The 134,224-nt window shown below is 43.4% G+C and overlaps 4 protein-coding genes and 2 long non-coding RNA genes across 6 annotated transcripts; 2 read left to right on the forward strand and 4 right to left on the reverse strand.

The window, feature by feature from the left end:
* Window positions 1-21,031: 21,031 nt before the first annotated feature.
* On the reverse strand, window positions 21,032-27,074 carry fndc7a (fibronectin type III domain containing 7a; the record flags this gene model as incomplete). Its single annotated transcript, XM_080837181.1, has 11 exons — window positions 26,834-27,074; window positions 26,487-26,747; window positions 25,504-25,761; window positions 24,640-24,894; window positions 24,120-24,374; window positions 23,448-23,705; window positions 22,965-23,219; window positions 22,094-22,348; window positions 21,559-21,819; window positions 21,188-21,217; window positions 21,032-21,063 (listed from the first exon to the last, which is right to left on the reverse strand). Exons 1-11 carry the CDS (start codon window positions 27,048-27,050, stop codon window positions 21,032-21,034), a joined length of 2,337 nt encoding a protein of 778 aa, XP_080693307.1. The 5' UTR covers window positions 27,051-27,074.
* Window positions 27,075-46,409: 19,335 nt separating this feature from the next.
* Window positions 46,410-49,340, forward strand: LOC308363965. The gene is made up of 3 exons (XR_013968613.1): window positions 46,410-46,500; window positions 47,315-47,351; window positions 49,180-49,340. It is a non-coding gene; the product is annotated as an uncharacterized lncRNA (long non-coding RNA).
* A 76-nt stretch (window positions 49,341-49,416) lies between these two features.
* On the forward strand, window positions 49,417-59,994 carry gpsm2 (G protein signaling modulator 2; the record flags this gene model as incomplete). Its single annotated transcript, XM_080836456.1, has 14 exons — window positions 49,417-49,571; window positions 53,169-53,390; window positions 53,779-53,914; window positions 54,324-54,463; window positions 54,665-54,788; window positions 55,077-55,192; window positions 55,825-55,980; window positions 56,103-56,211; window positions 56,427-56,556; window positions 57,181-57,257; window positions 57,466-57,645; window positions 57,906-58,068; window positions 59,294-59,511; window positions 59,830-59,994. The coding sequence occupies 14 exons, from the start codon at window positions 49,417-49,419 to the stop codon at window positions 59,992-59,994; spliced, it is 2,091 nt and encodes a 696-aa protein (XP_080692582.1).
* Window positions 59,995-60,968: 974 nt separating this feature from the next.
* Window positions 60,969-62,501, reverse strand: LOC308364903. Its single transcript, XR_013968641.1, has 4 exons — window positions 62,283-62,501; window positions 62,017-62,136; window positions 61,542-61,817; window positions 60,969-61,355 (listed from the first exon to the last, which is right to left on the reverse strand). It is a non-coding gene; the product is annotated as an uncharacterized lncRNA (long non-coding RNA).
* A 1,083-nt stretch (window positions 62,502-63,584) lies between these two features.
* Window positions 63,585-82,893, reverse strand: wdr47a (WD repeat domain 47a). The gene is made up of 15 exons (XM_080836560.1): window positions 82,793-82,893; window positions 81,682-81,860; window positions 81,125-81,208; window positions 80,723-80,807; window positions 78,492-79,339; window positions 77,869-77,977; window positions 75,138-75,319; window positions 72,485-72,715; window positions 71,889-71,964; window positions 70,476-70,633; window positions 69,990-70,159; window positions 67,943-68,113; window positions 66,479-66,610; window positions 65,951-66,169; window positions 63,585-65,562 (listed from the first exon to the last, which is right to left on the reverse strand). Exons 2-15 carry the CDS (start codon window positions 81,837-81,839, stop codon window positions 65,420-65,422), a joined length of 2,766 nt encoding a protein of 921 aa, XP_080692686.1. The 5' UTR covers window positions 81,840-81,860; window positions 82,793-82,893; the 3' UTR covers window positions 63,585-65,419.
* Window positions 82,894-83,935: 1,042 nt separating this feature from the next.
* Window positions 83,936-121,632, reverse strand: camsap2b (calmodulin regulated spectrin-associated protein family, member 2b). The gene is made up of 18 exons (XM_080836370.1): window positions 121,099-121,632; window positions 115,664-115,923; window positions 106,117-106,278; window positions 104,150-104,233; window positions 99,228-99,369; window positions 96,630-96,769; window positions 94,105-94,195; window positions 93,879-93,972; window positions 93,689-93,714; window positions 93,469-93,538; window positions 92,512-92,763; window positions 89,985-91,914; window positions 89,110-89,246; window positions 88,344-88,558; window positions 87,794-87,890; window positions 86,530-86,642; window positions 86,125-86,243; window positions 83,936-85,845 (listed from the first exon to the last, which is right to left on the reverse strand). The coding sequence occupies exons 1-18, from the start codon at window positions 121,235-121,237 to the stop codon at window positions 85,552-85,554; spliced, it is 4,365 nt and encodes a 1,454-aa protein (XP_080692496.1). The 5' UTR covers window positions 121,238-121,632; the 3' UTR covers window positions 83,936-85,551.
* Between the last annotated feature and the right edge of the window lie 12,592 nt (window positions 121,633-134,224).

A 134,224-nucleotide genomic window follows, 5' to 3' on the forward strand; every position in this document is an offset into this window, starting at 1 on the left:
GACGGCTCTACAACGGGGCTAAGGTGTGCTATGGCCCCGGCAAAAAAATGTGTAGCCCCAGCTAAGCCCCTCTAGCATTTAAGCACTGTTTTGCAAATGTCGAGGATGATTTGAGAAATGTACCAAAGCGACTGAGAAAAACTGTAAAGGTTCATACGTATGCATTATGTTCCAATACAATCCACGCTTGCGTGTTTGTACTGCGCCTGTACCCCGTTTACCCTGTGCTGTGTTTGTGTGTGTGTGTGTGAGAGAGAGAAAGGGGACAAGAGGGGGGAGTAGGCCGTAAGGTGAACACTGTTTTCGTTTCAACCCGTTCCACTGTATGGCATCTACACAATCTTTAGCTCATAAAAAAGAACGAGTCCTGCTAACCTACCAAAAAAAAGTTCGTCGCTGAAATTCCAGTCGAGTGTCGATATGTCTTTGTTTTATGCAGAACTAGAGTCTTCAGAGCGTAATAAGATTTTGCCCGGGAGCCGTGGCACGGTTCGACGAGTGATCATGCTACACCAATGAGAGGGCTGCTTTTTGTCAACAGAATGGCAATATGGCGGCTCCCGTGTGGTTAGATTCAACGTTACCGATAGAGGAAGACACCCGAACATCCTCAAAAGTGGGCTAAATTGATTCTAATTAGTGCTGTATACTGTACATAGCCGCGTCCAAGATGAATGGACATCCATTCTGGATGTCCAGATGATCCAGAAGACCATGGACTCATTTGCACTTAACCACAGCAATAGACGCATCGTCCTACTGTAAAACAACTCTTTTTTTTTTTAATCATTCAAACAAGCTGTTCGCACTTTGCAGCTGCACTTTGTAGCCTATGTTATGCGTTTTACTTTTAATGTAATGTAAGTTATGATGTTGTGATCCGAGACAATATTGTCAATGCATAGTTGTTTGTTTTCATTTATTATGCATATGGAATAAATACTTGCATTTTGGATGTATTGTCTGGTTATGGGCAGGCGCATGGTCGCTGTCTGGAGCTGGATGTCACCTTTGCACGCACGTGAAACATTTCCGCCATTGCCGCTTGTATTACATTCTCGTGCTGTGTATCATAGCTGCTTTTATTGAAAAAAAACAATAACCTCTTTATAAAGTAAGTGACGTCATGAAAATAAATTATTTTCTTAGCTACCCCACGTATCGGTCAAGCCCCCCCTTAGCACCGGGAGAGAAAAAATCCTGGCGCCGTGCATGCCTGCGTTTAATACTCGGGTGTGTAAAACATGTGAGGTCTCATGCCAGTTACCTAGCTATACCTATGCTATAATTGCTATCTCTAGCTTAGGGAACCATCTTAGTAGTTGCTGTGTGTAATATGTACTCCTTTTAATATGAAGTGAATATGAACTCATGTTACTATGAAGCTCCACAGGCTTCTATCTATCTGAATTTGAACCGAATCCACCTGCCAAACTAGTTAACTCAGACCAGTGTGAGACTTTACATCTGTTCAATCTAACACTCTCAATCTTACCTGTGTAAAAGGTCACAGGTGCGCCCACAGCACTGACACACTCCCTTTGCAGGGCCTCGACGGTGACAGTGTACTCCTGCCCACATCCCAGGTCACTGAAGGAGCACTGGGTGTCTGTGCTGTTACAGGAGCTCCTGAACCCACTCCTGCTGCACTCAACCATCGCCACGTAACGACTGGCCCCCTCAGCAAGGCTCCAGGACACAGACACGGCGCTGCTGTTGCAGTCCAGGAGAGGAGTCACAGACATGGGCACACAGGGGGCTGCATAGGAGAGCATAGAGTACACAGATGAGAGCAAATGTTATTTCAGCCAAAGCCCATTTTCCTTGATCTAGGAGGCCTGCTCTGTGGTTCTGTGTGAAAAGAGAGTCTTGACAATAGAGACTGAGGGGAGACCTTTGATGAGATACTACCCAAAGCATTTTCTCTCGACGATGTGCTTTGTCATGTTGTTACAGTTTTTCATATCTGCTTAGTGTAAATCATGCATTATTACATATGGTTTGACATTATCAGTTGAGGACAAAATGATAAGGATATAAAGGCCATTGTTTCCTTCTTATGGAACCTGTGGGTGTAAGGGGTCTTGTTGTTCTCTAGCGGTTTCTTTTCAATGCTGCCTATTGTAACTCTGTCAAGAGGGTCCCCTACCTGTCAGTAGCTGCATGCTGTCACTGGCTTCGCTCACACACTCCTCTGTGAGCCCCACCACGCTGAAGCTGTAGTTGGTGCCGCAGCTGAGCTGGCTGAAGGAGCAGCTGGTCTGGTTGGAGCTGCAGGACCAGCTGCCTCCCTGCCCGTCCAGCGCCGTAACGTTGTACGTCTGTGCTGTGCTGCTGTTCTGCCAGCGCACAGTGGCCATGTTAGAGCTGCACTCCAGCTTCACTGTACTCCCCTGGGGCTTACAGGGGGCTGTTGGGGGAGGAAGTGGTCATGAGAACACAAAAAATCTATACGGGTGATATATATAAAATGAATGTATTATATCTGAAGTATTTATTACATCCCATTCACATTACATAACTCCCAGTTTCACATAAATATTGAAAAAATTACGTTCAAGAAAAACTCATATATAACACTCAATACGTAACAGACCAAGTAATTTAAATGTCTCCTTCAAACACAAACAGGCATTTCAGCTCAGTTGACGAAAGATGAGACACTCATAATAAATCATAAGGTTCTCAGTATGCCACCTGTGTCACTCTCCCTCTCTGCCTACCTGATTCAATCTGGTAGTCGGTCTCGTGTGTGATGCTGCAGTTGATGGCAGAGGTGGTGACGGCGATGCTATAGGTCTGGCCGCACTGCAGGTTTTGGATGGTGCAGGCGGTGGATGTGGTGTTGCAGGAGGCCCGGTAGCCGTCTGTGCCAATGGCCAGGGCTGTGTAGAGGTCAGAGCCCGGCATCTCCAGCCACTGGACCGCCAGCTGGTTAGCACTGCAGTCCAGCTCTGCGGTGACATTCTGAGTGAGACAGGGGGCTGGAGGAGAGGAAGAGGGGAGACAGGAGAAGAAAGAAGTGAAATCGGGATAAGTGAGAGGAGAGAAGATGGGAGAAGAGAGAGGGAAAGACAAAAGAAGAGAGAGGAGAGAACACAGGAGAAAGTAGATAGAGAGGAGAAGACAGGATGCAGAAACAGACGGGCAACAGGAGATATGAAAGACGAAGTTAGTGGTTTGCAATTAACTTCAACAATTTGTCTTAAATCCTACCATTCCATACGCTACCCTCTATATGACAAACAGGTAAATACAACACTGTTAAGATGGTTGATCCCTCCTGGTCGGCAAAAAAAAAAATATATATATTTCAATGAGCACTGGCTTTGAACTTACTTCCCAGTCAACACTAACACTATGTCCAGTATTTACTACATCTTATAGTGCATCTTCTTCTTTCGAACCCTGTGCAGTTACCTGAGTCAAACTGAATGGGGGTGCTCTGTGTGCTGTTGCAGCTGTCTGTGACGGCCACCACCGTGGCATTGTAGCTGCGGCTGCAGTGCAGCTTGACGGCGCAGGACGAGCCATTGGAGCTGCAGGAGGCCATGTGGCCGTGCTCACCGCTGACCTCGGCCGTGAAGAACATGGCGCTGCCACTTTGCTGCCAAGACAAGTGAGCCTTGCTGGAGCCACAGTCCACCTGAGCTGCCAGATGAGTGGGCTGGCACGGAGCTGGAGGAGAAGATGAGGAGAGATGTGATAATATGATGTGATCGTGTTACATATGTGTTACGCATTTAGTACATGCAAGGCATCATAATCCATGCCCAAAATTTCATTTAAAAACATATCTATTCACATACATTGAGAGAAAGAATTGTACACTTTTACAACAAAAACTAAGTTACTTGCTTACATTTGAAAGAAATTCTTGCCTAACCCCTCTTGTCAACCAATATCTATTTACTTTGGAAATAAATCCTTCCCAAAATGTAATTATATGCACCAATTTCTCAGATGAAGTTCAGTATCAGACAGATACAGTGCAGAAACCAACCAATAGTCAATGACTCAGCAATGGGTCTGGCCCAGGTAAATGCCAGATCAGGGCCCCACCTGCTCCAGAGGTAACACCTACATGTTCATCCTGCTCACCTGTGTACATGTCCAGAGGCGTGCTGAGGCTGCTGTTGCAGTGGCCGTGAGCTGCTGAGACACTGAAGTTGTAGTGCTGGCCACAGCTCAGGCCTGGGATGGACAGGGAGGAACCAGAGGCGGAGTAGACTGTGCTAGCGCCACCCTCTTCCTGGGCAAACAGGAAGTAGGTGGCACCACTCACAGGGCTGGAGCTCCATGTGAGTGACAGGACATTGGTCTCACAGGAGGTGTTACCCGCCAGATTCATGGGTGGACAGAGAGCTAAGAGGAGAAAGAGAGGCAATTCATATGATTTCATTTAACAAAATTAGATTTCAGTCCTCATCTTAGCGTAAAATTTTAGAGATATATTTTTTATGTCTCTGTTTCTGACTGAAAGTCAATCTATTGTTCAGATTTCCCATTATAACAATGGACATATCATGGAGTTTTACCAGTTCTGAGCTCCACTGAAGGACTTGGGTCACTAGGGCACCCATTTACAACTGTTGCCACAGAGATAGAGTAGGTCTGTGCGCATTGGAGGTATGTGAAGGAGCAGTGGGTGGAGTTGGAGCTGCAGGTAGATGTGCTTCCATCAGGCCCGGTCGCCGTGACGATGTACAATTCAGCACTAGCGACGGGTGACCACATCACAGAGGCTATGTTCCCTTCACACTCCAGTGAGGGAGAGACATTAGCAGGAGGACACGGACCTGGAGGAGAGAGAGATAGAGAAAGCTTATATTTCCATATGAATGTGAGTGTATACATGACTTCCATATCGCATCGCATTCCATAATAATTATTTTTTTTAATAAAGTATTTGAAAATAATGAGTGCTACAGGCTGGATCCCTAGTCAGGTGCCCCACCTGTGTTTGTCTACAACAGTACCTGCATTTAAGGTGATGGCTGTGCTTTGGACCCCAGAGCAGTTCACTGCGTATGGTGTCACAGTGATGTCATACGTCTGCCCGCAGTGCATGCCTGAGAGGTCGCATCTGGTGCCGTAAGTATGGCATCCCCTGGCATCCCCGTCACCTCCCACAGCCGACACGTTGTAGGACATGGCCCCGATACTGGCATCCCAGCTCACCAAGGCCGAGTTGTTGGCACACACCAGAGAGGCGTTGACAGACTGTGGTGCACAGGGCACTGAGGGGGGAAAGAGGAGATCAGTCTAAGAGGTTAGAGAAACCAGCCGACACTGGAATAAGGCCGAATCTCGATTCTTCCCCTTGCCCCTTTTGCTTTGTCTTTGTCTTTGTCTTAACCCTAGCACTTGCAAGTGTAAGGGCCAAGGGCTGAAAACTTTCCCCTATGAAATGAGACGCCACTCGGTTTCGGGTACGTCATGCGTGACTGTATGAGCTATGAAACTAGCGATTTAAAAAAAGTTTCAATGAAGAACATGGTTGCAAATATATATGTATACAACTGTGTAGAGCACGAAACAAGACTGTTGTAATTTTAAAAATTAATTATAAGCCAAAAATACTTACATGTAGTGTATGTAGCATCTAGCTAGAAAGCTACCATATAACCCAATGAAGTGGTGGCCTACGCGCTAATTGTAACCTAAAACTACCGTTTGAAAGCTTCAGTTAAGACTTACAATACTATGCATCGTTCGTGTAGTACATTTCAGATCAAACCGAGTCATTATAAACATATAAAAAGTTGTATAGATAGCTTTATTCATGTAAAATATTCCTCGCTTCAAGCAGCCATTTTTTTTTTTAATTCCCGAGCTGGTTTCGCTGTGTGCTCTGGGATAGCCCTTGGAGGAGCAAGGTAGCTCTCCGATGATCTTAAAAACGAGGGCCATACACCCCTTAATCTTACCCCTTAATCTTGATCAAATTGGGTATTGAGACACCACTAGCTCTCACATGAACGCGCAACTTCAAGGGTAAGGGGAAAGATAAGGGGTAAGGGAAAGTATTGAGATTGGGCCTTAATCCAGTCTAGATCTGACGCAAATCCAGCAGACTTGGGCCACATCAGGCTGAAACATTTTCCAGAATCATACACTAAGGCCCAATGTACTTGCCAGTAGACTGTATGGTTGACAGCCTCAATAGATATGATGCTTTCACAAACAATGTAAAATACAATAGCAAATAATCGTATCTTCTCCACCCCATTAGTTTTACAAACCTGGCAGACGTGTTACTGTTACTGTGATTAGTTTCATATATGTGTCTGTGTGTGTATTTGATTTTTCCCGCATGTATTGTGTACATGTACTGTATGGCTACTTGCATATTAGTCCATCCTCTACCTGTGTGTATTTCAGAGGGAGGACTGTAGCTGCTGTTGCAGTGGCTGGCGACAGCTTTGACAGCCACAGTGTAATTCTGCCCACACTGCACGCCCGTCACGGAGCAGCTGGTGCCGCCTCTCTGGCATGACTCCATGTGCCCAGCCCCTTTTAGCATGGCAACGAACGACACACTGCCATCGCTGTCGTCCCAGCCGATGGAGATGGTGTTGGTGTCGCAGTGGTAGAGGGTGGAGACCGCAGAGGGGGGGCAGGGGGCTGGTGGAAGTACTTAGGGTTACCACAGAGATAATTTAAATCCAACATATAACACTTAACAAATAGTATTTAATGTGGATATTAGTTCGTACTAGTGGATACATGATCATACAGTCATGACAAGCGTGATTAATATCGTACTTCACAGAGTGAGAGTGGTGACCTAAATCCTGAATATTCAGTGGCAGCACTATCCGTTCTGGTGTTCACAGGTAAAATAGCTAATGCTGATGAATCTGAAGGTCTAAGAGCTCCCCCCTGTGGATGCACCTGTGATGACGTTGGTGGTGGCACTGGGATTACTGTTGCACTGCTCGCCCAGAGCCGAGATGAAGACCCCGTACGTCTGCCCACACCGCAGCTCGCCCAGGGAACAGCTGGTATTGGCAGACCTGCAGGAGTCCATGTGCCCGTCGGTGGACGTGGCATTTACCAGGTATTCAACTGCATTGGCTACACCTGACCAGTAGATGGCAGCACTGCTGGAGCCACAGTTCAGACTTGTGGTGGTGATGTTGGGTGAGCAGGGAGCTAAGGAGGAGAGAGAGAAAGAATGTAAGAAAAAGCGTTAGCGTATGGATAGAGATAGAGAGTCATACAAATGTACCTCTGTGTGTACTCACTGCTTAGGACAACTGTGTTCAAGTTTACCCAAACTATTGTGTCCAAAACTACCGCACTACCTCCCGAACTACCCCACTAACTCACTTCAGTCAAAAGTTATAAAGGGCAACCTGTTCCCTTGAATATGACTTCTAAAGGGGTAGAAGATTTCATGTGACATGTGATGTATTTGCCATCATGTTCAAAGCCTGGCCTTGTCTGTACCTGTGTGCAGAGTAGCGCTGGGTTCAGAGGTGTCGTTATAGCCCATCCCACCATCCAGCAGCACGGTAATGTTGTACACCTGCCCGCACATCAGTTGCCCAACCTCACAGGAAGTGCCGTTGGTGTGGCAGGAAGTCTGGTGTCCTTCACCCAGTGCCCTCACGGTGTATGCGTTTGCTCCGGAGCCGGCCACCCAAGACACCAGACCAGCATTGGAGCCACACACGGGCACGGCAGTGACGTTCTGTACGTCACAGGCAGCTGAGGAGCAACAAGACCAGACAGACACCTGAGACACATACAAGATACTAGCTGAAATAAAATACTCATGTATATGTCTCTTTCTCTGCTGCCTAGCAAATTCAAATTCAAATTATTTATTGGCGTGACTGTTCATGTACAGTGTTGCAGAGTATATTAATCTCAGTAAAGCAGTGCTAATGATCTCCTCTTCTCAAGCTCACTTCTCCATTGAGTGTCTCTAAAACACACACACACACACACACACACACACACACCCACACCCACACAAACACACACACACACACACACACCCACACCCACACCCACACCCACACCCACACCCACACCCACACCCACACCCACACCCACACACACACACACACACATACGCTACCTGTAGTCAGTGAAACAGCAGAGCTGTAGCTGCTGTTGCAGGCTCTGTTAGAGGACGCCACACTGAGGGCGTACTGACTGGCACACTGGAGGCCCCTGAAGGTGCAGGATAGGCTGGTGGTGGAGCAGAGCTCAGAGAACCCACCAGGACCCGTCACCATCGCCCAGTAGTCACTGGCATTAAGGGTGGCATCCCAGGATGCCACCAGAGTGTTGGAGCCAGCGCTCTGAGACCAAGTCACATTCTGAGGAATGCAGGGTGCTGGCGGAGCGAGAGAGAGAGCAACAAAGAAAACTTTAAGTGCTTTGATAGTTTAAAAATACATTTCACCCTACATATAGAATTGTGGAGAGATTCATGTTGTGCTGTTCAGGATTTCACTACTAGTAGTACTACTTGATAGAACTAAATTAAATATATACCACTAGTTATGAATAACTCCGTTTGAAAGAAAAGAAGATTAATTTCAAATTGACCATGTTTTTATGTAAATCTTTGAACTAAAAAGAAAAACGATGTTTAGTCTCACCTGTCTGTAAAGATAGTAAAGCACTGCTTGAGCTGATGCAGTCTCCATGGGATACGGTTACCGTGACGATGTACCGCACGCCACACTGCAGGTTAGGGATGCTGCAGCTGCTGCCCGGGGAGCTACAGTTAAGTGCAGTTCTTCCCTCTGCCCTGGCGGTGGCAGTGTAGTTCATGGCAACTGCACCTGCACTGGAGTTCCAGCTGACCATCAGGGTGTTGGTGGCACAGGAGAGGGAGGTGGCCACACTCACCGGAGCACACGGGACTAGGACACAGATGGGCAGGTGCAAGATGAGATCTGGGCTCAGATGTGTACCATGGCTAATCTGTGTGATGCTGAGTCAGGAACAGCTCTGGTGCTGGTCTAGTAGGTGACTGTATCCGCACTAGATCTCATCAGGACCAGATCGGTTCTAGACTCAAGCGCTCGGAGATAGAGGTACTAGTTGTTTGGAACATATTACGCATTCACTTTCACATGACCTTTACTTTTGTGACAAGATCATAAATTAAAGCCATTTCATATTGTACACAAAGTGAATAAAATGACTGTGCTGTTCCTGAAACCAGATGTTAACATATATAGTGGCCCTGTACCTGAGTCCAGCCTGTACGGCGCACTGTTTGGGCTGGCACATCTTCCGTCGGTGGCCGACACGCTGAAGTTGTAATAGGTGCCGCACTGCAGGCCGCTGAGATGGCAGCCTGACTCACTGCTGCTGCAGTTGAGGACGTGCCCACCGCCGCTCACCGCTGTTCCCTTATAGAGCAGTGCAGTGGGCATGGCCTCCCACGTCAGAGAGGCTGAGCCACTGGAGCAGTTTACAGAGCCCTGGATTCTCGTTGGTGGACAGGGCGCTGGAAGAGACGAACATTGACAGTGGCTGGTTTATGATTCGGAGTGAAAAAGATGTGATTACAGGATTATATTGATATTGAAAAGAACAGGATGAGATGAGTACATTAAGAACCCCTGTACCCCAAAATAGATGCTAACATAATGGGGTCATTACAGCAATGCATTCGGATAAAATCTATATCCTATGTGAGGTAAGTGCCTTTAGTTAAAAGTCTTTAAAGGAGTAAATATAAATATAAATGTGTCAACAGACTTGGCTGTCTCATAAATGCATACATGTCAACTTGCACGGATTGCTTGTAAAACATACTGACGCAAAAAAAAACCTGGTTCCAAATGTATTGCGTGTAGTATAAAATAACGCATGAACACACAGACACACACTGTATTGAATACATTTGATTTGCACAATATCATGTACAGCTACCCACACCCCAAACCTGGTTGAGGCCCTGATTTTCTATGGATTTTATAGATTTTTTCCAGAAGGTTATACAGGTGGCCATCTGAAGGGGTTGGCATGCATGTAAATACTTAATCTATATGTAAATATACTGGTTTAGGTTATACTAGACTTGGTTTGGGTTGTCACTTCTCTGTGCAGTATTTACCTGTCTGCAGGATGACTGCTTGGCTTTGTTGGCTGGTGCAGTTCTGGTTGGCTGCGGCCACGCTGACGTTGTACCTGTGCCCACACAGCAGGCTGGGGATGCTGCAGGAGGTGCTGTTGGACGTGCAGTTGGAGCTGTGCCCACTCGTGGTGGCCAGAGCGGTGTAGTACTTGGCTCCAGTGCTGGTTGCCCACATCACATCTATGGAGCTCTCCCCGCAAGTACGAGTGGCATTCACATCAGTAGGCACGCATGGCACTGCAAATACATACAATCATGAGAAGGTTTTTTTTATTAATATGAGCATATGTGTGTATGCACTACTGTACATGGACATCATAGCTGCATGCGTGTGTTTACATGAGTGTGTGCGTCTGTGTGTCTTCCTTCACCTTGCTCTATAGTGAGCTCCTGGCTGGGCAGGCCGCGGCAGGTGCCCTGCACAGAATGCACCGACACCATGTAGGAGCGCCCACACTCCAGACCTTCCACGGTGCACTGCGTAGCTGTGGAATTGCACAGAATGCGCTGCCCTGTTCCTGTGGAGGCGGTGGTGGTGTAGGTCTGTAACGACAGGGCACTGGTGATGTTCCAGCCCACGGTCAGGTCTCCTGTGTCACAGTTGACATCACCACGCAGCTGCACAGGAGCACACGGCACTGAAACACAACCAAAACACACATCACTTCCTGGAGACTACAAAACATCACTTCAATCCCAACTAAATTTCAGAGATTCAGCTGAATGAAGAGTGCGCTATAAATTAAATGAATTATTATTATTATTAAAGCATACAAGACATCACTAATACCTAAATATAAATGTATAAATCCTGTAACATGTTCGTACATCTTAGGTATATATAGTACATATATAATATCTCAGATGTGATTTCAAGTGGGCTCAATTGCATCCCTCATCCATACCACTCCACATAGCAACATTGGTCAAACAGTTGTTGACCTACCGGACTCCATGTATGTGGGGGTGGAGGGGGAGCTGGTGCATCCCCCGTCTGAGTGCTGCAGTGTGATGGAGTAGTTCTGTCCACATGCAAGCTCACGGATGGTGCAGTGGTTGTCTGCGGTGCTGCAGTTCAGCTGCGTGCCCTGGCCGTCCTCCATCACTGCCGTGTAGGTGCCCACGGCCAGGAGATTCTGCCACATCACCACGGCATGGTTGGCAGCGCAGTCACGTATTGCATTCAAAGAGGAGGGGGGGCACGGGGCTGGAGCAGGGATAGAAGATGGAGGAGGATTTATGAACAGCTGGAGGATGTGAGAAGTGTGATGGTGTGTAAGTGAATGTTCTGGATTGGCAGTTGTCCATAGATGGTCCATAAATACCCGTAGTTGCGGTGGCATGCTGGGTCTGGGAGCTGTTGCACTTGATGTTGGTGGCGACTACGTAGGTGTCGTATGTGGTGCCGCAGCGCAGGCCTTGTATGTCACACTGGGTGTCCATGGCCATGCAGGAGTGGCTGGACCCGTCCGAGTGCACAGCCATGCCGAGGTAAAAGACAGCACCATTGCTCGTCTCCCAGTCCAAAGACACAGAGTCCGCATTGCAGCTCTCCACCAGTGTGAAGTTCTGAGGTGTGCAAGGCACTAGGAGTAGAGGAGATAAACAGTTTTAGGTGTTTATTAAGAGAGAATTTGTTTACCTGTTTATGTGTGTGTGTGTGTGTGTGTGTGTGTGTGTGTGTGTGTGTGTATGTCTCTTTTCATTCCGTTTCTATCATCCCAGTCACAAACTTCACACACCGGGTGGTGATTTCACTCCTCTCCAGTACCACGTTCTGATCTTGTTTGTGTTGCAGAGAAATATGGAGAACAGAAAGTGCAGCGCAGCCCTAGGAGCACAATAGTGAACCCCTTTCCTGGTGAACCCCTGTACTGGTGAACCCCTTTACTGGTGTAATCTCTTTATTGTATCCTCCCCACACTATCCCATGAGCGCCTGAGATCATCTCACCCGTCTCAGCTGGCTCTCCCAGAACACGGTCGGTGGTGCACTCGTCGTGCGAGGCGGTGATCCAGATGCTCAGGACCTCGCCGCAACTGACGGCAGGCATGGCGCAGCTGTTGGTGTGGGAGCTGCAGTTGTACTTGTCACCGTGGTTACCCTGCGCCTCAACTGTATATGACAGCGCCCCCGCCGCCGAGTCCCACGTGCTGATCAGAACATCAGAGTCGCAGTTGGCCGACGTCTTCACGTTTTGCGGCAAACAGGGAGCTGTGAAGAGAGTGAAACATTAGCAGAGGAGGGGAACATTCTGCCCTTTAGGTACACAACCGTGGTTTGTGTTGTGTATGTGTCTTGTTCATAGATTTCACTCTTCAACTGACCACAGGAAATTACCTTAACATTTTCACATTTGTTGTTTCTTTTATATATTACCGGATGCTCCATGGGCGAAAGCAATGGTAGGAATAAACCCTGGATATGTGAGCTCATGTTTGTCTTAGTGCATACGTATCCATCCTTATCCAGTGGGGGTAGTATTTCTCCTCATGTGCTCACAGATTGTGTGTAGGTGATTGTTCTGAATTGTTGCTGCTGTTTGTAGAGGCTTTATAACTTGCTGTTTGTGAATGCATTTCTACCATTTTCTAGACAAATAACATTTAAAATTTCCTTCTGAGGAGATGTACGGATTCTTGTTTTGCGATGACCAGGAATAAGAAATCTGAAATATATTCACTTCACTTGTTGATATGTACTACTATACAGTGCTGCTCTCGGTAACAATGCCCTCTCTTCAAGTATGCCACTTCTATCTGTCATATGCATGATCTGGAACTGTAGTTTCCAGTCTGACAATCTGACCTGTGCTCTGGTAGATGGAATTGCTGAGTCCGCTGTTGCAGGCCCCAGACACTGAGTAAACTGTGTACTTGTATCTCTCGCCACAGCTGGTGCCAGTGAAGTAGCAGGACGTCTCCGTGGTACGACACTCCACCACCTGGCCATTGCCATCCAGCGACGTGGCCACATAGTAGTTGGTGATGTTGGTGGCCTCCCACGAGAATATGATGACATTACTGGCACACTCGTGATACGTGGAGAGCCCGACAGGCGGGCAAGGCACTGGGAATTAGAGACAGAGAAAGAGGGAGAGAGGACGGGGAGAATGAGGGAGAGAGGGAGATCGAGACAGAAAGACAGACAGGCAGGCAGATGGGCAGACAGACAGACAGACAGACAGAAGGCGACAGATTAAAATATTATAATGACACACCAAGTAACAATTGCCACCCGAAACTACTTTTAAATCATTGACCTTTAAAATCATTATTTCCATTCTATATACTCTGTGGGCTTCAATGAAACATACAGAGGCTAATCCTGCTGGAGTCTCTTTTTACACACAAACGCTTGGGTGTGTTCCATCATCTGAGAATGGCAAAGCCAATACCGAATACCCATGGGAGGACTCCTAATCGCCTGTCCCCGGGGAGAGGTTCAGGCAAATTGTTTATTTGCGTCTGGCGACATAGGAGCACTTTTACGGAAACCTTCCATGTGAAGCGCTCATCGGCGGATGGCTCACCTGTTTGAAAGGGGACTGAGTAGTTGGAGGTGCTCTCGCAGTCGTCTGAGATGGCGGTGACGGTGACCAGGTAACGCTCGCCACACTGCAGCATGGTTATCTGGCAGCTGGTCGACGTGGACGTGCAGGTCAGCGCGGTTCCATTGCCGTCCATCGCCGTAGCCCTATAGGAGTCCGCCCCAAACACCCCGTCCCACGTAACAGTGACCATGCCACTTGAACAGCTGTAGTCCACTGATGCGGATGTCACTGAATTTATTGCTGAGGCAGAATGGCAAAGATAAAGGGTTTCCTTCATCAGGGAGGTGAAATGCGTGATTCACTTTACAGGCACGCCCATAATTACAATTATAGGTCTACAAAAGGATCAAACATCTAGGCAAATTATTCGTAAATATTCCACTACTTACTGCTGGTTGTGTGAATGACATCTGAAGGTTCGCCAGGCTCCAAAAAGGGATTTATAGATGATACTCCTATGGTGTATGAAGAGCATGGCTCAAGGTTTGTAATATCCAGACTTGTTGTGCTCGATTGCTTGATGACTGGTGTTGTTGTTGAGTCGTTGTTATCCGTGATTTTAACTTGATACAACAATACGCCTGGCACAAGGTTCCACGTTACTCGCGCGGTAGTTCTTCCCGTTGCGTTTACAACTACACCATCTGGCGGCTGCACCACTGGAGAATATTAGGGAGTTAGGGAGCGCTATCCACTTTTCACAAGATTATCGTCACAGGTGTTTAAATTAGGAGAATTTGTGTTACTTACATGTTGTAATGGTCTTAACAATACTTCTGGCCCCAGACCCAGCTTCGTTCGATGAATACACAAGGCAGTTGTATGCTGTTACTGGCTGAAGACCAGTTATCTGCGTACTTTGAGATGTGGTGGTGATGTTATGATAATCGCCGTTTGACGTTCCATTTACCACCAATTGATAGTTTTTGGCGCCGGTCACACTCGACCATTTCAAACTTATTGTCGTGCTTGATATTGCTTTAGAATATGTCAGCTGAGATGTCGCTGGAACTGGAGGAGGAATCAAGCAATATGTTTCAATCAGAACCTAACCGATAAACCAATCAATCTGTCAATGAATTAGCTATTTATAAAGTTGCCTGATTTTTGTGATATAAACATTTATCTTACCTGTATAAGATTGTTTACTATTTGTGCACACAACATAGTAAAATTTGAAAACTTTTAAAGTGATTTCGTAGAATCTCCCTGGCTGAAGTCCTTGAACCAGTTTTTGAGTACTGGATGAGGGTAACGTCACCACAACTGGAGCTACGCTTGTGTCATTCACAATGCGCAAGTCCAGAAAGTAGTTCGTAGCGTCCGCATAACTCGTCCACTTCACATTTAAGGCTGATGCAGAAGGGGATGTGACTGACGTGATATGACACTCTAAAGACAAAAAGGACCACATTCGTGGAATTAAGTTAACATAGCGAATAGTTTTTTTTCACGTACAACAATATTTGTATCTGTACAAATACATCACAATCATCTGGAAATATCTCAAACAAAAGAAACAATTAAACACATTGCCTATATGAAGTTTTAACTGACGCTAATGCTTACCTGCAAGTACATTCTGTATCTAAAAAAGAAATGAAAAAAAAAATACGAATAATATTACTGCCATGCACTTGATAAAAGCACATGTAGGTTAAGTAAGTGTTAATGCACTTAATTGGTAACCCAATTCAGTTGCCTAATTGCTGAGCAATCAGCCATGTATTATGTAAAGATTTAAAATACTTTAGTGTTAAAGTAATGACTTTTTCACATATCAATCCCATAATGTCACAGACAATTCCATATCGAAATCAATAATTGATAATCAATTACTTGAATCAGAGATGCCAGCAATATTGGAAAAAATAATCTTCCCAACAAATCCATTATGCCTGTTGGTTTCCAGCGTGTTGATGTACTTTACATCCAGCAAAAGGTAAGGTCCAAATAGGAAAGCAGTTCTGGAATCTTTTTAGCAGCAACACAGGTAATCTAGTGAGGGGCTGGCCAATCAGAGTGATGCACAGAATGAGGACAGGTGGAATCCCACTGCCCCTGGCTGTGAGATAGAATGAACATATAAGACAAAGAGAAGGGCTGGTGGTGGGGGTGGAATTAGGGGATGCTCCAACCAAGGGCTTGTCAGTTAGAACACCTCTGGCAATGACTCTTCTGGGAAGAGAACAGTGTGATTTGAGGAGGAAGCACAGGGTGGGAGGGTAAGGGTTGGTCCTCCCCCGTTTAGGTTTACCGCAGGTAGTGTTGTATGGCTTTACTGCATGCAATTCTCAGATCAAATTCAGAGGGTTACATTTCAGTATGATTTATTAGCATGACATGGAAAAATCCAAAGCCAAAGCTGTACAATGTATGGTAAAGGATTTTGTCTCCATTCAAAGACAAATTAATTAGTAGATAGTATTGAAAAAAAAATATTTGATGCAAGAGCCAGACAGCAAGAGTCAGAAACTGAACAAAGAAGACTAATACTGAAACACGAGCTTAGATAACAGCACCAGAAGCAAAAGGTTCCAAAAGTAAAGTGTTAAGCTCCAGGAACAGGAGGACATCTGAAAAACATGTATTGACTGACCACAGGCTTTTAGCCATAAAGCACTTGTGATACCGCATTTCCTAAAAATGCTGCTCCTTTACACTAACTGTCTGTCTCTCTCTCTTTCTTCCTCAAAATACATAAAGCACTAAATTGCATTCAGACTGTATAAACATGAGATATAGTGACTGTCTATAGTAGCTTTTTAGCATAATGGTAATATATTACTAGTGCTAATGGCATGGCCAAATCTCTTTCACACACAGACTGAACCTATCAAAGCATTTCCAAATTAGTTTTATTCCTTTCTTTCCAAAGGTAGTCTTTTGCAAAGATAGGAATATAAATCACAGTGAAGTTATTACTTTATCTACTTTCTCAACCTATCAATCAAGCATTTGATATTTAGTCTACTCTGCTGATGGGATGTTGAAAATAAAAATGAAAATATTCAAATACAAAAACACTGATAAGTCATTACTATGCTGTGAATTTTGATGTCAATTGTTCAGTTCTCTCTTAGGGATTTAAATGTCAGTTGGTCTTCTCAGAATCTGTGCGTTTGTTTAAAGACAATGACAGATTATAACATAAAATGTTGCCACCTTTGGCCAAAGAGACACAGAAATCCATGGGACAATGAATATGAACTCAAGCTATAGCACCCTAACCTAAGAACCTAAAATGTTCCTGAGAGGCGACGAAGACTGGTGACATCCACTTCCTCCTTTTGTCTAAGTAACTACTTTTGCCACAGTTTCAAGACACAACATGTCTTATTCCTTGTAAGAGACTACTTATCATCCTCTTTGACAGTTTCTGTGATCCCTCTCTTCTGCCCGGGATAATTTGCCCAGGACAAATACTGAATTACAAACGGTTTATTAGATAAAGTTCATTTTAACAATCATAGTATTACCATGCTGAAGGACACTGGGGTCCTGAGGAGGAAACAATCTGTGACAGTGTTCCTATTTTGTAAAAGTTGCAATGGTACCAGGGTTGTCCTTAACAGGGTTGTGACTCATGATGCTGGCTTCCTCTGGTAAAATCGCCTACATCCTCAGTTGAATAGATCATGTGATTCTACCCCTCTAGTATAATGGCCTATGTCAAGAGTGTGACTTGATAATATGGCTTTTTTACAAGCTTTTCAAGATTACTCAATATGACTGAATTTTACAAGCTTTATTGTTGACAGAGTTGAAGGTTTAAAATTGCTTAAGTCAAAAAGGTGTGTTCAAAATTCGCCAAAGACACGTTTTCCTCTTGTGTCACACAACAGACATACATTGTTATTAGTATGTCAAAAGTCATCCTTTGTCATAACATTTATGAGTGAAATTATCAAATAACATCATATATTCAAGTTTTCTGTGTTTTCTGAAAAACCTAAAAAAATGACTTATTAGCAATTATTTTAGGAAGGTGACGATATAATATATCCTACCAACCACACCCCACCATTGCTCCCTCACTCTCTCCCTATCCCTCCATCATTGCTTTCTCTTCTTTTCCCCTGAAAGTGTTTGTCTTAAAGCTTCATGATGTATTGCCATCTGTAAAAGACAAGTGTCAAGTAGCAGATTCATTCATTCACTAACAAACACTAAGGCCCAATCCCATTTCTAATCTCCACCCCTACCCTTACCCCTACCCCTTGGCCCTCGCCTTTTCAAACGGAGCCATAACGTAGTGGTAGTCGAAGGGGTTTAAACTCTAGCCCTACGAATTGGGATAGCCCTTCAACACTTACGTACGTCATCAGTACGCTGCATCAGCTGTTACGTTACCGGAGAGCGACAGTCACTCACCAGACATAAACAAACATGACGCCTGCAGCTGTTATTAACACAATGCAACATTTTATCAAACAAGTTTTAAAACCATGAATTACAATGAAAATACTTTTATTTGTGTGATGCTTTTCCTGCTGTTTCCGACATTTTTAAAGGGACTCGCGCAATGTTTCTTCTTTAATGATCACGGGTTCGCAATGCATTGGGGGAAATCGGTCTCACCCCTTCGTCTGAAGTGTCCCCTGGGAAAATCTCCGTTTGGAGGGGTGGAAAGCCCTTCCCCTTCCCCTTCCTTTCTGTCTTAACGTGAATTGGGACAGCACTACCCCTCCACGTTAACGCGCAAAACGGAGGGGAAGGGGAAAGGCGAAGGGCTAAGGGGTGAAATGGGATTCAGCCTAAGTGTTTTAGGCTGGAGATTCCGCTTTCTTTCCTCTGCTACACAGAAACCTGTTTCACTTCTTTTCCCATGAAAAGCCCCCCTGCAGCTAGTGAGCATATTTATTAATATGGTTCAATACTGTGTTTCTGCTGTTTGAATCTTTACTGTATATTATTGTAACATAGATCTGTAATGTAATTAATAACAAAGTACATGTGGAAATAGTTTGCTGTGTTTATACTATCAGTAATATATGCAGTTTCACTCACTCAAAAATGACAAGGTGTGACAACTCAGTAATGCAAGTATGTGTGTTTTATTGACATCAGATTTCTAAGGACCAGGGTCCTGCAGTAAACAAACACATGAAGCAATTCAATCTGCCTTTATCATCCAAAGGATATGTGTCTGGAGGCAAACAGCGAGACTGTGTTGTTTTCTTAGTTTCCTACTTTCAGGACGGCTGTAAACTTCCAAGACACCTCATAAATCATCCTGAGGAGGCTTCTTACTTGGGGTAAATGTTTTTTTATTATTATTATTATCAATTCTCATAGAAGCTATAGTTCAGAGTACTTGTACAGAGTGTATGTCATGTTATGTTATACTATGTTATGTTATGGTAGGTTGTTGTGCAGTGCCTTGTCCTTAGAATTTCAGTGCCCAGTCTGACCCTTTGCCATTCTGTGCATCTGACACTAAAATACTTCTAACTTGTAACTTGTAGAGTTTTGTGTGTCAAAAGTTTATAAAGGTCTTGAATTTAAATCTTGTTTGGATGGCAAGTAACTGAGATATATAAGTGTTATAGATTCCAACAAAAAGTATGCCTAAGAAATGAAAAGAGATGTCCTATTCTACAATTGTCAGAGTTGACTGGTTGACTTCCTGTAGGTCCTGGGGTTGCTAAAACAAAACAAACAAAATCTTACAAACTCATACAACCACAAACACTAAAGTTCCATCTAATATCCTCTGAAGTAACATAATGGGATTATCTTTTTTTATAACATAAAAAACTAGTTTTTGCATATTAGTTGCAAAAGTTAATGCATATGGCATTGTTCAAAATCATTAACAAAACTAACTTATTGTCTCAGGTATCTGTTGTTATAACCCACATTTTGAGAGTGGGACTCATCTTTACTACACGTTATATCTTCCTGCCACACATTATGAACAATCCAAGGGCATTCTGTGCACAGTGAATGACTCTCTGGAGATCCTTATGAACCTCAGGTCAAGAATCTTATTAATTGTTATGAGGTAACCAGAAGCCATGTTGCTATTACTTTCCTACTTTACTGCAGAGTATATACAAGCTGTCATGATTTGAGTAATAACTGGGAAAGCTTGTCAGTTTTACGTAGATGTCTGAGTTTACCCTTTACACAACCTCACTTCACACCTTCTAGAACCTTCTGCAGTATACATTCCACGGTAAAATACCTCTATGCTTTAAAGTATTGTTCACTATTATTACCATAATTGCATGCGGGATGTGCTCACATTGCAGTATGAATGTGAGGGGCAGAGGGGTTGGTGTGTGATTGTACAGGAACAGCACTCAGGCACATGTGTATTTGTAATGTGTTAGTCCCCTGCTGTAAGGACTAATATTCCCTGCCTTCAGCACATGCTCAGCACACAACATGATTCTTCAGCTGTCATAAACGTGTAACTCCTGCGTTTGACACTACTGTTGAAACCCCTGTGTCACACTGTCTGTCCTTTAGTCACATTCAGGAAGTACACATGCGTAACCCAGACATGAGCAGTATTCCCAGCAGTCCAGCCTGCTCATCCACCTGTGTATTCATTAACACACTCTGAAAGAGGATGCCGTCTTATTGTTGCAAGTACAGAAAGACGTAATGTCTCTGCGTTTGTGATGGGATATGATCCGCTTTAAGCTGTCCTTGATGCACAAAAGGGATTGGTAACGCAACCCTCTCTGTGGTGATTCACGCATGGGCGACTGTGGAGACATCTTAAGTGTTTGAGTTTGTCTTAGGACGCCATTTTGTCTATCTCTTAACTTATTTCTCTTTGCTGTTTTCAAAGGTAGACATTTACACTATGAAACTTAAAGAGCTGTACATTTCAACTACAGTACTAAAAGAGACCGTGTACAACTATTTGGCACTTTTTTGAAGCACTTTTTTTTGGGCAACTATTACTGTTATCATCTTCAAATACATTATTCAAGGTATTTGGTCAATTGAACGACAAATAAACATGCCTGTGGTCGAAACTAGCCGCCTAGGCTATTCTCTATGCAGTTTTGTGGTTGGGCTGGACATTTTTTTTTTTACTTTCACAGCCCAATATTGCTATCACTATCACCAAAAGACATGAACTCAGCAAGCTTTTCCCTAAGTGGCAACTGTGAGGTTATTCGTGTTTGTAAGGTTTTTGCGTGGCTTTTCAGCAGTTAGATTGACAGTTTTCAACCAACACTCCTTACTGCTGCTTTATAGTCATAAGATCCAGCTTTTTCACATTTTCTTAAATTATGATTTTTTTTAACATTTAATACACTCATTCATTTAATGGTCATTTTTTTTCCGAAACAGCTTACAGTACAGGTATGTACCTGTTGAGGTACTTACTTTGGCTCTGGTTAATCAACACTCCTCTTTCCACGGTAGATCACTACAGAAGGAGAGAAAACACACAACAGTGGATACAGCACAAGCCATCTCTTGGGATTCATATATTTTAACAGAATCAGTTTCTTTAGGCAGAGGTGTAGAAGTGTATCTTGGTCAATGCCTACCCATTCCGAGAGTATTTCCTGAGCATGACACTGCAAAGAAACAGATTGTAGGGGATAAAAAAGCAATGTATGGATGTAGTATTGTTTTTTAAATGAGCATTCATTTCTGATGTCAAAGTTTTTCATTTCAATTTCCTCTTTCGATAGCTAAATCCAGCTAGATTAAAATCTTTATTTCAAGTCTGGCATATGGCAAAATCTTACAGCTTACACATATTATTGACAGTTGTTTAAAATCTCTGCTCCATCCAAAATGAGTTGTATTAACTATCTAGCATCTAAACATATTTGCATACTTTCCACTCTTCCCAAACATTTCTACCAAGTGAAATACCCCCCCCCCCCCCCCCCCCCCACACACACACACACACCTGAGTACATCCTCCTGGGGCAGAAGGTGATGTTGGTGCCGTCCTGGGCCAGAGGCGCTACCACCACTGTGTACACCTCCCCGCAGACAATCTCAGAGACGTCGCAGTAGTTGGAGCCCATGGGTGGGGTGCAGGTGTAGTTGGAGCTGGTGCCGTACAGGTCGGCCACGTAGTTGTGCAGGCTGCCTGAAGAGCGCCAGTACACCCGCAGTGTGTTGTTTGCCATGCGGTACAGCCTCACGCTCGACGGGCAACATGCACCTGGGACACAAACAAACTCCCTGAATCTGTTCTTAAACTTACATTTATGTACTTATGTTAGTCTATACATACTTTTTTCCCCTTCAGAAAATGAAAAGCTGTTAAAAACCTGTTACAAGAAAAAACCTGTTACAAGTCCTTATAATATCTCATTTTGTCAGCATTTATTCTGTAATGTTATTGTATTTTTTTATGACTGAATGAATGAATGAATGAATGTCTAATCTGGTGCTGGTAGCTTTCCCTGCCCAAAATGGCTTCCCTGTGCCCTTACTAGAGGAGAAGCCATGGTAGCTGCACTCTCTCTTGTGTCCGGTTTTGCTGATGGCCTCCAGGGTGACAGTGTAGTTGGTACCACAGGTGATGCATCCCATGATGCAATGTGTGTCCATGGTGTGGCACTTGGCGTGTCCTCTGGGCGAGTTGAGAGAGGTGATGTAGGAGCGAGCCCCTGTGGCTGCTGACCATGTGACCTGGGTCATTGCCTGGGTAACCTGCTCTACCGTCAGGTTCACAGGACAGCAGGGCTCTAGAGAGACACAGAGAGACAGACAGACAGTGTTCACCCAATAAAAATGTTGGGCAGTGTTGTGGTGAAATGTGTTTGGTATAGCCATGGGAAACCCCGTTACATTTGTCGTGACAATCACAGAAGATCTTCTTATTCTGTTACTCAGCTCTCAATGTGTGAAACTTAACTACAATTTCGGCTCTGCTCACGTTTTTGACGCACGTTCCATTCATCTGGCCAGTCACACCTGCTCAAAGCCTGCGCCACGTTCTTTTTGTGTTTGAGGTATATGATATGTACATTATACACACATTGGAAGTGCTCGCAGGTGTAACCTCAGCTTCTACTTTAGTGAATTTATGCAAAGCTGCTATTGTTGCATAATCACTATAGACAGGTTTCATGCCTTGCTTTATGCAATGTAATGTGATCCTTTATCTGTATTTTATTGCACTTTCCATGAATTTGGTACAGAGATCAAAGGTATAGGGCCTATAAAGGCTTTACAGTATTTAAACATCAGGCTTTATAGTACGTTCATGGCTATTACCAGGTACTATATATGCTGACACCAGGTACTATATATGCTGTCTCCAAATTGTGTGTGTTTGTGCACATGCGCATGTGTGCCTACCTGTCTCCAGTGTGTGCGTGAAGCTGGGCAGGCTGCGTTCGACGGTGGCCCTGGCGTAGGCGCTGACATCGAAAATGGTGCCGCAAGCCAGGTCGCTGATCTCACAGGCGGTGCCAGAGGAGTGGCAGCTGTGTGAGTTGGTGCGTCCCACCGCGTTAACCGTGTAGTTGGCCTCGGTGTTGGCTGCACTCCACTGGATCAGCACGCGCGACACCGCCGTCTTGGTGATGTTGACAATCTCTGGGGCACAGGGGGCTGAAAGGAGAGGGGATGACTTGTTACACAAGTTCTGTGTGGATGTGGTATGGATGTGTCTGGGTGTGTGTGATTATGTTCCCTGCCCACAGAGTGAATGTACAATGCAGGTGTGTATGCATGTGTAACCTGTCTCCTGTGAATGCACTCTGCATGTGTTACCTGTCTCCTGGGTATGCACTCTGCATGTGTTACCTGTCTCCTGTGTATGCACTCTGCATGTGTTACCTGTCTCCTGTGTATGCGCTCTGCATGTGTTGTTGCAGCCGCTGATCTCACTGCAGGGTCTGACCACCACGCTGTAGCGGCTGTTGCACCGCAGGTCAGAGAGGGCACACACTGGCACCGTGTCGTTGCAGTGGATTATGTCATTCTGGTCAGCTGCTATGGTTTCATACAGCTCCGCCCCACGCACTGCCATCCACGTGATCTCAAGGGTCTCCGTGGAAACCAGTGACACAGACACATCCTCTGGACAACAAGGAACTGTACCACAGATTCAAGAAAAGACAAAAAAAAACATTTCAGAAAATATTTGAGTCAGTCTTATATAGACATATTTGAGCAATTATGGCCTTGGATGACTTTCCTATGCCATGCCATTTTATTGACAAATAAATTCGGAGGGGATTGAAAGTATAATTGAGAGTTGTGTCCTCTGTTTTAAATGAAAAACAATATGTTCAAAGGGAGCCTTTGTCCTGTGTTGAAAAACTTTGCTTAACATTATCGCTAACTGGTTCTGTCATGGCAGTTAGTTGTATATGCATATTGCATGTGTTTTGCTGTTCTGCACATTGCTTGTGTACACAGTATATAAGTGGTGTAATAAAGACTGTGCTGTGTTGCATCAAGCTGTGCTAACTTCCATGTCGCTGCTGTGAGCAGTGCAGCTTATACTTGTGGTGTAGTTAAGGACGGGTCCCGGCAGGCTGGGACCGGCCTGGTTGTAGGCGAAGACGGTGGGGAAGAAGGTGTAGCCGCAAAGGCAGGGGAACTGGCAGAAGGTGTCCGTTGTGTTGCAGCGGTCCTCCAAGCCATCATCGTGCTTCACGTAGGCGATGTAGAAGTCGGCGAAGGCAACCTCACTCCACATGAAGGAGCACATGCCAGCCTCTCTCTCCTCCACCCACGCAGAATCAGGAGGGCAAGGGACTGAGGAGGGAGACATGGCCCAGGGTGATGTGACTCACTGGCAGTTATGTGACTTGAAGCTGTGGGTGGTTTACATACAATATATACACAGCATGTGTGCGTGTGTGTCTGTGTGTTTGTGTGCCTGTATGTATTTGCATGTGTGGGTTTGTGTGTGTGTGTATTTCACCATGCCAAGCACACAAATGTATAGAGTATTCTTCACACAGCATATAATACTGGTCTAATACAATGTCCTCCAGTTGTGGCATTGTGGGATACGTACAGGGGATGAATTGCTCCTCCTGGGACGGGACTCCGGGGCCTGCCTGGTTCTCTGCAGTGACAGTGACCGTGAGGTTCTGGCCACAGGAGAGCGCGGTGATCAGGCAGTAGCTCTCCACGCTGGAGCTGCAGTTCTGGTCAGTGGAGGTGTGGGCCAGGTAGGATTCTGCTCCATGAACCTCTGACCAAGACACAGCCATACCCATGGTTCGGCCGGGGGTCAAAAACACCTCCACCTCCAATGGATTGGAGGGCCCTAGGGAGGGTTGGATGTAGAAAGAAAGAAATATAGACCAGAAGATCAATAGAGTGAAGGATCACTGCTATTAGTTCTATGTGTTTGCTTGTTTGCTCTATTTTCTTTCTGATTTCATTGGATAAACAATGGCATCAACAGATTGATATAACAATGAAATGTGTCTCTTTGTGCCTTTTATGTTCCTTTAGGTGTCATGTTTCTCTTGTTCTGTATTATCAATCTATTTAATAGATAATCAAAAGTCCATTCAATCAGATATCATTTAATTCAGATCAAGGTCAGTCAGAATCTTTTCTATTTCTTATCTGATCCACTTGAAGCTTTAATTGATCATTTGACTGTATGCCAATGTAACCCCATGTGTAATCACAGTGTAATTACTGTTACTGTAGTGAGGTTGGTCCATGTGTAATAACACTGTAATTACTGTTACTGAAGTGAGGTTGGTCCATGTGTAATCACACTGTAATTACTGTTACTGAAGTGAGGTTGGTGAACATTCAGATTTTTTTAGCTGGACCTTTAACCTATCACTTAGCTGCATGTAAACCTTAAGAAACTGAGTAATCTGTGTTACCATGGTGATGCTGGTGCCCATTTTCTTACGTGTAATCTGACAGACGGTAAGGTCATCGCCCATGTTGCCGTCCGGGTCCCAGGCGTAGCCCTTGATGCAGTAGATAGTGCCAGACTCCAGGTTGGAGAAGGTGTAGGTGGTGTCAGTGGTGTTGACTTTGAAGCGGTTGCCTGAACCCTGCATGATGATGCACAGGCTGTACAGCACAGCGTGCTCCACTGGCTCCCAGCTCACAATGATGGTGTCGTTGCTGGGAGAGGTGGTGTTCATGGCAGGAGCTTCAATCACTGAGGGAAATCAAACAGGAAGAGTGGGTTTCAGAGTTTCCTATGCTTCAGGCCTACAGGCCCCTTTTCACTTAAACATGACCACTGAGAGAATCACATTTAGGAACCAATATAATGTGCTTAGGATTGGTTGGATGTAATGGGGGAAATATGATTATCATCAAATAAATGAAATCAATGCTTTGATTATCATCAAACAAATGAAATAAATGTTGTGTTTTATGTTATTACTTTATAACATAACAATTTTGGTTATAATAAATAACAATGCAAAAGTCATTGGGTGTGAAATGAAATCAATGATCTGTGTCTTGGATTACATCAAGCAGTCCCTTGGGACAAGAGACAGCCTAGTTCTCAGGGTCTATCTTTCCTTATTGTATGTTTGTCCAAAGTGCAGAGGTGGATACAGTTACCACTGATGGCCAATGAGGTTTTAGACTTCCACACCACAATAGACATGGGAAATAATATACTTCTTTCACATCAGGTCTAAAGTTGCATATTCGTTCTCTTCCAGAGGAGGTAGAAGAATTCATATTTGCCTTCATGTATTATAATTTCAGGTAGAGTGAGGATTGAAGGAAGAGCCAATACAAATGTTACGTGGGCACCAAAAGTGGGACCATTTAAACTAAGTTCAAAGTAGCCTAATGCATTTAAGAGTTGTGATGATAAGATTTCTTCATAGACAGGTGGACATCCTACAAGTAATGATGGGATACCTGTGCGGGACACTTTTGGTAAAGATGGCTGACTTCTTCCTCCGCTGTTGACAGACAAGACGTTCAGGGAGTAGGTGGTGTAGGGCTGCAGGTTATCCACGGTGCCGGGGGAGTTGCTGACTGCAGTTTCAGAGAAGAACTCCCCGTCCAGGGTCTGAGCCCGCAGGATGTAGTGGGTGGCTCCAGGCTTCACTTCAAACTCCACTGTTATGCTCACGCTCTGTTTTGAGTAGGCCTGGTAGATTTGTGACCCCGCGGGAGCTGCCAGGTACACAATCACACGACAAATGAGCAAGCTAAAACTTCAGCGTCATTGTCAAGGATGATGGCGTTCAAATAAAACTCACCCGTGAGCCCCTCTGTCTCTCCGCTGCTCAGAACGTTGTCGGAGTCCATGGCGTCCACGCGCACAATGTACAAGGTGTTAGGTGAGAGTGGTTGTATCGAGCCCATCACGATATTTCCACTAAACGAAGTGGTAACTGGTGTGCTGTGAACATTCTTCGCCGTGACTGTGACAATATAGGAGCTGGCCCCAGAATAACTACTCCAGCGTACGGTCATACTTTTTGAGGTGACCGTGAATATTGATACATCTGAAAGAAGAGCGGACTCTAATTACAATTCAGCTAGAAAATGAAAACAGGCTTCAACATATTTCAGCCTTAATAATCTTTTGATAAAAAAAAAAGTTGAATTACCATTTTGGGCTGCACATATCTGAAGATAAAACGGAAAAATGACAGTTTTTAATTATTATTCTAAGTAGCCTATAGGCTAGTCTTGGCTGAAAATCATATTTGATTGATGCTGAATCTTGCTTTTTGTGTTACAACAACTGTTCCTCTTTCAGTATAGATTTTCACAGAAAAGTTACTGCATAACTTTTTAAGTTAACGGTAGCCTAACGAGCAGTTGCTGTCAGCAAAGTGGCCTGGGATTAAAGATAAATGCGTTCCAGAATGCCATTCCGTACACATTTTTGACTCGGAATCAATTCTGAAACACGAATATTAAATTACATTCTTACCTTGCACAATCCGATACTTAATAACATATATTTCAGCAGCATACAGTATTTTGAATCCATGGTTCAAATTTCCTGACGCCTTGCCGCCTTGAGCAAGGGAGTTTGCTTCTACTGTAATTCCTCGTTTTGATAACTCTGGTTTAGCCCTTTCCGTTTTCCTTCCCCTTTTTTTTAATAGCCAACAGGTATTTTATTGTTCAACGAATACCAAATTCCCATATATGACCCCTCCCTCCGGCGATGATGGAGCGGACCTATCAGCACCTGGAGTGGTTAGCACCTTGTCTGCAGGTGCGCAGGCGCTTGTGGTGTGAGAAAGAAGAGTATCTTGGTTACAATGTTTTTAGACTGTAGACATACACACATGCACTTTTACACGTTCAGATCGGCTATAGTGAAAAGACGTTTAACATAATGCATTATTCACGTGATAGTCTATGGTACGATCGGACAAGTCAATATTGACATGCATATTCCCCCACGTGGGCTTTTTAACTATTCTCTGTTTCAGGGTAAATTGATGGCAAAAGGAAAAGGAATTAGGACAGATTAGGGGAACTCTGTTCTTTTTCTGAGTAATCCAGTTTGCCAATGAAAAACCAAATACAAAAGTGATTTCAATGGAGGTGAAGAATGAGTGAAAGGTCCCCGATGATGTTACATGACCTGAATATTAACAATTGAGAACAATTGTTGCTATTCAAGAAGAACAAAATTATATTGCACGATCAAAAAACATGAATCTTGCTCATATTCTTTCAATCACATAGCCTATCACTTTTTATACTCCCTACTGTTGTAGGGACAGCCAAAATGTTACCAACGACAGAAAACACCAGGCTGGAAGGTTTATACTTGTCTGAACCTTATGGGACAGTAGAAAGCATACATTGATTTGGCAGTTGATTGCGGAAAATACAATTAATCTTACTCCATTAAATATCAAACTAGCTACAATATTAGCAATCACTATAAACGCCAATTGAGATCTTAATTAATGTATTGGCTTGGCACACAAGGAGTTATATGAATGGTTATTGAATGGACAGTTTATTAATAAAATAAACGGTAATCTTATATATGTTACAAGTGTCAGTCAAACTTAATGTTACAATCCAAATTAATAGGTACAACTGTAAATAATAGTAAGTGAAAACACAGGTTGGATGCCAAATTCACGCAAATGACCAAATAAACCTGAATGCATGAGATAACATGACGTCAGATGAATAACTAAACCTGAAATGAATAGGTGAGAGCAAAGGTGAAGTGTTTGGTTTTGTACCTCAAGACCCATTGCCATGCATTTGCCACCAGCCAATCCACAATCTGTCCTTGATGCCCCAAGGCAACATTTCCCCCCCACCAACCCTGGTCATCTGGGTATGCCAAGGCAGAGGTTACAATGGGATAATCAAATTATACAGCTATAGCAGGTACTTCAGGTAGCAAAGAAACCAGGATCAGACTACTGTCCACATCACAAGGATCAATTCATTACAAAACATGAATATGTTTACATTTAGTCATCTTATCCAAAGTGACGTACAAAGAAGAGAATATGCCTCATCAAGACTCATTCACACTACAAATCTAACATCCGCACTACAATCCCTTGATAACTTCCAGAATATTTTCTGATATCAGGTTGCTCCTCAGTGTCTGTGAGAGATATGAGTCTTTATACTGTCTGTCCTGAGATGAATACACCTGTGACTACCTGGAAGTGTTGAAACGTTAAATCTTTGTCAAATGAAGGGAGGACCATGCACTCTATAATGCCTCATTAAGAAAACAGTCCTGATTACAACACCCTCCCAATTAATCTGAGTACATTTCACTGGTGGAAGGACAATGTACATTTATGTGATACATACCCACATACAGAGATGGGCAAAAATACATCAAAATGTATTTTGATACAAAATACCCCTCAAATAAATGTATTAAAATAAAATACAAAATACTGGTGCTACAAAATACATGTATTTTGTATTTAAAATATAGAAATTACTTTTTCTGGATTTTCCATTTTCTCACAGTTTGGTATAGCAGAGCATTCAGGTTTGGCTATATAATGTACACAAAGCTCTGGTGAACCCCACAAAAAGGAAGAACAGTCACAGAATGTGTAACTAAGCAAAGCTATTAAAAGACAACAACTTGATGATTATGTATATATATTTTTGCAGGCAGCAGCTTTGTGACTCACTTCAAAACAGGGAGCTCAATGCAATCTCTATGGCTTCCGGGAGGACTCGGCCCACTGTGCGTTCGTCATATGTAGGCCTACTTGCGTATAAGGACTTCATACAGCTTTGATCAAGTCACAGGCCGTGTCTGTACCGCGCACTTGCACACTTCAAGCACTGATTTTAAGGGCTTAGGGCGTTCACAATGACAGAACCAGCAGAATTCAGGGCACTGAAAGTAGCCGGATGGCGCACTGCAAAAGGTTAAAAAATGCAGTGTGAAACGATGGACACTGCTCACCCTAAACGGGCGATACGTAGCTGAAGAGATGGAGCCCTTTCGGCAGCTTTTCAGTCTGGAAAGTTGGCTGACTGACGCTTCACAGATCACTTCAACCGTTATTGCTGGTTACAAAAACCGTGTTACGGTACAGTGCCTATTTATTTGTAACTTTAAAAAAATCTAAGCAAGCAAACGCCAAAAGATGTACATTTAGATACAAAACACGGCTGTCAGCAGAGTTTGGTCCGCCATCTTTGTTTAAAATGTTCAGTTGGCTAGAGGAAGCTGGCTCACAGATTTATGGGTAGAAGGCTCACACATTTGTGTCCGTCAGTGTTCCATTTGAGACAATACTAATCAGTGACAGAACGCACTACAGATGTAAGATGTATTGCAGTGTACTTCGTAAAGTGTGCGGGAATAGACAAAGTCACATTCTGTCAATATGGCTAACGTTCAGTGCAACAACTTGACTCGCTCTTTAAAAGAACCTCCTTTAAGTCGGCTTACTAATGAAGATAAATTACCAAGGATCTATCTAAGTTTTCAAAAACAGCCCTGTTTTGTGAAAAAAATAATTTTAACATGAGAGTCAATGAGAAAGATCTGGGGCAATGAGATCTTGCCTGATTCGACAATGACATTCAGAGACATATCAGATGGTTTAGTGGTAGAATCCAACAGAAAAAAGTCTCCTTCTGCCTAAACACTGGAGAAAGAATTTTGAGTATTTTAAATACAAAATAACGCCACTATAAAGTATTTGTTACAAATTACGTTAGATTTTTTATCGGCCCTATCAAATATAAATTACAAAATACTCAAAGTCATTGAAATACTTATTTCAAATACAAGTAATAGAAATACTGCCCATCTCTGCCCCCACATACATACATACAGTACATGTTTCATACATGTAAATACAAGCTCCTCTGCCAACTGTGGTGCATCAACACTATGAATGTGTAAGTAAAATGTAGCCGTTACTGTTTCAGTGAGTGTAATAGGAAACGCTGAAGTCCCATGTGCTGTGCATGATGGAAGAAGAAGGGAGTTGGTGTGGAGGTGCGAGGGTACACTTGGCATACGAGTTCCGGCTGGGATTCCAGATCCCTCTGTGGGGCGGGAGGTCTCAAAGGCCCGGTGTCTCAGGGGGATATTACTGCTATAATATGATTCAGCTTCACACACACACATGATGACCACTGTGTTACATCTGTCAGGGAGGGTCTGATTCACTCACAGCAGTGGGGGCTATTGTCTGTTAATTAGGCCCACAGTAAACAAAGACACAACAAAGAAAAGCAGTGACTGATCAGTTGTAGGTTTTGCCTTATTAGTTACATAGTTCATATAGGAACAGATTTAGCAAAACAATGAAGGTAGGCATCTTTTGTAGATTCCTTACATAACATTTAAATGTATTACAGGACATTTTTGATATTGCTATACTTTCGAATGCAGCATGAGGGCTGGGGGTTGGCTGCACCTTAACACTGACAATAAGCGTCACCTCGAATTCCCAGATGACCTACAACCAGTGAATAGCTCTTATTCAGAAGACGGGAGCGGCATAAAAGGACTTTATGAGTGAGTGGCAGCCAGAGAAGATGTAAGCACCTGATGTCTGCCTCGGCTCAAATATAGGTCAGATGGTATGTTAGTTTAGTTTAGTGTTAGTATCACTGTCCTTGAGTGATAGTCGCTCCTACAGCCAACAAAGAGTGTCATCAGTTCAGTTAACATTAAATGTTGTATAACAGGGGGCTGTGACTGCTTAGCTCAGGTAGAGGTCGTTGACCCAGATGTGTGACATGCTATTGTATGTTGCATAATGTAGTACTCATATGTTGCATTCTGTGTAAAATAAGTTGGTTTATCAGCTAAGCTTTCCTACAATTTGGTTACCACATTATAGCTTAGGAGAGTAACAAAATATCTAAATAGAAAAGTCTTTCATTGAACAAAATATTTATATATCAATACGTTGAAAGGCTTATAGTTTTTACTGCCTGTACATTGTCAAGTTTCACTTTATTCATTGCGGTCTGGATACCCTCAGTAAGAAATTGTTTAAGTTACACCCTGAACACAAAAAAAGATAATCTCAAGAAACTTTCAAAGTAACTGCATTGGGTCTTGCTTTTGTGCTGACCAATGGAAGTTCTTCAACATGAATGTGCAGGCCCAAGGAATATATTCCTAGAGTAATTGTCGTATTTGTCATGTGTGATTGTCCTCATGTCTAGATTTTTTATAGTGTGTGTCAAGCCAAACAAAGTCTTCCATGATGTGAATCCTGTAACATCTGACAATAAATGGTGGTCTCAGTTACTACAGACTGAATTATAAGCACCCAATTCAGTCTGTTCAGTCACCCAATAACATATCTCGGTTTCTTCCTTTAAGTCTTCTCTGTGCTTTAACTATGGAAGTTTTTACTCTGCGTTGAATTGGAAAATACCAAAATAACATTGCACGTTGGAATCAGTTTCACCTGGAGCTGTGCCAGGTATGAGTCGTGCACTGAGTTCCTAGCCTGGCTAAAGCCAGACCATATACCCCAGCTCAGTTTCCGCTGTGGGATTGGCAAAGTCAATCTGGCCACTGTGTTCCTGGCTTGTTTCAAGTCCTATGTCTTCCGCCAGTGCTAGTTTCCTCTTCTTTATCCTACTGTCATATGTAATGATCACCCCTTGAGCAGCACACATCATGTTACAGTCTACTTCACCCCTGTGAAAACAGCCGAGGCAAAGTTTTGTGTGAGACCCTGCCCAAACGGATCTAATAAATTTGTTCCATCATCACCTGGAGGCTAAGATTAAAGAAGGAAGACTATAACAGGCTTTATGTGTGTGTGTGAATCTGTCTGTCTTTGTTATTTAACTATTCAACATGTGGTTAATCTGAGTCTCCTATTATAAAATAACATTGGAAGAGGAAGACATTGCCTGAGCATTTATCACTTCACATTCGTGTTTGAGACGTTTATTGACTTGAGTATTCAATGCCAGTGACCACTGTGCATCTGTTAGTGAAAACACTCAATGCTCATTTATTTTTTGCCATTGCTGCAGTAACGTTATATTTTTATTCTCTCATTTAATGCTATAGTTGGTATAGTCTCATGTGGAATTCTTTAAAAAGAATAACGCATTTGGTATCAATGGACTATCAAAGAATGTAAAATGACAATGTTGAGTTTTGTGTAGCTGTTTACAATAAGTTCTTTTAAAAGTGAAGCAACATACAGTCACTTATATTGTCTCTTGAAATAATTGAAAGTTCAGTTGTGGAGGTTGATGTTTGCGCACAACAGAGACAGTTGGTGATGATATCGATATCAGCCCATATCTAAGGCAATCAAAAATCAAAGTTGGAAGAGCGACGACTCTCGACCCCTCAGGGAAAAAAAACACCTTTTCATTTTCTTTTTTAGAAATGCATTACATAGCCAAATGGTGTGTGCATGTTCATAAGTCAGGGGGTATCAACTACTACTCAGACAATCAGACGGAACAGTGAGGAATGCTTCTGGACACCAGGAGACGTCAACTCAAGAAACACAACCTCCTGAAAAAAAAACCGCAGGACATTATACCACAGGGGCTCTAATGCAGGGACAAAAGAGAGCAAACAAAAGTACTCAATAGAAACTCAGTCACAGGTTGTTTTGTTGTACTGTTGCCTTTGGATGGCAAAGGTGAGGTGTCAGGTGTCAGGGGGGGGGGGGTTCACAATGTATCGTGTTTAAAAATATGGCCTACTTTTGAACACGATTCAGCCATATCAGTGCAGTGATCAGATTGCAGTGGGTGGACCACAACAGTATATTATTAGGAAATGGAGCTGATGAGACACAAAACCAAATGAATCACAGGCTTTGGTGACTGAGATTGGTGCAATAACTGTCAACTGATCGTGGTCGTCGATGAGAGCGAAAAAGACTAGTGCACATCTAGTGCACCCTCTGTATCTGTCCTACAATGTGAAGCTGTCTGACTGAACCTCCATTTTGCAGTTTCACTGAGTCTAGCATCGGTGGCATAAAATATTCCTCAATAATAAATCCTTTTTTTTTTTTTTTACAGAAAATACAAACATTCCATTAGACTGCTTTGGATACACATTTAACAAATACATTACATTCAATCTTTCTAAGATTACAGCATGTCTACATACAACATTTTAAAACTACATCCCTCCTTCCATTACAGTCCCAAAGTGGTGTGGATAAAACAAAGCTACTGAGAGCGGACCTGTGCGAGAGTTTCTCTGGGGTTCAGAGCTCGGCACCGGTTCTCTTCCCCGCCGGGTAGAGGCCGCTGAGCTTGCGCTGGAGCTCGGCCTTGGCCAGGTCTGCCGACAAGCTCTTGGCCATGCGCTCGGTGGTGTGCTTCATGCTGCGGGCAGCCTCTATGGCTTTGTCCAACGTCCTACTGATGTCCTCATCCTGCGGAAGAGCAGCAGGAACATCACACATGAAACCTTCACATCCGGGCCTGATTACTCATGATCTAGAGAACTGTGTCTGAACGCTTATGCAAAATCAAAGACGTTGAAATATGGGTAATCTAATGTTAGAAAATTGGTCTCTTTACCTTTGTAATACATAAAATTCCATGTGCTAGCAGTTAGGGGCACCGTACAATGGCCTGATCTTGCTACCACATATGGTTATCTTTCAACCTACCAAAACCAATGGCCTTTTAGTCTAATCACAAATCACACTTCACTATAGCATACCACATAGTAAAAGGGCAGGTTGCAGTCAAGCAGGCCCATCCAGGCCTGATGCTTACCATGAACAGACCTGTTGCTCAATGCTTGGGCGACACCACATATATGAGCAACACTCGATGACAACAAGCACACAGGCTAAAAAGGGGGAATTGCAAACCCCTCTTCACAGTAGTTATAGTAGAGCGCACTGGAATGATGGGTCAGATAGAGGCAGTGCTTGCCTTGCTGCTTCTGGCTTTGATTCTGGAGCTCCTGGGTCCGGGGGAGTGTGGAGAGGCAGATGTCCACTGGAAGTAGCCGTCGCTGGGCAGGAGGGCAGAGTCCGACTGGGTAGAGCGTCTCCTCCGGTAAGGAGTGGAATAGGTCTGGCCCTCAAGCAGTTTGAAGCTGAAATATTGTGAAGGATGTCACACTGACTGAAACACATTATTTTGGGAAGCGTCCTATTCTACTGAGATTAAATAAGTATTTTAATTCTGCTTTGTTATGAAGGGTAAAATCATGACAACTGTGTGAAAACCCAATGGTTTTAGACCATGACAAGGGAAGTGGGTGTAGTGTACTTCTGAAATTTGGGAGCACTTTTTGAAACCATCATGCTGTTGTCACCACACTAAAGATTAGAGCGTCTAAAATCTTTGCTCCACACTGCCTTGTGCTACAACACTGAAGGAGGTCTCCTTGCTAGTCTTTTATTATACTTGCACTTAACCCTCTCATTTCGCATTCTTTTTTTGCACTCTTTGCACTTTTGCTTCGCTAGGTGTGCTGGTTATTTGTCTGCACTGTTATATGTTCCAGTAGGCTACCACATCCATGTCTAGTCCAAATTTGCGTGCGCTCATAAGAAGATAAGGAGGTGTGTAGTACCCAGCTGGAAGACTGCAGGAGGAGGCATAGTTAGCCTGTAGCAGGGGTTTCTGTAGCGGCTGTGTTGAGAATGGGAGCTCCCTGTTTTTCGTATACACGTCTTCAGTGGCTTCAGGAGAAAAAACACATGCATTTAAAAGAGAACTGCTATCACCTTGCTACACAGCATCAAAACATCATGCAGATTATAATGTTACGGCAGCCAACACCTGGTCCTCTTACCTGGTGGCAGGTAGCTGGTACGCTGGGCCCGTCTCTGACTGCCGTCTATGGTGGAGCCAGAGGGGTGGAGGTCTGGGGACCATCCTCTTTCCCCTGACAGTGAAGAGGACAGATGGGACACAGCTCAAGTAGACTAGCATCATTGTCCATAATGCAATGACTACTCAAGTTTATTTACTAATAAATTATACAGTATAATACAATTTTAATCATGCTATATCTAACATATTAAAATATAAGTATCACTAAAATCAGCTGCTTCAAAAATAATCAAAACATTCAGGTAACTCAATCAGAAAAAGGCACACAATGGGCACCATATGAGGCCCCCTGTCTCATATCAGAGGATCAAATGTGAAGGCCCAGTCTGACCAGTGGATGAGCTGATCTGGGATTTCCTCTGGGGACTCAGGAAGCCTGATGTGCTGCTGAGTGACTTCTGCAGGCTCCCACTGAGGTCTGAGCCCCCACTGTCTGTACCGGGGGCCCCATCAGCAGACACACACACAAGCACACAGAGGACTACTGTTACAACACTGCACACTGCTTTAGACATGCCTTTAGCTAGTCTGTTGTAGTTATACATGAACCATTCAATTAGGCTACACAAGGTGCTCATTTTTAGCATTCCTCTGTAATGGCTTATTTCCTCATTTTGTCCTTTTGGTGTTATGTTTCATCAACTAAGAGCTCACTGAGAGTTAACTGACCAATAGTGTTCAACTTTTTTCACTAAGAGTATTGGTGCTTCCAACTGAAACTTGTAGGCGCACTACAACAACTGCCATTCACATTACAGTTATGTTTTTGTCTTAAATGTATTTCTCACCAGCTATCAATGGTTTACTGATAGACATATTTGAAATACAAGGATCTGCTGTTAGTCAAATTAAAATGACCACATTCTACCTTTGCTCTTGCTTGGATCCATATCTGAAGGGATCCAATCGTCCACCTTGAGGGAGCTTGAATTGGACTTTGTGCACCTAAATCAGAGTTAAAAAAAAACCACCAGCAATTAATTCTACTGTACATGACACTGATTAGTCACACCTTTCTCCACGTGCCTTTAGGGGACCGTTTGACGCCTAACTTCCTGCATACCTGCTGGAGTCGGGCCGGTGATGAGCCCTGGGCCTGGCCTTGTCTCTCCTCTCCTGCTTGAGCCTGGTCTGTGTGAGTTGGGTCATCTTCCTGGAGAAGTGGGGCAGGTGGGAGAGACGCTCCTCCAGCTCTCTCTTCAGACGGGCCACCTCAGACTGCAGGGCCAGGATGGCCTCACTAAGGGAGATACCATCGTCAGGTTATCTACACAAGGGACTCAGACATGTATGCAGATCGCAAGAATCAAATCTATGATCTAAGAGATCTACTATTCAGAGGGATTCACTGTTTTTATTTAGAAGCTACTCAGTAAGATGTGTAATGGCTCACAAACAAACTGAAAAAAACTGGTGGATGGTGAAAGTGTATTTAAGCCTTTGCTTCAGCATTATCTGCAGCTGGCTGAGCTTCATTGTCAGTGTGTGGTGCAGGCACAGGAGCATTGAGGGCAGGTCATGTCTGCTACCATCAGACTCACTTGTGGCAGGAGCAGACATGGGGCTGAGTTTCGCTGGGTGGCAGGCTGCCCATGCCAATAGTGGCGGTTACACGTGAGAAACTGGACAGGTGGCCTTCAGGGGAAATAGTGCCACCTCCTGGAAGGACACACAGCATGCGTCTAAACACCACACCAATCAGCACACATAAACCATAATTTCTGTTCATAACTAAGCTAGGTCTAAAAAGAAAAATGTGACCTAGCTCTGTCCTCCTCTACTTCATAATTTGCTAAGGTTTTAACAAAGTGCGGCTTTATAAACAAATCAGGAAATTCAGGGGCAGATAATGTGTGTCAATTATGTATTATGTACACAGCACATTAACACAAGAGGGTAGGCTGTACAATGGTTAAGACTGGTAGGAGTTAGCAGGAAAAGCCAGCGTCGCTGACAGTATCTTTAATCTATTTACTGAATAACCGAATAGTACCTTTGGGAGGGAACACCATGCCCCCATCCTGACGTGTGATTGGCCTGTTCTGTCGGCTGCTCTTCGGCCACTGGTGAGCTCCAGTGATGTGGAACGGCTGAGGGCGGAGCAGGGTTGCTGGAATTGCCGTGGTGATGGTGGTCTGCAGGAGAGAGGCAGACACCTCGCTGTCTGAGCCACTCATGCTGAGAGGACTGCAGGGGTCTGAGAGGAGCTGCAGCCTGCAGAACAACACAACACTTAAATAAATTAATTTATTTACTCTCACTCACTCACCCACACATTCATGGATTCATTCTCTCATGCAGCCATTCAGTAATCCATCCACTCATTACTTTTTTGAATTTATTGACAGGTTGTCATCCATGCCGAATAAAAAATTATTCAGCAAAATCTTTGTCAGTCTGATGGAAATAAGTGGGGTTTGGGTTTGAGAGTAAGTTTGAGCTACAACTGTTTCTGGTAAACTATACACAATAACTCAGAAAACAAGAACTGCATCAACCAAAGTTTCAGGGATTGAAATTTGTCATGATTTGTCCTTTGGCATTCAGCTCACCACCAGTCTGGTAATTTCCACCATTACCAATAATAATCGAAAATGGCATGTGCCGGCAGGATGGAATCCAGGTGAACAGAGGACTCATTGTGTGTAAGTGACCCAGGATAAGAGTCTGGCACGTGGACGTCCTCTGTGTGAGTGTGTCTCTGTGTTTGATAATGGGCCGAGTGTGTCTCCTTATCTACAAGAATGTGTGCTAGTGTGTCAGTGCAGGTTGGCCTACATAGTTCTTTGCTAAGCTGTGTTAAGAAAATGTTTGTTGTTGTTGTGGTGGTTTCTGGGTGCTGACCCTGCAGATGACCCATGGGCACCGGTCGAGGTGCGACAGGCAGCAATGCCCAGCAGGTGGTAACCTCTTCCTATACATTTACTTGTTGTTGTAATGTCACATATATTTTCTTTGAGAATGTTTGTCTGCATAGGCAATATGTATTGCTATGTGGTACACACAAACTTCTCTGGACATACTTACATGTGTCACTACATGTGTGTTTGTGTGTCTGCACGTGTGTGGGTGTGTTTACCTCTCTGTGTGTGACTGTGGTTGCGACTGTCCTGAGGTTGGTCTGCTCAGGTCAGTACTTCCAAATCCACTGTCTATCTCTGGACTCACAGTCTTCTGTGCATGTACAGTAAATACAATCATTCAAACATGAGAGAACTTACACAGATATGCACACACACAAAGACATGGAGTATACACATGCACATCACTCTGCCACTGAGAATTCCCATTTTGCATAGGTTGTAATTAACATCAGCAATGACTGTCAATAGCTATATACAATCCACACATAGAATAATGAAACATGTTTTTGTGTTAATTGAACTTTGTTGGCTTGCATGCGGTATACAGCACACTATCATGACCCTGAGTATATGTGAGCTTATATAACTGACTGAGTTAAACAGCACTGCTGTGTACCCACTGAGGTGTACATTACCTGTATGGAGCCCAGAGCATAGTCCAGGGGGTCTTGAGCGTTTCCATTTGAGTAGGAGAGAGCTCCACCTAGTGGCCTCCTTCTGAACTCACTCACTGATTTGACTGGATGCTTCAAACCAGGGCTGGGGTTAGAGATGGGACAGAAATGATGGATGGAGTAAACACCAGATGCTTTTACTGCTGACTATTTATTATCTTTAACATTCAGTGTGTCATAACCTTATTTGACAGCATGCCTTTAGCGTTATGACATCTGGTACATTTTCAAGCATAGAAATCTACCCAAATACCTGCAACATTACAAAGCTACACAGAATGACTTATGTATTTCAAATGTAGAGGTTTTCTTGGTTAGAAAACATGCATATGCACTTGATCATGCAGTTTACATGTACAGAGGAAGCATAATATTTCATATGCTGTGACCATGGTTTCTAGAGGCTGCACCTTTTGGATGCAAAGGAAAATATCCAACTGTCCCATTTATCTTTCTGAGGTAAGCTATCTTAAACCGTAATAACGTCACATAAAAGAGTTATGCAAAGGCTGAGGAGAGTTTCATCATGTAAGCCCAGCGATGCAAGTGCCACTCAGCCTTACCTCACGGAGTCCCACAACCTGTCCTCAGTCACATAGTGCAAAGAGGATGCCAGAACCGTGGCGTAGTCTTCCTCCTCCGCTGGAGTGGACAGGCTATCCTCCTCTTCCTCAGTGGCATGTATATTCAGCAGCCTCTCCAGGGATGTGTCCGAGTACCTGAGTGAAGCACAGAGCTAAGGCACGGGCCGTTCTAGTCTTGAGCGAAACCTACACCAGTACTGTTGCAGTAACCCTATCCCCCCATGGGAAGAACCGACGTGTGCCTGCTAACAGGGCCCACATTCTCAGCATGCAACAGCAGTAAACATATTGACTAATATTAGTCAATATAGTCAATATACATGATAGCTTACTGACAGTTCACCCTATGTGCCATTGTTCTCTCTCTAAAAAGAGAAAGCTTTTTATCTCTGTGAATGCTAAGATGATCATGCATTTGTTATTTAAACCATTTCATATTAATATTTACAGTACCTGTCCTGCAAAAAGTGTCAAATCTGTAACTACACTACCTACCCTGAGCACAGTGGCTGAAATGACCAGCCCCGTCAGAGTGTTAAAAACACTTAGTGAAGCCTAAGAGGGTAAATAAAAGTGTGCATACTGCAGACCGATGCTGCTGTCTCCTGCGAGGCTCAGAGGGGAGCCTGCTCGTGTTTGTCCATCTGCACTGACCCCATTCTCCTCCACGTGTTTGTCAACGCTTATGGAAAGGCAGGGCATCAACTCCTGAAACACGACACCGTCGAACAAGAAGCTCAAAGCAACTTACAAACAAGCAGCCATAGTCATCTTTCGCTTTCATTCATATTTGTCAGGCAAGACAAAAAGAAAAAGAGGTAGTGTGAAATAGTGTGAAACTTGCATGTGTGCATGTGTAGTGATGTTAAGACAGGGTTAGGGAAGCAGAGAGTTGAGTTCAAGGGCTCAAGTGAGGAGCTGTGCATGCAGGTGTGGGGGTTACCTCATGCAGTGATGGCTGGGGGGAGGGCGGAACAGGGGTGGAGGTCGAGGGCGGAGGGGAGAAGCTCTGACAGGCGTTTGTGTCTATTTGCTCTTTCACATCCTCCAGGAACATGCCTATCCTGAATATCTCTCCCTCTACCTGTCTTTTAAGAGCCATGCACACAAGACATACAGCTGAACACTATAGCCACCTCCATCACTCTCGTTACGTAATACTTTTGGGACCGCAGCACACTTAAAATACTATGTCAGATAAGCTAGGAGTTGTCCATTAGCTCTAGTTGACATGTTTTAGTGGTTAGTTCAGAACATCTATGTAGATTAACAAGATAAAAGAGGGACGTGTTGATTTGCTCATGCTTACCTGTCTGGATCAAACTCGCCTGTATTTTTGGCAATGCCCATGTAGTTTTGCATCTCCAGAGCCCTGTGTTCTTCCTTCTTAATAATGTAATTCCTCTCTAACTGATCCTGGGCAACCATCATACTTTTAAAGACCTGAAACAAGCCATTAACTCTGCTCACTATCTTACAATACAAACAACCAAACTAGAGCACTTATAAATGCAAAACGACCAAACTACAGAACTGATAAAAAACTATCAGCCTGTCATAAACAGTGTTGACATTATGTGTATGAAATGTAATAGTAAAGATGAAATCACCATTCGTTGTTCCTCAACACTTATAGACATTGTGTTGACTCCATTTTTGAACTGTGCCACCTATACAAAGCCAAATGATTTGTTTATGAAAGAAAGCAGACTGAAATTTTCATTGAAATCAATACTTTTACACCATTATTTTACCTTGTCTCCAAACTGACTAATAATAGTCATTAGTTCACTCGTCATCTTTTCCCCTTCACTTTGCTCCTTTGGTTTGATGGGAGGAGGTGCTATTGTGCTTGGACCAGTGGCTTTGTTTAAGTCCTTATCATACACTAAAAGAAACGATGACAAGAAAAAGTCCAGGATAAATTCACCCAGAAGGGAAGAACCACACTGACTTTGTGTCTTATTAACTGGACCCAATTTTAACAGTTGTTGTGGTTTGTGTGTTTGCCATATTGCATCTTTGAAATTAAACTTAATTTCTGAGCCAAGCATAACTAGCTATTTGGTGTGCTACAGTGTTTCCATGTGTGGTGATGGTGATGTCATGATGTGTTTCTTACGCAAGTTCCTAAAACACATCATTTATGGCGTGTCTGGCACGCCTTAAAAGAAACACGAGTAATAAAAAACATGATCCAATTCATGCTCAAACAAAGTCCGCTTGAGTTAACTTCACTCTCTCAGGTTTCTGCTATGAAGGCTGCAGCCATGAATGCAACATGGACCTCATGTCACCCGACACGTCAGCCTTACTCAACGGTGTCCATTTCTCTGTAATTTGTTGTCTGGGATACAGTACAGAATTTCAAACAGTGTGGACCCTTCACATCAGACAGAGGAAGAAGGAGGGAAGGGGCCGTGCCTGTTTGAAGACGCTGGGTGGACCTCTCAGTATCTCCAATTCCACATGAATATACCCCAACTTCTTCTTCTTCTTCTTTATCAGAGCAGCTTGTATGAAAAGAAGGACCACTGGATGCTTGGATCTACTTATGGAAAAACACAATGAACTGCCACATACACAAAAACATATTACACAATTTAAGAATGGACAACTGAGGTAACATCGTGCCAAGTTTAATCAAAAGCATTATTAAGGTGATTTAAAAAGCTTACGTTAGCTCCCAGTCTCATCTCATCAATTAAGTTTTCTGCTTCAGCATTTTTGGTGACCAATTTGTCATATTCCACCTACAATTACAGAGGAATATAAAGTATGTTACATTGTGATGTTAACAAAATATTGAGTGGCTGCAAGGTAGTGTTTAAAGTAGTTACAACATAGACAGCCAAATGCCTGTTTTGTACTTACAAGCTTTAGTTTATGTATATGTTTATTATTTAAATATCCACCAGCTGCATTCTCTGGTCCGATCGTGTTTTTTTTGCATATGCCAGTCCTTTTAGTGTGTATAATGCAGCTCAGAAGAAATATGCATGGAAGTAAGGAGGGTGATGTAAACTGGAAATAAAAGTTAGCTTATGCTAACCCCAACCAGCATGGCATGAAGCAGTCTCATCAGACATTAATGAGGAAATGTGTATCATATAAATTCCTACTAGTTACCTGCAAGGGATGAATAGACCCATGACAGTTGTCCTGTTCTTTGAAGACAAACAGTTTGTCAGGAGGCAGTATGGTGTCCTCCAGTACCCTGCTGATCACATCCATGGTGGCCATATTGGAGGCTGAGGACTTGGCCAGCATCCCTGGAGAGGACTGGGCCCTCATGATGCCTGGAGAGGGGCACACAGACCTCACTACTATCGCACCATTAGCTTTGGGGATTTTCACTTTTGGAGCCACCTTGGAAAAGTCAGGTAGAGGATAGTGGACCTGTCCCTGTCCGTACTTTAGTTCACCGAAGGACCTCGTCCTGACTAAAGAGCATCTCTGGATGGAGTCCTCTGCGTTAGCTGGCTGGGGACTGCTGGATCTATGGCTCACCTCTGGGGAGTGCTCGCCCTCTGACTCAGAGTCTCTTGCTGACCCAAGGGCAGGTTGGCTGCTATGTGACTTCTCATCCTCTCGCTTTGACACCACTGGGCTGGCACCTCCACTCTTTACTTCCGATTCACGTTGGCTTGTGTCTCTGCCTCCATTGCTGTGACTAAAGACAGACGGTCCATGGTATGGGATATGCTGAGAGACCATGCTCACCACAGTAGTGTCCAAGCTCTCCATCAAGGACACCTCAGGAAGAGTCTCTGCCTCAATTAACTCAGTGGCGTTCGGCAAATCCTCTCGTGTGAAGTGGCGCAGTAGGAGGTCTGAGATCATAGTGCTTTCTACATGTTGAGGTTGGTTTGATGTGGCAACCGCCTCTTCTGGCTGTCTTTGATCAGTAGACTGTACTTTACCACCACCATTTACAAGAGCAGCATCAACCCCAGAATTAGGCAACTTACTGACCACCATGGCAGTCTGTTGCAAATTTAAATCTGTTGCTGTTTTTTTATCTGTATTTTTAGAGTTGTCCAATATTCTCTCCTCTTTCTCTGAAGTTTTTCTCCAAGCATAATTGAGAGCTCCCTGATTGGCCCGGTCATCATCATACGGAAGATCCTCCTGGTCTTCGTCGCTGGTGTTCACGGGATCTTCATTATACCTCCACATCTGCTTTCCCTTGAGGCTTATGGGTGTTTGCCCTGATTTTTGGGACAAATGTGTTGCACTGTCTCTAATGCTACTGCTGCCAGTCACAGATCCACCACTGGGAGTGACACCAGCTTCTGTAGCTTCCTCTTCCTCCTCATCTGAACTGGCCAGCTGTGAGTTTTCTTAAAAATAAAACAGATAAAAGGGCTGTCAGTGATCTGATGGTTTGGGCAAGTCAGTACTAATCGGTTTATGTGTGAGGCCCAAACAAGAAGAACCCTGAAAAGAAAAGAGTCTGCATCCCAGAGACAGAGAGAGAGAAGTAAAAGGCTGATCTTTATTGAATTTGTTTAATACATTCAAAATACACTAAAGTGAAATGAAAGGGCAGATGTTACAACACAATCACAATTTCACAGATGTTACAACACTTTCACAATCTCCATTACTGACAGTATGTCTCAATGAGATTTGACAATATAATCTAGAATGTGTAGGCCTATCTACTGAAAATGACACCAGAAAAACACAAGACCTTAAAGGAAAATGACATATCATCCTGCACAACAAAATACGTCCTTCTATTAGAAGAAAGATGAGGAATAAAACAAATATCATTTAGACAGAATGAAAAGAGTAATTGTGTATAACAACTACAGACACCATATTTGTTTAGCAATAAAAGGTTGAGGTGATTTTTTTGACCTATTATATCTAGTCCATCCAAAATATACCCATTTATCACTGCGAAACCAACTTTCTCTCTTTCTCTCTAGGACTATTTGTAGTCGAAAGCCTATGAAAAAAAAAAAATCTTACCTCTGATTTTAACGCTTGCGTCCGACGCTGGTGAGTCTTGATTCAGACAGATGTCAAAAGAGCCTGGCTGCAGGTCGCTGAAATGCAGGCTGTCATCATCGCTTATGTCCACAAATATACTCTGCTGAATGCATTTCGTCCACAACACTGAGGAAGGCCTCTCTTCATCAGCCTCTGCCTCGTCATCTAGGTTTTCTGGTGTTCCCTCCATACTTTGGCCTGAGGCACTTCTGGAGGCTGTGACTGAACCTAACACTTCTTTGCGATGTGGTTCTTCAGGTGCTGGTTAATTCACGTCTTAGCAACAGGGTAAGGTAAACAGAATCGAGATGAGAAACAGTAGCTATGCATTGTTTTCTGACTGAGAATTGTGTGTGATGTGTTGGTCACTTATGTGGCCCTTCTGAAGCAAACATGTACAAGGGCTACTCTATAAGTGTACACTGACATAGTTTGTCCTGTTTAACTCAGTGCAGATAACAGCAAGCATCAACAGCAGCAGCAACATCATACTCTTTTAACTGGCCATTGAGTCCTGGCATAGCATTCCAAATAGCTATAATTCATACCTTAATACAATACAGAATTCATATTGCCAGCTTTTAGTATGACTTAAATGGGAAAATAAGGATGTTTACATCAAAATGAACATATTTACCATGAGATGTACCTAGTAACCTACATCAATACAACTTGAGTACTACTCATGAGAAAACCTCCAATCCAGGGTACTAACGTCAACCAGTCCACTTACTTTGAAGCAGTTCCATAGAGCTCCAGATTTTAGCATTTAATGTCAGAGCATGTCCGTGACAGCTCTGCTACCTGCACGTATTTCATGTAATGCCATGACCAAGTACCCGAGCATTAGTATTCTACTAATTTTAATGCTTCAATTTCCCTACTGTTACCCTCATCAATAAGTGAAAACCTGCATCGCTGAACGTCTGGACAAGACATAAGATAGGTAACCCGGGGAGGAGTTTGGTTGCTTAGGTAACGACACCATCGAATTGTTCTGCAGTTTCACCATTTCGGTGGCATTTTCAACGTGTGATTTTCACATAAGCATATTGTAAGAACACACTGGCATCAGATAATGACGCTATAGATAAGACAAGTTAACACTTAACTATTAACTATTCCACACCTTACAATGCAACATTAACAGTTTCTTCCCTTATTGAGATAGTGCATTCAAATTTGATTGGTTAGTAGGCAGTTGTTCGAAGGCGTGGTTATCTTTGAATTATTTGCTCTGATTGGCTGGTGGAATAACAACAGAACGTCTTGCTTTGTCCTATCATGATTCGCTTACGTTGGTCTTTTCTATCGAAGTGTAGCTAAAAGTTTAGGAAAAAGAATAGTCCTTATGTTAGCGATACATTAAATACATAATAGATACATTTTACTATTGTTTGAATATGATTGAGTTAGTCAGTAAAAATTAAGTGTGTACCATCTGGAGGAATTTATGCTTTTGAAACACACTGTGGGAAGTTCCGGGAAGTGTAGTTAACGTTAACGTCTGGTAAGTAACATGAGCACTTACTATATAACCTCAGCTAACAGCTAGGTTGGGTTAGCATATGAGTAACAGTAAAAAATGTCATCTGGGTTGGCCACTATGATAATCCTGATAGCTTGTAACCAGCAGCATTCAGTTGCTACCGTCTTTTAAAAACTATCCTAACATTCCTTATGCCACTGAAGAACAACGATTGTTGCATGCAACAAACATACTTTATATGACAGTGCCGCTGGATGGAATGGCTGCGTTATGTTCCCCGGCGCGGGGCTGCATGGATTTTACCTAAAGCTGAAGTCACGTATTGCTAGGTCTTAACAAGCAGCCCAGCTAACTCGATGCATTTATTTAATCATGTGTTGGTCACCTTTTATTGAGTTGTATTGGCCTAAACTGCCATCTAGTGTTTTTGCAATAATAGCCTTGTCGTTCAAAGGACATGGGTGTCCACAATTTGAATTAAATCCATAAAAACTATTTCATCCATTGTATTTTTAAAGTTAAATATGACGTCGTCAAAGAAAACATGAAGAAACGTCCTGTTAAGACAAATAAACGGAGGTAGCGACGATGTCATATTGTCATTCTTATGACTAGTTGAATACTTGTCAAGCTAGACAGTATTCTTATCATGCTTGTAGCCCAGAAAGTAACGTTATTGTTTTGTAAAACTACAAATATTGATAGTTGTGATGGCTTTACATTAATCAACTTTTCTGAACCCTGACTTTTGGCCGCCTTCATCATGGTTAACGTTGCATCCAACATATAACGATGCGTCTCAGTCTCTGCCTAATATATGTTTTTCTTCTTCTAGGACACTAAAATCACAAGCTGCGTTATTATTACTTGAGGTAAGTAGATTTAATTTTTTTGCATTATGGATCCGCTCTTTGCTTGCGTGGGAAATTGGAAAAAAGTGACAAAACACTAAGTAAGTCACTGATTGGAGTCACTACTACTAATCTGTTGATGGAGTTTCCTGAGGGGCCTTTACTCTAATCCCTGTGTATGATTTCCTCTTATTGTTGTTATCCTAGTAGGGTCCCTTAAAATAATTTAACCACAAGGCTGTTTAGTGTGGATTCTCACAGAAGTTTAATTCTCCTTCACTCTTCACACTTTCTGCATTTGCCTGAAAATAGAGTTGAATGCATTTGTCTAATTATTTTGATCGTTGACCTCTTGTGAGCCAGAGATGGTTGATGCATGCATGGTTGTCAAAACAGTGTCGTCATAGTTTCTACAGTATATGAAGTAGAAACATTAGGTCACTATTTATTATTTTTCTTGTGGACATGTTACCCCATTGGCAGTTGTTGGCTTTTGAACAGCTTTGTCGTGGCGGTTAGTCATCTAGCCTGATTCGTGTCCCTTCTTGTCAGTTCTTGCCAATGAGCTCATTGGATTTGGTCGACGTGATTGTGTCCCCAGCAAAACCACCTAAGCCAGTTTGCAAGTTTCCCTTTGTTTCCCTACTGTTATTTTCCCTGCTGTTGGTTCATAGGGTGTGTGCTTGCTCACCTGTGCCTCAGTCAACATAAACCAACAACGTCCAGGTTGTTCATGGTTGTAGGGTCTAGAATGGATTACCTGTTGGGGCATACAGTATTATTGCCAGTCCAGTAGAAAATTTGAAGCCTAGATGAATGCAAATCATCCCAGCTGTATACAAATCCACCACAGATTATGCATCTTTTATTTGTGAAATATCTTGTGTATGCAGTTACAGCATAGTTTCAAAGCAACCCACACCCCCAGGAAGTGTCTTGTGTGCGCGTGTGTGTCTTTCAGTGCTTCATTGGCGTGTCTTTATTATCTGAATCTGGGCTTTATCGAGCGCTAGACTAAATAAGTTCAAGTTTACAAGCTATAGGACTCCATGTGGAACTAGTTTTGAGCCATGACATGATTGGGTGAGTGTTGTTTCTCTGAGTTTGAAAGATGTTAAGCCTACAGCCACCAGGACTGTATTGGGTGTGTGGAGTATGGAGAATTACTGTGGATTAGGAAATGTTTGACTCATCAGACAAATCTTTTCAATGTCAAGCCATTTAAACTGTGTTTACAGTAAACTAAGATTGGTTCAGTATGAGACTACTCTTCACAGTGTTTGTTAATTTGGTATAAAAACTTATAATTGAATTCATATCGCCGTTGGTTTGAAACCGTTTGTTGACAAATGGATAACCTAAAATAAGATTATAGTCCAAGAAGCTAAATTCATTGTTGGCAAGAACCGGTTTCATCTTTCCCTTTTCTCTTTCTTTCTTTTTTGGTTGAGGTTTATGTTTGGATTAAAAGTGAAAGGTTTTCACAAGCCTTAAAGTATCCTTGCTTTATTGTGCTTCACTTGCTCCTAATCAACACTTGCTCCCATTTTTAGAGAGCAGAACAATAGTTGCTTTATAAAGCCCACAACTAGGTCATTAGCAGTGGTTATATAGTGGAAACATTGAAATGTGGCAAACAAGCTAATGCACTTTCACTGGCACCTCTCACTGGAGTCATCTCATGCCTAGATACACAGTCTGGATTCTGACACAAACACACTCACACACACACACACACACACAGCTGCCCGCATTCACTCTGCTTTTGCACGCTGCTTGATGGGTGTTGCCATGGCGTTACACACTCAGAATGAGGCTTCAAACACAGCATCTTGTGTTCTCTTCACAGAGAGCTGCAGGAGAGAGAAAAATGCACTAAACACACACCAAAGCTAAAGCCACAGGAGTGTGAAGAACCGCCACTTTTTTAGTCACCGCGCCGGCTTGGGTTCCCCACCTCAGCTGTAGAACTATTGGAGGATACATCTGTGACGATACAGGGAATATTAGACCCCAGTCTGCTGTTCTTGACTGATAAGTTAACCAATGTTACTTTATCCGGACCACCCAGCAGTTCTCTTTTTGTATGACTTTTTTCCATTCGCCCTCCTTTTGGCACATGTCTGACCAATTTTTTGGATCTTCTTCGGGATATCAGCTCTTGTTATGCCCTTCAATGGATGCCAATGGTTCGATGGTTAGCATGCAAAGCGAAGACCATTCCTCTCATGTCCGCTACAGGTAGGCATGCAGATCTACTGTTTTTTCATATGTTTTGTATTTGAAGTCATGGTCAAATGACACCATATCACTCATAATATTTTGGAACCTCTCTCAGGGGATTCCAGATGTGGTAATATTTTGCTCCTGAAGCGATGGACACAGTATGTTCAAACAAAAAAAAAGTCACCTGTTCCTGCTCACCATGGTTACGGTGAAGTCGCAGTGCGCTGCAACTGCTGGGATGGTGCCGCACCAGGTGCACTTCTGTGGGGTGTCACGGAGGGGTCCCTCTCCCTGCTTACTCCATTTTTAATGCCCCACTCAAATATTTATGATTATTTCCTTTTGTTTTTTTGTTCTGCATTCTAATGCAAACATCTGCTAATGTAAGTCACCTTAATTAGTCCTGGTTGTGTTCTGATTCTAAGGGTGTTCATTCGGGATGGTATTTATTCAATACATAATTAATGTGCTCACTCACAAAACAAGTCCTTTTTCTGTACTAGAATGACATTAGATTTCAATATTGTACCAAGGTTTCAAAACATCACTGTACATTTGGGTAATGTGACACCTAAAGGAGTGGACCATACGCTCAGAACAGAATTCGAATGGAACACTAAGGGTCCAAACTAAGGATCAGCTTGTTGTGTACAATCCTGCAGCCACTACATTTTAGAAATGTACAAAAACATGCAATAAAGGGTAATTTGAGGCATCTCAATGCTGTTTTCTCTCCTGTATGACTGAGAATCGTTTACAAAAACAAGAGGTTATTGAGGGATGTGACAAAGCCCGTGAGTTGTCCTGTAAGAGACCTCTTAGTAGTGTGTCTGATCACCAGAGTGCCCACAGTGAGAGGGGGAGAGAGGTAGAGGGAGAGAGAGAGAGAGAGAAGTAATCACAGGTGACGGCCGAGGGAAAAGGGTCAGATCAGATTATCCCCCGAAACGCTGACAGTCCAGCTCTCCCTAATCCCTCCTCTGCCCTATCAACAACAATGAAGATGTTCCTGAAGGTCAGCTCCATTTTAAAACCTTAATAACCAGACAACAAATCCTGACTTCATTCATTTTTATGTTTGTAAATGTACACGTATTTAAGTTCAGTTGGAGTGCATGGCCTAGTAGAATCAGACGCAGCAGTAGGCCTAAGTATGACTGTACAGGGGTGCAGTTGTGCTGGACTGCCGTCTCAGAGGAAGCCTAACTTTGCAGACCTGTGGTGCGTGCAGTGGCCCTGAAGGCCCCAGCGCGTTTTAGATGCCTCTGAGGTGCCCAGAGTGCTGCAGTTGTGTCGAGCCAGATGACAACAGGTAGGGTCCTAGCATTGCTAATTAGCCCAGAAAAGTAAGCAAAGGAAACCCTGTTTTGTCTTTGTCTTGATGTGGTGCATGTAAGCATTAATTTGATGGATCTAATTGAGAAATGCCAGTATTTCAGGGTTTTTCTCTATAAGCTTAGTGCTCAGAAATGCCTGTAGCCGATTAGCTGTGTTGCAGTATATCACTGTCTTGTGTCTTTGTCTTGAAAGAGTGTCTGTGTATTTACTGTAGTATTCTTAACCTAAAAAGAACATAAGAGTGTCTATGATGTCTGCTGCCTGCCGCCTTGAAGCGGTAGCTAACAGCACAAATTTCTCTCTGTCCTCTACTTTCACTTGGTTGGCAGCTTTTATTAAAGAGCTTATTGGATTCATCTCTGAGTTTAATCATACAGGCTTTGTGTTACTCTTGTGTTACTCATATGTTACTCATATGTCACAGTGGGGCTAATTCCAGAGTCTAGAGAGCGTGAAGTGGTAGCTAGGCTGTGCCAGCCTATGTTTTAGCTCAGGGTCCACTGGCATATAGTCTGGAAACTCTCAGGTGAGAAAAAAACAGTTCCACATTTTCTGAACAATTAATTAGTAAAAAGGCGGAGACTTAAGTAAGTAAACCTAAAGTTTTTTTTTAGGTGGGGAGCACTGTGGTGCAAGCAGTAGCCCCGACCATATACGGGCTTGAACGCCCACGGGGACACAGGTTCGAATCCAAACCGCTGTCATTTCCCGATTCCACTCCCCACCTCTTCTCTCCACCTCATTTCCTGTCCAAACCTTGACTCTCCTATCTGATTAAAGGCAAAAAGCCCAAAAACAAATCTTAAAAAAAAAAAAGTTTTCTTTTGGTAACTAGCTTCTTCAGAAAAAATAACTAATACATTCCACAAATCTCTTTGACTTGTCCACACAACAGTTTTTTAGTTTTTAGATGTGCTGAGCTGGTGGTTAGGATGCTTTAATTAGTTGAGGAATTCAGTCTATTGGCATCCAACGTCGTGCTGGCTTGCAGATCTGGAAGGAGGCGTCAGGCGAAGAAATGCTTCATTTGGGCTATTCAGGAAGGCTAAGGCTAACCTGTCATTTGGGTTTGCCTGTGGTCTTCATGAAGCACATCAGATCCTGAAGAAAAAGTAGTCTGCATCAAGTGCTGTATGAAAACTTACTATGATTACATGGCAGTGTTGTTTTAAACTTTCTCTTCTGAGTGTGCACAGAAGTTACAGGAAGAAGAAGTGCCACTCTGTGCAGTTGTGTTTTGGGAGTAGCCTTCTCAAGCCATAGTTAGCACACAAACTTGACAAATGACCATGAGCTGGTTTAGCGGCTCAGCCTCTGAGTTTCAGGGCGTACCTCTAAATCTAAATCCACTGTATGCGTGCCATCACAATTATGGAGAGAAGGCCAGACCTCAACATAATTATCCATCTTTTTACTGTTATAAATTATTTCAATATAATATAAAAACATGTAATTGAATTTGACAGTTTGAAAGTGTTTTTATGTATGAGAAATGGGCACTGATTCATGACTTAAAAGGTGCCGTCCTTTCGACAAGATGGAAACCTCCTTAACTCCACATAACCGCCTTAAGGAGTTTCCTGCACCTCCTGCTCTTGGCCTCACATTCAATACCATTATTATTACAGTTATTATTTTTCTATGTTCTTTATAATCCACTTTACCTTTTTACTCTCTTATTTTTCTATGTTCTTTTATCTGCTCATTTGCAAAGCACTTAGAACTGCCAATGCTATATAAATAAACTTGCCTTGCCTTGTCTTACAGTAAAGAAAGGAATTGTACACCACTGAGGCCACATATCTAGGCCCCGCCTTAGCTTCAAGTCCAAGGTTCAAAGGGTTATGGTTCTTACCCTTTGTTTACAACATTGCTCTCATGGAGCCCTCACTAGTCCCTTGTAGCATTAGTCTCATGTAGCGACTAGAGACAACTGTGGTGAGTGCCGGACTAAATAAAGGTGGAATAGATTACAGCAGTAATGGCATTCAAACCCCCTTTTTTTTTTTTACTTAACCCAAACGCCTCCTGAAGGCAGGGCTGAAAGAGGACTGGGAGTGTTTGGTAGCCCTAGCCTTGTTTGCATTCGTTTTCAATGCGCTTTTAGTCCACAGTCCACACAGAGCTGTCTCAAGACTGTGAACTCTTTTCACATAGTGCTGACATCTTGCCCTGGAAGACTACGTTGCTTACAAGCAGGAGCGTTTGGTGTCTTTGTTTGAGTGCTGTTTATGAGTTGGTGTTGACTTCTGTCTCCTGTGTCCTCCTCGTCAGGATGGAGGCCTCCTGCCTGGAGCTGGCCTTGGAGGGGGAGCGGCTCTGCAAGCTGGGCGACTACGGCACTGGGGTCTCCTTCTTCGAGGCAGCCATCCAGGTGGGCACGGAGGACCTGCAGGTGCTAAGTGCTGTCTACAGCCAGCTGGGCAACGCCTACTTCCACCTGCACGACTACACCAAGGCGCTGGCGTTCCACCACCATGATCTCACCCTCACCAGGTCAGGCACCTGTCCCGCTGTCCTTGTAGAGTCTGATGAGGAAGTGCCTGTTTCTTTATAGTCTTAACAATAATTATGTATCTTAATAGTAGTTCTCCGTGCACTTGTTCTGGACCTTCTAGAGTGCTGCCTCTGAGTGGGGTTTTCCTGTGTTAAATCACAACTGAACTTGACTTTGCTAAACCCAGGATTATTTGGTAACATGAAACGGTTCACTTTCCTTCGCCAAGGAAGAATAAACACATAAATGCAATAAACCAGTTGATGAAAGAAGGAATACAAGCAAAGGAATACACAAGTGTAAAATGCTGAAATGTACAGATGTATGGAATGGCTTTGTTCTCTATAAAAGCAGCTGGAAATAAACTGTATGGTGTGTTCCTCTCAGGACCATTGGGGATGAGCTTGGGGAAGCCAAAGCCAGTGGAAACCTTGGGAACACTTTGAAGGCGATGGGCCGCTTTGATGAAGCCGTTGTTTGTTGTCAAAGGCACTTGGATATCGCCCAGGTCCTTAATGATAAGGTGGGGAATTCCTGCTCTTTGTTTGAGAATATACAGAATGTTGGAACGGTTTAACCAACTTCTTAACGATGAATGGAGATTCATAGTTTATAAACTAGTGTTAATTAAGTCTAGGGGCTATGGTTATTCCATGGTATCATTTTGGAATAACTGCTTGCTGGAAACATTAAATGCTGGTTGTTCCTATGAAAATAGCACTGTGGACGTTGTTGTGCTCTCTATGTAGCAACTAATATTTCAGAATGTTCTGCTTTAATTAGCCAATCAGGAAACTAAGTGTTGTGGAAGTTCATTTTAATTGAGACGCAGGTTATTTTCAGACCAAAGCTTCCTGGTGTGCTCTCTGTTAGGTGTTGTCCCACGTTGTTTTTCTTTTTTTCTGAGATCGTTTGCTTGCTTTTCCCGGCAGGTTGGCCAGGCAAGAGCACTTTATAACTTTGGAAACGTGTACCATGCTAAGGGTAAGAGTATCTGCTGGAGTGGGGCCGACCCAGGTGATTTCCCAGAGGAGGTCATGACAGCACTTACAAGAGCTGCAGATTACTACAAGTGAGTCCTGATGCCGGGTGTGCATGTCTGCGCGTTCATGTGTGTGCAGGTGTGTGCAGGTGTGTGTGGGCCTACTTGTGTGTGTATGTATCAGTTAACATGAACTAATGTGTATGTCTGTGCACAGTGTGTGTTTCCTGTTCCAAAGGTAGGTAAACCTGAACTTGACTTTCTGTTGTTTGTGCTGATTGAATGGTGTAGGGAAAACCTGGCTATCGTGATGGAGCTTGGTGACCGGGCTGCCCAAGGCCGGACCCATGGTAACCTGGGCAACACGTACTACCTGCTGGGACATTTCCGGAGAGCGGTGGCGTCCCATGAGCAGGTGTGCATGAGTGGGGTTTTCGAAAGTTATCTCACTTCCTGTGAGAAACATTAACCAAGCAATACCAACTTACGAGACCTACTTCTAGCAACATACCTTGGAAAACATGATGAAGGAACATGGTCAACTTTAGATCAACCACTAACCTACAGATTTGCTGTTATGAACAATATTATTTTCTTGATGGCTGATTTGAAGTGAAAAATCATTTTTTTGAAAGCATTCCAGTCTTCAATGGGTCTTCGTCAGGGGGACTTTAACATGAATGGTTTGTCTATGTCTGCACAGCGTCTGCTCATAGCAAAGGAGTTTGGGGACCGGGCAGCCCAGAGAAGGGCCTACTGCAACCTGGGCAACGCTTTCATCTTCTTGGGGGAATTTGAAGTGGCAGCAGAACACTACAAGTGAGCCAGACATTCATTCATCACCCAATGATGAGGTGTTCTACCCCCAGCTGCCAAGCCTGAGAAAACAAATGCCTTTCTGCTCTCTATTTTGGGTTTTAAAAAAGGCAAAAGTGACCTTCAGAGATTTCTAAAGACTGCATGACTAAATTGTGTTCCCTTTCTGTTTTAACATTGAGTGACCTACCAGAAGGACATTATTCCAGGTTGCTGTGTAGTAGGTAGTATGTTCTGGTCTGTGGGTTTGGATGATTTTTTGGGAGGAGGAAATGACTGCTAAGAAAAGCCATTTCCTCATAATGCTTTTGGCAGGCCTGAAGGCTGAGATGAATTCTATGCCTCTTTGTAACTGCAGAGGAGAGGAAAGCAGTGCCCGTGTAATTAAAAGGGTGCTATTATTAACAGAGAAGTTCTTGCCACGTCAGAGTCTATTCATACAGCACTGTGATTAGAGAGGACAAAGACGGGTTACAAGACTTTGAACTGTGACGATCAAATTTGAGTTTATTAGATAATCTGCAGACGTCCATTGGCCCTCTATGTGTAGTCCACTCAGAGCAAGTGTAAGTGGTAGTCCTTCTGAAGTCACTGTGTCTAAGGGTGTGTGTTGTGTGTGTTTGTGTGTTGTTTAGGAAGGCGCTGCAGTTGGCTCGACAGCTGAAGGACCGGGCGGTGGAGGCTCAGGCCTGCTACAGCCTGGGAAACACCTACACCCTCCTGCACGACTACGAGAGGGCCATTGACTACCACCTTAAACACCTCATCATTGCTCAGGACCTCAATGACAGGTGTGACACACACACAAACCACTCCATGCATCTCATACTAATCACTTTCGCATCATCTGTTTGTACAAACGTAGGTGTGTTGCTGAGAAATTAATTATTGTATCTGTCTTTGTTTAATGTAGGATCGGGGAAGGCCGGGCCTGTTGGAGTTTAGGGAATGCACACACAGCCTTGGGAAACCATGACCAGGCCATGCACTTCGCAGAGAAACATCTAGAAATCTCCAAAGAGGTACATTTTCCACATACACATTCCCTCTTTCAGTCACATGGAATTCAGGTCCATTACTTGTATTGTGTAACTGTGTTGGTCCTTATAAAAGCTCTAATTACATTGATGCATTTGCTCAAAGACTTCTTATTCATTCCTGTGATTTTGGAGCAGTACTGCTGCGGCTATATTACCATGTATAATGTCTCTGAATGGTTTATTCGTGTGTACTCCAGACAGGGGACCGGGGTGGCGAGCTGACGGCCCGTATGAATGTGTCCGACCTGCAGATGGTGCTGGGCCTGAGCTACAGCACCAACAACTCCGTCCTGTCTGAGAACAAAGAGATCGACTACAACCGTGCAGGTAGCCCACCGAATACATCACTCACCCGGAGAGGCTGATTTCCGTACCATGGCCAATATGCTTTACTCTTATCGTGAAAACAGTTTGCAGCATTAGTATTTATAGCTGACTTCTGTCAGACTGGCACACAAAAAGACCCCACCCCTCTTTCTTCTGTGTGCTTTGTACATGGGAAGCCCATTCTCTTCTTCATTCTGATTGGTTGATCTTGCTGGCTACAGTGTCCAGATTTGCGCTCTTCAGAGCTCAGATGATTCCCAGAAACATTTGTCCGTTCTTCCCTTCTTTGTATACTGTCTATGTTCATGGCAGTTACCCGAATACCGTTCAGACTTTTTTCCCAAACAACACTAACATCACTTTAACAGCCATCTTTATTCCCTCTCACCACATACAGTACCATGGAGATCCATAATGACCATAGAGCAGACGAATTGTGCTGTATTATGAAGTGTATTCATATTTTGTTATTAGGCGGCAGGCTTAGTTGAAGTTAGCAAAGTTAGTGAGTAATTAAGGTTGTGTATTTGTCAGAATCGAGAGGCTCATTTCAGGTTCAGTCTTTAGTAGCTAGTTCATTTTGAGTATTTTCTGAGTCATGACTCAGCATTTGTTTTCAATTAGGGGCACGGCCAAGGATGAGCAGACGTCACAGCATGGAGAACCTGGACCTGATGAAACTAACTCCAGACAAGATCAATGTAAGCTATGCCAAAAATTGCAGAAGCTGCTCAATTTACATGCAAGATTTCTTACCTGTGTTTAAATGTCAAACTATTGCATATCGGTCTGGAATAATTGTCTACTAGCTCCTCATAAAACAATCATCGTTAGTTGTAATCCACTTCCTAGTCACAGCTCCATCTTCAGTGCATGGTGGACCATGACTTACTTACCTCTCTTACACAGGGACAGAAATGGAACAGTGACATCCTGAACAAGCCAGCGAAGCCCAGTCTAGGCAAGTCCTCCTCCAGACTCTTCTTTGTAAACCGCTTCAGGAGCAAGAAGCACAAGACCGGCTCCACCAAAGTCCTGCAGGACAGCAGCAACACTCAGGACACCACACAGGGGCCTGGACCTCAGAAGGTAACGGTTGAAGGCCTTATCTGTTTGACTCTTTTGGTTAAGGGCTTTGTGGTTCCTATTCCATATTCGTCTTCTCCCCAAGGGTTATTATTCAGTTTATCTCTCCTCTGGACCAGACTGAGCCAATCACAAGTTTCTCAGATTTCAAATGGCTTTGCACTACCAAACAAAAGAAATATCTCAGTTCCAGACATATGGGTGCCTCACATGTTACCCTGACTTCATCTTGTCTCATCATGACTGTCTCTTGTCTCTTGCAGAGGGCAAGTGTGGACACGCTGGGAGATGAGAGCTTCTTTGACCTGCTAAGTCGTTTCCAGAGCAACCGCATGGACGACCAGCGCTGTGCCGTCCAGGACAGGAGGAGCAGCGCATCCGTGCCTTCCAGTCCCTCCCGGACCCCGCCCCCTGCCATGAAGAAATGTGAGCTGCTTCTCCAATCATCTAGAGCAGACCCTATGTGTCAGTCTCTGTCTGTTAAATCGCGATTCAAGTGCTTCCGATTCAGAATCGATTCATAGAATTCCAAAAATCGATTCATATTAAAAAAAATAAAAAAAAACATTTTTTTTTTTTTTTAAATTAACGTTCTTTTTGGCTTCGCAAACTGTGTAATAGGCTAACGTTACGGTTTGAGTGATGGTGAGCGCGATACGGCGAAATGGTTGATAAAAAGCTTCTGAATAGAAAGTTTACCTTTAAAAGTTGTGATGTGCAAAAGAAGCGAGCTTCACTGTTGTCTGAAAATGTCAACAGGCAGGTGGCTGAAAGCACGGAAGTAGTAGGCTTACCTTTTATTGGTAACCTAACTGTTACGGTTCATTGTTTTTGAAATAAGAGGCCTGACTTCTATGTTCACAGCAAACTTGAAAAAAAGAAAATATTAAGCCATGGTTAAATGCACTATAGGCTGAGTCTGAAATGTGCACTTTATAATTTTATTTTTTACCGCCCTGTTTGGCAATGTTGTTTTTCAATCAAATAAAACATTGCATAAAGCAAGCCAATCCACTTTTCCATGATAAGAGCATTAAAATAAAATTTGCGATTAATTAATTTGCGATATTTCGCGATTCATTTTGAGTTAACTATGACAAAAATGCGATTTATCACGATCGTTTGACAGCACTAACATTTACATACTGTGAATCAATTTTTTTCAGTCGAGAATCGTTTTTGAATCGAAAATCGATTTTGAATCGAATCGTGAGCCTAAAAATCGGTATCGAATCGTGACATTTTCTGAATCGTGCACCCCTAAAACTTACCCACCTCTTGTCCTGTATGTGATTTGGTCTACAGATAGATCATGTAGAAGTAATTCAGGAAAGATCACCAGAGTTATGAATGCTGTCTATAGATCTCTTCACGTAAAAGAGACAAGTTGTTAGTAACTTGTAGCCCATTAGTGTATCAGCGCCCTGGATTGGTGTGAAATCCTTCTACAGTACTAAATGAAAATCATGGCCACAGGCTTCTTGTTGTGAGCATGTACTAAAAATTGACCGATTACTGTTAAAGCTCTTTTTACCTGTCCAGGTAATCAATCTTGTATTACCAGGACCATAAGCCCACTTTGATGTAAAGACCATAGTTTAGGCTGATGGTTTGATTGTAATACAAACCGTAAATACATATTTCTCCTCAGCATTCTCTGAGGCATCCCCGGGCCAGGAGCCGTTCTTCAGCCTAGTGGCAAGCGCTCAGGGCCGTCGCCTTGACGACCAGCGGGCAAGCACGGGGGGCAGCCTGCCAGGCCTGCGGCTCACTCAGCACAGCAGCCAGGCTGTGCTCAGCCACCTGATGGCCAGCGCCGACAACAACGAACCAGACGACCAATTTTTTGACATGCTGGTCAAGTGCCAGGTAAAGACGGACCTTTTTTTAAATAGAGGAGAAAGTCTCTCAGGATGCAGATCTCATGTTTGCTGTCTAGTATTGACTTTCAAAGCATTTTTGCGAAATGTGTGCAAACGGATTCTGTATTTTAAAGTATTCAGCAGATCGATTTACTTCTGTAGATGCAAAACCGGTAGCAGATACTTAATCCACTATTTACAGCCATTGCCAAGTATAAACTACCGACAATTATTTAGGTGTTTAAACACATTCAAAATGTGTCCGTGCAGCCTCACTCATCCCCAGTGCGTCTCCTCTCCTCTCCCTTTCATTCTGATCGCTCAGGGCTCTCGTCTGGATGACCAGCGGTGCGCCCCCCCGCCGCCCCCCAGCAAAGGCCCCACTGTGCCCGACGAGGACTTCTTCAGCCTGATCATGCGCTCTCAGGCCAAACGCATGGACGAGCAGCGTGTCACCCTTCCTGCCAGTGCCAGCTGCCACCAGCTGTAGCGTCGGCCCACGCCGAGCCGACCCGGCCTGCCACACAACGGACTGCTCAAACACTACAATACATGTATATCCATACTGGGTAAGCACATGAGATGGTAGTTCAGAGGCCGGCAAAGAGTTTAGGGTCAAATGAAATTCAGTGATAGAAGATTTCCAGGAAATGAACTGGAAGTGGAATGGAAAATGGCTGTTTTTGTCAAAATGGCATGATTTTTCATAAACTCAGGTTGTCAGGGGCCAGAGTCCGTAATGGAACCCTGGCCGCTGGATTTCTGGTCCAGTGAGGAACACACTGAGCAAAGTAGTAGGACCCAAGTGCAGGATGTATGAAAACTTTGTCTTTTCTACCAACAAAAATAAGGATATTCCAAACTCACAGAAGATAACTGCAAAAAACTAAAAGTAAAACCTCAGAAGTATTTCTGAACAGTACTGCATTGTAAGGATCTACAGGAAATTGGTCAGTTTTTATGTTTGTATTTTTACATTCACTGCGTAGTATTTTACACTCACCCTGTATCTTTAGATACATGACTGCAGGTTTTGAGTATATTTATTTTGGTTTATTTCAGTTTTGTTTTTCTTAATTAACTAAATGTATACTGCCACTTATTTTCTCCTTTTAAGGTTTTTAATCCCCACCAGAATTATTTGTAGAGTTTAGAAAGCTACAGTGCTCTATAATTATATTTTTTTAAATCGTCCATATGTGTGTTAGCAGTGTTTGCATGAGAACATTCTATAATGTATTTGGTAAAATAATAACCGCAATGTTGTGTAGCAGCTGATATCCTTTTGTAAATAACATTTTGAAGCACATGCTATGAGGAATAAAACCTCCTTTGTGTAAAAGTGGTGTGGTCTTATATTAGTTTGCTGTGTGACATACCTAATACATAATGTGCATATTTATGTCCTTTCCTTGTTTACACTAGATGGTGAGCAACTTCACATTCCACGTGAACAGCTACATGTCTTTATTGTCTTATTAGCATTTATATTCACATTACATCGTCCCATGATTCAGTTGAACCCTTGAATCCTTTTGAGGCAGACTCGTAAGCTCACTACACTAGAGTGTTGGCCTCATGTCTCGGTGCTTGATTGGCAGTGCTTTGGCATTATTCACCGTTTCAAGAGGTGCCAGGATTTGCAGATGTTCTGGCTGCAACAAATGTCCATCACCCTGCCTAGACAGCACCTGAGAGTGTCTGTGCCAGATTTGGGTCGGGACGGCTCCGGAGTATGGCCAGATGTTATGTTTATTCTCTGGTCTCAGGAACTGGACTGCGATAACTACAGTAGCTCTCGCTATCTGATTCTGTTCCATCGCCTCCTCTGTCCAATGGATTTTGGGTATTCTGGAAAGAGAAAACGAGCAAACCCATATAGGCCAAGAATGAAGGCTAGGCAAAATTCCTGATACAGTGGATGTCCACTAAACTGATTTACCATTTATTATACTACTACTTACCATTATTTTGTACTTATATTATGCATATATATTATACGTTTGTAAGGACCTTATAAACCCTTTCTACACTTACAAGTGCTGGGTGGTTGTTTTCAAATTCAGGTCCCATGGCTGCTGGTCTTATCTGTGTTTCGTGTAAATGGCCCTCAGAAGAATTATCGTTCTCCACTCTCTGCTGAAGGCCCTGTGGCGCCTCTTCTACTCCGTGCTCAGGGCCCTGAGGGTCGACATGCACTCCATGAGCCTCACCCACATCCCTCCCGTACACAGCTTGAACTTGGGGCACAGCTAAAGGAGGAGGGTCGTGGTTGCCCTGGCGTCGGAGGAGGGCCCTGATGAATGTATGTCCCTTAGTTGTGAGAAAAAAAAGAAACATCAAGTATTTACACTATTGTGTTAAATACTTAACTAGTTCACCTGTAGCCCCCCCATGGAGTCAACCTATGGACTCTGTTTTGGAAGCCAAGCTGTAGGTGAATTCAGTGAAATGTAGTAACGAATTAAGACTTGCGCTTCGATTTTTCACACTTGCGACGCAGGCTACTCACCAGAATAATAAATAGAAGAGTCATGCCGATCTTGAAGAGGTCATCAAGCGGTGCATGCTTTAAAATCATAATCGGGGCCCACAACCCGTGGGTTTCGTAGCACTTTGCACAAGGGTCATCCTTTTCGAGAAGGAAAGACGATTGAAAATGTGCACGTTCATGTGTGTGAAAAAGGCCGATGTGTTTTAACCAGACAATACATTTATGACTGACCTAAAAGACAGAACAACATTCTGCTAGATTGATCAAGATTATCATTGTTTTACCTTTCTTTTCATGCTTTGAGATACCGAATCGTATCTCAGCATGTCTGTGTAGTCGACCCAATCATCATTGCTCCCTGCTGAATAACCCATCAGAAGGAATATATATAATACTGTACTCATACGCATGTTGTAAAGATTTGTGTAGTACAGTCGCTTGACTTGGTAGCGTAAATAAGACGGATCGGAAGAGAGTGTCCGCAATATGAAAGTGAAAGTGTTTCACCGTTCACCAGTGTTGCCAAAAATAAAGTGACATACGATCGACCACGAGTTGAAAGCACAGACAGGGCCAACAGGTGTTGTACCCGATTCAGCCCCCCCGTCAGAATATGCACCCCCTTGACGCACCACTCGCTTGATCGGAAAGGAAAGCAGTTCGCCTAAACAAACGCAGGGAAAAAAACTATACTACGATTTCATTATTTGTGAAAGAGATGGAAGAGAAGAACACAAGTGATTACAGTCTTTAGAACTGTTCTAAAGAGTACAAACAACCGATGTTTTTCTATGCACCCCCTTGACGCACCACTCGCTTGATCGGAAAGGAAAGCAGTTCGCCCAAATAAACGCATGGAAAAATACTATACTACGATTTCATTATTTGTGAAAGAGATGGAAGAGAAGAACACAAGTGATTACAGTCTTTAGAACTGAGAAAAGAGAAAATAATTCTGTTGATCCGATCATCAAATGCTTTTCAGAGTACAGACATGGGACTAGTATGAGTAAGCACAGTGAGTTTCATGCATGTGACACCTTCCTAGTAGAATTGAACAGGGGGGGGGGGGGGGGCTTATTCTGACGGGGGGGCTGAATCGGGTACAACACCGGCTGTAGGGTGCCATGACTGGTAGGTGTAGAAATATGTATTTTTTAGTTGGTGACCATGGATTCATGGGGGATTCTGCCATAAGCATTGTAGAAAATGGGTGCGGTGCCAACAAACAGTTAGTTCGCTGATTGAGTGAAAGTCAGATAGCGGGGTTAAATCTAAATTGGCCGTAAGGGGTCAACCAAACCAAAGAAAATGGCAGTGACCAAATAACTTTTAAAAAGATGAATGAGTCATTTATACAGTAAGATCATCCATGGATCTTCTTCCTTTCAATAAATGAATGTACACTATGGCCATGAACAATGTGAACAAATGTGTCGATTGGGTCTCCCCATGCTTTTAGATATGTAACACCATCTGAACTTTGAAATAACTTCCAACAGTTGAGTAGTGACAGAAAGGTCTTTACTCCAACATCACTGCAGCAGTCACACTTATCATCACTAGTAGCTTTTTACATGGTATTTATATCAACTCAACAAGATACAACTAAGAGAAATTATAATGTACATCAAAATAAAACAATAAATATGAATTAGTTAAATCATTTTGTTAAAATAAATGACTGTACACGATGCAAAAAATACTAAATTAAATATAATATGCATTTAAAAATATTAGTTCCTTGGAAAAAGTGCAACTGTAACATAATATCAAGCCACTAATACATAAAAAAAACTATATAAAAATGAATTGTGTTAGAATGTTATGCTTCTCCGACAAAATTGTTCCCTTTTGCAAAGACAGTGACTGACCCTCAATTACATTTTTTCAATGCCACTATATGTCACCATAAGGAAGCGTAACAGAGAAGAAAGTTCTACAACATGTATCCCATGAGCCTTTGAATTTTCAAACATTTGATCGGAACTCTGAGATTCACACTACATACTTATGAGTGGTACAGCAAATGCAAGCAAGCCAGGTTTTGTGGCTGCCACAGAACATTCATTTACAATTATTAAAATCATTACAGAACACTGCTCATTTTGACATTTTCCATATTTCACGAAACAGATCAAAAGGTTTCAGACAGCGCAGAGCAGGCATTTGCAAGTTTAAATAATCTTTTAGTGACACAAGTGACAACCTGGACAGTATATGACTATGGCCTGGATCCGGACCAGGTCTGGTGCTGAGCTGGCCCAGGTTCAGATGCTCAAGAGTCAGTGTCCACCTGGGAAACATAGACTAATTTTGTTCTCATACCCAACTGAGTGCTTCATTATTGATAATATGTTTGCATGGCTTTAAATCACACTTGTTCTTTTTAAAGTAATAGCAGCTTTGCACATGCTCCAATACAACATTTTGGAACCTGAAAGGAATGCCGAAATGTTCACATCATGCTTTTTCATTATATTATCCTTTTTGTTCTGCGATTGTGCAAAGGGATATGGAAAGGCTGTAGAGAGCTATGCAATATTTTACACAGAGAACTTGGAGAAGTGTCAAAGACAGAGGAACCCCTGTACACACACACACACACACACACACACACACACACACAGAGATCCCTCACAGAAGGGTAGCATACCCTGTTTTTCTATAATTAGTAAAGCTTTTTATTTTAAACGGATAAAACTGGAGCCCAATTCACAAGGCACCAACTGAGCATTTTAGCTAAAGCCTCTATTTTTGTTTCATTCTTATTGGGTTTTTTTTTAAACGCAGGTGCACAGGGGAATGTGATGTATCATGTCATTTTTCTGAGACACTAGCAGAGAGAGAAGGGAGAATCTTTTTACAGAACAGCTCTATCCCTTTTTAGTATATGCACATGGACAGGAAACATTATCTCGAATTTATAAGGTGTGGCTATTATATGACAAAGCTATTATTATGAGTATACAAGTTTAACGAGTATAACAAGTTTCCTTCATTACAACTGAATTACAGCACTAGTCTCATTATTTAATAGTCACACCTCGTAGAGTTTCAGGTCAAGAGAACGGATATCATTTTTAGAAGCATTTCATGAGTGCATGGACTAATATAAATTAACACAAAAGGTGCAGGAACTGCAATACTGTACACACGTATTCTCTGTCTCATACATGAACACACACATACCTCTGCAGTCCAGGAACACACACACCCACACACAAACAGAAATTCACATACTGTGGCATACTGAACACACTAACTCATTCGCTATGACTACTCTTGATGTCACACTCTGTCCGGAGAAAGAGGGAGGCTGCGGTAGAGTTGTGTTTACGTCTCAGAGCACTGTCTCCTCCCGGTGGTAAGGAGGCGTACTGCTCTGTGCTGTGCTTGTGGCGCCTCCTCTCGTTTCCTCCTAGGCGCTCTGTGACCACAGGGTGACTGTCCGGTCGGCAGAGGACGAGATGAAGGACATGTCCTGTGAGTGCCACCTGCACTGGATCACCTTGTCCTTGTGTTCTCCCGCCAGAGTCAGGGGCAGCGGCTTGGTTAGGTCTCCTGCACAACACACACACACACACACACAAAGACACACACATGCAAACATGCATGTACGTACACACACACGCATGTTCGTACACACAAACAAACAACAAACAATGTTAACAAATAAACAAAAAAACATCATCTTATTTAGTTATGTAACCTTTCCTTATAAAAAAGGATATGAAATTTGCCACATAGGAATGAATGCATGGTGAACACATTAAAACTGTGCAAAGTGTCTTTACTTTTCCACAAACACACTTAGACACACACACACACACACACACACACACACACACACACACACACACACACACACACACACACACACACACACACACACACATGTAAACACCTGAAGCTGACCCATCTAGCCCAGATCCCATCATGTAACCCTTACCTTGCAGGTCGGTGACCATGACCTTGGTGTCGTAGGAGCCGGTTAGCAGGTAGTGTGCTCCAGGGGAGAAGCGGACGGAGCGCACGTCGCTGCTGTGGGGTTGGTACGTCTGCACCATCCGCCCCCCACGGATGTCGTACAGCATACACGCGCTGTCCTCCTGCCCCGTCGCCAGGAGACGCCCGCTGGGGTCCACAGCAACAGAAGCTACAGGGCTACCTGTGAGGACAACAGGGGCAGTTAGGTCAACAATCTTCTGTGCCATCGACACCATTCCATCATCTCTTTGTAGTCGCTGTTACTACCTGCATCTGCTAGCGAAATAGGAAATATCTTAGAACAGTATAGAGACAGACTCATACTTAGGATTTATTTTTCTCTAGTCTCTTTTATTTCTCTACGTTTCTATGCCTGTTATTTACCTTTCTCTTTTTTTTCATAATCTTAAATTTTCACCTCACTACAGTTTTTGGTATAAACATTTCCTTATACTTTCCATACATTAACAGTGTGAGGAGTAGAACCCACCTGAGCCATGGAAGCCTGTCCCCACCACCCTCACACAGCTGGGCGTCCTGAGGTCCCAGAACCTCACGGTCTTGTCCTGGGAGCCCGACGCAATCATCCAGCCACCCCAGGTGTACAGAGACAGGATGTGCCCTGAGAGGTGGACATACAAATATAGGAACAAAGCCTGTAACCACTCTAGCATTATTCTTTAAGCACATTATATTGATACATACATATATCATATAAATGTATACATATATCTGTAAAACTGTACAATGTAGTACAGATTTCTATTTGGGTTTTTATGGGTTTCAATTCCATGACTTGGATGTTGTTAGCACCTTAAGGCGCTCACATGCTTGTCCGATCGTGCTCTCCGATCTCACGAGGCACGCCCTTAAACGCCCTCCTTGAAGTGGGGCCACACCTTTGAGCACCTCGGAGAGCCATCCGAGGGTGTCGGATGGCCTCTGGAGCACCGCTTGAATTTTCTCACCATCCGATCAGAGCTGTCCGACACCCCTGGCTAAAATGACGTTTCCTGTTTCGTTCCCTATATGACAGCACCTCCGTTTTTAAAAAATCGCTGAGAGATCGCTGGGAACCTGGGGCTGGAGGTTCAGGAGTGCATTAGGAGTTGGAGGAAGATCAGGGACTAGTTTGTAAAAATGAAAAAAACTATGAAGGGCACCAGCGGCGATGCAGGAGGAAAACCGACATCTCCCTTCTTCCTTGCTCCATCGTGGCTCTCGCCGCATATAAAGCATAGGGAGACGTCGTCTAATTACAGCAATAATAAAAACATTTCTTGGTTTTCGAACAGCCTCTTTGTGTTTGAGTTAGCAGAGCATGCAGTGTAAATGATTAAATTGTAAAGAACCTGAATTGTAGACGTAAAAAAGCAGAACTGTTTGTGTGGTATAATAATAGAAAATATTCGACAATAACCGCGAGCTTGGTCATTGTCGTTAGTAATTCATTTCACAACAACAGCCTCTGATCATTAACTAAAAATACACGGGATAAAAACAAACGATTTCTTATTTGATAGTTTGTTGTTGATGATGTAATGGCCTTGTAACATCATAATAAAGCGTTGGTAATCTCCACAGCCCCTCGTAGAACCATGCAGGTAGAGGTGAGTCGTACAATCATCAGATTAGAAAGGGCGTGTCTCTCGTGAAGTCGTACGAGGTGAATTGGATAACCATGCAAATGCCTTTACTCTTTCAGTTGACACACAGGACTACATAACATTATCATCACACAACATAACAAATACATCACTCTGGCTGTCCACTCACACTAACACAGGATGGGATATTATAACCCATCAACTGCTGATAATCTGTGTGTGTGTGTGTGTGTGTGTGTGTGTGTGTATATATGTGTATATATGTGTTTATATATGTATATACTTTGTCTTTGTCTATACATACACACACGTGTAGACTATGAGTAGGTGTGTGTGTGTGTTTGTACCTGTGTGTCCACTAAGTGCGTGCAGGCCCTGTCCTCTCTGGCAGTCGGTAGTGTATATGTTGCAGTCTCCAGCCCCCGCGCTGATGAGGATGGCCCCCCCACTCTCCGGCCCTTCCATGAAGGCCAGGTCTCTGATGGTACCGTCATGCATGCTGAACTCAAGATCAGGGCCTGCAAAACACACACACAGACACACACACACACCATACTAAGTCAATGTCATTCTAGTGTGATGTACTTAACAGTACTCTACTACTATAGTAGATGGGACACCAGTACTAGTATCTATCTATAAATCCAGAAATCTCTGTGTGTCTGTCTGTCTGTGACAGGCGTATCTCCCTGACGGTAGTTACGTTAGTTATGAGATTTCGCATGTAGCTTACGCATGTCATGAACCTGTGCATCCTTGATTTTGAAGAATTCTAAATTCATAGTTTGCGAGATATTTGTATTTTACCGTTTGCCGTAGGCACTACGGTTATCGTTTGCCGTATGCACTATGGGTAGTGAGGCACTATGGGTAGCCTACTGTAGTAATTCAGAGAAAGAGGGGCGGACCCGCGCAACGTGAATGATGTCATAGTCATAGAACAGTCGTTTGATAGCCTAGACCACTGACCATGCGTTCATGCATCTACTGACGCAATGCGATAGGTTTTCCGATGTATTAGTGTCCGATGTATATGTTGTAATTCGTTGTGTACTTTGTTTTCTCATTATTGCAATATTATAAACTTCAGTCTGCATTTACCCTGGCTGGGAGAGGCTGTCATTCCGAAGGTACTGTGTGTGATCGCCTTTGCTCTGTGTTCATTAAACCTGTCAGAGTGTATGAATAAACGTCTGGGTGCCAATCAAAATCACAACGCAAGAGTGGAGTACTACACCGCTACAAATGGTAGCTTATATTGATAAGCCTCGGAGGCTTTCAGATTGTCCATTGCTTTCCCATCTGTTGCTATGGAGTCCACGAAATACGCGCAAATCTCGCTGTAAGTTATGTTGGGCCACGTCGTCATGTTATCCTCTCAGTTCTGCACTGAATTCGGGTGGGGGATAGTAACGCCATCTCCAGTCAGAGTATTTAAACTGTGTTCCCATTGTAAGGACATTATTAGCTTACGATCTGTCTGAGAGTGGGCTGTCAAAGCTAGCATCATCGAAGTCATACAGTACAGTACATACATTCAATAAAATTAACCTACATTTGAGTCCAACTGCATGACCATTCTTACCCTACACATACCCTTACAATACAAAAGTGATCCTATTTCAACCATAACTTCATTTTAAATAATTTCTTTCTTTATGACATTTAGTTTATAGTTTAGACAGCAACTTTGACATCTATATTCAACTGCATCCACTACATAATCTCAAACTTTATTTGTTGGTATATCAAAAAGGCTATACAACATTAAAACATTTCTCAATGAAAAGGAAACATGCATCACAATAATACTTCAGTGTAACCTGTACCTATGTGGAGTGCAAATATGTCTTGCTATTACACTACCCAACAGCTACACCTACGTCTGCTAACACTACAGAATGCATTATTCCTACGGGCACTGCACTAGTAGTAAAGATGGTCTTTCTATGTGCTTCACTGTCAGAGATAAACAGTTACTCGCACTGAGGGAAGCAGGATGCAGCAAATGGTGTTCAAGAATCAGCAGGGGGAAGCCACAGGGCTGATAACTGGTCTGTGAACTGATCATGAACCTCTCTGTGTCATATGTCATCACTCCCACTGGTTTCACTTGGATGCTGATCTATTTGTGGATAGTAGCCTGCAAGTAATGGTATGATAGGAAGATGCATCATAAACCAACTTTATTGCCTTCAGTCCAACTGCTGTTTCCCAAATCTCTCTCTCTCAGTCTCAGATCGCACACACACACACACACACACACACACACACACACACACACACACACACACACACACACACACACACACACACACACACACACCCACACACACACACACACACACACACACACACACACACACACACACACACACACACACAGCCACACACCTGTGGCATTGCAGGTCTCTGGGTTGAAGGGCAGCACTTTGACGTATTTGTCGTTGGAGCCGGTGGCCAACAGCTGCCCACAGTGGCTCCAGGCCACACAGTAGATGGAGCCTTTGTGGTGTTTGTTCCTCTTGAAGCGAACCACCGGCGGTTTGGAGCCTCCAGACCCACTGAGACAAAGACAAGCACCCAAACAATTAGTCTCTAGCACAGGCCTAGCAAAAGTTAGTTTTCAAATTGCACCCCATTTAGCAAATGGTTTCATACTAATTGATTTATTAGTATGTGTGTATGTATGCGCCCTGGGTGTCGATGGCGTTGCTTTTTCCAATAGTGGTGTAATTCAAAATAAATAAATACATTGAAAAAAGGTCCAAATTCTTTCGTAATAGCATGGGGAAGATGAGTTGAGAAACACCCTCATCAACTGTACATTACAGACTTTTCCAATGACATGGGCCCCCTAATAGCTGTCTCTGTGCTCACCTGGTGTCCAGTACGTCTGGGTAGGCACACACTCGCAGTGTTTTGGAATTGGAGCCAACGGCGTAGAGGGCCCCCGTGGGGTGGAAGGCGACAGCGCGCACTGCCTGTGTGTCCTCCAAGGTATTCACGGCCACGAACGAGGCTTTGGACTTCTCCTCCTGCGCCATAGGAACAGAGTGTTAGCGGTCAAGAACATGGCTCTGGTCTTCTCCCCCAGAAGGTCAGAAGGACGGAGAGGCCCACTGAGATGACCCTGTGAGTCTGGGCTAACCCTGAAATCTCACATCCTCACAGATTGCTTGTCTCCGTGCTAAATCAGCAATAGGCTGCAGAGATTAATCCAGTATGACAGGACAACCAGATAACACTTACATGCATCCTCTCTCTCACACACACTCTCAACATTCTTTTACCCACACAGACATGCAAACACACACACACACACACACACACTGGAGGGCAGAGCGTTGTCTCTATCTAATCTAAAAGACAAAATTAATCTCACACTAAGATTAGGATGCTACTACATGGAAATCCTGAATGTCAATTTACAGAGATGTAGATACCGTATAAGAATGTGTGTGTATTCAGTGTGTGTGCGTGTGTGTGTGTGTGTGTGTGTGTGTGTGTGTGTGTGTGTGTCTGAGTCAGCAGAGGCCAAGCGGCTTAAGCAACTGCCTTAATTAAAACCACACCAATGAGCCCACACAGCTGTATGTCAGACACACCCTCACTCCAAAACAGACCTACTATCGTACTACCAAACACACAAGGCAAGCAAGCATCCATCACTGAACCCGAGCTGGATCACAAGACCACTGAGTTGATTTTAAAAACAGATATGTTGTGAATAGATAGCTAGTATGTGTTCCATAATTAGTGTACTGAAGTTACGTTAGTCTACACCGTCCCATGACATGACTACATTGCATGACAAGGCCATCCTTACACACTCAACTCACATAAGTACGCTGTGCCGCTGTGGCTGATGTTTTCAGGGAAACAATTCTGGCAAACAATTCTTTCAGATAATGTTGCATTTGAATGCATCAGAAAAGTATTGATGTCATAACTTTTGAAGCTTCTGCATAATTTTACAGTTAAGTTTGTGGAAATGACAACAGTCAGAAAGCCAGGCTATTGGCAGCATTTGGCAGAGTGACATTTAAGCTGCTGTGGTCTGGGTGCTGATGGGATATTCCGAAAGAGTCTGTGAGAGATTAACCACTTCTTCTCTGTGCCCTGTCAGCATCTAAGCTCTGCACGGAGCCGTGCAGCCTGAGTGAAGACGTCTTGGAGTTTCATTTAGTTTATTTTTATTTATGTATCCGTTTTACCCAAAGTGACTTACATTATAATACATAAATGAGAAACAAAAATACTGATGATAACGATATCAACTTAATAACTCACCTCAGAGGCCCTGGAGGGGTTCATGGTTATGGAGTCCTCCAGTCCAGAGCCTGGTTTTGAGGTATCCGTCTGGACACTGTGCATAACACAATGACATTAAAGGTTCCCAATGCAACTCTGATGCAAGGCTGTCAGCACCAATTTATGGAATTCCTTGAGAGCAACTGAGGTAGTATAAACAAACCCAACAGACAAAATGTTTACAAGCAGGGACCCATTTGGCTAGGATAGGATTCCTTTGACCATGAAACATGTGCTTTGGCCATAAAACACTGATTCTGACTCCTTATGTAATCACTGAGGTTGCACTTGGCATTCATGCATAATAATTCACATTAACTACACACTAGTGACTATGGTAAGCACTCATGACTACCATTCCAGAGATTATGAGCGAGTCACATGTTCCTCTCTCAGATTAATGTAAATGTATAGTGTCTATATATAATATATATATAAAAATATATAATTGAAATATATACACAATCCACCTATGATTCTCTCTATAATATATATATATATAATTATAATTTAATATAAATTATGCACAAATGCTGCTCCCTCACAGTGGCCTACAGGCTGTGCTGGAGCCTCACCTTGGGGAGCAGACTGGGGACTCGCTAATGGGGGGAGCCCCGCGCCCCATCCCGGTGCCTGACTGCTGTGGGGTGCTGCAAACCACCACGTCCCCTTGCGAGATGGAGGTGTCGGAGGGGGCGCTGTTGCTGCCGTTCTCCGCCTGACCGTTGCACTGCTGGGTCAGGGCCTGCACATCCTCCCCCAGATCGTCCATCCCCACGTTCAGTTCCTCCAGCTTCTGGATGGACCTGCAGACATGGCAATTTAGCCACTGCTCGGCTAGAAACACCTTCATGTCTATCCACACACTATGGCTCTGATGAACCTGCAAACACAACTGGTTTCCTTACACAATATAGAGTAATGTAGGCATGTAGACACACTGATCTTGGTACTAACTCAGATTTTGTTGGGAGCACCTCCAAAAACAAGCATTACATTTACTCTGAACTCATAATCCATAATAAGCCCAGGTTGTGTTCCCATCAAGGAAATAGATTTTTCAGAGAGGAAATTTCATTTAGTGTACAGGACAAAAACAAACTGAACTAAAAGTAAAACACATTCAAAGTCTTTGGAGCTAAAATGTAAGTGGTACAATGGTAAAAGCCTAAAACCCTTTTGTCATACGCATACAAAGGTCTGTTGTAATCCAGCATTAAACAACATGAGACATGACCCTTCAGCATGTCCTTAAATGCCATCTACTGAGCTCCACATAATGACACAATGATCATCCATTCTGCCACGCCCCCCCCTTCAGGACAAGACAGAACAGGTGTATCGTGGGGGTCGAGATCTGTGGGTACAGGGACAGCCCAGAGCAAACATGATCAGCTGAAAGACTAAAAAGGATGGGCGGGTATGGGGAGGGAGAGAAAAGGCAACAGAGAGCCAGCCAGACAGAGAGAAAGTGTGTGCGTGTGTGTGTGTGTCTACACTTCTCTCCAGGGAGCTGTTTACCCCCGCACACACACACACACACACACACACACCACCCCTCTGTTCCCTGGGCACACACAGCACCATCTGGGGCTCCCTGCAAGGCTTTGTTCTCCTTCTCTTTGGCTCATCGCAGACTCCCCATCCTGCCCAAGGATTCCTTATGGGACTCATAAAAGACATGGCTCATTGTCATGTGTGTGTGTGGGTGTGTGTGTGTGTTTGTGTGTGTGTGTGTGTGTGTGTGTGTGTGTGTGTCCGTAGTGTGTGTGTGTGTGTGTGGGAGGCATCAACTCTTCTAAATTTGTCAGCCAGGTCACCTTAGCGCCAAAGTCTGTCTCTGGAGTCTAGAGTCACACCTCCGTGTTCCACCACCGTCTCACTGTTATTCCACTTTGGCAGAGACAGGTCATAAGACATTATCATCTCATTACTGTCATAAGGTGCTCCACGCTAGACAAAGCCTTTCTGATCTCCCTCCCCCAATCTAAATTATTTATCGGTCACTCCATGACCTAGTTTCAAAATAAAAATAGATATTTATATTGTTTTTTTTCCTCTCACAAAAATGAAATGTAAGCTAGTACAGGTGTATTTGTATATTTTATAGCCTTTTATACCTTAACACTTAACTCTGAATCAGTCTTACCACGCTCCCAGTTTTATGTGTCTATGTGTGTACTCTGTTCCTTAACATATTACAGCTTAATTATACTAGCCCAAAGGCTTGGTAATATCATTGTAGGGCCTATTCAATCATTTTTACAGATGATGGATGAAAATATTCCCTGTAGTGGGACTCTCTTGTGAAAAGGCTATGAGTCATTAGAGGGAGACTGACGCCAGTGGCTCCCTGCGGTGATATGGGGGAGGAGGAGGAGGAGGAGGAGGAGGAGGCTACCGTAGGCCCTCTCCCCCCATGGTGCTATGTTAAGGAACAGCCTGCCACCCCAACCTCCACCCTCAACAATGTTTGGCAGAGAGGCAGATTCACTTCCTTTCTGACAGCAGGGCCTGATTCATCCAGACCAGCCCAGAATGTCTGACTGTTCTCCTATAAAAAGCTCTGGGTGTACATGGAAGGTGTATGTGTGTGTGCTGAAAGTACAGTGGTGGGTGATGGGCACTGCATATAAAGTTGGAAGATAAAGTTAGAAGGCTAGAAGAGGAGTTGGCAATGAGTTGGGATGATTCAAATTAGTTCAACTCTGCTAGTCCCTGTCATGCATTCAAATCCAACTAAGGCCTCCAAAATGACTGGAGGAAATTGGCACAGGAAATTAACTGAACTACAGTGAAATCAGTGAAATAACTCATCAAGATGTCAGAAAATATGGCGAGGAATGGATCTAATGGACGGATGAAAGATTGACTGGGTTGTAGCAGTAAGGAAATTACTTTTGGGATTCAGTGAGGTTGTGTTAATGGTCGTCATGTTAAACCCTGACCTGGTGAGGAAGGCTTCAGTGAGGTTGTGTTAATGGTCGTCATGTTAAACCCTGACCTGGTGAGGAAGGCTTCAGTGAGGTTGTGTTAATGGTCGTCATGTTAAACCCTGACCTGGTGAGGAAGGCTTCAGTGAGGTTGTGTTAATGGTCGTCATGTTAAACCCTGACCTGGTGAGGAAGGCTTCAGTGAGGTTGTGTTAATGGTCGTCATGCTAAACCCTGACCTGGTGAGGAAGGCTTCAGTGAGGTTGTGTTAATGGTCGTCATGTTAAACACTGACCTGGTGAGGAAGGCTTCAGTGAGGTTGTGCTTGTCGGCGGGGGGGCTCTCCTGCTGCTGCACCCCTCCCTCCAGGAGCATCTGCTGGTAGAGCTGCCTCTGCTGCTGCTTCTGCTCCAGGTGCTGTTGCACACGCAGACGCTGGCGGTAGTACTCCTCAAATTGCTCCGTGGAGTTACGCAGCTGAGAAAGAGAGGGCAAACACACACACACACACACACACACACACACACACACACACACACACACACACACACACACAAACGTGAAGGCGGTGTAGTGAGAGGCTAGTAGTGTTACTGTAGTGACCCTAAATTCCCCTGCTGTATTTGAATTTCAGATTGGCTTGGTGAATCATGATACATAAAAACATGAAAAAAGTGATAACCTAGCTTCGTCTGGGGTAGTGAAGACAAGAGTGGAAGACTAGTGAGAAGGGAGAGACACCTTTCTGTTATTCTGTTTTAGAATGGCCGTGTTAAGGATTTGAGTTACCATGGTGTATGAAATAAACTTGCTCATGCATGTAAATTTGCTTCGTCTTGCTTCGTCTTACTGCTGGTGTGAGAAAAGTACACAGTAGGTGACAAACACACATCAGGGAGCTCCACATCAACTCCTCCACTATAGCTCCACTGACCTTCCAATGTAGATACAGACACGCCAGACTGTTTGGACAGGCATCAGCCCGATGGCCAAAGCTTTCACGAGTGGTTGACATTCCAATGTCCCCACAAAGGCCCCAGTAATTCTTACAGTCTTTCATACACAAACTAACTCCCCTGTGTCTCCTGAAAGTAGTTTTCAGTCAACAAATCTTTAAGGCAGCAACAGCTTTAAAGTATACAATCTCATTCGCAGATGACGTCAGTCTCAGAGATTTGTGCACCCTGGGAAACGGGGTTGCTTTCTGAAGAGTTGCCAACATCCTGGCACTGCAGCCGGCGCATGTAATCCTCGACAATCTGTCAATCTGGAATCATCATATGGCCATTTCAATACAACAGAGATGTTGTTTTTTCCAGGAAGTTCTAAATGAGGAAGCCACTGCTGAGATATTTTTCAAGAAATAATTAATTTGCAAAAGGTGCTGATACTCAGCTGAATCTGCTGCTGTATCTGTGATCGTCACACAAATAACTCCTCTCCCTCCCTAGATTGCCCACATTGCCTGAACGGATGGCTCATATTTCTAGGTCTCAGAGATATTCCTAGAGAGAGAGAGAGAGAGGAAAATGAGGGGAAGCTAATCAATGCCACCCCACCCTCTTCTCTCAGGCTACAGACAGAACACTTCCCCTTTGTGTCCCCCACTTCCTCTGCAGGCGGAGCAGGTCCAGGACATGGTCCATGCCCGGGTTAGGGATGGCCTGCTGCCAGACAGAGGACACTGCAGAGTTGGGAGCAAGGAGGAGGAAGAGGAGGAGGAGGGGTGAGAACAGGAGGAGAAGGGGTGAGGGCATGAGGAAGAAGAGGAAGAGGCGGGGCGAGAGAAGGAAAAGGAAGAGGAGGATCACTGGGCTCCATATGTCTGCCAGTGGCACAAGCCTTCTGGCCAACCTTAACCCAGACCTCCTATCAATCACTGTAATGCGTCGCACCATCACAACCGAGCAACAACCAATCATGACAGGGCCGTAAACCACAGCAAGCTGAAAGCTGAGGGTGAACTTTGCGCATGTTAATTTGCGATTCTGCTCAGGGGCCACTGTCTGTTCAATCGGTGACAGTTGGTAGTAAATTCACACAGCTTGCACTGAGATGGTAGGGAAGAGGACACGTGTCACTGATCTGGCCCCCTTTTAGCACAGCCAAGCAGAAATGCAACCTCGACCAAACATATCTCAAATGTGCAAAATACAAACAAAAAAAAGGTACAGATTTGTAAAGGTTTCCCAAAAACATGAGAAGAAGGCCTACAGTACTGGTACTAGTCTAAACCACGCCCTAAATGTTTAAACAAATGTACTAAACCCAGATACTGGATGTTCAGGAAGTTGATCCGCATTAAATTCTGAGTCTAATTTCACTGTCCCTTTTTCCAGCCACATTCGGTTTTTTTCTTCTTATGAAAACACTGGTTACTGCACCCTAAATTTAGCCTGGTGACACCAGCCTACGTATTTCCGCCTGAATTGATTTCAAGCTCATACTCAGTCTGGCCCAACCCCATTGACAATCGTCTCCAGAACTCAAAATTTTGCAGGACCAATCAGCGAACAGTTCAGAGCTGTGACGCAAAACTCGCCTTGGAGGAAAAGACACGAAAAGCTATCGGAAAAGTTGTCTCAACTCTCGAGAACATCAGAAAATTAAAAGGAGAACAAGAGTATTTTCTTGTAAGTTTTATGATTGGAAAGGACGTCGTAGCTCTTCTCCCAACTGGCTTTGGGAAGAGTTTAATCTACCGAATGCTTACTAAACGTTGCTGATTGGTTAAGGGAACTCCAATGATTTTAAACCTCAAGATAAGCACCCGCCCATCTCGGAAACCAAAATGCATTGGGTTGGCTCAGACTGAAAGACGGAATGAAATGGAGTCACAGGCTGGTAATGGCCAGGCTACTCTAAATTAGCTTCAGACTCTCTTCTTACTATTTCCATGTTTTTTTTTATGAGGGGTTTGTTCTCTGATGACAGTCCCACACCTGCACTGAGCTCCTCCAGACCCCTTCCTCGAGCTCTGGTCCACCTGACCCCCCTGGTTAGATGAAATGGGCCCATCATCCTACCTCGTTCTTGTCCGGCGACGGGGCGTCCTCTCCTGGGGCGGAGACTGGCCGCTGTTTCTGGGGTCCCACCGAATTCATCATTTTGTCTGAGGGCGTGTCAGTCCTGGAGCTGGACAAACAGAGGGCCCACATTACTCAACACTGAAACCCACGCTTCAGCTAATTCCCACTGCACTGTGCTGCACTTCCATGCAAAACTGCCAGAGGCTCATGGAGTAAATATAATGAGCAAACAGCTTTGAGATTCTGTTCTGCCTAGCATTGAAAGCAGTTACATTTTATATCTGACCTATTTTAGAAAACCCTCAATTGAATGTAACTGCACACACCCAACGGATACGCTTGCATTCTCACACCTAAAGAGCCACAGACATGGTGTTTCACAGCAGTGTACTGTATATGCACTATCTACCATTTGTATCTATAATCAAGCTATCTATCAAAGTCACAAAGTAAATGTCGGTTATGAAAATGGCAATAAGCACATGAACAAAAACGTACCCTCTTTTTGTGGAAGCAAAACAAAAGCAAAAAAGGAAAACAAAAAAAAAGATTTATGAGTAAAGTTAATCATAAACATAACCTCTAAACAACCTCTTTTGGGAAACCAAAGGCTTCCTTACCTCTCGGGAGACTCCTCGAAGATGCTGTGGCACTCTGAGCTCTCCATCATAAGGCTGCGGCTCAGCCCCTGCCCGCCCGGGTACTGGAAGTTGGCAAAGGAGTGTGACATGGGCGAGATCGTCCCCCTCCCACCCCCACCTCCTCCTCCTCCTCCTCCGCCACCTCCGCCCCCCGACCCCCCGTTCCGCTTGTCCTGCCCGGCCAGCCCGTGTGACAGTCCGTCGAGCGCCGGATTGAGCGAGCGTGACATGTACGTATCGGCGGACTGCGGTCGCCTCATCGGTGACGCCGGGTACGGCGAGAGCTTGCTGATGAGTGGCGTGAGCAGGTCGGCATAGGAAGCCTTGGTCGGCTTCACCAGCCGGTCGGTGTGGATCTGCAGCATCTTCTGCTCGAAGGCGCACGAGAAGACGCTGGACGACAGGTTCTGCATCCAGCTGAGCAGGCTCAGGTCCAGGTCATCGCAGCCATTGCCACAAAGCATGTCGATGCCCAGGAGCACCTCGCCCTCAGTGATGGCCTCGTCAGTGGCCTTGCTCTGGCAGAACTCCACGCAGCACTCGTACAGCACGCCCTTGATCAGCAGCTGAAAGAGGCGGTTGCCGCTAGCCTTGAAGCCCGCCTCGCTCAGCTTCCGGTCCGCCGGGATGAACTCGGCCACCATGACGCAGGCCTCCTCAAAGCAGTGCACGCGCGCCGTGCTGGGGTTCCAGTCTTTGAACTCGGCGTGGTGGGTGAGACGGGGCAGCGTCAGGAGCAGGCACAGCTTGCTATAGTCATCCTTGGATGGGCAGAACTCCTCCAGCGCATGCAGGCACTTCACTGCCTCCTGCATGGTGTATTCCAGCTGAGTCACAGAAAGGTTCACAGAAGAAAAGGTCCACTCAAACAGTGGCTAAAGATGTGGTGCATGGTTTTTAATATCATGTAATATTATATAACAACATGCATATCATTGTATATAAGTTCAGAAGAAGAACCAGCACTCGATAAATAACTAGGCTAATTTAATAATAATTATGAGACAATGCCAGTAATGGATGCATTTTTCTACTACATCTTACTCAGCGCGCTCCAGACTTTTCACAAGGGACAAAGCAGTGCATTCAGTTGTGCTTAATGTCAATCAACTATGCAGCCAAGGAGCCAAGGCTAACCTGGCCAGACTTGCTAAACCCCTGGTGGACTTAGCCAATGAGGTCAACACCCCCTCATGAGAACAGACGGTAAACAGGCATGTTTTTGCTAAAGAATGGATTGTATTTACGATGACACATTAATTTATTGCATGTAATGACACACATATAATACCACATGTGCATATGTAATAAAACACCTACTACTGTGCAATATCAGACCTTGTTTTTATGGTGGACCATGAAAAACCTCTTAAGTGCTCTTAAGTACTGTAGTACAGTATTTCATGAAGAACTGTTGACAATAGCATAACTGGTAATACACTGACCCTTCTTTAAGTACACATTCCCAGTGACACTCACTATCCCCCTCGCCGTCTCACTATTGAACAACTCAAAGTAACATACATATTTATCCATGTAGCATATATATTTATCCCTGCACTTCTTGCACTCTCCACTTTCTTCTTTGCACTATTGTAAAAATTCACAGCTCCTGTACATACTTTGTCAAACTTTCATAGACCATTGCACTGTTTGTTTTTGTATTGTATTGTGTTTGTTTTTGTATTGTGTTGTAATGTATATTTTGTGTAATATATTGTGTTTGTTTTTGTATTGTGTTGTAATGTATATTTTGTGTAATATATGTGTAAGCACATTGAGAGCCAGTTCACCAGGTCAAATCCCTTGTTTGTTCTAACTTATTTGGCAAATAAAATCTGATTCTGATTCTGACAACATGCCCGTCTAAAATCCTCTGGCTGCCGTCACCCTATTTATCTTGCTGAACAACATACTCTTACTGTAATCACTTCCTCTACTTTGAACAAGAGGCTTAATGGACTCTCGCCACTTAGAAAACAATCCTTTTTTACACAATATTATTACAATTATTATTATTAGTAGTAGCATTTGTAAGCTACTGACAAAGACCTCCCTTTTGAATCCTATGAAATTTTCAACAGTCCACTCCAATGTGATATTTTTGACAGGTCTGACCTGTCTATCAAACCCCAGCACTGTACTTCAAACATAGCACATTGAGTCTCTGCTCTGTGGTCATTGTTCCCGCGGTTACACCCATCACTCACATGCTGGGGTTCATCCTCTGCAGACATGGCGTTGTTGACACACAGAGCTTCCAGAAACTTCTGCTTCAGGACGATGTAGCGAAACCTGAGGACACAAGCTGACGCGTCAAAAGATGCTTGTCTGTGGAAATTCACACTTGTTCACCCACTACTACCTGTGCCGTCTCTGAGGATTTGAGCACTTAAAAGCTTCTATAGCTCAGTGGCACGATGAAGGACATGTTTTCGCATTGCTTGCCTCCCCCTATTTCACTCACTGTTCTAGAACCAAAATGGGAAACTGCACCCTGACTTCACAGACACTTGTGAGTAAAAATGTCTAGTAATGATAACTTAACTGGACAGAGGGGCTTTGTCTTCATTCAGTGCCCAATGCTGCAGTCTAAAGACAAGTGCACTCACCTTTTCTTTTCAAATTTGTCCATGCACTCCAGGGGCTGAATGAACTGCAGGACCTCGTCCCACTGCCCATCTATAATGAGTTGTCTTATTCAGGACAAAAGCCAAGTCATAGAAACAAAACAAAACAGCTTGGTCATTTTCACTTGACATTGCAACAGTTACAGCACAATATTGGGCAAAACCATGTGAAAAAATTATGAAAAGCTTCAACAAATCTTCATACATGTTTCATGTATAATTTATATTCAAATGTATAACCTCATTGTTATCACATGCACTGCATAATTAATAGGACAATCAAAGAAAACACAAATGAATAGTCACTTGGTTAAAAACAGCAACCCGTTTAGTTGAATGGGGGGCCTAACTCATTCAGTCTCTAAATGACTCCCTACCTTCAGGAATGCCACTTTCTGGCACAACTGAAAGAAAGATGTCTTAAAACCAAGCTCAAGCTAGCATTAAGAAACCTGTCTTCCCTCTTTTCCTATCAGTATGAGTTCATACCTTAACATAGAACTTGCATAAGGCATTTTGTGCAAGGGATGTAGACATACCGTAAAAAGAGCATGTCGTCAGAGTACAGGCCATTGATGACGCCACTCTCTTTTTCAAGGGCTAGCATACTGATGTGGAGTTTTCTGGAGTTTAGGAAGTCTAAGATGACTTTGATGATCTCCACCTCCTTCACATTTATGATCTCTTCGGCAGTCATGGTGTCCAGCTGAAAGGGGTACTAAAATAAGTGAGTTATAGGATTAGGATTATGTTCACCAAAGACTTGGTTGTCTTGGGTTGTGTTCAGTTAACCTGTCATTCATTGCAAATATATAAAACATAAAAAAAAACAGTTACGTTAATGCGAACTAAGAAATGGGTTTTATTTACAAACGTTCAAGTCGACCAGTGGTGAAACTTCCCAGGACACAATTTAACGCTTATCTTAAATGGATTAACAGTAGCATCGTCCAGCTGTGGAAAACTTAGTGAATTTGAGAGAACAGATCATTCAGTCAGTGCTGTCATGCGACTCTCCATCGTAAGCCACAGTAAACATTATTGCTCTTCAGCATGAACGGAAGGCTAGCCTAACTGTGACTGACTATTAGCTAACCGCGAGCCAGCAGTCTTTACATCCACATGGGCGGATCCGTTAGAATCGCGCTGGATCAATTCACGTGCAACGTTAGATATATAGCAATATGGAAACACATTAAACGACAACATTCATATGCTTTGGTTGGCACTGTGTCATTGACAACACTTACTGACTGATAGTACCTACGTACCTAGATTGCTAGGATAACAAGCTACTTATCGCTAGATACGGACTCAATCGTATGGCTGTACCTGACGCAAATCCAATTGTTACTGCAAAATAATGAAACCGTAAAATCTAGGCACAATTAGGCAATGCTTTAGCAAACTATAATAGGAATATCGCATGCCATAAGGGACTGATCAGCCAGCAATTAACGCTACCCATAGTGGAAACTGAGCGACGCACCCAAAACGAGCTACGGCAGATTCAGAACATGACATAGCCAGTGAATGAGAAGCAAGCAAACCGTACGAAGACATGCGTCGTCGGCTAGCTACCAGCCAAACCCCGTTTTCTCTGGCTTCCAGGACAGCAAAAACAAGGGAACGACAAAGATTTGCACTCACATGCTGCTCTCTACGTATGCATGAATTCAATATGCAGTCTTTGGAGTGAACTTGTCACCGTGACAGCCACTGTCGCAATGTTTTTGTTGTTCAAATCCAGAAACTTGATTGTTTTCTCCTGTTGTCTTCTCCCACGGACAGTTACCACCCAGCCTCTGGTTGTCAAGCGGACCAACTAACCAATCAGATTCACGTATTGCTCGTAAGTCGCTTCTAGAAACCTGGCTAGTCCACTCCTCTCTTTCATCAGACAACCACCGTGCGAATATTCCCACGGCTATCACTTTCCCTAAACTTAGGATATGCACTTACCATATCGAATAGTATGCAAGATTCCTGACGTTGGGATAAAGAGGTCATCCAGGGGGGGTCTTTGAACTCGCAGCGATTTGCTTATAATATATTAGGATACCGAGAGAACGAGACCCACAAGGGTTATTGCACAAGCCAATAGGCCTACTCTATCTGTACCTGGAAAAAGCATTTTAATATAATTACAGCACGAAGGAACAGGTGACGGTAATGCTTTTGACCATCCATTCACTAAAGCTAAAGACCCAAGTGAATTAAATTAACTACCCCAAAAAACATTTTTACAAAAAGCACAACATGGAATGTGCAGTACAAAAGGAATTAGAACGGATTGACCTTTTACAAGAAATGCCTCAAGATTCTGCCAAACATGTGAAACTAAATAAAGGATTAGAGACAGAGGGAATGACTGACAGGATAGTACAAAGAGGTTACACTTTTGGCATCAGTGTAAAGAGTATTTTAATCGTAAAGAGTATTTTTTGAGGTTGAGTGAAAAGGACCCGCACTCAAATATCTGGTTCTATGTTTGTAATACAGCAGATGGACCTACCAGAGCCATAATCAATAATCCTGGATTTCTGTGACCCTGTATCAACTCCAAAATATCCCCTCTCATGCAAGTCTTCTTACTGCAATTTTGTACAAGACATGACAGTAGCATGATCTGCAGATTTGGTACAATAATAACATGGCAATAGGAGTTATGTTTAAAAAAAATGTTTTTCCTAACATACGTTCAAAGATATTTTTAAAAAAAAATCAGTTTGAATTGCAATCTGTTTGACAATTTAGAATAAACACATTAGTCAATTTGTTTGATGTAAATCTGTATTTATATACAGGTTAAACATAACATGGAACAAATACAAAATGATGATGAAATGAACAAACAAGATTTAAATGAAATGCTGGATGTGGAAGAAGCAACATCTGACACTCTTATTCCATCTTAATACATCTCTGTCTTTTCAGTTCAATACTTCTCTTCTTCGCTGTCACACCCTCTTGGTTCTGCTTTGCTGTACACAGAGCAATGATAACAATCTTCATAGTATTCTCATTTTTATGTAAATTATATGTAATAAATGGCTTTCCAAAATACTTTCATATGACAAACTATATATGTACATCATAAACAAGTTAAAACAAAAGAAGTGACCTAATAGATACAAAATAAAGACATCTCTCACTGTTCAGGACATGAAGGTAACAGAAAAAAAGAATAATATAAAACAGAGCCCTGCAAATGAAACATGTTATTTTAACACACGTTTACCAGTTTACTCGATATAAGTTAGCAATTAATTTAGCAACGTTATAGGCATCAACTATGTGGAAGCATCATAATACGATATTTAAGGATTGTTTATGGTGTAACATGTATTTAGATGGTTCGGTGGCTACGAAACGACTGGTATGGCATTTGTGTTCACACCATCACATTATCTATAGGAATTAGGATGGACTGCATAATCGTGGAGTTGTAAGAGTGTTTTTTACTCATCTAAAGCTAAAAAGGTCTATCAGTGGTATGTAAATACACTAAATTAGTTCTCTCGGATGAAAAGGCCTCATATTCACAAGTCAAATGCTATGTGAAGTAAGCTTGTTCCAATGAAGTCGCCATTATATACAAACAACTATTACTTTCTTTAACATTCAGGTTCTCTGTGAATGCTCTGCGATGATGGGTAATGAAATCAGTGAATTCAAAGTTCACATTGGTGCACACAACAGAAGGAAACATTTTAAGTGCTGGTAAACCAAATGATATGTGTTTCCCATTCAGTAATCTACCTCCTTGTGAATATTAAAAATAATGGCAATGTGTTAAAAAAGGTCTTATTCTCACACTTTCACACTTCCGCAATTGAACCATGTCTTGCCAAAAGCAAAACCTTTTGGCCTAAGGCTTGAACACATTTCTGTTAACCACAGTAAGAAGCTCATATTTCATGTAGGTGACACACCAGCTGTGATAGGGGACGGGGCAACCACAACTGAACAAAAACAAGCCTAAGGCCACCAAAGGCAACATATGAATAAAAACCATAGTTCTATCCACACAGAGTGACATTCAGTGCTTCAAATCTCTATCCACCAAATGAGGCATCTTTCCCTCCTGTTGTTTTTGGCACAGACACACATACACACACATACGCATAGACATGCACACAACCACTTGTGTGCAACAAACACAGTACGCTTAAACTCACACTAGTGTTGCATAACGGTCATCAGATGAAGCCTGCCTTATGATTATTTTCATTTACATTCAACTTGATCATGTCACTAAGGTCAAACACTGTCCAAATGATTGGACTTGGTGAAATACTGTGAATGGAACAACTTGTTAGGCTGTATCGCAAATCCAATTTATACAGTGAGGTGTTGGGTTGAATTAGTCGGTCTCCTCACATCAGAGGAGAGAACAGTAGTCCTGATTAGACAAACTTTTTGGGCGTTCCCTGTTTCTTGGTCTGCCACAGGTGGCCGAAGATGGTGATGGCGTCCACATTGGCTGACATGGTCTTGGCGGGGATGTGGCTGAACTGCTTCTTGTCTGAGTTGTACTTGAACAGACCCTCGATCATCTTTAGTGTGATGGTTTTGGGTCCAAAGCCGACCAGACGTGTGATCTCCTCAGTCTCTGGACAGTAGGTGTAGAGAGATCGGAACTGGCACCCAGAGTCGCGGAAGAGAATCAGGAAGTTGTTGGACTCGGATTTCTCAATTTCCTGCGAAATATGATGCAAACAGGGAAACAGTGAGTGCAAAGGTTGTAGAGAAAGTTGGCCACCTTTATATTACGTGTCATTCTTACAGTGCACTTACGTAAGAAAAAATTATATTCTGTACTATTAATCTTAATCCAAAGAACATCCATCTAACAACAACATACAAATATTACAGGTATATTGCACTAATCAAAAATTAAGCATTAACTATACACTACCTAAGGCCAGCTTAATATAAACTGGGGCTGAGACTTTAACTTGTTTCGACAAACGTCTTACCTCCAATATCTTGTTCTTCTGACCTTCATTGACCTTGCCAGCCAGACAACAATGGGCTAGTGCATTCTGAATGATGTATTTGTTGGATTTAGCACTTGGCTCCTTGTATAACTTTGGTCCTGGAATAGAATGAGATTGAATCATATACATTTAGTACATTCAGCCTGAATACAGTTCATAAACCCGAAGATACAATATAGAATACTAGGGAAAACATATTTTTTTTAGCATTATCTTTTAGTCCAACGTGATAGTTAAGATCCAGAGTCTAGTCTGGTTCTTGGAAGCACTTCAGCTTAATTTGCAGAAGTTATACACTGGATGATAAGCATACACAGAGACTCCTTATGAAGTATGCCTTCTTTGGTACGAGACCTGGATGATTGACAGCGGGGCTAAGTGTACCTGTATACTCAGTGTTGGATGCCACAGATGATGTGGTGGACTCATTCTCCCAGTTTTCTCCATTTTGACTCACAGACTGACATGGAGACAGGTATCCTTCTGCAGAGTCTGGCCTGGAGGTGATCGCACACACACACACACCCACGCACGCACGCACGCACACACACACACACACACACACACACACACACACACACACACACACACACACACACACACACACACACACACACACACACACACACACACACACACACACACACACACACACACACACACACACACACACACACACACACACACACACACACACACACAACAGCTTTAGATATCTTGTGGCACCATTTCCATTCGGTGTGGAGTAGTAGTAGTGGTGGCAGAAGCAGAAGCAGAAGTGGAAGCGGTGGAAGAACGAATCATTTTGAAGCGTGGTTATGAAGGCACACTCTCACACATAGAGCCTGACCAGCACTGAGACTAATGACAACTCATGTGCAGTTAGAAGCATTCACACTGGAAGCAGAAGCCTGAATGCTGTGCTGGAATCAAATAGCTCAATGGAAGCAGTTAAATGAAGTCAAAGCACCAATTCTTAATGGTTCATATTGTGTTAGATAAAGGTTGCTGTGATTTATGGTGATTTAGGTGGTGAAACTGAAGACAGAGCTTGGGTAGCTGTACTACGTAGTCATTAAGCATATTCGCTATTTAGTTATGCACATTCCATCACAAAAAAAGAGTTAAAACTAAAACTTATATTTTGTAACTTGTATCCGTGTTCATAGAGACTGATACAAAATGGCTGTAAATCATTCTTTCCCCTAAGACTTACAAGTAATCACAATGCTACCCGGACTGGTCTGACTCAACTAACAGTAATACTTGCGACTGAGTATGTTTGCTTTGTGTATCTGAAGCAAAACAGTAGAAGAATATTCTGCTTGTTTTCGAATGAAAGGTGGGAATAATGAGGTGACCTCTTGACCTAACTGAAGAGACTAACCTTCCCTTTCTCACTTTTGAAGAATTCAAAAAGAAGCTTAAATTGCCAGCAGACAATTTACTGCTTCTGCAGGTTCAGAGTCAGGAGGAGGCAGATTACAAAAGACAGAAAGGTTGAGGTTAAGTGCAGGATTAGAGATTCAGGTGACATGTCAAACAATCTTACGCCATTAAAGTGCCAAGAGACGCATACATTGTACAGATAGTTTAACATAAGAGAGCGTAGGGGGTCTTTATGTGGTGAGATTGGAAGCAACCTTACCGAGGAGTTCTCTTGTCAGATTGGACACTCTCATTGTCTGCAAGGTTCAGAGACGCAAGTGAGAGGCTGGACACTGAATACCCACGCGGTCGCGACCCTTAACACAGACACACAGAGGTGAGAAAAATAGTCACACAGACGCCCAAGAGGACAACCAAAGTTTCAAAAACACTTGAAAGTCTAGAACGTTATTATACAATTCAGTAGGACTGATGAGTAAGATCAAAGGTTGCTGTCTAATGTCTGATGTACAAGACTCATGGCTTTTTCCTTTAAACGGTATTGCTGAGTCATGCTCTGCTACACTTTATCTCAGCTCAGTCATCTCTGGGATACAGACTGGAGACCCAGTTTTTCTGTTGTACAAATCAGTGAGCTACAGAGGTTCATTTAAGCGATAAAACACTTAAAATTGTATTCTGAACCAATTCGTTATCACTTGCCAATGCCTCAACCCCACTACCCCACCCCCCAAAAACCGAAAAGAATTCTTCACATGCATCATCAGCAAGGCTGGTCAGTGGATAGATCTTTCTCCACACTGACATACCTGTTGCCTTGATTGGTGGCTTCGGGGACTCCATGATGTCTCTGTGCATAGACTTGGGGCGGGGCTTCTTCTTGAAGCTGGCGGGGCGGGGCTTGATGACGCCTTCCATGTCCTCAAACAGTTTCAGCTGCTTTCTCCTCAGAAACTCGTTTTTGATGTAGTCCCTACGTGCTTTCTCGTCCTCTCGCTTCTGACGTTCCTCCTCAGCCTTCAACCTGAGGGACCGTGTGAAGAGCAGAACAAGAGTCAGTTTGCAGTATGCATTACGGAAAGAAAGGAAAGACAGAAAGAAAGAAAGAGAGAAAGAAAGAAAGAGAGAGAGAAGGTAGAGAGTGAAAGAGAGAGAGGGATGCTAGATGGGATGGAGCAATTTTAAATCCAAATTAAGTAGAAACAGTGGATGCTTTAATTAATGTGAGGTGTCTGAACATTGTACTGTGTGTGTGTAATATTTTAGGTGTGATATGTAACTACTATAATTACGTATATCAGACCAACATAAGCTCCAGCTGTTGGGGCTGACACAGTGAGTAAGTCATGAGACTTGAAAAAAAAAAAAGAATGTTGAAAGGTAGGAGGAACTGAGACTCAGACTCAAACTCAACTCTCCAAAGGCTGTTTTGAAAAATGCTCCTGCTGCACTTCATATCTGATAGCACTGGTCTTGGCAGGGACCACCGATGTCGACCAAAGGTTACTTTATCTCACTGTTTCAAATGTTATTAACAGAATTAAATGTTCTCTGTCTGCGGTCTGTCAGTCTTACCGTGCCGCTTCTTTCTTCTGCTCCAGCTCGGCCTCCAGCTCCTGTCTCTTCTGCTGCATCTCCCTCTCCCTCCTCTCCCTCTTCTCCAGTAGTGCCGCGCGCTTCTGCGCCATGTCCTCCTCCCCCTGCAGGTCATCCTGGGGATAGCAGGCAGAGCAGCCACACAGCCACAGCCAGTCAGTCAGAGACGCTGCCTCAAGGCACGTCACGCCATGCAACACCCTGTCACATCATCTCGTTTTAAATGCTTGATTTCTGCCTTCTATAATTCTAGTTGAGGGAAAACCTGCTGAGGGCAGCGTGGATGGTCTTTTCTTGTTTCTAATGGATGTAACTCATAATCATGCTTCTGAAGGGTATACATCCAATGTTTGGTTGTGCTGCAGAGAGCCAGATAAAACTGAATTCTCCTTGGAGTGATCAGTGGCATCTTCTGTGATTGTGATATTATGACTGTTCTGATCTCTTAAGTTCAAGGCTGTGTGCTGCAGCAGCAAATGCTATGTGCTGTTCCGCCTCAGTAATTTATGAGGCTCTGGCCCACTTCCAGGAGCAGAGCGGCCTCCCAAGCCGGCATCACAGAGGGTTCACTGACACTGACTGACTCTAACACGGACTGTTTCTGGCCTACATTTGCATAGCCCGTCTTCTTTCGCAAATAAATTCAATTTGCCACTTCACTGCACAAATCCAGACGTCCACCTCCCCACAACGAGGACACATTTCTCAGATCCCAATGATAAACAATGTCGCCAATTAGGAGAGAATTATGTAATGTAATTATGTAATGACAGTCATAGCAGGCCAATCTGGCTTTTAAGGGGCTGGCTCTTTTTTTTGTAGAAGTAAAGGGGGATGACCGCTGAAAGACTTACCCTGTAGAAGAACCCACAGCACATCTTTTGCTCTTGGTTCTCCAGTCCCTGCTCTCCGTCTGGGCCAGAGTCCAGGCCCGACTCCTGTCCTTCCACGGGCTTCAGCACAGACAGTGGTACCTCTATCAGGTCCTTTTTGGGCTGGGTCTGCTGCTCCGTGACGCCGGTGCTGCTGGTCACAGTCACAGACGCTGGCTGAGACAGCACCTTGGAAGCAGATCCAGGTCTGCCGTTTGCTGCTTTCTTTCCGGTATTTTCTCCTCCCGTCCTCTCCTCTTTTTTCTCTGCTGTTTTTTCCTCAGCCTGAGCAGCCTGGCTGTTCTCCAGCTCTGCACCTGCCCCCTGAGCCTGGTCTTTGGCTAGGTCTGGAGCCTGTCCCCTGTCCTTAGGCTCCTGCACGTCGCTTGGCACCGCTGAGGGCCTGGAGTCGTGGCCCAGGTAGGTGAAGGAGGTGGTCTGCGATTGGCTGGGGGAGAAGCGGCGTAGGTGGGGCAGGCTGTCCACCGACTGGGGCGTGTTAAGCATGCGACTGAAGGGCGTGACCTTCAGCTCGCTGGGGCGGGGAGTGCGTGGCGTGCGGGCGTGGAAGGAGGCCGACTTCCTCTTGATAATGCTGGGAGAGCGATGAGTGGTGCGAGGGGATCCGGTGCCGCCGGTGACCGAGGAGGACAGGATGGGCGAGAGGGAGCCCACGGAGCCTCCGCGGCCGGCGAGGCTGCTGCTACGAAGCTCCCGCAGCTGCTTCTGTGGCGATGGCTGCGACGGCGGGGATATGACCCAGGCCTGCTTGTCTCGCATCTGCATGATGGACTCCTGCTGGCTAGCCAGCCGCTGCATCTCAGACTGCAGGAAGCCGAGTGACGTGTTGAGGCGGTCGATGGTGCGTGTGTACTCCGTCATGTCCACCTCAGCGCCGCAGTCCTCCACAGGGGACTTGGGCGCTGCGCCGTCTGGCTTGCACCTCTCCAGTCCGGCGCCGCCGACACTGCTGGGAGCTGGCCTCTGAGCCGAAGAGGTGTCCGCGATTGGTGAAGGGGAGGGAGGCTTGCTGAAGCTCAGGGAACTTGCTGTTTCGGCCACGGGGGAAGGGGAGCTGGAGCTGCCCTTCCTGCGGACCACGTTGAGGAAGGCGGTGCGGCCCATCCTCTGGCGGTGTCGTGTGAACGCCGCCTCCACCTTCTTCTTCTGCGCCTCAATGGCGCGGCGCTTCTCCTCCAGCTTCATCTTCAGATGCACCATCTCCGAGGCCAGGATGTGGCCAGGGTCGCGGGGCGAAGGGCTCTGAGCGTCCCGTGCGACCAGTCTCCCCGCTGCTGGCGCGGGATTCGCCAGTGTTGCTGCTGTTGTTGCGTTTGGCAGGTTGAGCTCAGAGCTCTCAGGCGTGTTGCTCCCGCTGCCGCTGTTCCGGCCCTCGGCCTGGTTCCGCTTGCGGAACTTCTGCTCCGCGAAGCTGGTCATGCGGATGCCGGAGCCTGTGGACGAGGCCGGGCTGCCGCAGCCCAGCGAGCGTGCGCCCATCAGGGTGGCGCAGGGGCTGGACGACTCCAGCAGCGGGCACGACCGCACCTCGTAGTCCTGGTCCATGTCTGAGTAGTCCTTCAGTGAGGAGTCCTCGTCCTGGCCATCCTGAATGTCCTCCGTCTTAACATGGATGCCCGTGTCCACCTCCGTGGATGTAGAGTTCAGGTCACCGTCATCTACCCGTGCTTTGGAGTCGAAGTCGCCTGGCTGGTCATCATCGTTGTCGTGGTTGGAACTGGCGGTAGCATCGCCAGTCTCCCCGGCGTGCAGGTAGAAGCTGCTGCCCCCACTGCACGAGGGGAGGCTGCCGTGGCTCCTCTCTGAGTCATGGATGATCTTCAGGGCCTCCTCTATGCTGGGGGTGCTAGGCTGGGGGGTATGGTCCTCTGACAGCAGTCCATTACAATGCCTGGGTGAAAGGGTACAAATCATCATCAGTGTGCTAAAACAGACTGGTGTCTTGAAGGGCTATCAAACATTTCCCTGTTTACATTTCTACAAACGCCACACATCATTTGAGATGACTAACTGAAACTGCAAAGTGCAACAGCTGGCTCTCAAGAAAAGACCTTTTCTAACGAACTATCTGTCACAAGTTGACTCTGGCCTGACACAATCTGCATCTTCAACACTGGGTAATGAGGTTACGTGCAATGACTAAATCACACAGCACACACTGCAGACATTCCCACCCCCACCCTCACTATATGTGCTATGTCCAGGGAACAGATTACATTACATTAACTTCTTACCACAACTAAACAAAACACAACCTGTGACATAAGCGCCTGTCAAATAACCATAACCATACTTCCCATGGCTTCGGCCTTCCTACAGCTTTCCTATGTGTTTGCATATACAACTAAAGCACTTCTATGCTAATACAGCTTTCACATCCCACGTAAAGTCTACTTACAGCTAAGCGCCAACCCTGATGCTCCCACAGATGCAACAACTGGCACACATCACCGACTCTCCCACCTCAGAGCATAAACGGCTGTCTTACTTAGCATCGGTCCTGATGCGAGGCCTTCCCGCTCGTCTGTGGGTCTCCGCAGCCTCGTTGCTCTCCTCCTCCTTGATGTAGCCGTCCTGGCCGTTGACGGGCTGGAAGGAGAGGTTCCGCCGCATGTCCCGCTTGGTGTGGTGCGCCTTGAAGCCCAGGCCCTCTGTGCTGGCGGAGCGGGTCATGCCTGGCTGAACCGGCACCACCTCGTCGTCAAAGGGGATCTCAAAGGAGATGCCGTGAGCAGAGGACCTGGGTCAGGGGTGAGGAAGTCCGTTCATGATATTTGCTAAATTACTCAAAGCTCCGTTTAACTAGAAGGTTCTCTCGGAAAGAGCAGACCTCCGCCAAGACCAATGTATCCTATCCTGTGAAAACAAATCCTGGATCCACCCCTTGATGAGAATCCCCACCAAAATGTAATGGGTTATTCCTTGGCTCATGCTTCACCCCTTCACCAAATTTCATGAAAATTGATCTGTTTGTTTTTGCGTTACACTGCTGACAGACAAATAAATTAAACAAAAAGACTGACAGACAAATATTACCTTCTTGTAACAATAACAATATACTATTTACTCTATTATAATTAAATTATATTATAATTGAATTATAATTTCAACTTTTATAGTGAAGTAAAGTGAAAGCCACCTGGGGAACAATGGTCACACTCACCATATTTGACATTCATTAAATTAAGAAGATGCACTCAATAATGCATTAACCATAGCAACTGATATTAGAGAGTAATGCTAACTAGCTGTAGTGTTGAAACTTTTTAGTATTTATGCATGTTTATGCTGACAAATGCCATAAAGAATGTTAATTAAAAGATCCTGTACACACCCTTCTTTCCTCTATTTTATAAAATAACTTTTTCATGTTAAATGCATCTAAACATATGTAAACACATTATGTAATATTCAAAAATGAAAGGTTAATGTAAAGCGTAATCACCGTTTCTCTTTGGGCCATGTTCCCACACAGCCATCCACATAAGACATGGAGGAAGATCGCTTTATTAGAGCTGCAAGGAAAAAGCCTATCAAATCTCTGCTGCCCAAAATGACACTGTGCAAAAGAATCTGCATGTATAATACTTTAACAGTAAGAACATTTAAAAACCTGCAAGACAGCTGCAAAAGAAATGTTGTTTAAGAAATAATTGTTCTCTTACCTGAGGGTTTTGCATTTGGTTGTGAGCTGAAAAAATAGCATGTTTAACAAGATGTTTTAAAGCAACCAGGTAAACAAACAACTTAAGCATTGACTTAAGCATTTTCAGCAAGTTTAACTGAACTTGTCAGCAAAATGTGTGCACACTATGTTATCAGCTATATGGTAAACAGCCGAGTAAACATACACACCTTGACGGCTCAGGACTACATGATCTCTCCATGAAGCTAGGTTTGTTTTTGGAAATGGGAGCCATTTTTGTTGACGACTGTGTCGGCTCTGAAACTATCGAGACAAAGACCAACAGTTCCGCTTTTAGACAACTAGCAAGCAAAACCACAAGCGAACACACACACACACACACACACACACACACACAGACGAATTGTAAAGTAGTCTGCAGTTGGACCTGCTCACCTTTGGCATCGAGGGAACGGGGCTGTACAAAGGAAGGCTTCACCACTTCAAACCACCAGAACAGTTCGGCCATAAACACAAGGTAGTTACTCTGCAGGACACACACACACAGCCAGCAGAGACCAATGAGAGTGGATAATGGATACAAATAAAATATGTGTCCTCAGAACAAATAGGACAGTGTGTGTGTTTTCCCCCAAACAAGAGTTACTGTGCTCCGATTGCAGTTGCCAAGATTTTCCAGAGGATGTCTCCACAAGCCACAATTCATCTAATTAAAACAACAGTAAACAACAAACCTTTGTCACACACATTGAAACTCATTACTTACACTGCATCAAGCTGAATTTGCCTGTTTGCCTTCCAGATCTCTGCCGTTGCATAAGCTCTGTTTTCAAGAGAGGCCAAATCAAGTCTGACCCGTCCTCACTGCATGACAGTCCAAATATGATGTCAGCAAGAGACCTTTATAACTTTGCTATCTTAAATCAGACCATTTTCTTATTCTCTTTGTGAAATTTGATGCTCTTAAAACCATGTGACTGTACCACTGAGAGCACAGCACTATACAAACCCTTTACTGTGCAAACATATTCTCTCAGTAACAAACAGTAGAATAAGACCCCTTCATTAAAGCGTTTGGCTTGTGTTTATGAATTGAAATTAGTTTGTGCGTGTCTGTGTGTGTTCACAGCCAATGCGAGGCAGGCACAACTGGTTTATATTCACGAGGCATAGAGGGCCTCCAGTATGCAGTGTGGGATGAATGCCTGAATACCACAGCTCTGCCAACTCGGTCTCTCTCGCACTCTTTCTGTTTTTCTTTCTCTTTCTCTCACTGTATCTTTTTTTTGCCCTCCTTTTCTCTATCCCTCACACTTTCACTTTCTGTCTTTTTCTCTTCTTTTTTTGCCCACTCTGTCATTCTCTCCCCCTATTTCTCTCTCTTTCCTTCCCTCTCTCCTCCAAAAGGCTTGATGCCAAGTGTCATGTGCCTGAAGCCCGCTTTCACACTTCTGCTCTGTCACAAACTCTTGTTCTATCTCAGGGCCACCAGGCTGCTGCACAACTCAGAACTATGCAAGTGAAGGAAAGTAAATGTGCTAAGCTGAAATGTCAACTTTAAAGACACCCCAGGCAAAACTGTAACTGTATGTTCCGTTTCTCTAGTCAGTTTTAGGATTATGACCATTTCATTGCCCGTACTCCGGCTACCACCCTGTCACTGGAATGTATAACTTCATTCCTGTCATTGAAATATATACCATTATTCTTGTCAATGGAATATATATCATTATTCATGTCACTGAAATATATACCATTATTTCTGACACTGAAATATACATCATTATTCCTGTCAATGAAATATACATCATTATTCCTGTCACTGAAATATAAACCATTATTCCTGTCAATGGAATTAATATCATTATAGAGGTGAGATCAGCAACACTCATTTAATTCAAACTTTGTAATATTTGTCTTGCCCTGAATCCAGTTCCATTCGAACTGAGCCTGAACTTCAAAAATACACAACTTTCCACCATGGCTGTTGCCGGGAGACAAAAACAGAAAATATGAAAAAATAAAGGGGAAAAAATTTCAAAGCCATCAGATCTAACCTCGGCAGGGAGAAAGTTCAGCCCAGAGGGAGCGAGTGTTCTTCTCATGCTGTGTTAGGGTGACTCAGCCTCTCATTGGAGTTGGCAGTACAGTAGGCCATATAGACACACACACACACACCCACACACACACACACACACACCCTCTGCTCAACACCATTCCCTCCATCACCTCATTTAAACCTTGCGTGACTCACTCCCTCCAAACGGTCATTTCCTAAATACTTCTTCAGTCGCTACTTTTTAAATGTTTCTGTGTCTGTAAACACCATGATCCTCTATACTCTGTTAAGAGCAGACTACACACACACACACACACACACACACACACACACACACACACACACACACACACACACACACACACACACACACACACACACACACACACACAGCTCTACACACTTCCATGCACAGTAGTTCAGTTTGTCCATTCCATTACTTGTCTATCATCTGTGGTTCTGCATGTTATTTCCACTAATGCAATTCAATATTTTCATGAATTAACCCAGGAACAGTTCTGCTCCTGCTTTGCTGCCAAAACCAGAATCTTAAATCAAAGTCAGACTCGTCTGTAAATCTGTCTTGAGCACACTGAGTTTCAGCAGTGCACCTAACTTGTGAAGTTAGTTCTTCAAAATGTTTATCTTAATCAACTAACAAAGGCAGGTGTGATCAACACTAAGATAATGTGTCCAGTACCCAAAGAGTCTCTTTATTACCATGTGTTCACACTTCCTGAACGTAATAATAATAATAATAATAATTCATTTTATTTGTTAAGCACTCTTCATTCTAGGCAGAATCTCAGAGTGCTAACAGTAAACAGCTTTGCATAAAATCGAATGGCTAGAACTTTCCTGACAGTAACGGGATTTACATAAAAGCGTTTCCCAGGCCTACCTTGATGGAGGACGAGGCGTAGAGCATGTCCTCCAGGCTGAAGTGGCAGCAGCAGTTGAGGTTCTCGCTGCAGAACTCCTGCACCAGCTGAAGATTGTACAGGCTGTCTGCCAGAGACATGGTCTCCTTCAGGCAGATATCTGAGGGAGGGAGGAAGAGTAAGGAGGGGAGGAGCGGAGAGGGGTGGGGTAGAGGCACACGCACACACACACACACACACACACACATTAAAATTATTTATTTGAATCCACCAATCATATTCTCTACAGAAAGGATTCAAACATTTCTCAGTCAAGTCAAGTCAAGTCAAGTCAAGTCAAGTCAAGTCAAGTCAAACTTTATTTGTATAGAACATTTCATATTTACATAGACTCAATGCGCTTATTAGGTAAAAGAAACACAATAAAAAATAGTTGAAAACATTTAAAACCCAATAAAGTAAATAAAAGTGCAAAAGATCAGTAAAAAAGAGAGTAAAAGAGAATAATCATGAATTATATGCCAAAGAGAATAAAAAAAGTTTTAAGACCCTTCTTAAAAGATAATACGGATTGAGGTGACCTTAGTTCTATCGGTAGATTATTCCAGAGGATTGGAGCACAATAACTAAAAGCGCCGTGACCGTTTTTTGTGTGAATTCTGGGGACATTAAGAAGATATTTATTGGAGGACCTTAAGTGACGGGTTGGGTTATGAAGAGATATTAGATCAGAAATATAGGGAGGGGCTGGATTATTTAATGATTTATGGACAAGAAGGAGTATTTTGAATTAAATTCTTTGTTTAACTGGGAGCCAGTGAAGAGATTTGAGAATAGGGGTGATGTGGTTATATTTGGGAGTTCTAGTGAGTATTCTAGCAGCTGCGTTCTGGATGAGTTGTAGTTTGTTTAACATTTGCTGAGTTAAACCAGCATAAAGTGCATTGCAGTAGTCTAAGCGACTGGAAACAAGAGCATGCATTAATTTTTCAGAATCATGTTGTGTGAGAGTGTTACGTACTTTAGAGATGTTTCTGAGATGGTAAAAAGATGCCTTAAAAATGTTGGATATGTGCTTTTGAAAATTAAGATCAGCATCGAGGGTCACTCCTAAGTTTTTCAGGAGTTGAATACAGCTTTGTGACTCATGGGTACAAGAAACATCTCCTACGCCCAACAGCAAGACGACCTATAGCAGTTGATACAGAGCAGAACTTTGCTAGTTGTTTAGATTTTCTCTTACTAAGTCCAGCCCACTGACCGAAAGCTTGTGGACATGCCTCAGACTTACATGTATAGCCTAGGTCTCTCATATTAGCAACAATGGGCTTAGTGCTTACAGTTAGTGACGTCACACAGAATAACTCTCTCTCACACTCACAAGACACGGTAAGGGTGTGGAAACCCCTGGCCCCTGTTTATCTTTGAAAGCTGAAATATGGAGGCTGGTCTACTGAGACGCTCTCCTCCGCCTCTGATTGGGCTTGCCTGGAATCTGACTAACGTTTGTTTGGAGGTTGCGTCATAACCTGGCGTCAGAAACTGCACATGGTCCTTAGAGCTATCTGCGTCCACACAGGTCTTACGAGCTCGAGGAAGGAAGCGGAGATCTGGTTTATCTCTCAGTAAATTTCCCAAAGACTTTCGACTCTGTTGTCCACTTCCTGCCCACTGTGTGACCAGTGCTTTGTTCTCTTATCAAACAGTCCACTCTGGGAAAGCCAAAGATCAGAGGAGGTTTCAATCTCTTTGTTTCCTCCTGTGGACCCGCCACCCCCCAGCTCCATATCTACTGGTGCTGACTAGCTGTGCTGAGTGCTGGGGAGGTCAGGTCACTGGGAGGGGTGAAGCTGTCTGGTCCTATCAGCAGCTCAGGGTGCTATGTGCCTGCCACTGAAACCCCTCTGGCTCAACAGAGACAAACTCATGACTGACAGAATACATGCCTGAACACACGGACAGTGCAAGGGCACTAACAGAGGCAGCATCAGTATTAGTGCCGATGTCTGATGTTATACATCATTCTTTATTCCACACTTTCAGCTGTAAATACATTTATATAACAGTAAGGTCTGGTCAAACTATTTATACATTTCCTATTGGAAAAGAGGCATTCCATGAGCGGGGAAATCCTGACACAACTCCACCTTAACTTTTCACCTAAACCATACTTTAACCGTTGAATTGTATGAAGTCGTGTTTATGGTGCTGTGATTACCTGCAGCACTTTGCCTCCGGCCTTGTGCCTACAGACGAATCACAGCCGTGGGCATATCATTTAGCAACCCTACTCTCACTCTAGCATATTGCTTAAACACACCAGCAACAGAATAAAACTAAATATTGTTGTTTTCATTTATTCTTTTTGCAGTATGATTACTCATAATGCCTGTTGCAAGCACAGCTTGTCCTGATTAGACTTCACTCCTTTCGTGTGAATATACCACAATATTAGCAAAAAGTACACACTGTTCCAGTTTCAGTAAATTTGACACTGATTATGTGTCACTGATATGCCTAACGTCAAGTCAAAAAAAGTCCAAAATATTTCAGTTGACCGTAGATGAGATCATATCTGTGGCTGCCAGTGTGTCATTTTAAAGGAATTATTATCGAACCTTCCAGCCTGACAGAGGTGGGGCAGTAGAAGTGGAGCAAGGCAGCCAGGGCGCAGCCGTCTGTGTTGTCCTTCAGCAGGTTGTCCACCAGGGGGAGGCAGTGAGCTGGCCTGGGCTTTAGGTCCTCCCTCCTGTAACGTGACTGCAGAGTGAAACAGCCCACAGAGATTCAGACGGAGGCAGAACAGAGGCACTTACACACACAACCCCACCTCACCACCTCCACAATGCAAATACATACACAGACATACACAAGCATACAAGGGCATGCATATGGACTACATTCATAAAAACAATACACACTCTCTCTCTCTCTCCCACACACACACACACACACACACACACACACACACACACACACACACACACACACACACACACACACACACACACACACACACACACAAACACACTCTCTCTGTCTGTCTCACACACACACAGAGGTCTCCGGAGCAGTTTAGTTGTGAGTTATTTATCCACTGCAGGGCAAAGAGGGGCAATGACCACAGCAGGGGGAATAACAGCATGCAGAGGAGGGCAGTAAAAGCAATAACATCCTCATTAATGCCACAGAACCCCATGCCTTATAGACTCTGTCTACCCTGACATCAGGGTCTCCCTGAAAACACATTTTACTCTGCATCTCCCATTAGTCATCTCTATTGTTCTGCCTTCGTGTTGATACAGGGGGAACGTTTCCATCTCTGGGTCCCGTACATTTTAAGGAGAAGTGTTAATCAGTCTGTCAGAGGGGAGGGGCATCCTGCACTGGGCTACAGTTCTGCTGAGTAGTGGGATGGAGAGAGAGAGAGAAAGGGGGGGAGAAGAAGAGAGAGAGAAGGAGAGAGAGAGAAGGGGGAGAGAAGGAGTGGGAGAGAGAGAGAGAAGGAGAGGGAGAGAGAAAGGAATAGAAAGAGAAATGTAAGGAGTCTAGACTGATAGCGCCTTCCATTAACCTGAGCTGGAAATAATAAATTGTCCTAAAGTGGGCTTCGAGCATCCAAGGGGTTGATTTAGACTCTAATAATGCTGCTTTGGCAGAGAGATGTATTAAAATACATTACATCTGTCTACGCCTTTGAGATACCATAACTCTCCAGCTATACATCACTGTATTCATGTTTTAATTCTCAGTCCAGTCATATAGGCTGTGAAGCTGTCAGTGTGCAAGGGAGGCATTTTAGCCAGGCTTTTGTCCAGCTATGAAGGAGCTCCACACAGCTATCTGAGTTTCGGCCTACATCGCTTACACATTCACTTTTGTTTTGACTGTTTTTAATCAGATATTACATTCTGAACCAAACATCTGTGATCTGTTAAAGGAAAGAATGGCCATGTTTGTCTGACGTGTTTTTCTTTGAATGAAATTCACAGTGTTAGTGGCTTGGGGATAATATGTGTGAACAAAAAGCACGGATTAAACTATGACGGTCCAGGGGGAGGAACAGGTCAGATCGAAAGAGAGGGGGGCAATCTTAGGTGGGGTATCAAACTGGGAGTGGGTTTGGGCTGGGAGTCAAGGGTCAGGGGTCAAATGTATGCAGGGGCATCAAACTGGGAGAAAGAGCACTGGGATGGGCCAGACCGGGTGACTGGGGTACCAATCAGGGGAGGGGAAGGGGGCAAAAAACACTAACATGGGGGGCGGGGGGCGGGGGGCGGTGGGCAGGAAGGAGAAGTAGAGAACCTGATGGTGGGACTTACAGGTACCAGTTTCCAGTACCATTTGGCTGAAGACTTTGGCCATGAAATAAGACGAGATGACACCAAATACAAGAGTGACAGAGGGGAGGAGAGGAGAGAGGAAGAGCCGTTAACATTGCAGCTGTGTCATTGGTCAATCGGTGAGCCTATTCAGATTCAAGCATAGAATCAGAGTTGAGTAGAGTGGATGGAATCACTGCTCTTACATGTTCTGTTACAGTCATGATATACCCATGGATACCATTTAATGGCTCAAATGCTTAAATCAAATCACACACAAATACATTTTATGCCACTAAGTTATCAGCGGGAAAAAAATCAAGAAATTAAATATGTAATTAAGTCCATTCTACTCATTTATAATTGTACGGATTCAAGGGTGCCATGGTACATAAATAAAGAGAGTGCAAGGACTCCTATACAGTCTAAGAAAATCACTGAAGCATTCCCCTGTGCTTCTTACAGTAGGGGAATTTGTATAGAGACTTTACAGAACCCTTTGGAGAACTACTTTGATGTGCCCCTTTGAGATTCTGCCCTTCATCTTTCCAGCAGTTTTGCAACCTTGAGCTGTTCACGGACAAGTGCTACTCTAACCCTGAAAACGGCCGATTACGGAAAGGCACTGACCTTGATCAGCTGTGGATCAGAACCTGACCAGAACCTGACCGGAGCCAGTCCCGTTACAGAGTAAGCTATTATGTTGCCAAAGGGACCAACCCCCTTTTAAAGAACACAGGAGAAGCCTTAATATTCTAAGATTGCATTTAACAATTACTGCAATGGAGAATTACTGTAAGTGTTGATTTGGGTCTCAGTCTCACCCTGATCATACCCAAACCTAATCATGACCTTATGTTTAGGACAGACTCTAGATCAGCATTAGGCAGCTTCATGAAGGTGAAGACCTCATGAAGACTCTTAACACAGTATTCTGCGTACTTACTCCACATTTGAACTGAATTGAGATTTGTTTGAGTTTATGTTGAGGGCCTGATACAGCTAAGCAGAGCTCTTTTTAAGATGTAATTCAGTGCACAATTTATCGAATATAATTTAGCTCCGTAGTCACTGGCACCAACGGAGGTCAATGGTGCTTTTATATCCCTCTTTTACAGGCCTGCTTTTTGATGAGGTGGTGTCTGGTGCTCAGTACTTAGGTAAATTAGTTCAGGGTTTAAAGCAATAGTGGTATAAGTAAGATTGCTGTACATTTAATCTACGGATGAACAGTGCTGCTCATTAAGCATATAATATAAAAATGGAGAGATGGAAATATTTCCCTTCTTGATCACCACTGAGGGATTGAGAGCTCTAGGTAGAGACTGAAGCCTGTGAGGCAGCCAGTTGAATGAGAGGGCTCAGGGAGTAAATCTGTATTAAAGCTAAAATACCCTGAGCCTTAAGACTCCACACAGGCACCCACAGATACACACGCACACACACACACACACACACACACACACACACACACACACACACACACACACACACACACACACACACACACACACACACACACACACACACACACACGGCATATTGACACATGCGCACACAGACACACACAACTGAGTGCAGTTCAGTCCAGACTTAGGTGTGGATTGTTGACTGTGCAACCCAGATCAAATTAAGTCACAGCAACATGGCCTGTCCTGACCGCTCCAGATCTCCCCTTTCCCCTCATCCAGGAGTCATGAGCCTTTTGTCTCCATCTTCTTCTGTCTCTCTCTTCCTCATGTCCCTTACCTTCTCTCTCTCTCTCTCTCTCTCTCTCTCTCTCTCTCTCTCTCTCTCTCTCTCTCTCTCTCTCTCTTTCTTTCCCTCTCTGATACAATGGGCCTCTTCACAGAAATATTCCCACAGCCCCTGCCTGCTGAAAGGCTTCTCCTGCCATGAAGAGGTGATTGGATTTGGTTGCAGCTCTTTAAAGGGCTTTTGAAGGTCTGGCCGATGTCCTCAGGTTGTCCATGGGAAACTCTCTGCTCTTGTAACCCAACCTTTACACGATAATGGCTTTAGTTTTAAATTGTCTTACTTGACCTGGATGTTTATGTATGTTTTATCTGATCTACTTTGTTAGATACAGCTAAGGATATAAAATAGATGCATCATTGACGTTTTTGAGCCTTAAACCAGGTCGGACCATTTCGATACCCTTTGTGGTGGTTGTTGTTAAATTGGGTTTATTGTGGACAAAACACGAACAGACTATGGAGTTACACTGCTTTAAATGGCTTCTGTACTGTGTGTGTGTGTGTGTGTCTATCTATGTAAGTGTGTGTGTGTGTTTGTTAACTTGCTATAATCCAACTGGTATTTAGAATTTAATGACATTTTACAGAAATAACAAAAAGTCTTTCGATACATCTATTTTTTGTGTAAAGATTGAATCGTGATTCGCACTGCAACCTCACAGAGAGGAGACGGTCATGCAGTTCAGGTAGTTCCATGCATCTGACAACTCACAAGTATTAAAATATTCAACTGTCTTCTGCACTTTACTCTGGCAATCATTTTAAACAATTCTGCCAGAAACACACACCGTACTACTGCATATCAGGCCAACAGGTCGTGCGACCCATATAACAGCTGACTCCTGGAACAGATCTAGCCTCGTTCTAGAGCAGAATCGTTCTAGAGTGAGCAATTATTCTTAAAAAAAAGGTTCAATCTAGAGAGCAGATTGAAATTTGCAGGAGCAGCAGGCGGCAAAAAAAAAAGACTCGCTCACTGTTCCCTGTGTTTTGGCCTCTGGTGCATTTCTTTCCACCGCTGCGACTGCACTTGACCAGCCCAGAGAGAGAATAAGATGGTCTCACATGAGGGAGGTTTGTTGTTCTTGGCCGAGCATAGAGGGGAGGTAGCAGAGGCGAGAGGAGTCTGATCTTAATGAGCTAACAGTGCTTGTCAATAGTTCCTATAAACCAACAAATTCAGAATCCACACATTACCCTACCCTCAGGGTTTTATGCGTCGAATATAGTATATGTCATCTAAGGGATTTAGTTTGGTAAATGAACTGTTAAACCCTGTATTTGCAAACTGTGCTTTAACGAACAAGATGCAGTAATGCATCATGTAAATTATTAAATGATTTGACTCCATATGTTCTTCTGTTTATGTGTATGTGTGTGTGTGTGTGTGTGTGCGCGTGTGTGTGTGTGTGCGCGTGCGTGTTCATGTGTGTGTGTGTGCGTGTGTGCGTGTGGACTCACTCTCTGGGCTCCAGTGTTCTCCCCAGGGGGTGCCTCTCTGGTCCTCTGGTCCTGGTCCAGAATGTCTCTCAGATGCTCATTCACCTGGACAAACACACAGACACACACACGGAAAGCACACACAGAGAAAACACATACACACACACACCAGGTCATGTTATAAAACGTCTTATGTAATGGTCAGTCAGCTGTCTCCTACTGCCCATTTAAATATGCATGTTGACACTGCAAAAAAGGCTTTATGCGTCACATGTTGGGTTTAGACCCTTCAAAATATTACGCTGAAGAGGGGAACATTTCAGGGAGAAGAAGAGAGATATTTTGATCTTCTCTGTTGGCATTTTGTAATTCCTGTAATTGTTCCATTTTTCAGGCAGTTTAATGTGCACTGTTTAACATTTTGAACACTATGTCTTCTCAGGATGATTCCATGCTTGACTGCACCCCGGTATCCAGTCTGTGACAAAGGGCAGGGCTCTATATTAGACAAAAAATCTAAGATATGCAACAGAAAATGTATAAATCCCAAGACTTCCCCACCCCCACCTTTGAGCTTATTTCCTTTTCTTAGGGGAGTCCATAGCCAGCATTGCAAAACACTGGCTCTAAGGCAAAGCTCTCAACAGCCTGGCACGCTCGAAAAAGCCTGAGGAGCTTTGCTTGTGACTGTGTGTGTGTGTGTGTGTGTGTGTGTGTGTGTGTGTGTGTGTGTGTGTGTGTGTGTGTGTGTGTGTGTGTGTGTGTGTGTGTGTGACTATGTGTGAGTGTCATTGTAACCTCTGTGCTGGAGCAGGAAGCACATGAGCTTCTCCTCTGTGGAATGTAAACAAATACGTCCATTTTCAGCTTGGCTAGTTGAAAAAAAAGGCTAACCCCGCCCCACTCCCTACAGAGAATAAGAGACAGCCCTATACCTACAGCACATGCATTTCATGATATCGGCGAGTGAATCTCCCACTCAGTAAGTTAGGAGATAATGTGTGTGTAATTTAAGAAATTACATCAGGCTCACTAGAGGCCAGTCAGAGCCAAGTTCAATAACTGTGTGAACTTGGCTCAGAGTGTCTGATGATTTGTAAGGGTAAAATAATTCCCAAACTAGTCAAGCGCACCAGAAATATTATTTCTAATTGGTTAAAGGACAAGCTTAATTGGTTAAAGGGCTCAAAGCTAGTGCTAACAGCTGCTATCTACGGAAATAGGTCTAGCCAAAATCTGGCCATCATCTGGCCTGGATCTGGTGCAGTTCTACCAGACACATGCAAGCACCAAGCCTCTATCTGGGAGCCTGCCGATGCTTGTGGTCCATGGCTGCAGGCCACAGCCTTCAGCTGCTATCCTTTCAAAATCCAAAGTCAAATCCCCCAAATCCACTGTTTAAAAAACAAAGCGATAAAATCCAGATGATTGTAAGCAGATCTAAAGTTTAATCATGATTAGTTTAAATCAGGATTTAAATGGGGCATTTATGAGCTGCATCAATTCATAAGGCTGGTAAGTCTGGGCCGGGATTTGATCCAGATGATAGATTTGTGGACTCTCTTCTGGTATATGCATGAATCTTCTACAAAAACAATTTATTTAATATAATTTTATATATTTAAAATAACATTATTTTCTCTGTCTTTTAGGCCTAAATATGAGTCATCATGGTAATGAGCAGTGTAATGTAGTGTAGTGTGTTTACTAGCAGTTTTGAATGAAACGGTTTCAAAACTAAAATAATCTCTGAGGGTCAATTCCTTGTGTGACAGACACAGGAGAATCTTAGACATGTCTGTCAGTTTCCTGAGCAGCTGGTCTCAGTGACCTGCTGGGAGTAGAACTGCAGCCAGCGGTGGCCTCCTGGGAGTCAAGAATTCCTCCTGCTACACCCTCGACCAAACTCAGATTCTTCTGATGCCGGTCAGGATATAAGGGATCTCTTTTGGGGGTGGTGGCATTGGGGGTTGGGTGCAGAGACTAACCTTGTTTAGCCAGATCGTCACGGCATCCTCTGCATCGTAGGGAATGTCCTCGTCTGGGAAGAGTGGACAGTATCGCTGAACGCAAGAGAGGACACGCTCCACGCTCACCATCTCCACCGTGTAGGCCATCATCAGCGTGTCAATCATCGCCAGGTGGCAGCTCTGATGCAAAACAAAACCTGCCATCTTTAATCTCGGTCCATGGAAAGGGCCTTCTTTAATCCCTGTCCATGTTTTAGGACTACTGATTTTATTTAAACTCTGGCTGAAGTCAAATAGTCTTTTTTGCTTAGGAAGGTTCCTAACTGAGGTTAATGACCCGGAAGTATCAAAGTGGCAGCCCTGATAAAAGCTGGTCGAACTCTCTAAATGTTTAGGAAAGGTGCTTCGGTGCTTCCTGTCTTATGTCCTTTAGCATAGGGTACACTACACCATCCTTTATGAAAAGGACAGACTACTGTCTGACAATTCCTTGCGGCAGCAAGATTTTAGGACCCATGTCAGCAACATTCGCCGTTGCATAATTACGTAGCCTAGTGTCAAATTCTCTTAACACCGTTGTCTTTTCCTTAAGTTTTAATTAATTCTACTTCACCTCTTTCCTTGACATTTTCCATCAAGGTCAAGGAAAAGTGGTTAGGAAAAGACATAGAATGTAATTAATCGACCGCAGCCTCTGTGTTATAACAAAAGAGACACTTTTTTAAAAGTCAAGTTGCTTTATTTGGACAGTAAAAGAGGTGTTTCTTTTCCTCTACTGAAGTTTTTGAAACAGGAAGCAGAGAGCAACACAAAGACTGACATTCTGCTGGCCTTTCCAATCGCATTCCACTCTGTTCTTAGTTAAACCCCGCCTCTTCCTGTTTGCTAAGTCTCCAGGCCTTTTACTTACTGTGGCAGGATGGCTTGCAGGCACACCAATGTGGCTGCAAAGGGTTTGGGAGTAGCTAAAGATGTTTATTTAAGGGTACTGTGCTCTATAGTAAAAGTGTACAACTTTATCTTTAGGCTAATGGCCTTTGCATACTTCTGTGCTTGTGAACTCAAAACCCATTCACGGAGCAAAACAAATAAAAACAAATGGCAGAAAAATACTGAAATGGCCTTTTAAACTCGCTTGGCTCTCCACAAAGGGTTTTCTGTCTTTCCAAATCTCTCTCATGATGCTGTTATTTCAATTACGTGTGATGATACTTCCAGGGCAGCATCACAGCCACTAAGAAACTCCCAGGCAAAAACACAACCTAACAGACTGTGACTCAACCACGGCACTCAGTACACAAGCCTCCATTCAGGCCCCAAGCACCCCATAAAGGAGCTATTTCAGTTTACCAGTTTACTAGATCTTTGTGTTTCCCATCGAAGGAAAATCCACAGCTGTTTATGTCTATACATGCATACACTTATGCATGCACACAACCAAACATAAATGCAGCCACATATAAATCTATACATACAGAACATGCAACCATACATTATCATACATACGTACATAGGTAGATAGGTAGGTAGGTAGATATATAGTTAGATAAAAACCAAACGATGTAGAAATACTATGAACAGTTAATACATGTGAACCAGTCATTTGAAGGACAGTCATGTGAAACTTAGATGTATACGGTATACATGTCTATATGCTGAACTAGGACTGGGCCATTCATGCCGCGATAGACAATAGCTCACTTGCATTAAGACATTTGTTAATTAAATGTTTTTTTAAGATTGGTTGGTTAGGTGCAAATTCGTCAGCACAAAAAACACATAATGAAAACACGTAGTTCAGTTGCATGTACAAACCCAAAGCATGCTTCTTCCCTGACTAAGAAACAGCCAATCACATCTCTTGATTATGTTGTGTGCCACAAGAGACACGCAAACAGCCAGTCATTTATCAGCTGTATTTCACTCATCACAACAATAATCAGAGTTGAATGCTAGTTAAAGACAAGAGCAGTTAGGGAAAAAGCAATAAAGATTAACAGAGGGCTCACCAGTATGGTAGTTTTTAAAGGTTTGACTAGATCAGGGCACAGTTGTCTAGAAATTGTTTAGTTTCGACCAAGACCGAACCTGTTTTATCTGACTAGTCTAGAGACTGACTAGCACTACTCCAGTTGACTTCAATGGAACTGGTTATTTCAGTTCATAGTTTTAACAACTATGAGAGTTTGTCATAGTTTAATATGCAATTTGTGGAGTGCATTTTGGCTACATAAATGGATTTAGGCTGTTGAACTTAATAAAGTAACAGGAGCAAATGGCGCCTGGGTCTGGCATCTCTCTCCAATGGTTGCAGTTAAACCTACATTAGACCCGTTATTCAATTTAATTCAATTGAAATAATAATGTCAATTTTCCATTTATCGCTGGACGGGATCTCTAATTTGGAACTATTTGCCTGTACATGAACCACTTGACCGTTTAGCGACATCTGTTGACTCAACTCTCTGATTTGATCATTTCAGCCGCTTCCACCTAGCCTGGATACCAGCCTGAACTCCGCCCACAAAATTTTTGGTCTGGGAGATTCAGTCTGGAATCGAGCTAGTTGGGAGGGTTTAAACGTTTCAAAAATGTTGAGAAAGCAATCTAAACCAATCAAATTGTAAGGGCGGGCTTTATACGTTGATGGACAGATGACCTGATGATAGATAGAATACCGGTATACATCGAACAAAGATGGCGCCGTCTCGGGAGCTTAGTGGGACATATTTGATATGATTTAAGCTATCTACACGACTTTTTTTATGTCTACATTGACTCGGTTAGTTGTGTATACGCAACACCAATGTTGCCTAGGATTGTAGGTTTTAACTTAAGCACTCTAGACCATTATTGAAAGGTTATGCTAACAGCGTAGACAAAAAAAAACATTGAAACCAATGGTAGCTTCTAGCCTTGAGTGCTAATTAAGTAACGTGAGCAGGCATATCTCAACAGATATTGACAGCGCATTCATTTTGAAAGAGGAACAGAGAAACGCGATCAAGGCATTTGTCGATTGAAAAGATGTTTTTTGCCGTCCTTCCTACGGGATCAGGTAAAAGTTTAATCTATCGTAATAATAGCCTACTACGTTGCTCTGATTGGTTCTAGGTATCCAATTCAGCGAAGAGGAATTTTCTTTCCTGGTTCGTTGAAACACGCCCCATAATCACAGCCCAGTGGTCCGGTCTCAGACTCATATTCTGACTAGAATTATTAGTATGACATCGTCAGGCTAGCTTCCACCTACTGGAGCATGCAACTTCTAATCAGTCACCTCCTGCCTTTGCTAAATCTACAGCAACAGCCCATAATCTACAATGAAGTGGTACTAAGCTGCTATGCCATATGATAAAACATTCAAATGTTTGTTTGATTGTTATATTAAAGTAGTTAAATTAAAGTCTTAAATTATTTATGAATGACCTAAATTATATACCCCCCCTAAAAACTCATCTCTGTGCCTCAAAAGTTTTTTTTTTTTGATGATGATGATGAACAAAAACCTTTCATGGCTTTAAACTGTCTCCACTCCAGCTCTACATCTTAGTCTCATTAAGTATTCACTGATCTATGAATATGCAAATTAACCCCGCCTCTAACCAGCCACTCCCCTGCAGTGCTATCTCTGCTCCTTTAACACACAAGTTTTTTCCAGCGCATACACTAGACTGACAGATGGAGAATTATGAGGAGCAATTTGTTGAATTTTACAAAAAATGTACTGGATTCAAAAAGGGGACTGCTCCTTTAAATTATGATCCTAAACGCACAGAATCATATTTTTAATCAGCGGGAGGCCAGTGGAGCTAAGGAGTGTATAAGGCTGAAGCTAGTGTGGCTGGATTAATGTCAGCGCCTAATGACACTCTGCAGTCTGACTGACCTCTGCAAGGCACACGCTGGACATGCACTCATGCATTGCTAGGAAAATGCTGCAGTGTGATGATACGTGCAGCGCTCTATGCTGAGAGCAATACCTCAGAACAGACCGCTAGCATGTGGTAATGTGTTCATAGAGAAAAAACAGTGTAACTGACTGAAGAACCGGTTTAAAACTTTAAGCTGATTAAGTCTCCCCATTTTTGTAATGAAAATACAAAACAAACCCAGGTTCAAATGACCTGACAGTCATTAAAACAAAGTGCTAACATGATACAGGACATGTATGGGTACTATCTTACTAAGGACATAACACAGAGAGGACTAGGCTGATTGTACTCCACTACATGGCCTAATGTGTTGGTATAAAGAAACAGGTTATGTCACCCTGAACAGCTAAAATTGCTCTAACTATTTCAAATGTTAAGCTGTTGCAGTAATTGAAGATAAACTCAAAGCTTGATTAGCACTAAGACGTGCATCTCCAGAGAGAAAAGCCACTGTGCAAAGCTCACTGCTGCATGGCCGTCTGGTCAGAACCTTCCTATCCAGGAAACCCAGCCTCAACTGGAAAACTACTGACTCACAAAGTCAGCACAAAGTAGCCTAACCAAACACTGAGTAGCAGCAAGCCATGTCATTCCATGACCAGAGAACACACCTGGCACATCCACATCCACTGCAGCAATGTGGGTCTCACAGCAGTGTGTCTGACTGCTCTGAACTTGTGGACTCTGCGTAACATCTTTGGCTGTGGGTGCAGCTGTAATGTTTTCTACTTGGGGGAGAGTGTGACGCTGGTGCTGGTTTAATGTGGGTAAAACACACACAGTTCAGCAGCCCTGAATCAACAAGGCCCCTTAACAGGGCAAGTGTGTGTGTGTATGTTGTTTGGTGAGCTGTAAGCTTAGCATGGCTATTGGTCAATACAGAGCAGTTTCAGTAAGAGGCCTTACTACATTTAGCTTTTTTATTTTAAACATTATGGGAAAGGGTTTATTGTAAACGAACGCCTGGCCATCGAGTAGTTGAACACAATGTTTATGTGGATGTGATACCTAAAATAAGTAAAATTGCACCTGATTATAACAGCTACATCACCTAACTGACTTTCAAATAAACAGTACTCACATGCGGTACGATATGATAAAAATGATACCAAAACCATTTACATTGCTAAGGGTCGTGCCAAATCCTCCTCAACACCATGCTTCCTCAGTTGAAAGGAAAACCCTCCGTGTTTTATTCAGTGCAAAATCAGCTTCACTAAGAGGGGATGTGTGTATGAATGACATACTGCGAGTGCTTGAGAAGACCCCAGAGAGATCAGAGAGGCTTCCTCGCGTGCAGAGACTGGATGACTTCAGTCCAGACTAACATTACTCCACCCACCTACTCTTCTTTCCACACGTTACAAACACTAGTAAGTATATCTTCCTTAACTTCTTACCATCTGTGAAACAGCACTGTGTTTGGTAAATAATGGATTTTCTGAAGGCCACTGGCCCTGGAGTAATCCTCTTGGACATAATTAATAGTGTGTGGCTGTCTAGGCATCTGCACAGACATGTCACGGATGGACTCACGAGGGACACGATATCCTTATATGGCCCTCGGTCTTTACAACAGCGTTCATACAGGGCATGGTACATACATGGCTAGGTGTACACTTGCTGAGGACAAGCCACAGAGACACAGAGGGCTGTTTCTCTGCTGAAAAGAGTATTTTAATTACATTCCCATTTCACTGTCTAGCTGACTGTGGCCGTTAATGGTGTTGTAAGGGTAGATGGACCTGGAAACTACAAAAAGAGCAGCTCTTAAATGGGCTCAGGAATAAGGGAACTTGAGGACCCCTTGTTACCCAAACAAAGGCCTAATCAGGCTTTAAATCAAAGGCCATATAAACAGCATAATTTAAATGTAAAACACATGGCAGCTCGATAGTGGCCACTCACTGTGAGAAAAAAAAGATCTTGGCAGAGATCAGCAATTTCTTTGAAGCTGCACTAATCATGAGAAACATACTGCACTCTAAATGGGCCAGCCACAGTTTCTCATTTGAACAAACTGTTCATTTAACTTGGATCCTATATGGATGTATAGTATACTGTCTCCAGTTGTGGCTTACTCTTATCATCTGGGGGAGTAACTTTAACTTACTGTATATGAGACAACCACAAGTCTTCTAAATCTTTAAAAAGGCAGATGTATACCTAGTCCCCTGCAAAGCATCTCAAGCATCTTAACCTCTCAATTCTGACCATATTCTGAAAGGTTAACTTTGCCTTGTTGTACAGGCACCGTCACAAAAACACATGCAGAAGGACAGAGCTCTGTGTGTGTGTGTGTGTGTGTGTGTGTGTGTGTGTAGGGCAGTGCAACCGTACACATAGTTCAGGCATCTCAGCAGGTTTGATGACCCCACTGTCTCCTTCACTTTAGGCACTGTGTCAACGAAGGGCAAGGGACACGATGAGGCTGAACACAGGGCTGCTTTTTTCTTTTAGGAAGTGGAACTCATCTATGTACTACATTACTTGTCCACTTTCCCTGACTTTTTTCTACTGGTGAGTCAGTCAAAGTATAAATGGAAAACACAGTAAAACTAATTCACTTCTATGAAATATTGATGCTACACCTAATTGCATCACATCTATGGGTAAAGACCAGGCCATGTGTCCATTTCAGGTTATTTAGTAGACGTATTTTCTTTATTGCAATGGCATGAATAACAACTTCAATTTCCAGAACATTTTACCAAGTAAATGGTCCATATACCTATTAGGGTGTAATATGAGAAAGCACATTTTTTTTTAAAGGCCTGTAGTCTTTTGAAACACACTCAAAATGTCCCCCTATGTCCATTCGGTCATGTGTTTTCTCATGTTGCTGGAGCACTCCTTGTGTGTTCTGATCAGACCTCAGCCTGGAGTGAAGTGGCTCTTTTAAAAGCGTGCTGTGACCAGATGAATGGGTGGCACAGGCCTGTAATGACAGCACTGCCCCAATGCTGTTTTAAAGACTCTCAGTTGCCTGAGTATAAAAAAACAATTAGCCCTGTCTGTCTGTCTGTCTGTCTGTCCAGCTAATGCCACAGGGAAGGGTGGGGTGCCTCTACCATGACTTAAGTAACACTGACAGAAAGAGAGAGACAAGAGAGAGACAGAGAGTTAATTAGGGAAGGAAAAGGAGTGAGAGACAGAGGGAGACAAACCTGAGGAAAAAGACAGGTTGCGGGATAGAGGAAGAGGGAGAAAGATATAGGAGCAAAGAGAAGAGAAGGAGAGAAGAGAGAGAAGTAGGAAACTGAGGGAGAGTTGGAGAGAGAAAGATACAAAGAGAGAGAGATAGATTTATAGTGCCCTTCTTCCCCATATCTGCCAGCACAAACTGAAGGGGGGGGGGGATCATAGGGTGGACGTCCTCTTGCATGTCTGTTCTTGCGCACAGCAGACTCCGCCTTCTGCGATACCGCAGCGCATACACTCACACCCACACACATATACACATTCACAAAGGCACACACACTCACATTGGCACACACACATATATTCACACTTCTATCTCTCTCTCTCTCTCTATCTCTCACACACACACTCACTCTCTCTCATTCTATCTCTCCATCTCTCTGTCACACACACACCTCAAACTCACACACCATCCTTTTTCCTCTCCACCTGGCAACTGGCCAAACAGCAGCCGCCAAAATCTCTGAGGTCATCAAATTTCTACCACTTGCACCGAATAACGGAAAACCTGAGCTCCGGAATGCCTACCCCTCTGTGTATGTGTGTGAGTTTGTGTGTGTCTCCATCCATCTGCATATACAGACACAAGCAAGTCACAACCAAAAAATCTGCATGTGAGATGGTGCGGCCGGCTCTAGTCTCTGCCGCATTACCTCTCTCCAGTGCCAATGTGTGTGTGTTTGTGACGACATACTGGGACAAACGTCGGTGGGTGTATGTGTGTGTGTGAATGCATGTGTAAGTGTGTGTGGGTATGTGTGTATGTAAATGTGTGTGTATGTAAGTGAATGCATGTGTGTGTGTGTGTGTGTGTGTGTGTGTGTGTGTGTGTGTGTGTGTATGTGTGTGTATGTGAGGGTGTGTGTGTGTGTGTGTGTGTCTGTGTGTGTGTGTGTGTGTGTGTGTGTGAGGGAGAGAGAGACTGTGGGACAGACTGGCTGGGTTAGTGTGTCGGCAGACTGGTAGGCAGATGAAGGTCAAGCTGTGCAGGTGCATTTCCACTGTACTTAATCAATGTCTCCCTGCAACGCCAGATTCTACAGCACTGCAGTGGATGCAGTTTTTAAGAGTTACGTATTACTCTAATATCCTCAACATGAAGATCAGATGACATTTGCAGGTCATTCATAAAATCCCTCCATAAACCTTTGTCTGTGTGAGTGTAAGTGTATGACTGTATGTGCACAAAATGTGTGAATATGGGTGTGTGGGTATGAGGGAGTCTGTGATTGTGTGAGAGCCTGTGTGTGTGCATGTGTTATGTGACGACAGTTGGTGTTGCTTGACTGATGTGGTCCCTAAAAATGAGCTCCCATTAAAAATTTAAAGGAGAGAATCACTCCTGTCTTTTCTGAGGAGACCCAAGGGACTGTGTGAGTCTCCTTCTGCTATAAGAGAGAAAGAGAGAGAAAAATGGCAGAGAGAATGTGAAATAGAGAATGAAAGCATAGAGAGAAAGACTGAGACAGGCAGAGAGAGAGAGAGATGGAGAGAGACAGAGAGAGCGTGAGATATGAGGAAAATAAAACCAGAGTGATTCAAACAGAGGGAGATTAACCGTAAAAAAAGAGTCATACGGTGAGATAGAAAGAACTACGGTGTGAGAGAAAATAGGGAGAGCATGAGAGTGAAAGAGAGGGAGAGAAAGAGAGAGAGAAAGATGGGTGAGGCACTGCAATGCGCTCCCTGCAGCTTTCCCCTAACACATCAGCTCTGACCAGTGCTCATAAGCACAGCCTTACAGCCTTACAGCCTCCAGCCAACCGAGGAAAGGCCACTAGACAACGCACTGCACAACTTCATCAAAATACAGCTTCTACTGTCCTAAAACACACAGAGACACTTACACTCTGGCACTAACAGTGTGGGAGTTGTACAGACGGGAAACGAGTGAGCATTTAACAGCAGCAGCAGCAGCACCGTTTTTATGTGTAAATTAAGTTAATCGCACCAGTTTTATAAGTTAACTAGCAACATGCACACATGGGCACAGAAGACCCAAACAGTAGCTCCGTTGGCAATTGTGGTTTGCTGGAGCTGTTTACTGAGATATTTGTTTCTTGCTCTCACAACAACACACAGTCACAATCTCAAAGCAAAAGACCTATAGATATTCCCAGGCATATCTAAAAGGATGGATGGATAGATGCAAAGCTGTTACACTGACTTATAGGAAAACCCTTATTAACCACTGCAATGCTGATACTAATGACATCATACATGTGATTCATGTCAGCACCAGGGCCAATTCCAGAGACCCCTCTGACACTGGCTATTTGTATTGGGGTACTGTGGTGGAAGACAAACAACTAAACAGACAAACAGGTCACTACGTGCATATACTCCAGAATGGGCCAAGATGCTTTAAACTCCATTCCTTTCTTATCATATAAGATTTTTTTTAGATAGTGTTAATGACAATTTCTTACCATCTGTATGGGGGTGTTGCAGAGGTCTCTCTCTGTGACAAGTTTCTCCTGGTCGGTAACGTAGAGACCTCTCGTTGCAAGGGCCTGGATGACGGCATTGTGTCCCAGCAGCGGCTTGGCAGCGTCGCTGCGCAGGATCAGGCTCCCGGCGCGGCAGTAGAGCTCGGCCGACAGTAGCAGGGATGCCACGGGGGGCTTCAGGTGCTCCTGGTCATACTGGTCCCTGTAGAAGGGCTCTTGCAGGTCCTCTGGGATGCTGTCTGCTCATACACACACACACACACACACACAAACACACACAGGTGAAGTTCTGAGAAGAATTTTTTTTTAAACAAGCTTAACGTGCCATAATGACCACTGTGAGGTGCTTCTGACACAAGATAATGAGAGACAGCTGGACATACATTGATTGGGGATATCAACTGATGTCATTTGTAGCCAATATCCTGTGAAGCAAGACTGTATTCTATTTAATTTGTTCAGGCAAAACTACTGAGAGTACTTTAAAGGGATTGCGACAGAGACCTACATCATATTACTGAGACAGAGACCTACATCAAATTATTGAGACAGAGACCTCCATTAGAGTATTGAAACAGAAACCTACATCAGACTATTGACACAGAGACCTACAAAAGACTATTGAGACAGAGACCTACATCAAAGTATTGAGACAGAAACCTACATCAGAATATTGACACAGAGACCTACAAAAGACTATTGAGACAGAGACCTACATCATATTACTGAGACAAAGACCTGCATCAGACTTTTAAGACTGAGACCTACATCAGACTATCAAGACAGAGACCTACATCAGACTATCGAGACAGAGACCTACATCAGACTATCAAGACAGAGACCTACATCCGACTATTGAGACAGAGACCTACATCAGACTATTGAGACAGCGACCTACATCAGACTATCGAGACAGAGACCTACATCAGACTATCGAGACAGCGACCTACATCAGACTATCGAGACAGCGACCTACATCAGACTGTTGAGACAGAGACCTACATCAGACTATCGAGACAGACACCTACATCAGACAATCGAGTAAGAGACCTACTTCAGACTATTCAGACAGAGACCTACAACAGACTATTCAGACAGAGACCTACATCAGACTATTCAGACAGAGACCTACATCAGACTATTCAGACAGAGACCTACATCAGACTATCAAGCACCTAATTACCTTATCATAACAATATGTACAGTACAGGAAAAGGGCCACACTGTTGTTGGCCAAAGCATCCTCTGCTTTCACTGCAACCATGCCATTGGCACCAGAGTAATGCTCCCTTAATCAGGTAAGAAACCTCTTGAGCTAATTAACTACTAAACAGCCATTAAAGATAAGAGGAGAAATAAGTATATTTTACACAAACAGGGCCTTCAGTGATGGGGCTGCGGTGCTCTGCTGCCTACTGCTGCGGTCCTGATCAACATGTCGAGGACAAGACACACTTTCATAAACAAGGTCAGGATATGCCCAGGGAGACCACATCAGGCACATGAAAACAGGTCAGTGGCCACGTGAGGGCCACAGTGGCTTAATGGGGGCCCCCTCAAAATTATGAACTGGCTGATGGCAGCAGGCTTATTGTGTTCAGTTGTGTTAGTTTGAAGTTATAGTTGTTGGGGACATTTTGAAGATCGAAGGATCAAAAGTGCATGTCAGTGCCACATTGGTTGGTGTGCTCCAAGTTCAGCCCCGGCCAACGGTTACATCAAGCTAACAGCAGGGATGCCCAGTGGCACAAGCACGCCTTTACTTAGACGCCCACACACACATTCACACACACACAAACTCTCTCTTTCTCATACACACAGTTTGGCAGGAGTGAGACTTTTTCTAGTCCCAGTTCTCATGCACGGGCATACACATACACAGTACATACACACACACACACACACACACACACACACACATCACTGCTTGAGTTGAATGAGACCACAAACTGGGCAAGGAGTGTGTGACAGGGAGTCACTGTTTTCCCTCATAATCTCATTACTGTGCTCTGTTAATCTGATTTGCAGAACCTCTCTAAAATAGCTGAATGCTCTTTGTTCTGCACAGTCAGCTACAGTAACCCACACAGACACATGCTGAGTAAATGAACAAGTCTGCATTAGTTGGACTTGTTGAACTGATCTCTTCCTTCTGCCACCTGGATCACATGACCCAGAAGAGGCTGAGACTGTGGAGAGGGGGATTGTGGGTAATGGCTTGTTAGTGTGAGAGTGTGTGTGTGTGGGTGGGGGGGGGGGGGGGGGGGGGGGATTTGAGCTCAGATGTTTGCTCTCCTAGGGTAATTTCCCATCTCCTCGTGTGCATGTCTGCAAGCTCCCCAGCAACAGGAAACAAGTGCCTTGAAGGCGCTATGTGATCCAACCTTCCAGAACCTTCCATGTCAATGCAGCCGTCACATCCTCACTTGTTATTTATCACCAACACTGATGAGTCTATTATGATAGACCCTCTGTGACGGCTATAGCACCACTGACGTCCTCAACACATGTTCTTATTCCACACGGACCACCATCATCGAGCCATTACTCAGTATTACTGCACAGAACGTCAATATTTCTCTCACCTTTCTGAAACTGCTAATTGATGGCAGTAAAATCCACCCAGGCAACAGTCTATGAACATACAGTACATGAAGTCAGAAAAACACAAACACACACTTACACACAGACACACACACACTGCATACACTATATTTCCTGCCCACTGTTTATCACAGGGGGTAGAACTCAGCTGACGATAGGCTGCCTACTAGATTTATCTTGATGGTACACATGTTTTCCACCCAATAATAGCATTTCCCATAAGGCTACTGAAGAGGCAAGGCGGAGCAGCACCTATCTCCTGGACAATGGGCCTCTTTCGGCGGGTCAAAACAGTGTTTCGCTCCCTGTGTCACAAGTCCCAGCTTTTTTTCCCTCTGTGTCAGCCATGAAAGAGGAAAGAAAGCAGGAAACTGCTCTCACAGGAGAGCCTGAGCATGCCAGAGGAGTGCTATTGTGCTGGGGAAAAATGTTTTCTGTAATGTCATGATTTACAGATCTGAATCATTACGGGAGAATATTTCATTTAATAACTGTGCATAGGGTAAACTCAAAGCTACATAAAACAGGAAAGACAAAGAATTTTGAGTACTCAGTACACAGATTAATTGCTAATTATATGTTTTACTCTTAACACTGGTGAGGAAGAACCAATACTGTCAGTTTGTATAATAACATCATTCCTTTGATAGTGTCACAGCTATGGTGCAGCCTTAACGTTGTCAAAAGGTGAAGAGCAATAACTGTGTTTAAAGTAAACAAATCCAAATTGACAAGAGCTCTCACAGTAAGTGGTAAGTCACATGCAGTAAGCTGCTGATACTGTGGCATGCTCCCCTCAGGCTGCTCTGATGTAACAGAGACAAATGCTGTCAGTCTTTGGTATTCCTACCACGCCACAGATGTTAAGAGTGAGGGAGAGGGAGAGGGAGAGAAAGAGGAAGAGAGAGGGAGAGGAAGAGAGAATGGATAAAAATGAAAAAAAGATGTCTGCCTGTCTGTGTAGTGGGAGCTATTTACGACAGCTGTTTGTTGCATTAGAGGGTCTCTAATGCACTCCAGCACTGTCCAGAGATACTACACTAGGTTGGCTCAGGAGTCTCCATTTTGAAAAGCTGAGGCGGCTCTGTGTTCCAGGGCCTTTCCTTTCCTGTGCCTCCCCCATTTCCGGGTCTATTTTGCTGAGGAGGGATTTCAAACACCCAAAGAGACATGCAGTCAAGAAGCAGACATGACATGCTCTCCCATCCCCTCCAGGAATATGGGTCACTGGTGGTGTGAACAAACACCATCACCAATTTCCAACAGCGATGCAATGCATTCATCAGTGCGACTGTTTTGTTTGAAACTCATCTTGTACCAATTTGGGCTCTACAAACTACACACCAGGGTCTACAAACATACTAACCCATAATTATGGACGCAAGCCTGTCCTGCGCTGTGCACACCAAGCACACTGTCCGAGGCAGACGCAGGCCATGGGAGAATAAGCAGTGGGAGGCATATCTAACCTCTGCGATGACTTCACCGTGCGTCTGGTGCCAGCAGCACCTCTCCAAAGTCACGTCCCTTTTACAAACGGCCTGGTGGGACTCCACTGTTGTGGCCTGGCCTGCAAACCACTGGAGACCTCTGTAGCTAACTTCAATTTCCTTCTGAGCGCTAGCCTCTCTTTCTCTCTCTCTCTCTTCACAGGCTTATTCATTCCTACGAGTATCAAATGGTACTCTTGGAGTGAAAGGAAGTAGGCCTGTTAAAAGAATGAATTAAGTGCTTGAATTGACCTAGCAGAGCTCAAAGCCAGACTATTACTACTGTAGTGGTATTCATATGGTTTTACTGTACACACAACCTTCCAGTTAAGGCATCTCTCTAGGCTTTTGAAATTGGCAACAGCATTAAGTGTAGACAGAGAATGGAATTTTAACATAGTACTGTCATTTTCCTTCCTGTTCTGTACTAGACATGCAGACAGCCTTCTGTTAAGCACATAATCCATATAATCACATGGCGATGACACCAGTTCGGAGAATAACTACAGTAACGGCAATAAAGTGACTGTAATTAGTCTAAAAACAGTTGCTTGGTTTAAGAGGCATCCGGAGAGCGGTAGTAACCATAGTGAAATACGGGGAGGCAAGAGATAGTGACACTACTGAGGCATCTAATTTCACATTAGAGTGGCAAATGGAGTGGAGTATGGATTATATAATATAATGATGACATGTTTACATACCAGCGATAATTTCAGTTGGTAATTAGTAGTAGGTAAAAAAAAGTTGGTATTTGATATTTACGATACACAGTAAAGCAGGCGAATACATAATTGTGCTTCTTAAAGGAGCCTTTAAAAAGGCCCTTCTTTCTGTAATTTTACAGTGGATTTTAAGCTCGTTTTTGGATGATTAAAGCATTAGTTCTCATTGATAGGGCTGTTGTTACTGTTAATGCAAGTATCTGGAGATGAAACCAGCCCTATGGATCTATTGGAAAACCCGATTCGGCTTCAAAGGGAATGCCTGAGAGGAAATGCGCAACAGTTAGTCAAATAATCTGTTTGATTAGTCGAGCGACCTCGGGAAAAATACGTGACATTGATCATGACACGTAAAACAACTTACTTAGTAAGAGTTAAGATGATTTTATGTCATTCCCTGGATACTGACGCCAAGGTAACTGACAGGAGTCAATATCACTTGTTACCACGAAACCTTCGCTGCTATCAACAACATGGGTTATAAAGTAGAATGCTGTCTAATTATAAACCATGCGTTATAACTCGTACGTAGCGTATGTTATTGAAATATGAATGTCTACATGGCAAAATAAAAACAAGAAAATGCGCCACCTACCTGACCCAAAGGCTTTGGCAACGAGCCATGCTAAACTACAAGATATTTTAGCCCTTGTGAAATCATAGTGATCAAAAGATTTTATGGCCGGCACGATGAACGTCCTTTTAGTCTCCTTGTTATCCACTGCATCACCCATGCTAGCATCTAACTGGAGCTATTCCTCTTCCCCAAGGCTGACGGTGAACTATGAAACGATACTGATGGATGACGAGGACATTCCAGAGAACTCTATGCGCAAAATGTTCTCTTCATTAACATTAATTTCCGTGGGTCTTCTGTCAGTTTAGCACAATTAGAGCAACGAACGTAAGTTACATGTGTGGTGGTGAAACGTTGAAAATATTATTGAGCGGTATCTCCATGTGTTCGCGTTAGTACTCAGTCCAGTGACTAAATCCAGTCATCCGCAGTAGTTCTTCATCCATTCCCTGACATTATCCTCAGGTTCCCGAGGATGTTACAACATCGAAATGTCAATCAAACTTCCTCCTTTGTCATATGAGGGGTCGCCGAATTCCATATGGTCGAACACTGTCGGCGACTGGAATACTCCGTGTCTTCCATGTTGGAGATTTCTCTCTCCTTTAACTTTCTAACTGTCCTCCTCCCTGAAATCTCTGGCTCTCCCTGCGGTTTTCCTGCCGCACTGGCCTCAAAAGCAGGCACTGGTACAGCGCCTGCGCGTTACGCCCAGACACAGACGGACGTTGTTGGCTACACTGAATCCAGTGACCAAGTCGTGCGGCATGCGTTTCCGCTGCGTGATGTGTGCCGGGGGGGCGTTCTGATAGTTGTAAAGATTTCTTTCATTTTACTACTTGTGATGTAGGCCCAGTGATGACAATACTCACATTAGATATGCAAAGCTCAATCAGTCACTTTTTGATCCCCTTGCTTACTCAAATGTTCTCATAAGTTCAAATGTTTAACTGACCACCCTGCACCATCTACTTAAAATAATCCAATGACAAATAAGTAAAGTACCCTAAGAGACCTAGATCATCTGTGTCAAAGGGGATTAATTAGAAGAGAATGAAGTAGCTTATAAATGAAAGTTCTAGAATAGCGTTACAATCTCTGATTGACTGTATTGTTTTTTTCCCTCAAAATTTGAATATATCCATGCTATTGACCCAGTGTTAACATATAACATAACAGGTGAACACTTAACAGTCCTGCCACAACATCCTACCCTAACAGACCATCACTTTATTATTTATTTTATTATTATTATTATTATTATTATTATTATTATTATTATTATTATTATATTATGTGCTTCCAAACTCAATTCACTTTGCCATTGCTTACATAACAGGACTACAGCAGACTTTGTTATAAAAATTCCATCCGCACTTTGTCTGGTTCTGACTTCAGCATATAAGGCTCCTCCACAAACCCAACCCACGTTGACCTACTAACCAACATTGTCATAAATGTACTAGACCCAACCCTAGATTCCATTGCACTACTTTAAAACCCCATGGTAAGCCCAATGGTATACTGACCAAACTCAAGCGCTTATACAAACCACTCAAAGACTTGAAAGAAAATGGTGCCACAACCTCCTCCCCTCTCCCAAACCATTAGAGTACTGTGTAGGCATTAAATGTCATGCATTTGCCTGGCTTAAGTCTTAACTCTGGCTGTCGTCAGTTTGTACATGTCCATAATGAATCGTCTAATCATATAAAAGTAAATTATGGAGGCCCCCAGGGATCTGTACTGTACAGGTTCTCTTTGCTTTGTACATGTTGCCATTAGGCTCTGATACAAATTGCAGCTGCTTGTACACTTAATAGAACTAAAAAATACAAACACATTTCTCCTGTTCTCGCTTGTCTTCACTAGCACCCTTTAAAAAGTAAAATCAATTTCAAAATAATCCTTCTTACAATCCAAGCCCTGAACGGCCTAGCTCCGGACATTAAAGATGAATTTGTTCTGCCATCAAGAACTTTGGTAAGAGGCAAAACCTTTTGCTATCGAGCAGAGGTCCAGCACCTTGGTTATGCTGCCTTAGGCCTAGCCTGCCAAGGACCACTTATGTGTCATATCATACAACTTCTCCCTCTTTTCTCTGACATCCCTTTGATGTCTGTGATATGTGACATGTTATTGACATGTACAGTATGTACTAACTTGTCTCTCTTCTCTTTCACCCTACAGTAGGACTGCCACCACCAACACTCCCACTGTTCTCAACCATTATAATTATGTCTGCATATACGTATGATAATCTATTAGAATACTGAATTCCATTTCCTCATCATGTCTTTTCTCTCCCCTCTCACTTTACCCTCTCCACTGCAAGGTGTTGCTGTCACCTGCTTCCTGCTACCCATTCCCACCTAACAATTGCGTTCAAAGTTCTAATAGTCATTGCTTACAATGCATCACAAACACATTTGGATTACCAGCCTAACTACCTATTTCTCTGCTAATATGATCACAACCATCCACTCATTTTGTAAATAGGAACCCTATGAGTATATTACAACCCTTTACACGTTGTATGACCATTGTATTTCCGTGCTGGCATTACATTGAATACATTGTATACCCACTAAGCTGTTCTTCAACCACTACCTAAGCTTTCCATTTCCATTTCCATTTCCATTTGTGCTATATAAATAAAATTGAATTTAATAGAATTGAAATCACCCCTTTAGTGACTCAGAGGAACTGTCCATAATGTCCCTAGATGTCATAAATAAAGACTGTTAACAATCAGTCAGTCATGATGCAACTGTTTTTAGAGGGCTCAACAATTGATTCCCCCTTCAGTTTCTTCAGGCTTTTTCATGATAATCTACTTGACATTCTGATGGCGATGGTGCTAGTAGCTCAGTTGTGATAGTGGAGGTAGTGGCTATTTTAGAGCCATGATGACTGATCTTGACAGTGGTACAGTTGCTAGAAGAGAGGATTGTTGCCATGGTAATGATGTTTCCGTAGAGGCGGTGTGGTCGGTATGGTCGTGGTGTCGTGACGACAGTGTGGAGGCTCAGGTCTAATTCAGACTGCAGCATCAGACAGGAAAGGGGTGTGTTTCACTGTGCCGAGAGTATCAGCCTACGGAGACCGATAATTACCGCCCAAAAGGAGCCTTTTATCTGGAGGGAGGAGGAGAGAGGAAAAGAGAGAGAGATAGGAAGGGATGGATAGAGGGTGAGAGAGAAGGAATAAAGATGATAAAGAGATGGAGAGAGAGAATGAGTGAGGGATATAGAGAGAGAGAGGGAGGAGAAAAGGAAACTCATGCTGGGCAGAGACCTCTCAAGCACAAATGGAAGTAATTTGGTGTGCTTTTACAGAGCAGGGACCTCCGCCTTCGTGTCGCGCACATACTGACACACACACACAGACACACAAAGATGAAGAGAGAGAGGAAGAGTTAGAAAGAGAAAGAGAGAGAGAGAGAGAGAGAGAGAGAGCTAGAGAGTCATATCTACAAAGAGAATAAGTAAGAGACAGAGCATGGGATGTCCAACTGTGATTTGCAGAACATACACAGTTTCCCAACAAAAATGGCAACATGCATCACATGTCATAATTACAGGTTCCCGCTGTCTTCCTCGAGTCTTGCCATACGGCTGAGACACAGCCTCTGCGTGCCTGCACTGTCATATATCTACAGTCATGGCCAAAAGTTTTGGCAATGACACAAGTTTTGTGTTTAGCTAATTTGAAGCTTCAGTATTTTTAGATAATTTGTTCATGTTTCTGAGGGAACAGTTTCCAAGCATTGAATACGTTTCAAAGGCTTTTATTGGAAAATACAAAGTATTGCAAAGAGTCAATATTTGAAGTGTTTACAATATTTTCATCATTTTCCATCAAATTGCTCCTGGATCATTGGGAGAAGTTGCTCTTGGAGGAAGTTTTGATACCATTCTTTATTCATGCAGTATTTTGGACAGAATTGTGTGTGAGCCCACTCCCTTGGATATGAAGCAGCCCCACACATGGATGGACTCATGAGAAGCAGCCCCACACATGGATGGACTCATGAGAAGCAACCCCACATGGATGGCACTGTTGGACTCATGGTAGCATTCATCTTTTCTTCAACGGACAATACATTTTTTTTAGATGTCCCAAACAGTCGCAAAGAACAGAGAAAATAACTTTGCACCAGTCTTTTGCTGTCCAATCCTTGTACTTCCTGCAGAATTTTAGTCTGTCCTTGATATTTTTCTTGGAGAGAAGTGGCTTCTTTGCTGCCCTTCTTGACACAAGGCCCTTGTCTAAAAGTCTTCGCCTCACTGTGCGTTCAGATGCACTCACACCCACCTGCTGCCAATATTGGGCAAGCTCTCAATGGTGGTGACATGATTCCATAGCTGACTCTTCAGGGGGAGACAGTCCTTGGGCTTGCTGGACACTCTTGGATGTCCTTAAGCCTTCTTTACCGCAGCTAAACCTCTTCTTGGTCTTGTCTTGATGACCTGGTAAATGGTTCTTTCAGGTGTAATAAGATCAGCAGCAATGTCCTTGCATGTGAGACCATTTTGATGCAAAGTGAAGATGGCTGCATGTGTTTCTTTGGAGTAATAGGCCTCTTTCTCGAAATTTTTTTTAGGTGTCTTCTTAAATATCTTCTTACGGATTGAAAGACCAACCTAAGAAAAGATCTCTGTCGGATTCCTGAACGCCTGGAAATGTGTTCTTAACCCGCCAAAGTGTCTGTAGCTGTGCACTGATTCTTAAATTGTGTATTGGGATTTGTCTTTGATATATCTTTGTCACTTAATGTCTTTTTTTAGGTTGTATAGCTTTTTTCACTCTGGCAGGGGGACTGCCAATGGAAACTAGCCTTTTGGCTATAATTGGGTGCATTTACATTTTAATGTTAATGAATGTACACTATCCCTCTTGAGCAAAAAAAAAAAAAGCTTACTTACTTTAGAATAAGAAATGTTTGTGCAGCATGATCACAGTGCAGTATGATGTAATGCATACATCACAGAGGCTTTTGGGTTCCATGAAGACTGGACATGGTCAAATGGAATGCAAAACGCTTTGTGATGTAATCATGACAAAAGATGGCAAACTTCTAAAGTTACAGATACCATTTCTTAAACATTCATGTCTCGTTTGCCATTGATGTACATTGCTCTACAAGTTCCTATCCAACTATCAGATAATCAGTCTAAATATTTGATCGAAGTTTGGTACAATACCAACAAAGGGCTTCTACTGTAAACACAGGTAATCTATTTATTTGAATTATTTTTATTTAGCTGAATATTAGACCTCTTTTTACATGCAAAATGTTGGTTTAAGGATGGCAAAAGGAAAACCACTGACATAAATTATATTATTCACAGGAAACTGTGAGAAAGTAATCTAGCTAGCTAGCTATCTACCACTTAATTATGTAATTGATGCCAACATCCAGGCATAGTCCTGAATCACTTACATTTCCTTTGACAAGCCAGTATGATTAGTTCAGAATAATTTCAGCATTTTCTCTTGTGACATTTTACCTTCTAGTTGTCCATTGCTTTGTAAAAATGAGTATGGAAACGCACCGTCGTGGCAGGAAGAGGAAACGGTCCTCCAGATCTGTTCGGCCAAACAGCGCCTACTACCTGCTAAGCCAGGATGGAGACTCCCCACTGCCAGGACCCTCTCGTAGTCGCCATACTGACTTAGAGGAGCAGTTAAGGGCAGACCCCCTCTTTCTTTTTAGGGTGGATGTTGTTCTTTGTGACGATGAAGCCTCAACATCGTCCAAGAGAGCCAGGCCTATTGCTACGTCCCAGCCGTCACCAGAGACAAGTTCCCTGCAACCAGGGACCTCTCGTGACCTTTATGCCCCCACAGAGGTGCAGCATATAGCCAGGTCACCCTCTCTGCCAAGTGTGGAAATTCCAGTCATCACTGAGGATATTCAATTACCACCTATGGCAAGGGCAGAGACACCTGCAGTTATCAGTAATGATGATGATCCTATGGATGAAGTTGATGATGATGGGATTTTCGGTGGTGTCCTTCGTCCTTCTTATTCTGAACTTGTACTCCTACTAGCACAGCAAGTGCTGCATGAGATTTTGGAGATAAATAATAGCCTTCCTGCAAGCGTCAATGCTGGACTCCGCAGTCGGGTGTTTCAGTCTGAGAATATGACTGGACAGACAGATTGCACGATCTGTCTACTTGACTATGTGGATGGAGAGGAACTGCTGGTTCTACCCTGCCAGCACAACTTCCACAGCAGCTGTGTCCAGCATTGGCTTCGGCAGAACCCAACCTGCCCCGTGTGCAGGGCTGGAATAATGTGAGCACTACATGGTGATGGGCTGAGTTTCATGACCAATATGCTCATATTATATTATAATAAAATAACCTACATACATCACTGCTGTTCTTTGATTTTTTTATGCTTAATAAGGTCACACTAAATTAATATTTTAATAATTGGCCTTGTAGAACCTGATAATGTAATAATTTCCCGATAATGTAATAACTCCTGATAATGTAATACAAATTCCTTCATAAGTCCCTAAAACATGTAATAAAACCTGATAATGTAATAATACCCCGATAATGTAATAAAGTGCAGGTTAGCCTCAACTTTGCAGAACCTGATAATGTAATAATTACCTGATATTGTAATAACTTTGGTTGGTGCTGGTCAACTGTCGTCGTTTTGCGCGGCTGAAAATCCAAACTGTACAAGGCCAATCAAATCGTCTTTTGTCATTCGTCAGTCGCTCGGATTGGTTGCAGCGCCATTCCTATTGCGTGGCATTGCGTGCAGAGGCAATTTAACAGACAACCGTTAATCCCGCCCACACTGAAAATCGTGTTGTGCCAGACCCTTGTACAGCTTCTTGCTGTACAGGTTTGGCTTGCGAGGCTAAAGGCCTATACCAGGGGTCTTCAACAGGGGGTCCGCGACCGCGACCCCCAGGGGGTCCGCGGAGGTACTGCAGGGGGGTCGCGAAATCTTTGGTTGATAAGATAATTTTTTTTAATATTTCTAAAAAAAATAAATAAATCAACCAATTTTTTTTTTCACAAATTTAAATGTCTTCCAAATCAGAATTGTATTTATTCCCTTTAAATTTACATTAACATAAATCCAACATATTGTAGCGAACGTATAAATTGATCGAGAAGACGTTATCTTTCAGTCCAATCGACACCCACAGCTACCCACAGGAGCTCTTTCAAGCTGGGCACCGGTTCACTCACAGCACCTTTCATGCACAGGCACTAGCCAATCAGATCGCGTTTCTGCCAAGTCTAAAGAAAAATAAAAGATGGCGGACCAAACTCCATAGCTGGTCTTGTTTGTACCTATAAATTGTTAGTTTGACATTTTTTTGCTAAGATTTAAAAAAAATAATAATAAAGAGAAATAGACACTGTAAAAGGTCAAAAAACGTTAATTGTAACTGAAAAATAAGTGAGGATTTGCGAAGGTGTTTGAGCCTCCTAGCTAATGTTAGCATGCTACTACCTACAATCTTAACAACTTGCTAGCGGTGTGATTGGTTTGTTGACCTGTCAATCTCACTATAACATCTATGTTGTCAACACAACTCCATGCGCCAGACTCCTCCTCCGTCATCCGTTGGATCGTGTCAGTCAGGAGTAATTGAAAAGAAGATACATCTCACTAATGTGGGAGGATGTGTGCCATCGACACAATAACAGGGTAGCTATGTTTTTTTGGCACTAGGCCCAGTATATTATAAACAATATTTTATGCAATTTATATAGTAGGGGGTCCCTGCTCATCTCGCCATCAGTTTGGGGGTCCCTGGCCTGAAAAACGTTGAAGACCCCTGGCCTATACCATTGGGATCAAAATATGAGCAAAACAATAGTGGGTGGTTGTCTACACAGCATCACTACTTGGTCTGAATAACTGGTGTCCCAACATTTCAGCACTGACCAAAGTTTTTACAATATCAGGAATTTATTACATTATCAGGTTCTGCAAAATTGAGGCTAACCTGATAATGTAATAACTTCCAATTAATGTAACATTTTATTACATTATTGGTATGGCGATTGTTACATTATTGGGAAATGCACTTTATTACATTATTGGGATATTATTACATTATCAGGTTTTATTACATCTTTTAGGGACTTATGAGGGATTTTTTATTACATTATCAGGGTTATTACGTTATCAGGAAATTATTACATTATCAGGTTCTACAGGCCTCATTCTCAAACTATTTCTTAAGTGTCTTCTTAAAGGTGCAATAAGGATCAATAGCTATTTGCTAAAGGTATGCTAGCAGCTAAAACTAACGAAATCTCTTGAAATGTGCTGACTTTGACATTATGACAAACTAGTTACTCAACGACTGTCCTTACACATTCAAACATCAAGCAAGTGCAACACAAGACTAAGCAAGACGGCAAATAAGCTACTAGATCGGCAGAAGGTAAACAAGTCAGGTCGGCGGGCTGCGGCTGGCGAAACTACAGAACGCAGTTATATGCCTATCGACCCTGCTGTGCCAATGGCACCGACACGATTCTCCATATTAAATGTCATTGTACCGCCACCATTTTTTTTAAGCTGTTATTTTAAGGTTAAACTCCTTATCCTAACCCTAATCCTGAAGCATAATTGTTGCATAATGCACCTTGAAATATCTCCTGGACTTCGAAAGACCAACCTAAGAAAAGATCTCCGCCAGATTAATGAACGCCTGGAAATGTGTTCTTAAACCGACAATGTGTTCGTAGCTGTGCACTGATTCTTAAATTGAACGCGCATTCTTGCACCTCAATATTCATACAAAAGCAACTTCAGGTTGATCAAAATCATGTCAAAGCAGAAAGCAAGCACCGGTTGAGTAAACGCAGACTTAACTTCACCTTTTATTCATTTTAGGACAATGCCTCGTAGAATCATGACTATAAATGTGACACGTAATTGTTAATGATTGAAAAATTATCGTGTTTATTATTTTTATTATTATTATAATTATCATTATTATTATTATTATAATTATTTAAATCTGAGGATGTCTGTAGAATTGATGTGAACGCAATCACTTTGACACTATGACAAATTAGTGAGTCAGCAACTTTCCTAACACAGTCAAACATCAAGCAAGTGAAATGCTAGACAAAGCAAGATGGCAAATAAGTGACTTACTAGTCCGATAGAGAGAAGTACTTGGGCGGCTTCCAGAAACTTGCATAGTGCAGTAATATGCCTACGGACCCTGGTATGGCAATGGCACAGGAGCCATTCTCCATATTAAACGTCATTGTAGTGGCCCAATCTTTTTAAGCTGTTATTTTAAGGAAAAATTGCTAACCCTTACCGTACAATTGCTACATACCCTTCCTTAAATTTGTTCTTAACCTTGTTCGAGAATGGGGCCCAATGTTCTTTTGAGAAAAAAAGGCATCTGTGAAACAGGCAGTATTAGGAAAGTTCCAAAAATCCACACATATAAGTAGGGATGTTCACAAATGGGGAGTGATTTATTTGTGAATCACAAAATATTCTATACCATTCCATTCTAACTCCATATGCCACAGACTGCCAGACAAAAAGTTAATACTTTGTTCATTTTCTACTGTCAGTGCTCTTTGTTCAATAAAGTTATATTGTATACTGGTGCGATATAAGTATTATTCTGTTAGTATTATTATATTGAATAGCTCGATGTTTACTTGACCCAATTAACATACTCGAAGGAGGGCGCTGACCCAATCAGTTTGGTAAGTAGGCTGGACTTGAGTCAGTAGGAGGGTCTGAGGGTCTGCTGGGCTGTGTCCCTACCAATGCTGAGACCAAACCTACGCCCTTAGCCTACATACCCGAAAGCAGAGGCCTATGTCATATTGAAATACAGACGTACAGAACATAAATACAATTAAATTCTTGTTCCTGCTTGAACATTTGAAATAATGTTTCAGCTAATAAGGGGTGAAGACATTTTGGTCCCAGTACTGAAACTGAGGGAAAGTCCCATGATTGGCTCTTGCACCTTAAACAGACAACTGAGTGATTGGCAACTAATCCCCTCTTCAGTGTGGTGGTCATGAGCTTCAATATGAGCCTCTGGGGAAATATTAGATATTTGCTCCTCGATGCTGATGATTATGTAAGACTGATTATTTATCAAGAAATGTCTTCTTAACTTGGTCTTAACTCCCTTTCGAGAATGAGGCCCAAATTATTTCAAGCATTTCTTCCTTCCTTTTATAACAATCAATCTGCTCTTATAATCCAATCAGAATTCACCTAATTTATACTCGTTTACATCCTTTTTTTTACATTTAACATTTACAAGTCATTTTGCAGACGCTTTTGTCCAAAGCGATGTACAAGGGAGAGGACAGTCGAGCTAAGAGCAATAAAAACCAAACCTGGTGTAACAATAAATACTACTTTACATATGAAATAGACAAACGACATAGAAAGAAAAAGAAGTGTGGGACATTTTAGACATTTTAACTTCTTTTGTTGTGGAATGATAGATCAGAGCAACTTATTGATAGCTCAAGCAGGCAAAGAAATCATTCCAATAGTTGCAAATCTCCATGAAATGCTGGCTCGCCAACGTTCAGAAAATAGAACTCTACTACACTCTAGTGGTAGAATGTGACTGAGCAGGATGAATATGGGAATGCTGCTGTTAGATTAAATGTTAGGGCTCAGTTTTTACCCAGTTATGCAAAAAAACTAATAAACCAGTGAACGCTTATGGCGAGTAGAATGGTTGCATGAAAGCAAGCCAGTCAAATTACACATTAAATTAACTTTACTGTTCTATTCTATTCAGGTTTATTCTATTAGGTTTGCCTTTGTTCTGGAATACATCCCTTTAGTGCCCAAATGATGAAAAAACTGCTTTAGGATATGATGAAGAATGTAACCTAACTGTGTTTATATTGCTACTCAGTGCAGGTAGTTTGGAGTCTTTTGTCTTCCTTCCATGACTGCAGGTGACCTTCCCACTGAGGTCACTATAAGCCTTCTCTCAGCACTTAACTTAACTTCTCTCAGCACTTTGCACCGCATCCTTCACAGTCCGCCACTAGATGGCAGCAACCATTTAATTTCAAGTTCATTAACCCAGGGTCATTTTGGTGTTCTTGTTTCTGAATATCTCTAATGTGTAGTGTTTCATGGAGGCAAGGTGTTTAATATAACTGTAGAAGTGAAAAGAAAGAGTGTGTAAGTTTAAATTAATTATAATAAACAGCACTGTGTGTGAATAAACTATGATCCTCTGAGAGCGATGTGACCTTTAGGCCTCTTGGCCTTTGTCTGTATGTGGTGGAGGAGACAGAGAGTCTTTAAAAAATATTGAGAGAGGATTTAAGAAGCTCCCCTATGATCTTACATCTCTGCGACTTTGGAAAATTCACATGACGTGTGATTGTCACCCATGGGGTATTGTCATGCAAAATACAGCCTTCAAATCTAACACACACATACACACACATCCATACCCACAAACATACCCCCACACAAGCAAACATCCACACACACACACACGCACACACACACACACACACACACTCACACACACACACACTCACACACACACACACACACACACACACACACACACACACACACACACACACACACACACACACACACACACACACACACACACAGGCATACACATCCATGCACACATACAGTACAGACACACAAACAAGTTCTGTTCATATCTAACACAAAGATGTCTTCACAGGAACACAAAACCCTTTCAGTGTTTTTCTGGGTAAAGTTAATACACATGCAGTGGTAACGCCTTCCCCATCCCCATTCTACTCCCACACAAAGCCAACACACACACACAAACTTTGTACTGACAATCCTTAATCAACTCTCTTTATATAAAAATATATAAATATCAAGACATTAGCTCCCAAGTTGTTTACAGGTCACAGACTCTTGACATCTTTGCCTAAAATGTTACCACAGAAAGAAAAATACCAGTCATCTAACTCACGCTTTCACAAAATACACAAAGTGACATTGATGCGAAACCGACACAAAGGCCTAGATTAGGTCTTTCCCATTCAGTATTAGTGCTTGAGAGGGGGGCCGTGGTGTGTGTGTGAGTGTGTGTGTGTGGGGGTTGAGGGGTGGGTCCTTATCCACCACCACCACCCTCCTGAGTTTGGTGGGGAGAATATTAGAATCCTTTTTATTGTTGCGAAACAAAAAGGGCCATTGTCGAGAGGAGTCCAAAAGAAAAGAAAAGGATGGAGGGAATGAGAGAAAGAGAGAGAGAGGGAGAGAGCCATGGAGCCATAATCCTGTGAGACTCCTAGTCACAGTTATATGTATTTTTAAACTGCCTGGAACCTCAAGGTCTGTATTTATAGGGGGGGGGGGGGGGGGAGCGGTGTGGTGTGGAGCTCTGAGGGGTGGTGCCGCTGGTCGAGGGCCCAGACCAGTGGTGGGGATGTGTGCTGTTCTGCCTCCCGATCCAAAACTGCTCTCTCTCAGCCATACAGTTTAAATGTGCACCTATAATCACAGCCTGTGCCAAAACTCCACCGGCAGATTGTTTGAACCCATTCTGTCTCTAATTCAATGACAGGATCCTGCAGTTATAGTGCAGAGACTCTCAGTGTGAGTTATACTGAGGAATACTGGGTGGTCGCGATATCTCCACAATTTGCTGTTACAAACTAAATTGAGGTAATTATCAGTTGGATCCATTTAAAGGATTGAAGGAAATGGTAAAGGCTTTTATGTGACCCAGAGGAATGTAAACTTAAGGTATTAAACTTCCTTTGTTTTGACAAAAAGTGTATTGGATTAGAATTGCCCTAACCTTACTCAGCTCATGCGTGCATCCACACACACACACACACACACACACACACACACACGCACACACACACACACACACACGCACGCACACGCACGCACACGCGCACACGCACACGCACACGCACACGCACACGCACACGCACACGCACACGCACACGCACACGCACACGCACACGCACACGCACACGCACACGCACACACACACACACACACACACACACACACACACACACAAGGTGAACTGATTATTTCCAATGCAGAGCTAAAGTAGTCAGCTCCCCTTATGCCCACAATTACAGAGACCCTTCAGGTATCATCCTTTAA

Source organism: Sprattus sprattus (genome assembly GCF_963457725.1).
Source record: "Sprattus sprattus genome assembly, chromosome: 4".
NCBI classification, from domain to species: Eukaryota; Metazoa; Chordata; class Actinopteri; order Clupeiformes; family Clupeidae; genus Sprattus; species Sprattus sprattus.

What these genes read in the sequence shown, in the direction of transcription:
- wdr47a (XM_080836560.1), bottom strand. Translation starts at nt 81,839, where the DNA reads ATGACTGCCGAAGAGATCATAAATGTGAAGGAGGTGGAGATCATCAAA. An exon ending in TTCGAGGAGTCTCCCGAGAG is followed by an intron (nt 77,978 to 78,491) that starts GTAAGGAAGCCT and finishes CTGTTTGTCCAG; the next exon opens with CTCCAGGACTGACACGCCCT. An exon ending in ACCCCTCCAGGGCCTCTGAG is followed by an intron (nt 70,634 to 71,888) that starts GTGAGTTATTAA and finishes CCTATGGCGCAG; the next exon opens with GAGGAGAAGTCCAAAGCCTC.
- camsap2b (XM_080836370.1), bottom strand. Translation starts at nt 121,237, where the DNA reads ATGGGTGATGCAGTGGATAACAAGGAGACTAAAAGGACGTTCATCGTG. An exon ending in TGCCAAAGCCTTTGGGTCAG is followed by an intron (nt 115,924 to 121,098) that starts GTAGGTGGCGCA and finishes GTGTATGAGCAG; the next exon opens with ACAGCATCCCAGAGGACCTG. An exon ending in ATCCAACACTGAGTATACAG is followed by an intron (nt 86,244 to 86,529) that starts GTACACTTAGCC and finishes ATTCTATTCCAG; the next exon opens with GACCAAAGTTATACAAGGAG.